The sequence below is a fragment of the Schistocerca gregaria genome, chromosome 5, assembly GCF_023897955.1.
Source record: "Schistocerca gregaria isolate iqSchGreg1 chromosome 5, iqSchGreg1.2, whole genome shotgun sequence".
NCBI lineage: Eukaryota > Metazoa > Arthropoda > Insecta > Orthoptera > Acrididae > Schistocerca > Schistocerca gregaria.
Window position 1 is genome coordinate 318,949,392 of NC_064924.1, and position 144,179 is coordinate 319,093,570.

At 41.7% G+C, this 144,179-nt stretch overlaps 1 protein-coding gene across 2 annotated transcripts; it reads right to left on the bottom strand.

Moving 5' to 3' along the window:
* Nucleotides 1–26,569: 26,569 nt before the first annotated feature.
* Nucleotides 26,570–111,923, bottom strand: LOC126271962 (basigin). 2 transcript variants are annotated; one of them, XM_049974417.1, is made up of 7 exons: nucleotides 111,707–111,923; nucleotides 64,664–64,772; nucleotides 63,052–63,200; nucleotides 59,418–59,528; nucleotides 59,106–59,297; nucleotides 31,518–31,653; nucleotides 26,570–28,521 (listed from the first exon to the last, which is right to left on the bottom strand). In XM_049974417.1, exons 1-7 carry the CDS (start codon nucleotides 111,804–111,806, stop codon nucleotides 28,473–28,475), a joined length of 846 nt encoding a protein of 281 aa, XP_049830374.1. In that variant the 5' UTR covers nucleotides 111,807–111,923; the 3' UTR covers nucleotides 26,570–28,472. The 2 variants fall into 2 exon arrangements, with proteins under 2 accessions (XP_049830374.1, XP_049830376.1); XM_049974419.1 differs by lacking the exon at nucleotides 111,707–111,923 and adding an exon at nucleotides 109,254–109,277.
* Nucleotides 111,924–144,179: the final 32,256 nt, after the last annotated feature.

The window sequence follows — 144,179 nt, forward strand, 5'->3', positions numbered from 1 at the left end:
TCTACGGTCCCGCACACCGTTAGGCCGTCTTCCGCTCACGCCCCAACATTGTGCAGCCCGCCTCCAGTGGTGTCGCGACAGGCGTGAATGGAGGGACGAATGGAGACGTGTCGTCTTCAGCGATGAGAGTCGCTTGGGCCTTGGTGGCAATGATGGTTGTATGCATGTTTGGTTCCGTGCAGGTGAGCGCCACAATCATGACTGCTTACGACCGAGGCACACAGGGCCAACACCCGGCATCATGGTGTGGGGAGCGATCTCATACACTGGCCGTACACCTCTGGTGATCGTCGAGGGGACACTGAATAGTGCACGGTACATCCAAACCGTCATCGAACCCATCGTTCTACCATTCCTAGACTGGCTAGGGAACTTGCTGTTCCAACAGGACAATGCACGTCCGCATGTATCCCGTGCCACCCAACGTGCTCTAGAAGGTGTAAGTCAACTACCCTGGCCAGCAAGATCTCCGGATCTGTCCCCCATTGAGCATGTTTGGGACTGGATGAAGCGTCGTCTCACGCGGTCTGCACGTCCAGCACGAATGCTGGTCCAACTGAGGCGCCAGGTGGAAATGGCATGGCAAGCCGTTCCACAGGACTACATCCAGCATCTCTACGATCGTCTCCATGGGAGAATAGCAGCCTGCATTGCTGCGAAAGGTGGATATACACTGTACTAGTGCCGACATTGTGCATGCTCTGTTGCCTGTGTCTATGTGCCTGTGGTTCTGTCAGTGTGATCATGTGATGTATCTGACCCCAGGAATGTGTCAATAAAGTTTCCCCTTCCTGGGACAATGAATTCACGGTGTTCTTATTTCAATTTCCAGGAGTGTATATTAAAGAGTGTCTCATTTTGATACATATACAGGGTGATTATAATTAAAGTTATACTTTCAATCCACTGTAGAAATAACACCACTGGTCAGAATGATGTCAAATTGTGACAGAATATTATAGGAGAAGGGGAAAAACATATGGCTGAAGAAAAATAAATAGTTACAAAATGTAGCAATAGATGGTGCTGTAAGCACCATAATTTGATAGTGGTCAACTGCAAATTGGCAAATACATCATACAACAATGTCCAAGGTGTAAATTTGACATTAAACAAACTGTACTATTCAGTGTGCATGGGTGTACAGGTGTGATGCTGTTAGTTACATAAGCCCATCCACCATGGCATGGTCATGTCGTATCACATCGTGTGGGAAAAATTGGTTTTTAATTGTCCCAAGGCCAAAACCACATAAAAAGCATCAGTCAAAATCAAATTGAATTATTAATTTCCATGTGACTGGCGCAAAACATATTCGATATGCAGTCCACCATTTTCCACTACAAGTTGAAATCAAAAAACCGCATGTTCTACAACTGATTGAAGTGCTTGTGGGGTCACATTCAGATTGTGTTGCGCATTGCGTGCCTTCAACACAACTAGGTTTGCTATCAGAACACTGAACACGACATCTTTCAGATAGCCCCACAGCCAGAAGTCACATGGATTAAGGTCAGGTGATTGGGACGGCCAAGTTGTAGGGAAATGGCAGCTGATAATTGTAGCATTTCTGAAATGGCACTTCATCAGCTGCTTAAATAGATTTGCAATGTGCGGAGGTGCACTATCTTGCACAGAAATGATCCCATCTCCACATCCATGCTGTTTGAGAGCTGGAATGATGTGGTTGCGCAAAAGACACTCATAGCGCATACCAGTGACGGTACAGGTAACAGGACCTGATGTGAGTGTCTCTTCGAAAAATGTGCCCCTATGATAAACGATGCCGTAAACCCACACCACACAGTGACCTTCTCAGGATGAAGTGGTACTGGTTGATTTGTGTGCAGATTTTCTGTTGCCCACATTTGACAATTCTGTGTATTGACATATCCTGTTAGATGGAAGTGGGCTTCGTCTCTCCACAAAATCTTCCATGGCCAATCATTGTCCACTTCCATGTGAGCAAGAAATTCTAAAGCAAAGGTCTCTCTTGCTGGCAGGTCAACAGGAAGCAACTCATGCATACGAGTCATTTTGAATGGATAGCAAAGAAGAATGTTTCGTAAGATATTACACAACATGCTCACGGGTATGTCCAATGTTCGGGCAATTCTCCGTGCACTACACGTTTGAACACCAACACTCGTCTCTTCCTGCATTACTGTGGCCACTGCTTCCACGGACATCAAATCAATTCATTTCCTCCCACTACAAGGTTGCACACCAAAATAACCTGTATTTTTGAATTTCTGAATCATTTTCTCCAGACCCACAGCAGTCACTGAACCAACACCTTTTTTCAAACCTTTCAGGGTCTGTAACTTCTGCAGAGTGTCGTATACACAGTAATCATTCTTGTAATAAAGTTTTACAAGCAGAGCACGATCCTGCATTGAGACAGTCATGGTAAACATTGCAGACGTGAAAGGGGGAAAAGCCATGTACACAGCGTGTTTATACCAACTTCAGTGGGTCGTGTGCATGACAGGTATTTTCATTTACATATTCTGACACATACAGCACCATCTATTGATCAATTTTCAACTATTTTTCTTCTGCCATACTTGATAATAACCCGTTGCAATTTAACATCATTCTGACCAGTGGTGTTATTTATACAACACTTTGAAAGTTTAACTTTAATTATAATCACCCTGTATATAATCCATAAGCTGTTGTAAGCATTTACAAAAACAACTATTACATGAAAAATTAAGCCAGTACAGAAGTTCTGAAATTAGATTTCACTTTAGGGGCGAATTATCTTCCAGAAATAGTGTATATTCTGCATAAATGAAGAAATCAAAATTAATAATACCTGTCAGTAAAATACATTACCTACATATAAATGTACATATAGACTCTGCAAACCGTTGTGAAATGCATGGCATATGGTATTTAGTATGGTAACATGTACTGTAAATCTTCTACTTGTTCCAATTGTGTGGGAAGAATGTGTATTTAAATGCCTCTGTATAAGCTGTATTTAATCTAATTTTATATTCACAGTCCTTGTGGGCAGCAATACATAGCAGACAAAAGAATATCTCTAAATTCTTCACTTAATACTGGTTCCTGAAATTTTTTAAAGTGGGTTTTCATGGGATAATTTCTGTCTGTCTTCAAGGCTCTGACAATTCAGTATTTGCAACATTTATGTGACATCCTCCTGCAAGTCAAGCAAACCTATGACCATTCATATCACTCTTCTTTGAATGCATTTGGCATGTCCTGTATCTTACTCTAAATAAATGCCAATCAAAAGACAGCTTGCTTCAAGATACTGCATCTAAGCTTCACGAAGATCTTGAGACAATAAGTATACTTAGGTCTTAGGTCCTTTACTGTTCTTGATATACATTAATGACTTACCATTCCATATTGATGAAGATGCAAAGTTAGTTCTTTTTGCTGATGATACAAGTATAGTAATAACATCCAAAAACCAAGAACTAAGTGATGTAATTGTAAATGATGTTTTTCACAAAATTATTAAGTGGTTCTCAGCAAACGGACTCTCTTTAAATTTTGATAAAACATGGTATATACAGTTCCGTACAGTAAATGGCACAACTCCAGTAATAAATATAGACTTTGAAAAGAAGTCTGTAGCTAAGGTAGAATTTTCAAAATTTTTAGGTGTGTCCATTGATGAGAGGTTAAACTGGAAGCAACACATTGATGGTCTGCTGAAATGTCTGAGTTCGGCTATGTATGCTATTAGGGTTATTGCAAATTTTGGTATAAGAATCTCAGTAAATTAGCTTACTATGCCTACTTTCATTCACTGCTTTCGTATGGTATCATATTCTGGGCTAATTCATCGTTGAGCAGAAAAGTATTCATTGCTCAAAAACGTGTAATCAGAATAATTGCTGGAGCCCACCCACGGTCATCTTGCAGACATCTATTTAAAGATCTAGGGCTCCTCACAGTATATATATTCACTTATGAAATTTGTTGTTAATAATCCAGCCCAGTTCAAAAGTAATAGCAGTGTGCATAGCTATAACACCAGGAGAAAGGATGATGTTCACTATGCAGGGTTAAATCTGACTTTGCCACAAAAGTCTTTGGTCACTTACCGAACAGCATCAAAAGCCTGACAGATAGTCAACCAACATTTAAAAATAAATTAAAATAATTTCTAGATGACAACTCCTTCTACTCATTGGCTGAATTTTTAGATATAAATTAAGGGAGGGAAAAAAACTAACTTAAGCATTAGTGTCATGCAATATTTTGTGTAATGTAATATCTTGTACAGACATCTTTCATTAACCTGACACTTTCCACATCATTACGAAGTGTCGTATTCATGATCTATGGAACAAGTATTAATCTAATCTACGTATTGGAGAGGCCCGTCTCTCTAATGGCAGCTATAAAATCTGCCTAGACAATGCTGATCAGAGGTGTATTACTTCTGTTTATTCAATATAGTGTCTCTGTTTCCAAGCAATGTAGACAAAGGGAGAATACTTCACTATAAGGCCCACATGAGTTTGTGTGTAAAGTCATTTTCATAAAAGAGCTTGAGCGGGTGAGCCTCTAAAATGTACCTGTCAATAGTATCACCATACATTTGTATCAAAATGTCTTTCTGGTAGGAAGAAGAGAGGACATCTGATAAATTGTTTCCATATTATATTCCACCATTATTTTTACAAGCAGCAACACAAGACTTAAAATATCCAAAAAGATTTTGTATTGGCATCTTCCTAGGAGAACCTTCAATGTTTCAGTATACAAGATTTGTAAAAAGACTTGACATTCAGTCTGTAAGCATAACTTAACTGCAGAAGGAACGATATGAAGACAATGTTACAGAGATGAGCAATATTAAAAGTGTGATTGTATTATTGGATAAAAAAGATGCATTTGTAACAAAATTTCATACAGCACCTGTGTTTGAGCCATTAAGGCAACCTCTCCCTAGTACTGGTCCCACTCAGTAAAGGAAACCACTCTTGCTCACATATAAAACATTCTCGGACTTCTTGCCGCTTCAGTTCAGGGTGAAACCTTGAGCTTTTGACAGTTACCTCCATCGTCTTCATAAGGAGCAATTGGTTGTCAAAGCTTCTGCTGTAGTGGTCCTATACAGCACATAGATGGCTTCTGATGGTTGGTAATTACGAGGTGCTGTCGCAGAGGGTGTCAATGTCTGCACTGGTGGTGCCACTGCTTACGATGTTGCATAAATATTGCAACAAATATTTCATTCCCATGCTCCACTCACACAGAACCCCTCGAGTGTGAGGTCACAAAAGACCAATGATGTTTATAGCATTTGACACCCCATATATTGTCTGCCATGCAACCACAGTATTGGCTGCTAATGGCAATAGGGGGTAGGACTGGAGCTATCCAGTAATGAGCACGGCATGGGGGCTATGGAGCTTGGTTGAACTGCTTAGTTGACAAGAAACTTCAACAGTGCTGGTAGTGTTGATATAAAACAGGGCAATGGCAATGGCAACGATAAACAAAGTAAATGTTGTATTACATCTATAACTACAGTTGCCGAAATTGATATTTTGTCAGAAAGGAACCAAAGGAATTTTTCAGTGTGAGAAAGAAGTGGCAGATGAAATATTAGTGTTTCTGCAAGATGAGTCAGTGGAATACGTGATGTCATATATGCTCAACTGTGTGGACAATGTACATGAAGAGTACAATGATGACAATACGTGCTTAGCAAGTGAAAGGGATACTGTAACAGGGGTCGAGCCATGTAGTTCATCTTCCTTGTCAGGCAAATCCCATCTCCAATGAAACGTAGTGAAGGACAATCGCTGTCCAAGGAGCGGGTACTAAACACGATTATGTACATGGAAGATCATTCAAAGCATAGAAAAGAAAATTATGAACAGATTTTGAATAAGTCAGCAGCAATATGTGTGTGTAGTGCATAAGAAAAACTATGGATGGTCAGGAAAGGACGAGGCACACTTGTTACAAAAACTGATGTTTATGCATTTCAAAGATGCTCGATACAATTTACAGGATGTGCATGAGAGTGACCTGCTATGTTATGCACATCAAATTGTGCACGACAGATTAAAGTGATTCAAAGGAAAGCAGTGGATGGTTGCATAACTTCAAACTGTGCTGCAGAATTGGAAGACATAAAATAACCAAATTTCAAACAAGGTGTCAACTTGACAATGCACAGCAAACTGCGGAATCAGCCCAAAAATTTGTTGATGAGATAAACACACTTATTTCATTGTTCAGTAAGGAATTTGTTTTCAATTCCAATCAATTGGGATTTGAAGAGAAAATGCATACGAAAGGAACCCTGGAATGAGTACAATGAGAATTGTAGGAAGATCAACTAACATCATTGCCTTAATGCATTCATATACAATTACGCTGACTGTTAATTTGGATGGTAAATTGGCTGGAAAGTTATTTACTGTGCTTCAAGAAGTTGGAAATGCTCTGCTCCCTATGATTATTCCTTGTGTGTGAGATCTTGCAAAGGCAGTAAGGAATATTTATGTCACAGCAAGCAATAGTGGGAAAATGGGCATAAGAGAACTACAACTATGGTATGGGTACCGCGTCTGGTCAATAGACTCTTGCTTTTGTTTAATTCCTCGTCTGCTTGTAAAAATCATACTCACAAATTATCCCTCTTGAAAAGTGTGTGACATTGCAATTCACACCACCTAGAACCACTGGACAAATTCAGCCTCTGGATTTTTTTTCTTTTTCGTGCCTATAAAACATTATTGCAGTATCTGTAGCTATGTCTTAAAGCATAGCCAGTTTCACAATAGGCTTCATGACATACTGTTTGGCATTTCGTTGCAAGCCATCATATTCCATTAGTTCTCATCTCCCCATTGCACCAATATGATTCTATGTACATTCCGACTTTGATCTTGATGGTGTGAACCTTTTTGATCACTGGTGTGCCATTTTTCATTCAGTGTGCATGGTGCAAGTTAATGGCTTATTTTTAACATTTCTTGAATGTCGATGATGTCCATTTTGTGAAGTGTAATACATATATCCCAAAGAAGTTTGACCTCTGCATCTCACAGACATTCATTTTCTGTCGCCCTCCTAATGCACATGGGAAGTCTTTAGCAACTAATACTTTTTCCTGTCATAATTGTATAATTGTTGACACAACACTTTCAGATGAGTCTTCTTCAAAATTGAATTTGCAACCTTGCACTCAAGGTGTCCCTTGTAAGATTATATCTGCTGTCATGGTTGGTGTTCTTCTTGCACATTATTTCCACAGCCTTTTTAATTACACACTCCCAGTATGTAGGAGCCTGGGATAAAACTTTTGTTTCATCAAACAATGCTTTATGTTTGTTTATGAGGATCTGCTCAGCAACTGCAGATTTCGCCAATTCTCGATTTTTAATGTACCATTGATATTCTGCACAGCTGTTGGAAACAGTACAGATGGACTGACATATGTAATTTTTTTTCAGCGCTCACAAGGGATGTTACAAATCCCAGGGATCCTGAAGCCGAGACTGTCTGTAACAGGGCATAGCATCTCCTTTATCTTCTTGGGAGGTCGGAAAATAGATCTTATACTTCATCTTCCCAGGACTCTACATATTTTGCTGGATGTAGTGGTGCAGAAAGGAAGGCATGCAATTGGTGGCTCATCACATGAATGTTCAATATTTTGACATTCCCTTTTGTTGGCGAATGCAGTCTTCATATCATATGACCCTCAGCCATTCTTTCAGGATTTTTCCCCTGGAATTTATGACATCCTTTGTGAGTGTAGAAACAATTACATATGTCAGTCCATCCACACCATTTCTGACTGCTATGCAGAAAGTCAATGGCATATTAAAAATCGAGAACTGGAGAAATCTGCAGTTGCTGATCACAGCCTCACAAACAAACAGAAAATATTATTTGACAAAACAAAAGTTTTGTCTCAGGCTCCAACATACTGGGATTCTGTAATTAAAGAGGCTGTAGAAATAAGAATGTGAGAAAAGAACCATGACTGCAGACATAATCTCAGTGGTACATGAAAGCAACCTCTCGATGCCAGAGATATTCGTCAAAATGTTAATGCTATGATGGGAGTGGTGGCACTATCAGCACAGAATGCTGACACCATCTGCAATGGCGCTGCATAATTACCAACCTATAAGAAGCTGTCTAAGGGCTATATAAGACCACCAAAGCAACAGTTTTGACAGTTAGGTGCTCTTGATGAAGATGGAAGTAATCATCAAAAGCTTGAGATTTTACCCTGAACTGATGTGGCAAGATGTCTATGAATGTTTTATGCAACAGAGCCATCGCAAAAGCTTCATTCTCACAGCACTAGCATCATTCATAAAACACCCTGTCCATTTATTATTATATGTGTGGCAATTGCATTTTGAATTCTGCAGCTGCTTTTTATTCTGTATCATTTAGCTCCTCGTTTTAGATTATGTACACACTGCATACACTATATATACACACCAGTGTACCAGTACAGTGCAGTACATGCCCATTGCTGACTTTTAACTGTGTAAATGCTGACAAAAAATCCTTGGAGCAGTGATTGAAATCAGTTTGATCATGGAAGGTCTCCATTTTCTTCTTGTATATCACATACACCTCCCACCTCAATGGTTCTTAAATGACAGTGTAAGGCAATCCTACAGGTGGGCGGGAATGGTCTGACATACACCAGAAATTTAAAATGGCTTATAATGCTGAACCAACAGTCTTCAGGATTGCTAAGCTGATTGATCATATAAAGTTGATCGTCGGTAAAGTAGATGCCAGACTGAGATTCATTGGAAGAATCCTAAGGAAATGCAATCCGACAACAAAGGAAGTAGGTTACAGTACGCTTGTTCGCCCACTGCTTGAATACTGCTCAGCAGTGTGGGATCCGCACCAGATAGGGTTGATAGAAGAGATAGGGTTGATAGAAGAGATAGAGAAGATCCAAAGGAGAGCAGCGCGCTTTGTTACAGGGTCATTTAGTAATCGCGAAAGCGTTACGGAGATGATAGATAAACTCCAGTGGAAGACTCTGCAGGAGAGATGCTCAGTAGCTCGGTACGGGCTTTTGTTAAAGCTCCGAGAACATACCTTCACCGAAGAGTCAAGCAGTATATTGCTCCCTCCTACGTATATCTCGCGAAGAGACCATGAGGATAAAATCAGAGAGATTAGAGCCCACACAGAAGCATACCGACAATCCTTCTTTCCACGTACAATACGAGACTGGAATAGAAGGGAGAACCGATAGAGGTACTCAGGGTACCCTCCGCCACACACCGTCAGGTGGCTTGTGGAGTATGGATGTACATGTAGATGTATAGATGATTTTTTATCCCTGAGGTTCAAGTAGACAGCAATGAAAAGTTGACGACATATAAAATTAATCAAAAATAACTGTCTTAACTAGAAAGACAGAGCATGAATTTTACCAGATAACATTTATTGACAATCATAACAGACGGTTAGATTGCTACTCACCCTACAGCAGAGACGTTGAGTTGCCGACAGGAACAAACAAACAAACAAGCAAAATGTGCGTATGCGCAAGCACACACATTACCACCCTCTGGCTTCAGTCTTACACCTAACCACTCAGCCATGAAAATATCTCATTTTCTAAATCTCCCCCCCCCCCCCTTTGCATCATCTGTTCTAATTCAACGACATTCCACTGCCCTTGTTTTACATCTCATTCTGTTCATCTTACAATCTTTTTTTCAAGACACTACCCATTCCTATCAACTGCTTTTACAAATCTTTTGCTGTCTCAGACAGAATTATCTCATCAGCAAACTCCAAAGTTTCTATATTTTCTGCATTAACTTAAATCCCCTTTCCAAATTTCTCCTTGGTTCCTTTAGCAGCTAGCTCAAAGTATATTTTGAATAAAATCAACCTGACTCACTTCCTTTCAGCTACTTCTTCCCTTTTGTGGCCTTTAACTCTTATAACTGCAGTCTGGTTTCTTCACAGATTGGAAATAAGCTTTTGCTTCCTAGAATTTGTCCCTGCTACTTTACACATTTCAAGCCGTGTACTTCATTCAGCATTGTTTTAAAAGTGTTTCCAAAATGCTATAAAATAAGTTTGCATGTTTTTAAACCTATCATCTAAGGTAAGTTGTGTTGTTTACCTATTGCCTTACATGTTCTTAAGTTTCTGTGGAATCCAAATTTATCTCCCCAGAAGTCAGATTCTACTAGGTTTTCCATTCTTCTCTAAATAATTTGTGTCAGTATTTTGCAACAATTACATATTAAACTAATGGCTCAGTATCATTCATGCCTGTCTACACGTGCGCTTTGGAATTGGAAATATTATGGCCCTCTTAATGCTTGAAGGTATTTCATCCCCATCATATATTAGGTGGGTGTGTATGTTCATAGCGTTTTTGTTTTTCATGTTGGTATTGCAGTTGCTATAGGTTTATTTATCAATTGTCATTTTTTTAATTTTTAGTTCACTGTTGCTATTTGAGTTCACATATTATGAAAAGGAAAGTTGCTACTCACCATATAGCGGAGGTGCTGAGTCACAGATAGGCACAACAAAAAGACTGTCACAAATAAAGCTTAGGGCCATTAAGGCCTTCATCAACAACACACACACACACACACACACACACACACACACACACACACACACACACACACACACACACACACACACTCTCTCTTCCCATTGTTTTCATTCACATGATGTTATTTTGCCATCTGGAGATAGTGAGTGGAGCTGCAGACACTGGAAAATGGAATTACAAGTACAGAAATTGGAACATTTCTGACATATTCTTCTGTTTGAGTTCAGTAAAATGGTGACAGCAGTGGAAGCAGCCAGAAACATTTGCGCTGTGTATAGGGATTATGCTGTTGGACAGAGCAAGGCAAGGAGATGGTTCTCTTTTTTTAAGGAGGATCGATTTGATGTTAGTAACTGTCCACGTTTAGGAAGACCTTCAGGGTTTGATGAAGATTGTTTAAACACATTAATCCCTAAAGATCCACACCAGTGTACTTGACAAGTGGCAAATGTGATTAACTGTGATGATGCAACATTTACATGTAACAAAGAAGGTTCAAAAATTGGTTGGGTAACGCATGCTCTAAGCCAAAATCACTAAAATCAGAGGATGACCATACATGCATCTCTACTCGATTGTCATCAACTGACTCATGAACAACACCAGTCATTCTTATCCAGTACCATTACTGGTGATGAGAAATGGTGCCTTTATGCTAACACCAGAAAAAGACAGGGATAGATGGGCCCAAACAAAGCAGCAATTCCCTGTACAAAGACATGCATGCAAATTCACAAAACAATGTTATGCATCTAGTGGAACAGCAATGGTGGGGGTGAACTAAGAATTGCTTTCCTGAGGTATAACAGTCACTGTTGTCAACAACTGAGACGTCTTGCAGACTCAGTTGAAGAATTAATGACCAGGAAGCCTGCATGAAGTGATGGTGTTCCACAATAATGCTTGCCCGCATTCTGCTAAACTGACAAAAACACTATACAAGAGTTGCGTTGGAAAGTCATTTCTCATCCATGTAATTCACTTTATTTTGTGTCCTCAGATTTTCAACTTTTCTATTCTCTATTGGGAAACCTTCGAGGAACTTCCTTACCAAGTGAAAATGTGCTCCGCACATTGCTTGACAAGTTCTTCACATCAAAACCATGTGGTTTCCACAGTCGTAAAATTGAAAAGTTATTGCGCTGTTGGCAGACTTGTAATAGTAAATGAGAATATATTATTCATGACAAAAGTCTCTGTTATGTGTATCGGTTTTGTTTATCTAACTTGTGGAAAAATGATACAAACTTATGCACCAATCCAATATCTTGCACACCAGGCGGAATAGTTTTGCCCTAATTGGTTTTGTTTTATGGTTTTAGGGTGTAAAATAATTAACGTCATACACATCCATATCATAACCTTAGATCATCAGAAAGGAAAAGAACTCAAAAGTGACTACACGTGAGACCCAATCGGTGGAAGGAAAGCAAGCTAAGAACAAGGACTTACTAACGTAGAAAGGTCTACAAAATATGCTGTAGAGACAGTGGAGATCCTGAACCAAAAGATTAAATGTCCTTCACCATGTTGCTGCAAAGGATAAAAAGTAGGATGACACTGACAGCATATGTGTTGTTCACTAAAACAACCATTAACTCAGGCAGAAAACATATATGAGAAATAAGTGGTTAAAAAAAGGGAGTTTGGTCATGAAATGGTGAACTGTCCAAGATAGATGACAGTGAGCACAAAGTAAGGGGGCATGAAGAGAAGACCAGTGGTGATGCCAAAGTGACAAACTACCAACAGATGGCAACACAGCGATCTGAAGGGGTGGAAGAGCTAGTGGACTGAGGTAGGGCTGCAGCCCTGGCAGCAGCCTCATTTCCTGTCAGACTGACATGGCCTCAAATCCACATGAACATAACAGTGGCTCCCTCAACAGCGAGCAAATGGAAGCTTCCTTGGACTCGTTGCACTAAGGGATGGACTGTGTACAGTACAAAGATGCTCTGAAGGGCACAGAGAGAACCAGAGCATACCTGTATGACACAGTTAAAATGCCTGTATCACTCGATGTATTGGCTGGGCTGATAGAGGGCAAAGAGCTCGGCTGTAAATGTTAAACAGTGTTCTGTAAGCGAATACCAAAAATGTCAGTGCCAATGATGAAGGCACACCCAACACCATGTTCAGTCTTAGAACCGTAAGTGTGCATGTAAGTGCTATCTCTAAATTGTTTGCAGAAGTCGAGAAACTTACTGCGATAGATCAAATATGGAATAGTTTCCTTAGCAAGTGAATGAACGTCAAGACAAACACAGACCACTGCAAAAAGCCAAGTGACGGAGGGATCACACCCGTCAGGAACGTGGCAGGTAGCATGAAGTTAAGCTGCTGGAGTAGGAGCCAGAAGTGAACTCTAGGAGCTAACAGAGAAAAGGGACACGGCCCATACTGCCGGTCAAGTGAGTCAGCGAAAAAGGAGGCCTAGGATGGGTGGCTAGGCATAGCAGACAAATGGCATGCGTATCTGCTGAGGAGAACATCATGCTGGTACGACGGAAATAGTGCACCAACTTATGCGTAGACACACTCAACAGGGCTAGTGTAAAAGGTGCCAGTGGCCAGTGGATTCCACTATGGTGGATTCTATTAAGATGGTGTAAAATGGATGGATGTGCAAATTGATAAACAGAACATCCATAGTCTAGTTTTGAACAGACAGGGGATAGGCACAAAAGGAGGAGGGTGGTCTGATCTACTCCCCAGGAAGTACCACTTAGAACACAAAGAACATTGAGAGACCGTGTACAGCATGCAGCCAAGTAAGACACATGCTAGGACCAAGAAAATCTATCAACCATGAGTCCCAGTAATTTCATAGTTTCAGCAAATGGAAGATCAACAGGCCCAAGATGTAAATATGGTGGAAGAAACTGATTGCACCGCCAGAAATTCATATAAATGCTTTTGTCAGTGGAAGAGCAAAACCCAATATCGACACGAGCACAGATGATCGAGACATTGCTGAAGAAGCTGCTCAAGGAGCCAAGTGTGTGGAGAACTGCAGTAGATTGAAAAGTTATTGACATTGAGATGCTGGCAGTAGACAGGAGATAATAGAGTTAATGGTTATAGCAAAGAGCATGACACTCAGGACAGAGCCCTGAGGCACCCTGTTCTCCTGGATGAAGATATCCGATAAGGCCAAACCCACACATACCTTGAAAATTTGGTCTTTTAAAAACTCCTGAAGGAAACGGGACATGTTACCCTGGTAGCCCCACATGTAGAGCGTATGGAGGATACCCGTCCTCCAGCAGCTGTCCAAATCGGAAAACATGGCCACACTTTGGAATTTCTGCAGGAAACCTTTCATGACACGGGTTGACAAGATGATGAGTTCATGAACTGCAGAATGGTGCACTCAAAATCCACATTGCGAGATTTATGCCATCATACCAACCAGCCATGAATCATGCGTTCCATCACCTTGCAAACACAGCTGGTGAGAGATCTGGGGTGGTAGCTTTAAGGAAGGTGTTTGTCCTTACCAGGCTTAGGTATGGGTATGACAGTGGCTTCATGCCAGCATCTGGAAAACTTGCCAACTGCCCAAATGTGATTGTTATATGAAGGAGAAAGTGCTTGGCCATGTGAGAAAGGTGCTGCGACATCTGAATGTGACCATTGCCAGGCCGTGGGGCAGAAGGTCGGAATGAAGTGACGGCATGATCTAGTTCCCTCACTGTAAAGGTGGCATTGGAGCATTCATGATTCTGAGAGAAGAAGGGTACCACCTGATCCTCCTTTGCGATTGTTTTGCCTGAGCCTCCTCCACTCTCTTCTGAGAGAGGAAGGTGGGGTGATAATAGGCAGAGCTCAAAATCTCCACAACATGGGGGCCCAGGGTGCTGGAGATAGCTACAGGGTATGCAAGGATATCATCTGCTACAGTCAGGGCAGAAATCAGGGAATGGACCTTGGTCCAGAGAGCTGACTGAGGTTGCCCCACATGATGGAAGAGAGAGTGGAACTGTTCATAGAAGCAATAACGAAATCCATATAGCTAGTTTACTATCACAAAGAATGTGATAACACTGCACATGCAACTGTTTATAATGAATACAGTTTGCTATCGTATGATGATGGTTAAAAAGAAAGAGAGGAAATCACTGTATGTAAATTGTGTTGCAACGTGCCTCAGTCTACTAGGGGACCAGGACACGATGTGGAACTTTTTGCAGCAGTAAATATAACATTCATGAGGTACTCTACCTGGTCATCACAACTGGGGAAAAGTTGTTTGTCAAAGGTTGCCAGACGAATTTGACCTCCAGCTGGTCTTGGGAAAACTGCTAATTGGTTTTACATGTAGATGTGGTAGGAGTCAACAAACAGATACCACAACAGATATGGTCACTTGATTACATATGAGAGAGAACAGACCACTCGATAGGACAGGCAAGCGGACAGTGCAGAATGAGAGGTCCAAATGGGAATAGTTGTGCAAGGAGTCTGAAAGGAACATACGTGCTCCAGTGTTAAGACAAACAAGGTTGAGTTGATTGAGAAGGTCAGCCAAGAGGGCACTTCTCTGACAGGTTCTGGAAGAGCCCCGAAGGGGATGATGTGCATTGAAGTCATCGAGCAGTGGAAAGTAGTGAGAGAGTTGTCCAATAAGCTAGAGGAAGTCTGCCCTGGCAACACTGAATGATGGACGGTTGTAGACATTGCAAAGATGAAAGGTGAAGCAAGGAAGGATAATGCAGGCTGCAACAGCTCGCAACCAAGTGTTCACTGAGATGTCTTCGCTTAAAACTTCCAGGTTGATAGGTCATGGTCAAAGCATAAAACTCTCCTAACATTTCGTCTCCGACTGCGGGAGACATCCTCCGAAGTAAAGCGACACACTGCAAAGAGAACTCGGGCAAGCGGTGATTATATAGGCAGTACAGAGGGCGCCACTGTCAGTCATTTGGCATCGGCTACAAGACTGTCTCTGGTAATGTCAACATTCTCGACTGAAAGTAATAGATTGTCACACTTCTGGTGCAATGCTGACATCCAAATTTTATAGTTTATCTTCCTCTTTTGTGTTAAAATTATTATGGTGTTTATCAATCTCGATAGCCTACCTACACTTGCATGCATAATAATGCGAGGTTTTAGATATGACACTAATCTTGTTGAATTTTATTTCATGATTACTTTCCTGGTAAATATGTTCTGCTAAGGCCAATTTATCAAAGGGTGACCCAGGTGGCAATTACTCTTACGTTCATCAAGATGGGTGTTAACACTTCTCTTTGTGGTATCGTTGTGAACCTGTGCACAACTACAAGAAATTTTATATACACCCGATGTAGCCAAAGGATGTCATGCATCTTTTGCCGATCTTAAATATTCTTTTATTTCCTGGTGGGTCTGAAAATAGTTACCACCACATACTTGCTTAACACATTCCCAATGCGATCTGTGACCTTACTAATCAGTGGAAGAAAAATCTTGCTGTTGAGGCAGCTGTTCATCGTTGCTCCTGATTCTCTGCCTAGATCAAAGAGCTCAATCGGTCTCCTTGCTAGAATAGCCATTCTTCACGAAAGTCGACCATAGATGTTCAGTCTCATCTTTTAAATGAACAGGTTCACAAATTTCATATGCCCAGTCTACCACTGTTTTTATTACACCACTTTTGTCTACGGTGGTGGTTAGAACCTTTACGCAGATAATGATCAGAATGTGTGGATTTCTATACACCTTATAGCCCAACATTCTATCCTGTCATTTAATCACGAACACATCCAGAAAATTCAGTTGCCCATTTCTCTCTGTCTCCATAGTAAATTGGATTTTTGGATCAATGCTGTTTAGATGTATCAGGAAGGCATCCAACCACTCTGCTCCATGTGTCCATATTACGAAAGTGTCATCAACATAGCAATACCATCTGGCTGGCCTCTTACTATCAGTCTGCAAATGCCCGTTGTTCAAAAGTCTCCATAAACAAGTTAGCCCCTGCAGGACTAAGAGGACTGTCCACAGCCACTCCGTCCATCTGTTCATTAAAATCACTATTGTACTGAAAGTAGGTTGTGGTGAGGTAGTGTCAGAATAAAGCCACAATATCAGTAGGAAAAATATACTTTATGTACGAGATAGCCTTGTTTACTGGAATCATGGTATATAGCATCAAAACTAATGAGGATACCATCTGGGCCCACGCTCTTTCCTACCAACATAAGGTTGCAGCAATGAGGCAATGTGTCTAACTCGTAGGTGGGACCACCTACAGTGCTGACAATTGACCTCAAAAGAACGTCAGGTTTATGCACTTTGGGTAATCCATAGAGTCTAGGTGGGTACGCTTCTGTTTTACAAAGCAGCTTCTTATCGCCAGAGGAGAATGAAGGAACTCTCACCAGTAGATTGGTCATTTTTAAAATCTTCATAGTCTGATCCTTCTGAAGTACATAAAATTCCTTGTAGTCATGGACAGGTTTATATCGGCAACATAAAGAGAAGTGTTCAACACCCATCTTGTTGGGTCACACAGATAAATTGGCCATAGCAGAACATGTTTACCAGAAAGATAATCATGAAATAAAATTCAGTGAGATGAGCATCATATCTAAAACATCGCATTATTATGCACGCACGTATAGAGAGGCTACGGAGATTGATAAACAGCATAATAATTTTAAGGTGTAAGATAAAATTTGGATGTCTCCGTTGCACTGGAAGCATGGAAATAGATTACTTTTAACTGAGAATGATGGCACTACCAGAGAAAGTCTAGCCAACGTCACGCGATGGACAGTGGCTGCTGCCTATATAATCATCGCTTCCTCGAGTTCTCTTTACAGTTCGCTGCTTTACATAGGAGGATGTCTACTACAGTCAGAGATGACACGTCATGGGAGAGTTTTATACATTAACCAAGGCCTATCAGCCTGGAAGTTTTAAATGAAGGCAATACCAGCCATGAAAGTCTACATCGAGATGGTTTGCTTATGAATGTCATCTCAGATAAGTAGTACGAGACCCCCACAAGATGCAATGTCGTCCTTTGTGGAGGAAAGATCAAAGCGGACCGGAAGGAAATGCGAGAGGTCGAAGTGGTTGCCAGAAGCCAATTTTGTTTTTTGGAGGCAGAAAACAAGTCAACACTGTGATTCCATGAGCAGCCATAATTCCTCCATGTTAGATCTAAATGCTATGAAGGAACATTCCAATGGAGGAGAGATGTAACTGGGAAAAGGGACAAATGAAGGGTTGTCATCTTGGTGGCTGCCGAGTGCTAGCCTTCAAAGACTCAGTTCTATAGGACATGGAGGCTGGAAGATCCTGTTCCATGAGATCTAGTCATTAGCATTCTCACTGGGTTGGCCTGCGGGTTTCACAGCAGAAAAACAGTAGGTGGTACTCACTGATGAAATGGAGGTGCGCCAGGTAAGGCTATAACACTGTGACTGTTGAAGAGGATCTCTGAGTCGCGGAAGGCAAAAACCATTTGCCTTTCATTTCTTAAAGCCTTGGAAGTTGGCAGATGAAGATTCAGAAGTTTATTGGCTGGATGAATGTAAAGTCTTGACAGGAGTATTCTTTTTGGCCTCTCTGGCCTGTCAGTTGTGTAGCAGGTGATTTTGCCAACAGGGGCGAAGATTTGATGGCTTGTTGCACAGCTGAAGGGGAAGGAGACAGGGATACCACTGTTATACTCAGCGATTTTACAGCTGCAGTGCTAAATGTGAGGTCAATAGTCTGCATGGTCATGACCTCCATGGAGCAAGGTGTATAAAGAATGGTACTTTAAGTGCTAGACGGGGAAATGCAGGGCTTTTGACTAGCCAACAACTTGTGACTGACAGGGTAAAGTACTTTTTTCCTGCAGCCAGATCTCCTGGACAGCTCGCTCACTGAAATACACAGGACATTCTCGGGATGAGGGTGCCTTTTGCCATTGCAACTGATACGGGAAGGAGGTGGGCAATCGCCCTCTTGAGTATTCCTACCACAAGTAAATCATTTGGCCTTGTTTTGACAGGACATGTAAGTATGGTGGTAATGCTGACACTGGTAGCAAAGCAACGGGTATGGTTGGACTGTGACACTGGTAGCAGAGCAACGGGTATGGTTGGACTGTGATGACTTCATAGCCTGCTTCCATCTCCGATGGAAGGACTACTCTTCCAATGAGAGAAAAGAGTACATGTAGGTACTAAGGTTCTATCAACCCTTTTAATTATGTGATGAACTGCACTGATGCCCTGATCAGAGAGCGAAGTTTGGATTTCTCACTCTATTAGACCATCGAGCAACCTAGTGTAAATAATACCACATGAAGAATTCAGCGGTAGATGGGCCTCGACGTGAAGAAGATAGCGCGCTTGAAAATCACAACTGGTCTCCAAAAGCGAAGTTCCATTAAGTAAATAAGGGCAATATTTCACAGGACCTGCATCAGCATCTTTCTGAATAATAAATGGATTAACCATAGCGAAGCACTAACCGCCTAAAGTAATTGATACCATGAGGAACTGAGGTGCAGTTGGGAGATTCTTTGAATCTTTAGCCTCGTTTTGTTTACATTTAGTAGACAGACTGAGGTGGTGATTGGCTCAATGTGAGAAAAATCCTCCATGATTGCCAGCATCTCTGATGGCACATCCTTCCAACTGTGGGGCTCCCTCAAGCAGGAGGCCGCGGGGAGGGGCACTCAAGTGCTTTATTGTTCACACCTCCTGAACTTCTGACAGAGGGAACAATTGGCAATTTGTGAAGGTAACACCTCTGGCAATCACCCCTCCCTGTGTCTGGCCTGTACCAGAGGTTATGTGCGAACCCCATGTGTCAACCTGGGGCTGGGAATTACACATAACCGTCACCTGTTGTGCATCAAATGCATGGGCCATCCTTCATGAGGACACAGGGGGGAGGGGGAGGAAGGAGGAGGAGGAAGAAGGAAGAAGGATGAACTTCAAACATCAACAGAGGTTTCTTTAATTTTCTTGTAGGTAGTATCTACGTTCACAAAGTCATGCATGGTTCAACAGCTTTCCACTTTTCCTTTAGCTGTTCCTGCCAACCGTTTGGCACTTTGTTAGTCTCATTTTTCCTGCTTCACATGATGTACTGGGTGTTTCAAAAAGGACTTTACAACTTTGAAAATTCATATAAATTAATTCATAGTACCTATAGAGTTAATTGTAGTCTCAATCTGTAAAGGAGTACATCAAGTTTTGTATTGCATAGTTCGCCAGTGCCAAATCGCACCATAAGGAGCACTAGTGGCAGCTGCATAAAAGATGGCTGCCTTCACTGAACCCAAGTGTGCTAGCTGTGCATTTTAGTTTGAAGAACCTAAGTCAGCGACAGTAGTTCAGCATAATTTCTGTACCAAGTATGCTGAAGCTTCTCCTAGTAGGCGTACAGTTTACGAGTGGCATAAATGTTTTGTAGAAACAAGATGCTTGGTAAGACATGGGAAATCATCAGGTCATCCAAGCACATCTGATGACATTGTTGAGCAAGTAAGACAATGCTTTGTCGACAGCCCTACTAAATCGACCCGGTGTGCATCTCTAAAACTGCAAATGCCACGTACGACTGTTTGGCATGTGTTGATAAATTGTTTGCATTTGAAATCACACACATTGATTATCGTACAAGCAATAAAAGACACTGATAAAACTTCTCGCAAGAACTTCTGTGTAGATGTGTTAAATCAGTTACATGAGGATGAACATTTCTTGGACAAAATCATCTTTTTTTGACAAGTCCATTTTTCATTTAAGTGGCAAGGTTAACACACCAACTGCAGGATTCAGGGCAGTGAAAAATCCACATCAAACATTGGAACATGTTCGTGATAGCCATAAACTGAAATTTTTTGTGCATTGAGCGAGAGCAAAGTGTACTCTCTCTTTTTCTTCCATGAGAGAACCATCAACGGGATAGTGAACCTGGATATGTTACAACAAATTTTGACACTATAGATCAATGAGGATGACCAAGAAGGAAATGTTTACTTCATGCTAGATGGTGCACCAATTCACTACCTGGCTGATGTCCGAGATTTTCTCAGTGACCCCTTTCCAGGTCAATTGATTGGCTGTGATGTGCCAATTGCATGACAACCACATTCCCCAGACCCGACACCACTTTTTTAACGGGCAAATCAAAGATACTGTTCTTGTACCTCCTGTGCTGGCTTCTCTACCTGGATTTAGAGCAAGAATTTATCAAAGCAACCCATTCCTCTTATTGCATTTCTGTCCCCAAGTTCAGTTTGTTTCTTTTAATGCATCCAGGTTCCATCTCAATTTCTGAACTTTCTACAATTTATTCAGTTTAAATTTAGTCCATGAACAATATATTACATTGAAAGACCGTATCTACTCCTGGAAATGCCTTACAGTTTAGACCACTTTTGAAACTGTATTACCATCATGTAAGATATTTGAAACCTTCTGGTGCATGCAGTTCTCTTCCACCTCTACAATGTTCCTACACAACCCCTAAGCCAATTCTTAGCAATGGTTTAATTACGATGTGTGCGAGTTCTGCCACACACTTCTTTCATTCCTTTCTGCCATTCCACATTCACTATTTTCTTCTCTTGCTTCTCCTACTGCTGAATTGCGGTCCATCACGGATTTTCACCTCTCGACTATCCAAATAATTGCTTTTATCTCAATACATTCTTTCAATTTCTTCATTGGTGGAGCTAGTTGTCATATAATATTGCACTACTATGGTGAGTGTTGTCTGGGCTATAACAACATTCCTATTTTCTTAATCATTGAACCTGTTCTTGCATTACCCCTACCTGATTTTGTATTTGTTACTTACCCACCTAACCAGAAATCCAGTTCTTCCTGCCACTGTACTTATCTAATTCCATTACACCTAATTTCAAACTATCAATCTTCTTTTTCAAATTCTCTAGCCTAAGTACACAATTAAGGGCTCTAACATTTGACACTGATATGTAGTACTATTTTTACGAATGACTTCCTGCATAGCTCTTCCACCCAGATATTAAAATGGGGACTATTTTTCCTATATGCCCTCCCAAAATATAAACACTTGTAGTTTCCCATTGCATAAGAAGGCAATGTTGGTAAATGCAGTCAATTATCCAGTCTGTTGCCCCAGCAGCTACAGAAAGTCTTGATGCCCATTGCCAGAAACCACAGGTCAGTCTGGCCTCTCCACAGATAGCCCCTGTGCTATGGCTACCTGTGTTATTAAGAAATGCAAGCTACCACCTCCACAAAGTCCATGGTTGTAACTTTTTGGTATTGGCATAATACTAATCTTATTGGGTATTTCATTACATATGGGTGAAAATCTCATGCTGAAAAGGTTTCTTTTTTTCACTTTGAGGATAAGAAGCATATTGGCTATGAGGATAAGAAGCATATTGGCTATGAGGATAAGAAGCATATTGGCTATGAGGATAAGAAGCATATTGGCTATGAGGATAAGAAGCATATTGGCTATGAGGATAAGAAGCATATTGGCTATGAGGATAAGAAGCATATTGGCTATGAGGATAAGAAGCATATTGGCTATGAGGATAAGAAGCATATTGGCTATGAGGATAAGAAGCATATTGGCTATGAGGATAAGAAGCATATTGGCTATGAGGATAAGAAGCATATTGGCTATGAGGATAAGAAGCATATTGGCTATCATATTTACATGGGCATTCATTGATACATGAAACACATTCACAGTTGCAAATATATATCTAACCATCAGTTGTATAACGGACTGACAATGAAAATTTTGCTGGACCGGGATTCGAACCAGGCTTTCCCACTATGCGAATCTTGAGTCATGCTTGGGTAGCTCAGATGGTAGAGCACTTGCCTGTGAAAGGCAAAGATCCCGAGTTCAAGTCTCTGTTCGGCACACAGTTTCAATCTGCCAGGACGTTTCACTGGCACAATGCTTTTCATATGATCCAAGTGTGACTCACTTTTATGTTTATTCAGCTTTCAGTACTAAATTACTAATATCAAGATTTTGCTCAGTACTATTTCAGCTTTTAGCACATGCACACTAAGTTTCGGGCTCAACTGCTAGGCTCATGGTGATACAATCAGTGAATGTGTTATGTATATATTTAATCTAGGTGTGTAATGAATACACGTGTGCTGGTAACAACGTGACAAAAGGGACAGGGTGAAACCAGATGCCAGCACAACCTTCTCCTCCAACAGCATCATTGGAGCTACCAAGATTACTGTCCCCATTTGATGGATGACTAACAAAAGTGCCACATTCTATGATTACATGCAACACTGGACAGGTTTGGAATTTATACAGGAGCACCACACCACCTCTCCTGCCCTTAAAGTCAGAAAAGCTAATATAGTTTCCTATATTTTTTGTATTTACTCTTAGCACTTAGAATTTTGTCCCCTGAAGGCAAACTGGAAGACACTCAATTTTTTTCCTCATCCCGTGGGTAAGTACTACACTATAAATGTGCCTCCTCACTATCCTAAGTTAATATTTGATTATAAATCATCTCTCTAAGGACAACAATCAAGACGATCTGAACACTTATCTTTTATCAGCGTATGTTTCACTGCCAGGCCTCTGCATCAGGCATGTGGTTCTGCTGTAGCTGGTATGGGCCTCTTGGCACAATTTCAGAATTTAAATTGGTAGAAAAATTGACAAATGGAATCAATCCGCCCGGAATGCTGATAGGTACTGTGAGACTGAAAAAACTCAAAAGGGCAATTCAGAACTGGAGAAGAGGAATGTTGAGCAAGGGCATAAGATTTCTCCATGGCAACACTTGCCCAAACATCGCTCGGCAAACCGTTTCTCTCCAGCAACAGTTTCAGTGGAACACTATCACCCACCCACCCTATAGTCTTGACTTGGCACCCAGTGACTATCACCTGTTCCCTAAGTTAAAAAAAAAACACATTTGGCCGGAAAGCGATTCAGCTCCCATGACGAGGTGAAAGAAGACGTTCATAACTTTCAGAACAGCATGGCAGCGAGCTGGTATGACATGAGCATACAAAAACTGGCACAGCATCTACAAAAATGCATCGACAGAAATGGTAATTATGTGGAAAAATATCTAAATGTTCAAGCTGTAAACTGATGTAAACCATTGTAGAAATAAAAAGGTGTATGTACTTAAAAAATAGAATACCTTACTTTTGGGAATACCCTCGTACAGTGTAATTCAGGTAATAGTTCCAGCAGGAAATTTTCACTCTGCTGTGGCACGTGCACTCATATGAAACTTGCTGGCAGACCAAAACAGTGTGCCAGACCAAGACTAATTTGGGACCTTTGCCTTTCAGAGGAAGTGGAACATAGGAGATGAGGTACTGGCAAAAGTAAAGCTGGGAGAACAGGTCGTGAATCCTCATTGGGTAGCTCTGCTGGTGCAGCACTTACGCACAAAAGGCAAAGGTCCCAAATTTGAGTCTTCATTCAGCACGCACTTTTCACTTTTAATCTGCCAGGTGTGTGTGTGTGTGTGTGTGTGTGTGTGTGTGTGTTCAAACATGTCTCGTCAACTTGGACTTTTTAATTATGTACCAGAGACAGTCTAAGATTTTATGACCAAGACGGAATTAGTGAAGGATGATTCAGATGCTAATCTAAGTCAACCAAAAATCAATCTGAGCTAAATACCTGCCAGCCAACAACTGTCTCTTGAATCTTAAATTTGGAGATGTTTATGGTATTTGTTCTTACTGGCCTGGAGAAAATATAACTGTAGACAAGTAAATATTACCATGTGAAACAAGATGATTCATTCAATTCATGCCCGACAAGTATTGTCTCAAATACTGGATTTCTGCCAATCTGGTGACAAAGTAAACATGTGACGCTTTCCCATACCTCAAAAAAGGATGGACACATGAACAAAGAGATGCAATCACCCAGTGCGTTGTCCTGCATCTCGTAGAGTATTTTTAAATCAAGGAAGAAATGTGAAGACCTACAACTATTTCACATCTCAACCTGCTAAGAAGCTTTAAGAACTTCACTCTCAATGTCCCAGGAAAGGTAGAACTGACACCTTGTACTATGCAGCGGGGTACATATGAGCCCAACAATATGCTGAATGGACAAGTCAGACTTGGCAGCAAGTTTTATTCAAGATGAAACCTGAATATGCCTTCAACCAAACAATCAGAGACATATGTGGAGGCAGTTTAGTCCACCTGAATGTCAGACGCACTGTCCAGCATGGTCGTGGTTCCTGATGTTTTGATGTGGTATGTGGGGTAAACATATGCCACTGGTGGTCAATGAAAACAATCAAATGACTATATGACAAGGATGACAACATCCTACAAACGTGCAACCATATGGACAGAATTTTCTAGAGGGATGTGTCTTAATGGATGACAATTCCAGTGCACATTTAGTGAATATGTTCCTTCATGATAACTAAATCCCTAGACTAAAATGGCCAGCATGTTCTCCACCCATGAGCCCTGTCAAACATGCCTGGGGCTACTCATGAGATATCTACAACACATTGCCACTGACTGGGACATCTGGACCAACATTGCTTTTATGATCTAAGGACAGTATTCCACGATGAATACAAGCATGCATCAATGCAAGATGACATTTTATTGGCTACTGGAGGTACAGGAGATTTATTATTGTACAACTTGTAATTTTTTGTTTTCATAAATAAAGGGAGCTGAAATGTTCTTGTTTATCTGTATTACATTTTTATGTAAAAGCGCACGCGCGCCCACACACACACACACACACACACACACACACACACACACACACACACACACACACACACACACACACACCTGCAAGGTGCAAGGTGCAAGGGTGACTTGTTCAAGAGCTTACACATTTACGATTCATTTTTCACTGTGCCTGTCTGACTCAAGACCACCTCTCTGTGGCAACCTACAATCTATATTCTTCATATTGTGATTACACCATTCAATGTATGGCTGATGCACATCTTCTATATGATCTTTTACATGGTGACAAATGTGTGTATAAATCTACAAAATAGTAATGAACAAGAAAGGGAAAAGTTCATACATCAACTGGTAAAAGAACTCATGGGAACGGGAGAGCAGGAAGAACAGATTAAAGAGGATACAGGACAAAACTCATCTAGAAAGCTGAAGTAGTGCCAAATCAGTTTTGCAAAGGCAAAAAAAGCAGTGAGGAAAATGCCTGATGAACTCCAGAAGTAGTTCTTACAAGTAAATAATATTTGATATGAATTATTGTATTCCCTCAATTACAATGGACATATACACCCAATGCCATTTGCAATTACATCCATGTTTTCCAGGGCTCAAACAGTTCCAGTTCCAGCTGTAACGAGAGATTATGGTTTAATATCACATCAATGGTGAGGTCACTGAACACAGTTGGTGCTGAGAATGAAACTGGCTATCTTTTCAGAAGGAATGACATTTGCCTTTAGCACTGCACGGAAAACTGAGAAACTGTCTGGCTAGCCAAAAGGGAATTTAAAAAACTGTCCTTCCAAGTAAGTCTGGTGACTTGAGAACATTTTCCCAACCATGTAACTAAAAACATGTTAGATGTTTGTTAGACTTATAAAAAAAGGGCAAGGACACTATAAACCTTTTTGCAACATCTGTAATAAAAAATCCAATAAATATTCTTAATGGCACCTTACATTATAGCACTTTTTTGTACCAATCACACCAGGCTTTGTTATTTTCATGAATTCCAGTTTATTTCTTCAGTTTAATAATTAGTATGCAGATGCTTTAAAGTTTAATAAACAATTTCAATTTTAAGGCTTATGTCATATGAAAGCTTAAGAGGATCTAAATTGCCTCTAAACTTCAAGTGCACTTAGTAGTTTCATTGCTGAGTATAATGTTTGCTGACTTTATAATTTTAGTCCCACAACCACAACAAAGCTGAGATCTGCCAGCATGATATTGACACCAGCCGTATATTTGCTGCGAAGTGAATCAACAAGAACTTGCACATATGTACCCAAGCATACACAAATTTACATGATTATGTTTTTAAGTAACCAGTTTATTTGTGTAACAATAGCATACAATATAAGTTAATAAATCTCCGATGTGGAATCTTCTGCATCTGAAAGGATTCACACAGCTTTAACAAAATGAGGTACAAGGGCACAAGCTGACCTTCCAACTGAGGAATCCAATAAGAAAGTGGATTACCAAATTCAGTAACCAACTTCTATCAACAACTATGAATCACACGAGCATAAAAGTTCTTTAAACACAAACAAAATCCCACAACAGTTTGAGGCTTGTTACCTGACCCCACACATATTGATAGCCCTTTATTTTGTAACAAAATAAAGTATCTTGACATTCACAAGAAATAAACACTTTTATAACACAATTTCACACTGCAGCTATATTAGTATCAATACTGTTCACCTATCCATGTATCATCACTTTAGATGTCATAGTTCATAATTTAGCTACCTGGAGATGCTTTAAAAAGCAAGCGAGTTTGTGAAATATGGTCCTCCTAAAATTTATATTATGTAATAAAGCTGGGAGTGTTCTAGTGTCAAGATCTACACTTATATGACCAATTTATTATATTCAAGTTTTAAGCAAAGGCAATGAGATGTCACTTTCCTTACTTCAGTTTCTCACTAACATTACAAAGATTTCTATAAGAAACCTAGCAATTCTACCAGAACTGCAATTTTTAAAATTTTCACACATCAGAATTTGGTTCAATAAAAACTTGCACACTTTAACAATGTTAGCAAATGCTCACTCTTCATGGGTACACCAGTCAGAATACAAATTACTTCACTGTATAACCTATTGCTTTTAAATTCAGATCCCATCACATCTACAAAAAGCATGTACTATAATAAGATGAGACTGCTACATGAGGCACTAGGACAATGACAAGTAACTTGCCAAAATATCCTTCCTCCAATATTACGTGAACCTGAAATTTTAAGCAGTACCACTCGTAGGTGGCCAGTATTATATGATCTCCAGGATTTATTACAGGAACTGCACCAAGTTCGCAGACTGACGTTCACAGCAATTATCACATTCCTGGTGAGATTAAAATATTTTATATCACATTATAACAAAAAATATTTACATATCATTAGGCTACATTAAATTGTGATTTGTATGACTATGGTTCCCAGTAATGAAACTGTTGAAGATGACTATATGTAAATATATATAAATAGCAGCAAACACTGCATTAATGACATCATAAAAAGTATTAACTAGTTAATTTAACTGTCTTTGTTCCACTCATCAATGAATATTTACAATATGTCCAGTCAAATATGGCAGTTAAACATGAGACCAACAAGGACAGTGCCACTTAAACAAGTGAAAGGCACAAATAAATTATGTACTGCATAGAAATATATATAATATATTTATATATATCAGCTTTCCTCATTCAGGAGGCCACAGCACATATGGGCACATATTTCAACAACTACATACAAACTGTTTCTTAAAATGCCATGTTATAAACTTTGTTGCTATCTACATTTGTTACTTAATGGAAGTATTCTTGTTGGCATCTTTTTGTAACCAATTTGAATGTGCATTGTATGGAGTCAACTGTAGCAGATTGCAGATATAAATGTCTGTATCAACATTTCTTACTTGAACAATCAGTAAACTACTTTACAGTTCCTGATTGTCCATAACAATAACCCATTACATAAAATATTAAAGAGTATAAAAGTGCAACACTGGAATTAAGTACAAACAATGTTGTGTTTTATGGTATATTATTTTGTGAATTTTTATGACTCAAATGAATGTTCTCTTTCTGAGTTCTATTCTTCAAACGGAGAACACACACTCAGGTCACCAAAACATTAATACATTGTTAAAAACTTTATTAAGAACAACAAAAAGGTAACAGTTACGCCTTCTGGCATTGTTCACTTTCTATGCCTGATTGAATCCTTCCCATGGTCAGGTGTGTTTTTCCTGCAACAAATGGAGATAAGTCAATATTGCATTTACCATGAATGAAACTATTTAGATACAAAAATAAGTACCTTTTGATGAGAAGCAAACAGAGGAATTGATCTTTAACATAACTACATGTTTAAAGAATTTTCTAGCTACAAAAGTTGAATAACTTTTAGTCGAGAATAGTGAGCTCCAAATATGGTGCTTCCTTTTGTAATCTCCAGTGTAAGACATTACTACAAAACTTTTACACGGATATTAACTATACCCGGGCCGCTGAAACATTGCACTTGACGTTTGCGTATGAAGTTGGCAGCGTAACAGAGTAACAAGTGAAGAACGATAGGCGCTAGGCGTACAGCGTGGGGCGCCAGCCAATCACAGCGCAGTGAGCACTGCTCTTACTCACGTGCTGTGACGTCAAAGTTCCCGCGTTGCCGGCTTTGTTTAGTGAATGTATATACAACGTGAGTTGTGTGTTGTTTACCGCGTGTTTTCGTTGTACTGTGTGCTATATCGTTGTGACTTTTGTTACGTTGTGAGTTTACATACTTGGAAAATGCCACCGAAAAGACTTCGTTCACCTAGTGACAATCCTTTGCTTCGAGGGGTGCCGCTAAACAGCCAGGCACTGGAGTTGCTACGCAGAACTCGTGAGTTTTACGAGCAGGAGAAAAACTACGTAAGCATTCCTGGACAGCCATCAATTCCTGCCGACAAAGTGGTGGAACGTACGTCGAAAACTCTTGGTATTAGTGCAAGAACGGTAGTAAGTAAGGGAGTATTACTACAAAACTTGGAAGATACTGAAGTGAGCCGTAATGATTCCGAGCTGTCTGGATCAAATAATACATTTTTATCAACCCTGGGAAAGAAGAAAAAGCGGCGTAGTCCTATCACAGATTTAGATTCTTTCCAGACTGATGCAGTTCGTAGGCATGTTTATGCTTACTACAGCAGAAAAGAGTATCCGACTGTAGCTAAGTTATTAATCTCTTTAAAAGAAAGTGAACTCTTCAGGGGTGGTAAAACATCACTAAAAATTGTGCTAAAAATATGGGTTTCCGTTACAAAACGCTAGACGGACGCAAAGTACTGTTAGAGAGGGCACATATTGTTACCGCTCGTAGCATTTTCTTGCACAAAATTGTGGGCAGAGACATTCATTCCATAATTTGGCTAGACGAAACGTGGGTTAATGCCGGGGAAGCTGTCAGTAAATGTTGGACGGATAACACACCCAGCAGTAGCGGCCATCAGCCGACGGGAAGAGGAGCTAGATTAATTGTGGTCCATGCAGGCTCCTCCAGTGGTTTTGTCCCTGACGCACTTTCAGTTTTTAGATCAAAAAAGACTGGTGATTACCATGAAGATATGGATCACGCACGATTTGTTGAGTGGTTCAGGAACCTTTTAAAACAATTTCCTGTCCCTACAACAATTGTAATGGACAATGCTCCATATCATTCGGTGATACAAAACAAAGCCCCAACTACAAATGATCGGAAAGAAATTATGGTGCAGTGGTTACAGGCTCGAAATATTGCAGCGGATATGGGTATGACAAAGGTTCTGTTATATTCTCTTGTTAAAGAAAGTAAGCCTACGACACCTACATACGTAGTAGACGAAATTGCCAAGGAGCAGGGTCATACTGTAATAAGGCTTCCACCATATCACTGCCATTTCAACCCTATTGAGTTAGTACGGAGTGACGTAAAAATGTATGTGAGGAACAACAACAAGTCCTTTACAATAACAGAGGTGGAAAAGCTGTTGCGTGAAGCTCTTGTGACTGTGGATGCCAGCCTCACGGAGAAAAAAGTAGAGCACGTCGAGAAGCTTATACGAGCAGCACAGACAATAGAAGGCATTATCAGTGGCCATGAACAATTAATGATTTTTCTTGCCGATGACGACGAAGACGGTTTTAGCGATGAATCGGACAACAGTGACGATGGCGAGCTGGATGGAATTGCGCCATTATCGCTGTAAATTGGTGAGTGAAAAAATTCTAATATTGGTTATTTATTGCAATCTCGGTTATTATTTATTTTGTAAACTACGTACATTATTGATTTTAAAGTACCAGTCGTCAGATGCTTGTTTTTTGTATTTCTTTGCTCCGTTATCGAAAGGGTGCGCATTGTTATGCTTTTACATGCATTATTATACAGTTGTTTACTTCCTGTCATTGTAGTACAACTAAAAACGAGTTTTTATATACATTGTAATTGCTCAATCGCTTGCATTTACGAGACGGGACGGAAAACTGTATCGTCTGCTGTGTGTATAGAGGCTGCTGTTGCAACATCGCTATTACAGTATAGCCAACCTAACTAGACAAAAAGCGAACTGTCAAGTGCAATGTTTCGCCGGCGGGGGTATAGATCATTCCAGAAACTTTCTGTAAAAATAACTGAACTTTCCACTCTACAGCAATAGCAATACTAGCAGTTTTGCAGATTTAAATAAAGGGTCAATTATTGTTTGTTTATCAACCACGTAACAGTATCATCTTTTAAGCAACACCGACAAGCTTTTTGGGATCCCAAAGGAAGTCCTTTGTACACTGTGGATAGTATCCTACCTGCTCAAAGGAACCAAAATACATGCCTTCACAGACCTACAGAGGCAAGTGCTTGGGCCAAAGGCAAGGAATTTGTCAGTGGCTGCACGTGGGCACAAAAGGCTGCCAGGTCCATGTCCTCTACTATCAGCCTACAGTGTTCTTGACAAATTTGTAATGAGACACCCAAAACCACAATGTAAGAACCACTGTCTTACATGGTAAGACTAATTTACAGTTGTTTCTACAGATTCAACACACAATCCAATAACCCCATCGGCACACCATCATCTGCCTGTTCAAAACCCATTTCGTTTGGTGACAATCTGGTCAATCAATCTATGCACAAACTACTGGACTCAAAAAGATTGAATTAGATGCCTTTACATTATTTTGGAAATATGCCACGGAATAAATGTTTTCAAACAGCATTTTTACTTACTGCTCTGGACTGTTATCTGTGTCACTTTCTTCAAGTTCCGCCTTGTTGCGCTTCTTCTCATAGATCAAGATAATGGCACACAGTACGAACACTTCAGCACATATGCCGAGGAATGGCCATAAAGCAGCAAGTTTGTCTAGAAACAGAAGCACTGTTTATTAACACTATCACAATAGGGACATAACTGTTGTTATAATAATAAATAATGGAAAATCCAGGATGGAATGTAACTATCTGGCTGTGTGTGTGTGTGTGTGTGTGTGTGTGTGTGTGTGTGAGAGAGAGAGAGAGAGAGAGAGAGAGAGAGAGAGAGAGAGAGAGAGAGAGAGAGAGAGTAAAACTAGTATTGCATTACATTATACAAAATCTACATGAAACTTCTGGTTTTAAATTTGAGCCGTATACAGATATTTACAGTTGGGCACTTCTATGCTGATGGCACAGCCTATTCAATATGGTTCACCTGGTGGTTCTGGAATTTGAACACCAGAAATTAAGTCTGGCAATACAATAATTATTCTTAAGACATAACTATGAATATATGCTGGTATCACTAACATTTTCCTTGTATCAACCAGAATTTTCTTCAATCACCCTTCAACCTCTGAAACAACTGTCAAATTCTAAGAAATTCTCGAATTACCCAAGGTTCCAATCTCTTAAAACATGTTGCTATACAATTTCTCATGCAACCACAAATTGTGAACTACTCCAGTCACAGCATCCAATTATAAATACATGTGCTTGTACCAGAAGTACACTAAGTGAGGCATTTGAGCATTAAGTAAAGATTGAAGGGAACTGAAAAGATGGCGGTACTGAGAAAAGGCGTGCCTGTATGTGGTTTTCAATTTAAGCAGATGGTCAATATGAGACCTTCCCTCCTGAAAGCCATCCTGGTAAGAAGATAAAAGGTCCCGAGATTTGGGGACTCAACAGAGCCAACTAGCCCCATCAATTTAGTACCTTGAAGTGGACACTGGCCAGACTGACTGGTCAGTAGCTATCAAGAGATGACAGCATCTTAAACTTTAGGTCAGGCATCACTATACTGCTAAACACCCGGAGGAGATTATTGTTGTGGAGGACAGAGGTGTTGAAGCAACTCATTATGGATGGAATCAGGACCTAGGGCTGAATCTTAAGAAGATTCAATCAGAATTAATTCTCATACAGTAAAAGTATTATTGTTGGATTCCACCTGACAAGGGGTAAAACATAGGAGGAAAGCTTCAGCCCACTGTGTCTGGAGGAAGAAAGCAACTGGTTAGAAGGCTCACTGCTGCTGTTGGCGAATGAGTCACGATGTGTTCTGTAAGACCTGATGGATTGGTACAGATGCCATGGGAAGAGCAAGGCCCGGCATGGATTGGTTTGTTTGTGGTATAAAGGGACCAAACTGGAAGGTCATCAGTTGCTTTTTCCTGACAAGTAAGGCTCAAGGTACAAAAACACCCAACACCACACCTAAAAAAACTAATGGAACAAACAAAAATGGGGAAAACATACACCACAAAGAAAAGTAGAAGAACGTATTAAAACCATAGAGCATGTGGTCTGGGCTGGCTGATAATAATAAAAGAGGATTAGCCACACACACTGCAACACACACTAAAATGTCCACCCCAAAAAGACACGGCGTGTTTAACACATGTAGGAAAAAGATGAACATCAAGACAAACAAATGCAAAGAAAGTGTGAGACTTAAAATGCAGGGAGGGTGGCAACCTCAGAGAGAAGGCAAAAAGCCCACCCTTAGATGGTACGATAAAAAGCACCCTCACAGATAAAATTTAAAACTAAATCTGGTATTGAGGCACTGTCGACCAACACCGAAAATAGGGTGCTGAGAAAGTTAAAAAGTCCACCACAGAGCGGCTGAAACTGGGCAGTCCAGCAAGAGGGGATGACAGTCTCACTGAGCAACAGCGACACAGAAGCGAGTCCTCACGACAGAGGTGGTAAATATGCGTTAGCCATGTATGGCCAATGCGGAGCCAGCAGAGGACAACGTACTCCCTGCGATAGGCTCACATGGAAGACTTCCACGCACTCGTAGTATCCTTCATGAGAGAGAGTTTGTTGTTTGTACTGTTATGCCATTCCATCTCCCAAACCAAAAAACCTTGCGGCATAAGACAGAATGTAGGTCAGGTTCAGAGAAGCCAATCTCCATAAGCAATTTCCGTGCAGCCTGGTTGGCCAGCCTGTCAGCAAGTTTGTTACCAGGGACTCCGACATGACCTGGAGTTCAGACAAACACCACTGAACAAATGGACCATTCCAGGGCTTAGATAGACTAACACATGGTCACTACCAAACAATAAGGGTAGCACTGGTCGATAGCTTGAAGGCTTCTCAAGGAGTCAATACACAGGAGAAATGATTCGCCTGGGCATGAAAACATGTGCTCAAGAGCATGAGATATAGCCACCAGCTCGGCAGTGAAAACACTGCTGCCGTTGGGCAAGGAATGCTGTTCAATATGTCCTCCATGGACAAATGCGAAGCTGACATTACCATCAGCCATTGAGCCGCCAGTGTAAACCACTTCATAGCCTCGGTACATGTCAAGAATTGACAAGTAGGGGCAGCTGTGAGCTGTGGGGTTAACTGAGTCCTTAGGGCCATGTGATAGGTCCAGGTGAAGCTACACATCATGGAGGTTTATGTGAATGGACCTTAAGTATAAGTGGTAAAGGCCACGGATTCCAGTTCGGATAGAAGGGATGGGACACTAACTGCAACTGTAAACCCTGACCTGGGCCACTGATGTGGGAGATAAACTGCTGTGGGTGGGAAAAGGAGATGGTAATTTGGATGTGCAAGGGAACTACAAATGTGTGCAATGTACCTGGTGAGCAGTTGTGCACTCCTAACCTTCAATGGAGGGACTCCAGCCTCCACCAGGACACAGGTCACTAGACTCATCCTAAACGCTCCCATCACTAGTCTAACTCCACACTGGTGCACTGTGTGAAGTAACCACAATGCTAAGGGTGCCAATGAACTATAAACTACACTCCCATAGTCAAGGCGGGATTGAAGGAGGACTCTAGAGCAGCAGCAGCAGCAGCAGCATAGAGCAATCTGCACCCCAGTTGGTGTTGGTCAGGCAGTGGAGAGTATTGAGGTGCTGCCGGCACTTCCACTTAAGCTGACAAAGGTGAGGAAGCCAAGTCATTCGGGCGTCAAAAGCCAGTCCTAAGAATTGGAAAGTCTCCACCAAAGTGAGTGGATCATCATTAAGGTAAAGTTTGGTTCTGGATGAATGGTACTAGGCCAACAGAAGTGCATAAGCCAAGACTTTACGGCTGAAAACTGTAATCCGTGGGCTGGAGCCCATGACTGTGCCTTGTGGATAGCTCCCTGTAGGCACCACTCAGCAACACCAGTACTGGTGGAGCAGTACGAAATTCTGAAGTCGTCTGCATACAGAGAATGTGAGACCGACGGCCCTATAGCTGCTGCTGGACCATTAATGGCCACTAAAAATAGAGAGACACACAATACAGAGCCCTGCAGAACCCCCTTCTTCTGGATATGGGGGGGACTAGAGAACTATAGAAGGCACCAACTTGGACACAAAGTACGGAGCAATAGGAAGTTTTGGATCAAAACTGAGTGCGGGCCTCTGACAACCCACTTGTATAATGTGGCAATGATATGATGTTGAATGGTGGTGTCATAAGCTTTTCGTAAATCAAGGTGTTGGCATCTCAAAAGGGCTGTTCGGATGGTAGACTACGGACACAAGAGTGACCCTAGCAGAAACCGCCCTGGCATGGAGCCAGTGGGCCCCGTGATTCCAGGACCCAACCTAACTGTCGACACACTATACATTCTAGCAGCTTGCAAAGAACATTGATGAGGCTGATAGGCCGATAGCTATCCACATCTAGCAGGTTTTTGCCAGGTCTGAGCACTGGTATGATGGTGCTCTCCCACCACTGTTATGGAAAGAAGCCATCGCACCAGATCTGGTTGAAGGTGACAAGGAAATGCCACTTGTAGTCAGAAGAGAGATGTTTAAGCATCTGACTGGATCCAATCTGGCCCAAGAGCTGTGTTGGAGCAATGTGCAAGGCCACTGACGAGCTCCAACTCTGTAAATGGGGGTCATAGGGGTCACTGTGTTGTGTAGTGAAAGAGGACACTCTTCCATCCGCCTTTTGAGAACGCGAAAGGCTGGCAGGGTAGTTCTCCGATGCAGAGACTCTAGCATAGTCTCTCAGCAAAGTGCTTGGAAATTGCATTTGCGTCGGTAGATAATAAGCCATCAATGGTAATTCTAGGGACACCTGTTGGGGTCCGGTACCCAAAAACAAATCTGATAATTCAGATATGGGAAGGTGACGTATGGCACGCAATGGTTGAGACATTCCTCTCGCACCACTAAAGTTTCCACCTTTTGATAAGCTGGCAAACACAGGCACAGAGCCGTTTAAAAGCTATTAGGTGCTCTGCCATCCATTACAAAAAGCTTATGACAGCACCTTGCAACATCATATCCTGCACTTATGTTGTAGAGCTTGCTGACTGCTCTTTAACTGCCGCAGTGACTTTCAGCAACCACCTACGTACAGACTTTCACCGAGGCACCCCAAAGAACGATGGTTGGCATTTTCTGCTGCAGAAATTATTGTTGTAGTGACCTGCTCAATCACAACTTCGATGGCACCATGTGGGGAGATTCAATGGAGACAGCAGAGGTGAGGGCTCTGCCTTGTTTAAAGCCCATATAGGTAGGCATCTGGGCATGACACCGTAGCAATGACAGGAAGATGGGGGAAGTGCTCACAACCACACAGGTAGTCACGTGCTCTCCAGTGGATAGTTGGGGAAGTCCTGGGCTGCAAATAGATAAATCAATGGCAGAGTAACTACCATGAGCCACATTCAAATGTGTGGTGGCCCCAGTATTTAAGAGGCAGAGGTAGAGTTGGGACAGCAAATTTGCGAAATCTCTGCCATGGCTAGTGAGCATGGTGCTACCCCACAAGGGGTTATGAGCGTTAAAATCTCCCCAAAGTAGTAAAAGTTTAGGGAGTTGATCAATCAGTGCAGCCAATATGTTCAGGGATACCCCACCATCTGGAGGGAGATGTTCCCTGCAGACAGTTATCTCCTGTGTCGTCTGTATCCTGACAGCCACAGCTTTAAGAGTAGTTTGAAGAGGCACAGGTTCACTACATACCGAGTTCAGGACAAACAAACACAAACACCACCTGACACTACTATAGTTGCTACAGTTCTTGTAATATCCCTTGTAGCCAAGAAGGGCAGGCGTCTGCGTTGCCAAGAACCAGGTTTCCTGGAGTGCAATGCAGAAAGCAGGTGTAAAGCTTAACAATTGCTGAAGCTCAGCCAGGTGGTGGAAAAAACCACCGCCATTCCCCTGGAGGATGATGTGATCATGAGACTGCAAAGGCATATAACACTGAATGAGGCAGTCTACGGCTCAAGGTCACCTGATGCCACCGGCATTGCCGAAACAGGCTATATCCATTGTGTGTGTGTCTGATGAGATCTAAATACTCAGTGGATGGAAGAATCTCCACCCAATCCTCAGATGTAGAGGTTGGAGGTTGTGTGTGTTTTAGGGCATGAAACATCTAAGGTCATAAGCACTCTGTAAAGAACCAGATAGTGCTGGGGCCACAAAGGCAAATAATCGTTACAAGGTCCAATACAAAAGGGAAGAAAAAATCTAAAACATCAAGACATCATGGAAGCATATCTGAAACAACCGGGCTAACATTGCTTCCTCATGGCGAGACAGCCAGGACGAAGTCTCAGGCTCCCCCATCTGGGAACAAATGGAGGCAGTCCTGGATCCGTCTGACGATGGGGTGTACTGGATCAGGATCATTTAGACTCTGAAGGTCACTGAGGGAGTCAGAGCAGATCACACAGCAAGTGACCTGGTGCCTATGGATGTAGTGAGCAACCTGATAAGAGGGCAAGAAGTTCTGCTGTAAAAATTGTGCATCAGTCGAGAATCCAGTATTGAAACTTATCAGCCCCAACGACAAAAGCACAGTCAATGCCTTGGGCAGACTTTGAAGCATCAGTGTAGAAGATTATGCTATTGGCAATTTGTGAGCGAAGTTCGAGAAATAGGTCAGCTCAGGAGTCCAATCCTTCAGGAACAACCTGAGGTCAAAATGAACGCAAACCTGTGTTTGAAGGCAAGGTGGTGAAGGGCTCTCCCTCATTCAGAAAGTGACAGGAAGTGTGAACTGCAGCTGCTGACTGAAGCAGACGCAAGGAGGCCACAGAGAAGGAATGTATATCTCGTACTGGTGGTCAAGAATGTCGTCAAAAAAAGGGTCAAAGGTTGGATGGTCTGTCATCGAAGGAAGCCAACACGCATACCTACTGAGCGTGATGTCGCGCTGGTATGACAGTGGTGGTACGGAAGGCACCAGTGGCGAAACGGAGCCCCAAATGGTGTATTGTATTTAGCTGTATTTAGACAGTAAGATAGAAGGCCATGCAGAGGAGTAGACAATGCATCCATAATCCAACTTTGAGCAGACAAGAAATCCATAGCAGCGAAGGACAGTCCAGTCAGCCCCCAACAGGTACCACTCAATACACGAAGGACACTGAGGGACTGGGTGCAGCCAGATAGGACACATGGGGAGATCAACTGAGTTTCCTATCAAACATAAGCCCTAAGAACTTCGTTGCATCCATGAACAGGAGAGCATTTTAGCCCGGGTGCAAGGACAGTGGAAGAAACGCCTTTTACTGCCAGAAGTTGACGCAAACGGATTTGGTAGCAGAAAAGTGGAAACCACTTGTGACACTCAAATAGAGACTGTCCAGACAACACTGAAGACAGTGCTGTAGGACACACGTGTCCGCTGGGAGCTGAAATAAATAGCAAAGTTGTCCACGAAAAGTGCCAGAAATGCCAGCAGAAAGGCAGTCCATAATGAGGTCCATGGCTATGGCAAAGAGGACAACACTCAATACAGAGCCCTGAGGCACCCCATTTTCCTGTGAAAATCGTGTGGTGTGGGTAAGGAGGAACTCCACACGTACCTGGAAAACTCTGTCTGTCAAAAATTCCCAGATGAAAGTTGGAAGACTACTGCGGAGCCCCTACGTGTGCATAATACGTAGAATGCCTGTGTGCCAACAGGTCTCATAGGCTTTCTCCAAATCAAAGAAAATGGCCCCTGTGTCGCTTCTGCAGAAAATTATTCATTATGAATGTCGGCAGGATGACGAGATGATCAACCGCGGAGTGGTGCTTTCGGAAACCACATTGACCATTAGTGAGAAGATGGTGCGACTCCAGCCACCACACTTATCTACCATTGGTCATGCGTTCCATCACCTTACAAATGCTGCTGGTAAGGGAATTTGGATGATAGCTGGAAGGAAGAGATTTATCTCTATCAGACTTAGGTAGGGGAACAATGGTAGCCTCACACCAAAGTGTGGGAAATACACCGTCAGTCCAAATATGATTTTAGGTATCGAGGAGAAAGCGTTTTCCCACAGGAGGAAGATTCTGCAGCATGAGGGTGTGGATTGTAACAGGCCCAGGAGCAGAAGACGTGGATTAGGAGAGAGCACACGAGCTCCCTCACAGTAAAAAAAAAAAAAAAAAAAATATTGTAGCAGTCTTGATTCAAGGAAAGAAAAGAGACTGCACGAGCATCTTCCACCTGTTTCCGAGGAAGGAAGGAAGGAAGGTAGTGGGTGGAGCTTGAAACCTCTGCCAAGTACCAACGCAAAGGGTTGGAAACATTGACAGTGTAGACTGACTTTTCCTGCCACAGTCAGACCAAAAATTGGGGAGTCTGTGGTAATTTCAGAAAGCCGGCACAGGCCACCCCAAACGAGATAGTACAAAATAAACCTGTTGAATGAGCTGATGCAGGAAACCCAGCATTGGTGTTGGTGTAGAGGGGGGGGGGGGGCGCAGGACAGAGAGGGAAAGACTGATACAGGGAAGGAACAGTAGAAGTAAACCAACGTAAATGAGCTTCAAGAGCCCATGGAGTCACGAGACGAGGAAAGAAGCAGAGCTGCAAGCGCTGAAATAGAAGCAGAGCTGCAAGCGCTGAAAAAGAAGCAGAGCTGCAAGCGCTGAAAAAGAAGCAGAGCTGCAAGCGCTGAAAAAGAAGCAGAGCTGCAAGCGCTGAAAAAGAAGCAGAGCTGCAAGCGCTGAAAAAGAAGCAGAGCTGCAAGCGCTGAAAAAGAAGCAGAGCTGCAAGCGCTGAAAAAGAAGCAGAGCTGCAAGCGCTGAAAAAGAAGCAGAGCTGCAAGCGCTGAAAAAGAAGCAGAGCTGCAAGCGCTGAAAAAGAAGCAGAGCTGCAAGCGCTGAAAAAGAAGCAGAGCTGCAAGCGCTGAAAAAGAAGCAGAGCTGCAAGCGCTGAAAAAGAAGCAGAGCTGCAAGCGCTGAAAAAGAAGCAGAGCTGCAAGCGCTGAAAAAGAAGCAGAGCTGCAAGCGCTGAAAAAGAAGCAGAGCTGCAAGCGCTGAAAAAGAAGCAGAGCTGCAAGCGCTGAAAAAGAAGCAGAGCTGCAAGCGCTGAAAAAGAAGCAGAGCTGCAAGCGCTGAAAAAGAAGCAGAGCTGCAAGCGCTGAAAAAGAAGCAGAGCTGCAAGCGCTGAAAAAGAAGCAGAGCTGCAAGCGCTGAAAAAGAAGCAGAGCTGCAAGCGCTGAAAAAGAAGCAGAGCTGCAAGCGCTGAAAAAGAAGCAGAGCTGCAAGCGCTGAAAAAGAAGCAGAGCTGCAAGCGCTGGGGCCCGATGGTCGCCAAGCACGTACTCACCCAAGAGCGGTGAGGCCCCTGGAGGGGTGGGCGGGAGGGGGGGGGGGGGGATGGCGGCGCAGAACTATTACGCAGTGGTGGTGTGAGTGCCACCGCAATTCCCTTGGTATTGGGGGTCTTCTTTCTGGATTTCTCTCACTGATCCTTGTGTTTCTCTGGCTGGGAGGGCTTCACTGGTTCAGTCTCTGGGACTGAGGATGATTGTGAAGCCCTACAATGAGCTGCTTTTCGGTACTTCGGCCAATGGCGGGTTTCATCTTTCAAACTAGCAGAAACCTGTGAAGGGAGCGACCCTAGGGACACCTTCCTAGCAAGAGGAGCCAAAGAAGACTTGTGGTTCTCCAACTGAAGTGGGAAATAGTGTCCCCCATGGTTGGGGAGGCCGGGTGGGGTGGGGGGGCACAGTGTTCCTGAGGTGAGGGGTGGGGGAGCAACAGGGAGGGAGGTGCCCCCACCATCAAGGGGGCACATGTAGTCTTCCAGCTAAGAGCCAACAAACTCGCGGAACTGATGGGGCTACAACTGTTCTCGTAGTGGGGGCATAAGAGGTGGTCATAGCTACAGGATGTAGGCACTCAAATTTCCTCTTTGCCTCAGTGAAGGGCAGTCTGTCCAGGGCCTTGTATGCCATGATTTTCCTTGCTCACCAGACAGCAGGATTTTACAGTGAGAAAAGTGAATGGTGCTTTCAGCAGCTGACACTGATGGGAGGCACGGCACATGGAGTATTGGGATGGGATGGATGTCCACAATCTCATGTTATATTGGAAGTACAGCAGGAAGATATATGCCCAAATTTCCAGAACTAAGCACCGCATTGTGGGACGGATATATGGCTTGATGTCACAGTGGTAGACCATCACCTTGACCATCTCAGGTTGTGTGTCACCCCCAAAGACCAAGTTGAGGGCACTGGTGGCAACCTGCTTATCCCTCAGACCCCAATGGACACGCCACACCAAATTAACATATTACCGCTCTAAGCTGACGTGCAGCTCGTCGTCAGGAGGCAAAAGAAGGTCACTTTGGAATATAATACCCTGGACCATATTTAAGCTCTTATGAGGCATGATGGTAACTAACATCCCCAGCTAGTCACAAGTGATTAATGCCCATGGCTGGGCAGAAGAAGCCATTTTTATGAAGACGGGCCCTGACCGCATTTTGGTCAAGCCCTCCACCTTTTAAAATTTGTTCTCTAAATGCTCTACAAAATCCTAAGGCTTCATTGAGACAATGGAGTCTCCATCAGTTCTCGTATATATGAGGTACTGGGATGAGTAAGGTCCGCTGCCATCCTTAGCCTGGTGCTCCTTCCATGCTGTGCCCAGGGAGGGGAGTGATTTAGGATCATATTTCATTGCATTGTACTTAGGCTTTGAATGCTTAGAAACTGCTGGTATTTGATCATTTGCAAGTGATGATGTGGTACACTTCATCGTGTGTCATCCTCCTTGATGTCACCCACTCTGATTAGGGGCCCTCCCCACAGGTGCCACCCAGCCTCATCAAGGGCCACCTGGCAGCCCCACCTCAATGGACTGGCTATTGTGCTGGATATGAGGTGCAAAGAATTCCATGGTCATTGATGGCGCACAAAATGACACTGCATAGCGGGTGGAGGAAAATGCACCCAGGAAGGTGTCCTCACTCAAGATATGGACAATGAGCAGAACTGCAATGCCAAGATGAGAAAATGGGCTACAGATCTCAATGCATGATGAACATTATGCACCATGTAGGGCACCCTTCCCCAATGGGCTCTTTCTTCGGGAAAATTTAGAAAAACGGAGGTCAAAACATACAGGGGACCATAAAGGCCAAAAAGTGCATGACTCCTTAGTCGCCTCTTACAACAGACAGGAATACTTCAGGCCTATTCTAACCCCCGGACCCGCAGGGGGAGCCAGGCATGGAAGACTCCTACTGACAAACTTAGAGGGTGCTGAGTGTAGCCCTCAGCTGTTACATACTCCTTTACACATCTGATCAATATGTTCATGACAATCTAAGGACAGATTTTACTATCATCATCATCATCATCATCATCATCATCATCATCATCATCATCATCATCATCATCATCATCATCATCATCTAAGACTGATCATGCCTTTTAGCGTTCAGTCTGGAGCATAGCCCCCCTGATAAAATTCCTCCATGATCCCCTATTCAGTACTAACATTGATGCATCTTCTCATGTTAAACCTATTACTTCAAAATCATTCTTAACCGAATCCAGGTACCTTCTCCTTGGTCTGCCCCGACTCCTATCCTCTACTACTGAACCCATGAGTCTCTTGGGTAACCTTGCTTCTCCCAGGCGTGGAACATGACCCCACCATCTAAGCCTGTTCGCCCTGACTGCTGCATCTATAGAGCTCATTCCCAGTTTTTCTTTGATTTCCTCATTGTGGACACCCTCCTGCCATTGTTCCCATCTACTAGTACCTGCAATCATCCTAGCTACCTTCTTATCCGTAACCTCAACCTTGTTGATAAGGTAACATGAATCCACCGAGCTTTCGATCCCATACAACAAAGTTGGTCGAAAGATTGAACGGTGCACAGGTAACTTAGTCTTGGTACCGACTTCCTTCTTGCAGAAGAGAGTAGATCGTAGCTGAGCGCTCACTGCATTAGCTTTGCTACACCTCGCTTCTAGTTCTTTCACTATGTTGCCACCTTGTGAGAATATGCATCCTAAGCACTTGAAACCGTCCACCTGTTCTAACTTTGTTCCTCCTATTTGGCACTCAATCCGTTTATATTTATTTCCCACTGACATTACTTTCGTTTTGGAGATGCTAATCTTCATACCATAGTCCCTACATTTCTGATCTAGCTCTGAAATATTATTTTGCACACTTTCAATCGAATCTGTCATCACAACTAAGTCATTCGCATATGCAGGACTGCTTATTGTGTGTTCACATATCTTAATCTCACCCAGCGAGTCTATTGTTTTCAACATATGATCTATAAATAATATGAACAACAGTAGAGACAGGTTGCAGCCTTGTCGTACCCCTGAAATTACTCTAAACACACACTGATTTTCATCCAATTGGTCCTCAACTAATACTCGCACTTTCCTTTCAACAATACCTGAAAAGATTTTACCCACAACGCTGATTAAAGAGACGCCTCTGTAGTTGTCACAATCTATTCTGTTTCCTTGTTTAAAGATTGGCATGATTACTGCTTTTGTCCAGTCTGATGGAACCTGTCCTGACTCCCATGCCATTTCAATTATCCTGTGTAGCCATTTAAGACCTGACATTCCACTGTATATGATGAGTTCTGACTTAATTCATCCACGCCAGCTGCTTTATTGCACTGCAATCTATTGACCATTTTCACCACTTCCTCAAATGTGATCCTATTCCCATCCTCATTCCTATACCATTGTACATCGAAATCTGAAACATTACTGATTGTATTTTCACCTACCTTGAGCAACTCGTCAAAATTTTCCTCGATCTGCCCAAGGAATCCACAGGATTCACCAGCAGTTTTCCTGACCTGTCCAAAATACTTGTCATTCTCTTCTTACCTCCCTTTCGAAGACTGCTAATTACACTCCAGAATGGTTTTCCAGCAGCTTGACCCAAAGTCTCCAACCTGTTTCCAAAGTCTTACCAAGATTTCTTCTCGGATACTGCAATTATCTGTTTGGCTTTGTTTCTTTCTTCAACATAACTTTCTCTGTCTACCTGAATTCTAGTATGTAGCCATTTTTGATACGCCTTCTTTTTCCTTTTACAAGCTGCCTTGACTGTGTCATTCCACCAAGCTGTTTGCTTCTTCCTGCTTTTACACACTACTGTTCCAAGACATTCTTAAGCTACTTCTAGTACTGTGTCCCCGTACCTTGTCCATTCCTTTTCCAATGACTGTAATTGACTACGTTCAGCCAACTGGTACCTTTTTGAGATCGCTGTCACATACTTGTGCCTAATTTCCTTATCCTGAAGTTTCTCCACTCTTATCCTCCTACATATGGACCTGACCTCCTGCACTTTCAGCCTCAATCCCAATTTCACTGCAGATTAAATAATGATCAGTGTCATCAAAGAATCCCCTGAATACACATGTGTCCCTCACAGCCTTCCTGAATTCCTGATCTGTTATTATATAGTCAATGACAGATCTGGTTCCCCTGCCTTCCCAAGTATACCGGTGAATGTTCTTGTGTTTAAAAAAGGAGTTTGTGATTACTAAGCCCATACTGGCACAGAAATCTATGAGTTGTATCCAGTTCCTGGTGGCTTCCATACCCTCTCCAAATTTACCCATAACTTTTCATACCCTTCTCTCCGATTTCCAATCCTGGCATTTTACTCTAAATGCATAAAATAAATTCACTGGTTGAACAGCTTGTGGCTTCTTATTTAGTGGCCAATACACCAATCATGTAGTACTATTGATTAGCAACATGGTCACATTCTTCCTGCACGACTAAGCACAATCACAAATTTAACAACAAAGAGTGGTACTCCTAAAGCTAGTATAGTCTACATCTACATGGATACTCTGAAAATCACATTCAAGTGCCTGGCAGAGGGTTCATCAAACCACCTTCACAATTCTCTATTATTCCAATCTCCTACAGCGTGCAGAAAGAATGATCACTTGTATCTTTCCGTATGAGCTCTGATTTCCCTATTTTATCATAGAGATTGTTCCTCCCTATGCAGGTCGGCGTCAACAAAATATTCTCTTATTTGGAGGAGAAAGTTGGTGATTGCAATTTCGTGAGAAGATTCCGTTGCAAGGAGAAACTTTTCTTTTAATGATTCCCAGCCCAAATTCTGTATCATTTCTGTGACACACTCACATGTTTTGCAAGAATACAAAATGGGCTGCCTTTCTTTGAACTGTCAGTCGTATCTAGTAAAGATCTCACACAGTGCAGCAGCATTGTAAAAGGATGGACAAGTGTAGTGTAGGCAGTCTCCTTAGTAGGTCTGTTACATTTTCTAAGTGTCCTGCCAATAAAATGCAGTCTTTGGTTCGCCTTCCCCACAACATTTTCTGCGTTCCTTCCAATTTAAGTTGTTCGTAATTGTAATACCTAGGAATTTAGTTGAATTTACAGCTTTTAGATTAGACTGATTTATCATGTAACCTAAGTTTAACGACTTCCTTTTAGCACTAACTTGGGTGACCAAACTTTTCATTATTTAGGGTCAACTGCCACTTTTGCACCATTCAGATACCTTTTTAAATCTTTTTCAGTTTGGTTTGATCTTCTGACGAGTTTATTACTTGATAAATACCAGAGTCATCTGCAAACAACCGGAGAAGGCTGCTCAGATTGTCTCCAAACTCGTTTAATAGATAAGGAACAGCAAACCACCTTGTTTCACTCTATGACTTTCCATCAATTACTATGAACTGTGACCCCTCTAACAGGAAATCACGAATCCAGTCACAACACTTGGTATAAATCTCCTCAATTTCTGCCAACACTATTTCTTTGAATTTAAGCCACATCTGGTCTACACTTATTAATTTGGAATGAGTGGAGATTGTCTTAGGAAGGCGTCAAGTGAATTTTTATCTGCTTTTTTGAATAGGTATATTTTTCACTTATTTTTGGATGATTTGGGGATTGTAATATTCAATCTCGTTACAACTCTGTTCACTAATCCCTGAATCAGTTTTGACGCTCGTTAACTCAGGATTATTTGTTGCTAAGAGGTCAAGCGTGTTTTCAAAATCTTTTACTGTATGTGTGGGCTCATAAACTAACTGCTAGACATAATTTCCAGAGAATGCGTTTAGCACAAATTCGGATTATATTTTATGCCTACCTCCGGTATTAAACATGAATTTTTACCAACATATCAAGGGTAAAAAAGTCAACTATTATAGTACAAGATGGTTACTGTTTGAAATCAAACTTAAGTTTTCTTTGAACCTTTCAGCAACTATCATCTGAATTGGGAGGTCTGTAAAAGGATCTAATTATTTTATTCCAGTTGCCATCAATGACCTCTGCCCATACTAACTCACAGGAAGTATCTACTTCAATTTCGTGACAAGATAAACTACTTCTGACAACAACAAACACGCCACCGCCAACCGTGTTTAGCCTATCCTTTCGGAACACCATTAGGTTCTTCCCAAAAATTTCGGATGAGGTTATATCCGGCTTTGGCCTGCTTTCAGTGCCTATAACGATTTGAACATTAGCACTTGGGCTCTGGTACTTTCCCAACACAGCTATGACAATTTACAGCTGTTATACCAATAGTTCCTGCATCAGTGTTCTTCAAGTGTTCAGCCCACACCATTTGTGACTCAAGCCCTTCTTGTGTTTTCCTGATACCCTCTAACCTAAAAAAACTACCAAGTCCACACCACACACACCCTGCTACCCGTGTAGCCACCTCATGCGTATAGTGGACACCTGACCTATTCAGCAGAACCCGAAACACAATCACCCTCTGGCACAAGTAGAGAAATCTGCAATCTACCAGTTCATTTTTAAATACTACGCATCAAATTCTTTCATACATGATTAGTATGTCACAAGCATTACTAATAACTGAATGACTGACCCAGTCAATTTCACATAGCCTCCTTATCCTATACTATCTAATAGGACTTTCATAGATTTTACAGCTTTCAACAAAAATCTGACTTAACATCTGCTCTTTTAGGAAGCTCTTCTCCCCTTTCTTGGTATCCTGTGTATTTTTAAAATGCCATTTCACAAAAATATTACATTTACCTCTAGCATTTATGTGACAAGCTTGGTTTGATTTTAGCCTAGTTTTGCGGTAGGGCACAAAAAAAAGGTCACACATACAGAAGTCTAAACTATAGAACATGAAGACAGAGGAGTTGAAAAAACAATTATATGTCGGAAGACAGCTAAAAACATGCATGTGGAAAAAGGGCTAAAAATAACACCATATACTGATACGAAGCTCCAAAACTGAAAAATTGCTTTCGTGGATAAAAAGTAAAACACGGTCAACTGCCCGCTCGTCATTTGCTAACTGTTTTGCTGACAGTCAATAACTCATATGGCAAACCTGAGCGGGACTTAAAAATGGACATTGCATAAAAAGTGGTGGACAGTAAAAACTTGGGTACAATGTATACAAAGTGGTGGGGTAGCATCACTTAGAAAATGATGAATAAACAGGCAGTGCCCAATGTGCAGCCTAGTTAAAATGACCACCTCTCGGCGGGAGGGTGAAGAGGTGGTCATCCAAGCCGTTGGTAGAGGCTTCATAATCCTTACCTCATTCCTGTGAAGGGAGGGCCATTGGTGATACAAAAGGGACACCACCACCTCCTGAGAGATGGCAACACAGAGATTGGAGGAAACATAGGAAATCGCGGGCTGAGGTAGAAAGACTGCAACCTTGTTGCCTGGCAGACCGACATAACCAGGAACCCACAGAAGCATTACTGGCTCCAGCAAGAGTGAGCAAGTGACAGTTTTCCAGAACCCGCTGCACAAAGGGGTGGGCAGTGTACAGCGCACGCAGACTTGGAATGGTGCTGAGTGCATCTGAATGAGGACACAATTGAAAAGGCCATGTCGCCTGATGTACTCCGTGGCACGATACAGGACGAAGGGCTCTGCTCTGAATACTGAGCAGTATGCCAGTAGCTGAAATCTAAAGACACGGGTGCCAATGACTAAGGCACATCCGACCCCACAATGAGTCAGAGCCATCAGTTTACACAAAGATACAATCACAAAGTTCCATGCGAAGGTCGTGAAACTGAAGGCAATAGATCGAGGCTGGAGTAGTGTCCTCAGGAAGAGAATGAAGGCCGAGGTTAACATTGGCCACTTCACGAAGCCAATGTGGTGAAGGGTTCACAGAGACCACAAAACCTGCAGGTAATGTGAAGTTAAGCTGCCATAGCATGTGCTGAAAGCTAACTACAGGAGCTAACAGAAGAGGGATACACCCCATACAAGTGATCAAAGGAATCATTGAAGAAAGAGGCATAGGATGGGTGGCCATGCATGGCAGACAAACAGCATGCATACCTGCTGAGGAGACAGTCATGGTGGTAGGACAATGGTAGCTCAGCAGCTTCAGCATACAGACAATCAACATACAAGGCATGCATGGCCCAACAGATGACACGATGCTGCATAGTGTTGAGACGAAGTAAGAGGGATGGATGTGAAGACACATGAACAAAGCACCCATAGTCAACTATTGAACAGACAGTGGTTCAATAAGCACCCCTAGGGAGTACCATTCAGGACATGGAGGACACTGGAACAGTACAGCAAGCAACCTGGTACGACACATGGGAGGTCCACGAGTATTTCCTATGAAACAAGCCCCAGGAATTCTGTAGTTTCAAGGAATGGTAGGGCAACAGGCCCAAAATGTAAAGATGGGAGAAGAGACCAATCGCACTGCCAGAAATTCATACGAACAGTTTTGGGAGTCCATAAAAAGAAAGCCATTGTCTATGTTCCATGAGTAAAGACAATCGAGACATCACTGAAGACGTCGCTCAATGAGACAGGTCCACGAGGAACTGCAATAGATGGCAAAATCTCCAATAAAAAGAGAGCCAGAGATGCCCGGCGGGAGAAAGGCCATTATAGGATTAATGGCGATAGCTAAGAGGACAACACTCAGAACGGAACCCTGAGGGCACACTGTCTTCTTTGATAAAGGTGTGACAAGGCAGAACCCACGGGCACCTTGAAAACTTAGTTTTAAAAATGCCTGAAGGAAACAGGGCAGGTGGCCACTGAAGCCCCCACGTGTAAAGAGTACAGATGATACCAGTTCTCCAACAGGTGTCTTAGGCCTTCTCCAAATCTAAATGCATGGCCACAGTCTGGGACTTCAGCGGAAAACCATTCATGAGATGGGTGGACAAAGTAATGAGATTGGCAACTGCAGAATGCCGCACTCTAAATCTGCAATGTGCATTTGTCAGTAAATTGCAATACTCTAGCGACCATACCAGCTGTGCAAGAATCATGTTTCATCACCTTGCAAACACAGCTGGTAAGAGAAATGGGGTGGTAGCTAGAAAGAAGGTTTTTGACCTTACTGGAATTGGTATGGGTATGGTGGTGGTTTCATGCCAGTGTCCTGAAAATGTGCCTCTGTCTGGATGCAGCTGTACGTGTTAAGCAGAAAGTGCTTGCCCGCAAGAGAAAGGTGCTGCAACATTTGAATGTGGATGGCATCTGGCCCTGGGGCGGAGTATCGAGATGAAATGAGAGCATGATCTAACTCCTCATAGTAAAAGCAGTATTGTAGCACTCATGATTCAGAGGAGGGTATCGCCCAAGCCAGCTCTGCTCATTTCCGATGGAGGAAGGCAGGGTGATTGTGGGAAGAGCTCTGAACTTACACAAAATGGCCACCTAAGGGTTTGGCGATAGCTGTAGGGTCCATGATAACCTTGTCTGCCTCTGCCATGCCAGAAATTGGGGAATGTATCTTGGTCCCAGAGAGCTGTCCGAGGTTGGCCCACATGACAAAAAAAGGAGTGGAACTGTTAAAAGAACTAGTGAGTAAAATTCAGCTAGCTCGTTTGCTATCTCTAAGAACGCAACGACACTTTGCACCCACCTATTTATAATGAATGCAATTTGCCATCATAGGATGGCAGTTAAAACTGGAGAGCACGTCTCCATGCGCGAATTGTGTTTGCAGCATGCCTCAGTCCACCAAGAGACTGGGACACGACATTATAAAGAGACAGTGGGGGGAATGGAACGTTCTGCAGCAGTAAGAATGTTTGCGAGATATTTCACCTGGTCATCACAACTGGGGAAATCATCTTCAAAAACTGCCATGGAGGAGTAAAGCCACCAGTCGGCATTAGTAAGCTAAGCTGCCATTTGGGTGTGCACGCAGGTGGAGTAGTAGTCAGGAAACTGATAGCACATGGGAAATTGTTGCTCTATGTAGGTGTCAGAAAGAATGGACCACTCAAGACGAGGGGCAAGCTAGGTAGTGCACAAGGATAAGTACAAATGGGAGTAGGTGTGTGAGGAGTCTGAAAGGAAAGTGGGTGCTCTGGTTTTAAGGCAGAAGAGGTTAAGTAGGATAATATTTTGACAAACCAGCCCCAGTTGCTCGAATTTTCAGAGATTATATATAGCCACTACTAGAAAAACAAAGCTTTCACATATAATATTGGTCTCTAAGAACAATACGTTGCAAGAGAAACTAAGATTTCTCATATAATGTTGGTCTTTTATGCACGTATTACATTTTAAGATGTATCACAAATGTGCCAGTAAATTTTTTAATAACGACAAATGTGTGATCTTTTGGGCTCTAAATTCTTAAAAATGGCATGTCATCAAAGAGCTGATTTTTTTAAATGAGTCCCAGATTCGCAGTGAAGTAGGTCTCTGCCTGATATTAAGCTTTTCAATATGGTTTTCAGGAAGTAAATTCTCTTGGGTACCAGTACTTTGTTATCTCCTGTTTCTTTCAAAAATATGTTCATTTTGTAGCGCACATCTTTCTGAAGATGTCTGATACATAAAAAAAACGTGTCCAAGGAATTGTATGACATGTTATTTGATCTTAAGTGTGCCAAAGTGCAGCACCACACCTCTTCACACAGCATTGTTCTATCGCACGTCACTGTATTTCGGTCTGTGGAATCTAAACGTGTATATTTTGTACTGGATGCCATCAAACCATATTCAGGACAGTGGAAATTAAAATGTCCTATGGTGCCTCTCCTTGCTCCATCCTGTCCATCTTTTTTCTAAACTCATCAGAAAATTTGCACTCTTTATACCCTTAGCTAAGACTTGCTTTGGCTAACAAAATTAAGTATAGATGATGTAAATAAAATAGAAAGAAACTTCCACATGGGAAAAATATATTAAAAACAAAGATTTCAAGAGTTACCAAGCGGGAAAGCACCGGCAGACAGACACAATGAACAAAACACACACAAACACACACACAGAATTACTAGCTTTCGCAACCGATGGTTGCTTCTTCAGGAAGGAAGAAGCAACCATTGGTTGCGAAAGCTAGTCATTCTGTGTGTGTGTGTGTGTGTGTGTGTGTGTGTGTGTGTGTGTGTGTGTGTGTGTGTGTGTGTGTTCATTGTGCCTGTCTGCCGGTACTTTCCCACTTGGTAAGTCTTGGAATCTTTGTTTTTAATAAAATTAAGTATAGGATTCATAAAACCAGTAGAGACAAGAGACAAGCAGTACACTTTTTTTTCAATCCTTTCTCTCTCTAATATTGCTAAGCTTTACATGGCGTGCTTTCCTTTCTGTGAAAACATCTGTCACCTCAAAGTTCACCAAACTTTTTTTTACATGAAAAATCTAAATATCGTTGTGCAATACTGCAAAAGCTGTTAATACAATAGACTGGTGTGGTTTCTCGACCTGATTACCTGTATTTTGTCACTGTCTGCCAGATAAAACAAAATAGGCTTTTCTAATACTGCAGCAATTTTAATATGCCAAATAAAGGAGACTGTTTTGGCAGAAATGGTCAATTTTATAACACGACAGAACATAATTCACGAAGTACCAATATCATATGCCTATTAGGCCTACTACAAGCAAAAATCTTTACGTTAGGAAATAGTTTTACACTTCATTGATATGCTCCAGTTTCTCAAGCCCAAGACCGAACAGTAGTACAAAATTTTTATACAAATTTGGAATCGTCATTCTTCCATAATTTAAATGATGTCACCGTTTCTTCACCTTCCTCGTTCTAACAAACAGTTATCACTAATTCTGTATCTATTCCTGTCGCTATCTAAGCTTATTCGCTGGTTAACTTCCCTAACTCTGCCAGAATCACCAGTTTTGTTATCTCACAATTATTCTCCAGTTAGGCACTGTTACGTGTTCGTACAATGTGTTTTCCGTGCTACTTCCAGAATAGACAAAGCGGCTGCTAGCCGGAGACTATACAACTGACCATTCTAGTATAGTGACCTGGCCAAAAATAGTCAAAATTTCATTTTCCTGGATACACTGAGAAGATAATACGTAATCTTTCTTACCTGTTATTCCTGTTAGTCGTTTATTCGCACTCTGGTAGTCTGAATCTATGGATTGCACTGGTAATCATAACAACGTTCATCATTCGCAAACCTAATCAACCACATAATCAGACAGTGGTTGGCTTTCTTTTGTTCAGCTATACTCCGCTCATCTCGTATAGCCCTTTTGTCTGCAGGAAAGTTTATTTGTAGCTGTGATGAGGATTCCACTGACAGACATCAAGTACACTATCCACACATTCACAAATCAACTTATGATTCAGAAATAAACTTAGAAAGTGTTTAACAATGTTCAAGAACTGACAGGGACACGTTTCAAAGTCATACAAATAATAGATAGATCAACGTTTGCTGGATGCTAGACGGTTTTTGAAACAAGGTTTTTTCCTCAAGAATATGAATTTGCCTCCACTCTTAGATCCACGGCTGCTGCACATGCGTGGATCTCTCAGCTTGGGTGTGCCAGTAAAATTTTTCCCAGCAGCACCTGGCTGTTTTTTTTTTATTTTTTCTTTTGCGACTGTTTGCACAGCCAACAGCCATGTTTCTGTAGCAAGAACCGGAAGATGATACTATTCAAATGCGCATGCGCACAATCCCACTCTTAACTGCTAAAACAAATCTAATGTTAACAGTTGTGACGTGATGTTCATCGGAGGCAATTTTCTGTTACGAAGCATTGCATAGTCTCCCTAAAGCCTTTGACGCATTTTGCTGCTGGCAGACGCTTGTATGAGCACTGTGTTTTGTAGCTGTATATGGCGCATTTTCTTTGCAATTTAAGTTTTATTTTAGTTTTTTCAATCATTTATGTTTTATTGCTGTAGTAATATTCTGCAGTAGCAGGATACAGTAATATCCTTTGTTACGAGTTTTGGTTCTTACCAGTCAAAATTACAAAAATTTCACCGAGAACAAAAACAATGAAAAATTCCTGGGTTTTTCCCGGGCCATAGACACCCTGTTACTACAACATGCCAAAGTAAGGCACAGTCATCATTAAAATTAAAACCTATAGTACCATGATACCATGTCGCTGACAACCGACCCCACGTGGTGAAGAGATGCCAGGGATGGACTTAAGCTAAGTAGTTTTATTCAACATGGTACCACAGTACTATAGGTTTTAATTTTAATGTTGACTGTGCCTTACTCTGGCATGTTATAGTAATTTAATGCTTCTGAAGAAGGCTAGATTAATTTAGCTGAAACATGGTAAAGACAAGAAAATTTGTGCAACTGAGGCTGATTCCTCAAAATATTAGTCTATCACAGTTGCTGAAGGGGCTGCAATAGCTTAAATATTATTGGTTCAGAAGGTTAGCCAGGAGGGCACCTCTGACATGTCCTGGGAGAACCCCAAAGGGGATGATGCGCAGTGGAGTCACCGAGCAGCAAAAATGGCGGCAGTAGCTACCCAGTAAGCTGAAGGAAGTCTGCCCTGGTGACTGCGAATGACAGAGGTATATGAGTGGCACAGAGGAAAAAGTCAGGTGGGGAAGGAAAAGGTGAACTGCAACAGCTTAAAGATGGGTAGTGAGGGAGTTGGATGACTACGAATGTCATCCCGAATGAGCAGCATGACACCCCCATTAGATGGAATTCCAACCTCAGGAGGAAGGTTGAAATGAATCGTTAAGATATGTTAAAGCGCAAAGTGGTTGTGAGGGTGCAATTTCGTTTCCTGAAGGCAGAGTACAAGGGGACACTGTGATGCTAAAAGGAGCTGTAAATCCTCTGTGGGACCGCCATGAGAGTCGTGATGAAGAGATGTAGGGGTGTCACCTTGGTGGCTGTCGAGTGACAGCCAGGGAAGAGTCACTACTACAGGGCACAGAAGCAGGATGATCCTCCTCCATGGGGTCCACTGAAACATCAGCTTGCTTGTGCAGTCGGTCTGTGGAGTCCAACGCTGAAAAATGGTTGCTGGTGCACTCTGGTGACACGGTACCAAGTGGCAACAACGTTGATGAGGATCTTTGAGTTGGCTAAGGAGAAGACCGTGTGCCTTTGGTTGACTTCTTCGAGCCTTTCCAGTTAGAGGACAACTTGGGAGTTTGGCTGGAAGGATGGAGGATGTCTTCACGGGAGTACTCTTTCTGTCCTTTCCGGCCTACTGGTTGTGTAGCTGGTGGCTTGCCTCCTTGAAGTGAGTTTGATGGCTTGTTGCACAGCTGGATGGGGGATGGTGATGCTAACTTGAAAATGGGCGATTTCACGACCTCAGAAATGTAATGGAGTTCGCATGTCTGTATGGCCATGTCCTTCCCCGAGCAAGGGGGTAACAAAAACAGAACTATAGGTACCAGACGGGAGTTTGGACCAGGGTTTGCGACTAGCTGGTAACTTGCGAGCAACTGGGTAAGGCAGTTTTCCTTTTACCTAGATCTCTTTCACATCAAGATATATGGGGACCATCTCGAGAGGTGACGGCATGGCCACCATTGCAGTTTATACAGAGGGGAGAAAGATGTGGACCATCGCCCTCTTGTGCATCCATACCACAGATGACATTTGGCAAGGTGTCAACAAGATGTTCTAGTGTGGTTGAAATGATGACACTGATAGCGGTGCATTGGGTTTGGAATATACGCCTGGAACGTGATTATTTTATAGCCTAGTTTGAGCTCTGACGGAAGCACCACTGTATCAAAGGTGAGAAAGAGAGTGGGCACTAAGGAGGAATCTACCTTTTTCATTACACGATGGATGGCAATGAGGCAGGATTCAGAGAGGCAGCTTGGTGTAAATTATACCACAGGAAGAATTCAAAGTTCAATGGGCCTCAGCACAAAACAGGGTAACCATGGAGAAGCAAAGCAGCAAGCAGTAGTTGTGCTTGATAATCAGAAGTGGTCTCCAAAAGCAAAGTGCCATTCTGTAAACGTGAGCAGGATTTCACAGTGCCGGCAACTGCAACAACACCTTTCTGAATAATAAAGGGATTTACTGTGGCATTGGAGTGACCATCTGCAGTATGTGAGACCATGAGAAACCGTGGTCCAGTGGGAAGGGTCTTTAAATCATTAGCCTCATTACGTTTACCTTTTGTAGATGTTGAGTGGGAAGATGGTTGACTCACTGAGGAAATCCCCATGATTGCCCCAGCGTCTCCAACAGCATACTCCTTCACAAGAGGGCAAACCCGCCTTAAGTGATTGTTCACACCTCAAACACCTGACAGAGGGACCAATCTGCGATATAAGAAGGTTGCAGCTCAGGCAATCACCCCTCCCTGCGCCTGGCATTACCCAGTCACCTGTTGTGTATCAAACGCATGGGTCAGCCTTCAGGAGCGACCAAGGAGGAAGAAGACAAAGAACTCAAACGCCGAAGTGGAGGCACAAGAGAAGGGAAACAAAGTTATAGGGAGCAAAAAACAAAGGTGACAGTTCTTACGTCAGCAACAGAATGCAGAACATCCTAATAACACCCCAGACATCCTCCCAAAGTAAGGGAAAAAGAATAGCTGTCTTGAGGGGGAGGGGGGCAGAAGGCTATGTGCTCACAGAATATATAACTTCATGGACCTTAGTCTCATACCAGACAGTACCTGCACTTGATAAGAGTACTCTCCTGTTGCACTATACAATAGAGATGATGTAATGAAGTCAATCCTAATGGAAATTAGGAAATAATCCACTCTTTACATTGCTAAGTGGTAGTAAGAGTATCTCAATTTACACTCATAGATCAGCACCATGTATATTTAATGTACCTTTCTCAATTTCTCTATTACACAATGGACAGCTTCATGGGTGCCTGTTGCTACCTAGGGGGCATCCTGGATCCATCCTTTCAAGCTGGATTCCTACCTCAACCACTGCTCACAATTTACAGAAGTCTGTTGTTGCCTTTTATTTTAATACTTCAACCACCCTATCTATTTTGCCCACAGTGCCAAAATTTTACTGTTTTAATTGTGCTTTTACCTTTTTTATTCTTCCGTCTATTTTCTTGTTCCATTTTAACCTCTATCCTATATCATTATTCAGTTTTTCCTTTCTTCTACCTATTAATCATCCTACTTATGAGATTTGATTTGTCTCCCTAACACCTGTCTTGTGAAATACTGTTGCAACTTTAAATTTGAATTGTGTTCCAGCTTCATATAAATTTCTGTATGTGCATCCCAGATATTACTTTAAGCTTATTAAAACTCAAGAGGTAGGCACAAGAAAATGCTATCCCAACTTACTGAGGCTAGTAGAAATGACATCCTTTGGATGTTGTATCACAACATACCATGCATCTTCCTTTGCCTAACAAAGATTATTATTTATAAAGTATTCTGACAGTGCATGCAGCACATGCTATTAAGAATGTTGTACTGGGAAACTGTCCAACCAAAACCAGGCGCACAACTGAAAATAATTTGTGCGGGTGCTTCACACGTTACAATAGGTCAGATCTATAATTTATTGAAGTTGTGGAACAAATCAACAAAAACTACTAGCTCCGATCAGTTTCATCACATACTGTTTCCGAATGCATTGCAAGCTTGTAGGAAGTAATTTCATTTTCACCACTTGGAAGTTCTGTTGGTTATTTAAGTTTTTCTGCTAAATTGTATTACTGTTCTTGTCTTTGGTTTATCCAGCATAAAATGCAATAACTCAAAATGATCCCTGGAATAACATTTTCTTATAGCAGCTCCAATTCACCACCGTTTGTACCTCTTCCCAGACTCTTGTTAATGCACAGGGTGTATCAAAAAGAATCATCCAATTTGGCACATCTATATTTCTGAAACTAACACCAGTCCATCTTACAATAATTCTTTGATTTAAAAAATGCCCACACTTAGATATGTTAGTGTGCCAGTGCCACAAAATCCTTCGAATCAGTCTTCAACTGTGAGAAAAGGAAGTTCTCAAGCATATTGAGATATGTGCTTCATGTAGTGTTCTCAGCAAAGAAAACTGGCCCATACACCTTTTCCAATGAAACTGCACAAAACCATTAAATTTTGGAGAGTTCCTCCCAAGTTTTACAAATTCACGTGGTTGTTCCATACCCCACATTTTCACATTACGACTTCACCTTTCCATTTAAATGGAATGTTGTCTCTTCACTAAACAAGAAGCGTGGAAGAAAACAGTCATCCATCACCATGAATGAAATTACAGAACTCCACACGTTTGTCACCTTCAAGAAGAGCTTACATTAGCTGAATTTCATATGGTTTCATGTGTAAACATCGACTCAGGACACGTCAGACAGACATCGGGCATGTTGATCTGTAAAGTGAACGGCTTTCTGCGGACTGTGACACTAAGGCAGCTGCTTTCAACATCTATTAGGGTCAGGCACGTGGGGACTGGCTGCCAATTTGCCTTTACACAAACAACCTGTTTCTTGGAATTTTTCATGCCATCATCTAATGCTTTGTGATGTAGTATGATCCACAGCCCACCTAGTACAAAAGTCACACTGAACAGTTATTACTGACCCACATTGTGCAAAATGTAGACCACAAAATCCTTTGTTTTCCTGACATTTTTACTAGAACTGAAGAGGGCACACAGCTGCTACCTAATGAGAACCATGTAAAACTGAGGTTTGCTCTTTCCAACAGTATGTTGTTCACACATGTATCTCAAATAACTTATCACTTTTTTTTTAATACTGATTCTTTTCGATACATCCCATATTTAAAAATCAAGACCTATCGAGATTACACGTAATGAAAAATTATTCTTTGAGCTTAAAACTTAATTACACAAGAAATTTTTGAAGGTTGTGAAATTTAATTCTGTACATATGAAGAACTTTAGTAAATACACAGCATAATTATTAATAGTATAGCAGGAGGAATACAACCTTGTGTGTTAGTGTGTTCCACTTTTCAAATATCCTACTAGAAATTAAATTGTTGGACAATAACTACAGTGCATTCATACTAACAGTAAGCTCACCAGGCTGTTTTAACAGTGAAGCAATAACAATGGAAGCGCCAGGTAGAAATATTAACACTGTAGGAATAAGGACTGCTACTTACCGTAAAGACACGTTAAGTTGCAGAAAGACACATTTCAACAACACTTAGAGATTTCTGCCACAGCCTTCATCACTAAAAATAGAAATGGCAGTCATGTGTGGATGCCTCTAACATCTCTGGCATTCCAGCCTAAGATGCTGGAGTTGGCCATCATGTATGCATTGTGTGTGTGTGTGTGTGTGTGTGTGTGTGTGTGTGTGTGTGTGTGTGTGTGTGTGTATTAACTGATGAAGGCTGTGGCCGAAAGCTGTGTGTCTGCAACTTAATGTGTCTTCTTTATGACAAGTAGCAATCTGTCTTTTCCTATATCGTCAATGAAGCAGTAACTTATTGATTACCTAAATTTAAAATAACTCAAAGAATTAAGTAAATATACTGTTTTTATGTGCAATGTCTTATCTTAGCCACCCAAGAACTCTTCACACTAACTCAAAGCTTCAATGACGTCCAAGGGGAAACTAAGAAGTTACTGCAAAACTTAAGCTTTGAGTCCAGTAGTGAGACAGGTTCAATTCAGTGGCTCAGACAGATGGCAGTAAAATTTGAAATGCAAAATCTTTGTGTAAGATATTGTCCTCTAGGTGTTGGGAAACCTACCTTGTAAAGAAGTATAATAGAAATTTAATTGTACCTTTGGTAAAAGGTATGAACTACAGGCTCCAACATTAATTTAGTGGCAATTACATTAGCTATTACGAAGGACAAAGCAGGCACTACTACTAGTAATCCCCATACACGATAAATTCTTTCTTTCCAAATGTGACTGTACACAGAACTAACCTTTTACGCGCACCATTGATTTTGCTGTCCCAGCCGTTGTCATATTATTATAATTTCCAATATTGGAAGCAATGCAATAGTAATTATTTCTATCATCCATTGTAACTTCTTTTATGTACAGAATTGCATCAGCAATATCACCTTTTGCTTTCAGCGTGATACGATCTGTACTTCCATTTAAAATTTCATTGCCTGAAATGAAGATATTTACACATATGATTTTAAGGAAATCAAGAAACTTGAGCAGCACACTACATGTTTATATTTAAAACTCGTGTTGTTCTTTTCAAAAAAATGTATTTTTACACTTGCCTATTTTCCATTTAATTGTTGGAGTGGGGACACCACCAGTCTGGCATTCTAATGTCAAACTCTCACCCTCTATAACTATTGTGTTGTCAGGTAGGCGCGCAAATGGACGAGCTGTAAGAAAAACATTATATAGCAGATACAGTAATTATGAGTTATGCTTAAATATCAACTGTTAAATGCAACACTTAATTTTAATAAGTAATAAACTATCTCAATACACTGCAGCCAAATTCAGAACAGTATCAAATCACACATAAGCAGTTCTGTACTACTGCAATCTTTTTAGTCACTTGTAATTGAGGTTCTTTACTGTTTAACAAGTAAAATAATATTGGAGAAAATTTACTATATTTTCAACAAAACAGTTTCCACTTTGAACAAACCAAGATTAGGATTAATATTCGAGTACACACAAAGGATGCATTCCAAATCAACCTTCCCCACTAATTTATCCCTTTTAGTCATTTTTCATATTTATTCGAAGCACTGATGATGATTTGACTTACCAAACGAAAGTGCTGGCAGGTTCGCGCACACGAACAATTGAAACTTTCACAACCAACAGTTGCTTCTTCCGGAAAGAGGGAAGGAGAGGGAAAGACGAAAGGATGAGGGTTTTAAGGGAGAGGGTAAGCAGTCATTCCAATCCCCGGAGTGGAAAGACTTACCTTAAGGAGAAAGGGCAGGTGTACACACACACACACACACACACACACACACACACACACACACACACACACACACACAGAGACATTTGTAAAGGCAAAGAGTGAGGGCAGAGATGTCAGTCGAGGCGGAAGTACAGAGGCAAAGATGATGTTGAAAGACAGGTGAAGTATGAGTGGCGGCAACTTGAAATTAGCGGAGATTGAGGCCTGGTGGATAATAAGAGAGGATATACTGAAGGGCAAGTTCCCATTTCCAGAGTTCTGACAGGTTGGTGTTAATGGAAAGTATCCAGATAACCCGGACAGTGTAACACTGTGCCAAGAAGTGCTGGCCGTGCACCAAGGCATGTTTAGCCACAGGGTGATCCTCATTACCAACAAATACCGTCTCCCTGTGTCCATTCATGTGAGTGGACAGTTTGTTGCTGGTAATTCCCACATAGAAAGCTTCACAGTGTAGGCAGGTCAGTTGGTAAATCACATGGGTGCTTTCACACATGGCTCTGCCTTTGATCGTGTACACCTTCTGGCTTACAGGACTGGAGTAGGTGGTGGTGGGAGGGTTTTTACACCGGGGGCAGTTACAAGGGTAGGAGCCAGAGGGTAGGGAAGGTGGTTTGGGGATTTCATAGGGATGAACTAAGAGGTTACAAAGGTTAGGTGGACGGTGGAAAGACACTCTTGGTGGAGTGGGGAGGATTTCATGAAGGATGGATCTCATTTCAGGACAGGATTTGAGAAAGTCGTATCCCTGCTGCAGAGCCACATTCGGAGTCTGCCCCACTTGTGACAGGATACTTTCCGGGACTGGATAACTCTTGTGGTTGTCCTGTGGGTGGTTCTGGGTTTGAGGGGATGAGGATGCGATGGAGCACTTCCTTTCACACCAATCACCTGCCATCCTACCTAAAACCTCTTTCCTCATTACCTTAGCCAGCTTCATCCTGACCCACAACTTCTTCACTTTTGAAGGCCAGACATACCAACAATTAAAGGGAACAGCCATGGGTACCAGGATGGCCCCCTTGTACGCCAACCTATTCATGGGTCACTTAGAAGAAGCCTTCTTGGTTACCCAGGCCTGCCAACCCAAAGTTTGGTACAGATTTATTGATGACATCTTCATGATCTGGACTCTCAGTGAAGAACTCCAGAATTTCCTCTCCAACCTCAACTCCTTTGGTTCCATCAGATTCACCTGGCCCTACTCCAAATGTCTTGCCACTTGACATTGACGTCCATCTGTCCAATGGCCAGCTTCACTCGTCCGTCCACATCAAACCCTTGAACAAGCAAACAGTACCTCCATTATGACAGCTGCCACCCATTCCACATCAAACGGTCCCTTCCCTACAGCCTAGGCCTTCGTGGCAAACTGATCTGCTCCAGTCCGGAATCCCTGAACCATTACACTAACAACCTGAAAACAGCTTTTGCAACATGCAACTACCCTCCCGACCTGGTACAGCCACTTCCTCATCCCCTCAAACCCAGAACCTCCCACAGAAGAACCACAAAAGTGCCCCTCTTGTGACAGGATATTTTCCGGGACTGGATCAGACCTTGAATGTGGCTCTCCAGCAAGGATACAATTTCCTCAAATCCTGCCCTGAAAGGAGATCCATCCTTCGTGAAATCCTCCCCACTCCACCAAGAGTGTCTTTCCACCGTCCACCTTAACTTCGTAACCTTTTAGTTCATCCCTATGAAATCCCCAAACCAACTTCCCTACCATCTGGCTCCTACTCTTGTAACTGCCCCCAGTGTAAAACCCTCCCACCACCACCTACTCTAGTCCTGTAAGCCAGAAGGTGTACATGATCAAAGGCAGAGCCATGTGTGAAAGCACCCACATGATTTACCAACTAACCTGCTTACACTGTGAAGCTTTCTATGTGGGAATTACCAGCAACAAACTGTCCACTCGCATGAATGGACACAGGGAGACAGTATTTGTTGGTAATGAGGATCACCCTGTGGCTAAAAATGCCTTGGTGCACGGCCAGCACATCTTGGCACAGTGTTACACCATCCGGGTTATCTGGATACATCCCACTAACACCAACCTGTCAGAACTCCGGAAATGGGAACTTGCCCTTCAGTATATTCTCTCTTCTCATTATCCGCCAGGCCTAAACCTCCGATAATTTCCAAGTTGCTGCCGCTCATACCTCACCTTTCTTTCAACAAACACTTTGCCTTTCCAAATGTCTGCTGGTGTATGTGAGGAGATATATATATCCCAAACCATCTCTCCACAGAAAGGCTGGAAATGTAGGTAGTAGCAGTAACAGATGGAACAATGGCATAAAATTGTGTTTATGGCATTGACAGAAGTTAACTTTTGACTGCTGATAAAGCAATGAACCACACTGACGATTTGGTCCAATATTTGTGGAGGTCATGTTTTACAGTAAAAAATATAAGTTTGAGAGTGAGTGGCCAGTACTTGCTTTTCTTTGGGGGGAGGTGGGGGTGTATAATTTTTAATACTAATTGTATACATACAGAAAAGGACAAGGAACAATACTAGCTTTTGGAACTACTAGTTCCTGTCTCAGAGGCAAGAGGGATAGGTTGGGGAGGATTGCCAAAGACAGAAGGGTAAGTAATTCAGAACCCAGGATGAAAGAGACCCATCTCTCAGATTATAGGAAGGTTTGATAATGTAATAATACAATTTGTGTCTATACATTAAAGCAGAATGACAACTTCTTAAACCACTGATCAACTAACATTCTACACCAGACCATGATCTTTGATTTACAGGTTCTTCAGGTGTAATAACAAAAATGCAAAGACATTACTGGCATGTTCAGACCTGATCTCTTTCCAACAAAAAGTACTGATTCAAAATTTTACAACAGGAAATTTCATGCAACAAAAATATTTTTAGTTTCCTAGATAGAAGTCAAAATATAAAAATTGACTTTCTGTAATTTTTTACCGTGCACAATGAAACTTACAGATAACAATGAATGGAACACTTGCATTTGAAGCAAGATCAGTACAAGTGTAATTTCCAGTCTCATCGTCTGTTGGTTTCTCTATCACCAGAGAAGTTGGTTCAAGTTTGTATTTTTCACTTTCTTTGATTACCGTGTCCCCTTTGCGCCTGAAAACAAATTCAGTTCAGCATAGAGAGTACACGTATTTACATAAATTTCAGAGGTATAAAACTCAATTACATAGTGAGAGTTAAGATAAACTGCAACAAACTATGACCAACAACTTCTACACACATTTGTTGTTATGGAACACGTCTTATCCTAATGAATCCCCATTACATATTTTTAAAACTATGACCAACTGAAATTTTCAGAAACACAAGAACTTCCGAAGTAGCATCAAGTCACTTACCTGCTACCTTACAACAAGTAAATAAAAAAGCTCCACTTCACAGGTTTAATAAAATGTTACTATACAGTCTCTACACTGAAGAGTGAATCACTTGTGGTAAGGAAGTGGCACTTACCAAATAAGTACCTTACCTCCTCCACAGGATGAGTAAGAATTGAGTTTCCCATCTAGCAGTGGTGTGGCAGCATGCAGTGACTTACATTTTGTTGACATACATTAACAACATTATCAAGAGGATGGATTGCTACTCACCACTGTGGATTCTGCAGTCAGGCCACAGTGGCAATTCTGCTCACATGAGCACCAAAAGGTGAAATGTTTAATAGCCTTTCCACTCTGTAACTCAGCACCTCTATGTGGTAACAAATATTGCTGTTCCATTACTTTCCAATGTTTGGTACATATATATTAGCTATAAGCTAACTAATTTGTTTATTCCATATATTGTTAATGCATTTAGTAGACAATACACACCTAAGTGAGGACTCATTGCAACTTATTTAAAAAGGCACACTATGGTTGGTACACAGCCTGTAGGTGCTCCTTGTGATGTAGTTGGGATAGTGAATGGAAACTTCTCTGCTTGCTATTCAGTTTACTGACAGACTATAAGAACAGAACACACCTACACTGGAAAGTTAAGACAAGTTTGCTTAATGTGACACACTGAACAGCCAATCCCACCCTCCCTGCCTTACCCCACTGTTTACATCATAGAGACTGACGATGTGTTGTTTTTCAAGAGATAGAGCTACAGTTCAGAATTTCACTCTTAAAAGTTTGGGAAATTAAAGTTCCCAGCATCCTAACTGGAATTCAGTGTTAATCACGAAGCTCACACACACACACACACACACACACTTCCATCAGTAATTAAGATGAACTACAACAGAAGGCTGCATTGCTTGCCCATGACGAACACTAAGGTCACCCATGATTCTTGCAAACATGCTCACAATTTTTTGAAAAATTGTATCTCGTGTGATTATCAATAAAATATCTTCCGGTTTGGTTATTATTGCCACACAGGAAATTTTTCACACATTGTGCAAAAAAACAAACATTGTTTAAATGCAACAAAAATTTAGGGCAAGGGTATTCATGTACATGCAACATCTCATATCTATCTTGAACAGAAGACTTCAAATTAATTTGTAGTGTATCATGCAAATTATCTTAATTTATCTTTAAAGTCACTCACCGATATAAATTACTTACCACTCCAGTTTTGCAGTCGTACTGTTAGTACATTTCAGAACCAGTTTAAGCTGTCTCCATTCCATTACCTTGTAATTCTCAAAATCATACACCGGTTGAAGTTGTGGACCTGAAAAAAATAATGCATATTTTCAAGAAATTTGTGAGTAACTTTATCAGTACTTAATTGTGGGCAACTGGAAATTATACAGTCCTTAGCAACTACATTAATAGTTGCTTTCAACACACAAATATCCAATAAGAGAAGGAAGAGAAGAATCTTATTATGAGCTACATATGAATACGTAATTCCACAATTTAAACTGTACCACATAAATAAGCATTTAAAAATTGTCCATTTCCGTAGACAAGGTCACTAGTATATAAGAATAATGTAAAATGCTAATGTGTCAGTATCGCAAGCAATCTTTTGTGTGAAAAAAAAGAGGGAAGTTGCATTACTATGATCACAAACTAGTAACAACAGTCCTTTTGTAAGTGCAAATACTCTCACAAATGATGTCTGTGATTTAGCATGGATGTTAATCCTTACACTCTCCCAGACCTAAAACTTTACAGCACTCAAGTGAACCCATCTCAACAATTCACAAATTACTTTAGTATACAATGAAATGAGAGTTCTCCGAGATTCTCAAATTTATGTTAGATTTTGCAATTGGGCACTACTTCACATTAATGTACAACTGAAACACTCCCTCAAACTCATGGTTACCACTTGACCATGCACATGCAAGAAACTTTGTACAAAATACTCTAAGGCACCTAATTATTTCTTCACACATTTTACAGTAAATAAAGAATTGTTATGTATTTTGGAATGGTTTTAACACTTCATTTATAGTCTAAATTGAGGACATATCTAGTGAAAGTAGTCATGTGTGTGTGTGTGTGTGTGTGTGTGTGTGTGTGTGTGTGTGTGTGTGTGTGTGTGTGTGTGAGAGAGAGAGAGAGAGAGAGAGAGAGAGAGAGAGAGAGAGAGAGAGAGAGAGAGAGAGAGAGAGAGAGAGAGAACACAGCAAGTTTTAGTCAGGCCAACCCAGCGTGAAGGGGAATATACTGTTGCATCTTTAATGAAGAAAGGAACAGCACATTTTGAAAATTACAACAGTATGTGCCCATTACTCTGACAATTTAAAAATACAAAAGATATGTGATTCTTGTGGCTGATGTTCAAGGTAACTATTGTTACCTTAATAATTCAGAAGCATATTTATTATCTCTGTTACCCATTTCCTGTTTATGTTCATATTTGTGACAGTTCTGTGGTTTTTGATTTGTGATAAATTATTAAATTCCTCAGGCAATGATCTGACTACCAAATTATTATTGTGAAGAATGAAAAGTTGATACTAAACATGACATACAACAAGGAACTGAATGAAATGTTTACTAGTCAATACCGTCAATTTCTTTCATGACCTTTCTGACAACGTTTTCCTTGAACTGACAGTATACTCTTGAAAATGAGTCTTCTGAGCCCACCAGTTACAAAGGGGCTCAACCAGATTTAATCTCACTGTCGAAGGTCAAAGCAGTTGCCTCCACTAAAAAGCTCCAAAATACATTAAATCACTTCACAGGAGTGGATTCTCTTGGTTGAAGAGAAAGAATTCTAAGACAATGAAAGAACATCTACAAGAAAGGAACAAGACTGGAGGAACTGTAGTACTGGGCCATCCAATTTCTCATATTTATTGGAAAATTTCTTTTTAAAAGAAAGTGCAAACTGACTGAAAAATTTGAAGAGAAATACCAAATATGACAAACAAATGCACTGGCAAAAACCAAAGAAGCAGAATTTGAGCCTGAAAGCAGCAGACGGTTTAATTGCAAACTGACACTTTATAATTACAAACAGCAATTGTGATTACATACATTTTCTAGCATAATGAATGTATATGCACTTCAAGGGTGTGAGGCTGGATTTAATCATTCAGACGACAACATTTTAACAACCCAACTGGCCACCATCTTCAGGTAAGATTGCAGGTGCGCAATCATGCCGGAAGCAAGCAATGGCCAACAATTTTCTGATATAAACACATTTTCCTTAAACTGACAGTAGTACTGAAGATCCCGTTGATGAAAAAGGTATATCACAAAATTTGTGGCTATCATTGACTAGTTTGGGATTGACTGCACCTGCAATCTCACCTGAAAATCACAGCCAGTTGGTCCAAAAACTGTGTCACAGGGCAAAGCCCAGCTGCATACCAATGAATACTTAAATTTATTACCGTAAGTGACAAATGGGATGTTTTATGATGCTAGGTAAGCTCACCAGATGTTCCAAGTCACATGTCCCAAGCAGGAAAAATTAATGGAGCTGGCTAAAGAAAATTGCAGAACGTTATGTGACAGCTTCATTACTGGTTGACTGAGTCATGTCTTTGATGAGATGTTTTGTAACAACTTTAGAACAGCTACATGCACAATCATCATACCCCAATGTTTAAATCTGTGTGATGTATATGCCCTTTGATGGGTCAAAAACTAATTGGCAGTCCACCTTGACCAATTGAGCAATTTTTGAAATGGAAGGATGCAATTAAAATTAACCAACAGTTCATAGGTTTTAAGCATACCTATGTTTCATGGCACAATATGATTCAAAATTAACATAAAGGGGATAACAAATTATAGCACCAACAATATGTCTCTTAGTCCTTTAGTGATGGCAAAAGGAGATGACAGGTTACCTTAGGGTGACCAGATTTTCAAAATCATAACATGGCACACACACACTACAAGTTGAAATGAATGGACATTTTATTTTGTTAATATGCCTACCTTATCTAGAAGATTTGTTGTTTTATGTTACAATTGCATTTTGTTAAACGACAACATACACAAAAATACTTTCCGTTAATAATCAAGTAAATATTTCATTGCTGCAACATGCAGAAACAGTATATGACTTTCGTGTAACTAAGTCTTTAATTAGGGTAGCAAATGATTATTATTTACGTAGGGTACCAATTATCCACTCGCAGGTGAGCGCGCGCGAGATTAACCGTGGTTAGATTCTGAAAAAATGTTTTCGATATATTTTGCGTAAGTTTGATATTTTGAAACGGAACGTTAGAAAAATTATGTTAAGTATTCAGAAAAATCAGTCTTGGTTATAAGCACTTCCTCAACGGTCTGCACACTAAACCACCTCTTTTCAGCAGTTCATAAATAATTTGTGATCGAGGATGCCCATTCTGCAGTACCATTACTGCAAGGTATAGTATCACAAATGAGGAAAGAGCTACAATTTTTTTTGCATCTGTTCTCTTGAGATGAAGGAAGCTGAAAATGGTAGACAGTTCCGGTTGGTTTAGTCAAATAGTGTTATATTTATTCTTTGGGTATGACCACTTTGTTCTCCATCTGGTTATGCAACACATTAAAGACAGGCTGTTGCAAAATACACGTGAAGGATAATGGAAAACGCGGACATTACACGGTCCTATTTATTTTGTCGGGGCAACGGGAAACAACAAGGGACGATCACGAAAAATACGGAACGTCGGGTCACCCTAGTTTAACTTCATTCTGGGAAGTACAATTTCTCAACGTTTGTTAACCACGCTTAAAAAGAAAATAAAACTGTCAATGCTGTGAGCTAACAATGTTCACTGCCTACGTGAAGCACTAATGGCTGTAGAATTGCAAGATCAGAATCAAATAGAAGGCATGTAGGAACCAGATACATACGTACAGATCGTCAACTTATTAGTCTGCTTTATCTATGTGACGCATAACCGAGCTTACGTGCGGCAAGAGATTACATCACTGTTAGTCTAGTAAACATGCCTTTGCGATAATTGCTGACGTTAACCTTATCAGTAAGCACACAGCAATTAATTACATTCTTAATTACCGCTACCTGAATGCCGTGGCATTGTCAGCAGATACCAGGTTCCATGAAAAAATCAATTCCTTCTATTACATGAACGAAGTGATGCTGTGGGAGAGTAGCCATTAATCTACTCACCCCAGACAAGACTCGGCGCGGTAATAATGCTTTGCAGAACACCAGGCCCATTGTAAAAAGGATGCATTATAATTCACAGTGACAAAATTTCTTACACAAATGATCGACATTCACCTTACATACATCCATGTTTAGTGGGGAAACATCGATATTTATATTTAACTTTTTGATCTAATAAAACTGTTTAGTACACTTTTGCACTAAACAGTCATTTTAGCATTAATTTGATTATTATATTATTTCTTGTTTCTTTTTGAAGTTATGTTGTGAGGAAATTGCTTGAATCGCCCAAGAGTATTTACTCTTTTGTTTTGCGTCACAGCAAGGGCTTGTTTTCGGTGTACACGGTTTTCGATGCAGGTGAATTTAATGCTAAACGCCTTTTGTATTGCACACGTATGAAATATTGTCTAAAACAGTTAATTTGTTTTATGCGGTGGTAAATAACTGTAGTGAATATTTTTTAATTTATTAGCTTTTAAAGATGCCATCGAAGGGGTCGGGACTACTGAAGAACGGGATACAACCCGTCTACTTTGACCAATGACGTCAGAATTTGTTAAATGATTTATTACACAAATTTAGCAACAAAAATGGGTGTTCGTAAACAAAGGAACGCAGGAGAGAGAAAGATGCTAGACATACTTCACGTGCATTAAGATTTCGAACATAACGTTAAGGATATCGCTTGTTCGAGTCCTAGTTCTTGTGCAATAAAGAAAAAAACAATGGAAGTAACGTTAGCATGGAATACCTCCGTCAACATAACACCTGTATCCTTAACTAACGTGGACCTGTATGGATGAGCTGCAGTACGGGATACAAATTTAACGTGCGTCGATTGCTTCGTTTTCATTAGCATCATTGTTCATTCCTATTAGTAACATTGAAATCCTGTACCTGAGTAACGTCGCGAAAAGACAAAATTTGTATCCCATATTTCAATTGAGCCCTATGGATAAAGTGAAGTATGGAATGCAATTTTTTGCCTTTGACACCAATACTTTTCTTCGGTTGACCTATATAGGTAAATGATACCAATGTTACGTACGTAGCTTTTTTCATCAAGCTAGCACGAGCATCCCGTACTTTAGTTGGCTTGTATACGTAGACTGAAGTTCGGGATACAGATTTTAGTATCTGTCTTTTTCGTCTTCAGTAGCGCTAGAATTAACTTGAAAAAACCGTAGTGATACTAGTACTAGGAAATGGAAAAAGTGCAACAACTGCAAAATTTGTATTCCCTACTGCAGCTAACAGTACTTAGGGCAGAACAATATAATACGACAAAGAAATAGCTCAAAATAGATTCAATGTAACAAAAATAAGAGACTAAATTTACTATACACAAAATCCTTCGCAAAAAAATCAAAGCTAGTGTTGAAAGACGTCAAGAAAAATAACACATACACAAGAAACATCACAAACATCACACATATAAATATATATACACACCCGTAACTTTACATCAACGAAATAAAGTAAAATAATTAAAAATATTCACAGAAATAAATGACGAATGATTGATTAATCCCAAAAAATCCAAATCAATATTTTAACAATCCCGACCAAACCCACCTTTTTCTTTATCAGTTACCCCCTCCCCAAACACTATCCCAACCTGAAATTAAATTTTGGAGGATACATTTGCTCTAGGAAACACTTAAACGGGGATATGTATCAGGTACTCTACGCCTTCATAAACATTCATCTAAATAGCTCTGTCACGTCTACGTATGTCGTTTCCCCCTCTGCACAACAGAATTTATGGCTGACCAACAACCGTCTATACTATTGGTACAACCCCCAGTTGATGAAGATTTGAATGCAATATTATGACTGTATGAAGAAAAACAGTCGGAAATAACTACCCTCTGTAAAATGACCAATCAATTTCACCAACACTTTCTTCGTTAATTAGGAACTACTTTAAAAACTGCATCACATTCTGGACCTGAAATTACAGCCCCCCAAACCCATAATCTCACCGCAGGTTCCCCCTGTTGTAATTGGTTTTGCCGAAATGAAGCACCGATTTCGACTGTAACACTCCTTCCAAAGGCCTCCTGCACTTCATATACCCCTACAAACTTCCCTACAAAACAAATACCAGTCTAAAACGGTACGCTCACTACATTTAGGCACACACAACCCCACACAAGATGCACACTGTTGGTGTTTGAGGTATTTTTATTATAGCCCTCACGGCCAGCTTTGATTTCTGAAACCATGTTCCTCGTCTAATTGTGCGCCATAGTCAATCCTTGCTACACATCCATATGAATAAATCTTGAGTACGACGAGCAGAGAGACTCATCAGGCGCATATATTCGCCGCACTCACGATATAGTACGTAATCAGCAAGAAGACCAGACATTTGCAAAAATCAAATGGTTGCCACACCATGTCCAAGCCCAAAGCCTGCTTTAAGTCTTACATGTTCATGGGAAAAGATAAATCCATACCTACAAAAGAAAAGACTAAAAATACTTCTAAATGAAGAACTATTATTCCAAATTATCTTCGAACTCTTAAAGAATGTAATTAAGTACAGAATGAATTGGAAAGAACCAGTTAAATCAATCAAAAAAATCTTACACAATGTCTAACGGAAGAACCGAATCGGCGAGTGATTTGTGATAGGGAAAGAAGGGATACACGCAGTGCCAGAAACTATTCTCTTAAACAACCTCACGTCCTAGTTGTCGAAACACGTCCCAATACTCTGATATGGATGGGATCACAAAGGATTCGGATGACAGTATTTTGCACATGATTTGTAAGGTCTTACAACAATTTCAAATGTTAGAAAACGAAGGTTTTCTGAATTTAATTATAGTCGCTTGCCCATTACCCAAGATACCTTTACGATATACTAATGAACGAATGTTACAAACCAAGTGTGATACTGCAGAACAATATAAAGAAAAACTTCAGAAAATTAGTTTGACTATCATCAGACACTGGACGTACACGCGTTTGAGGGTGACTTTTTCTAATAAGGAACAATTAAAGTCTATAACGTTAGAGTTTGATTTAACGATACCATATTGCCACTGCTACGCCCCAAGCTGAATATGGCGGCACAAAAATCAGTTTAAAAAACGCTTAATTTTCCTGAATGAATAGCAGTGGGTAAAAAAATAACATGTTTCAAAACAATGGGTTGCCTTTAGTGACCAGTTAAAGCAAAAATCCGGTGTTAAGTTGATTCACGGTATTTCCACTTGTTGAAATGCAAAATTTTAATATGACAAAGATTTTCTTAAAACCTGCGCCTTGCAATCAATTAACTGCCACATCAGTGCACCAGCAGAAATGTTCAATGCAATACAAATACCTGATTTAACTAAAGTGAGAGAAATTACATCAACTGAGATAATTACTCGCGAAGATTGTGGTGAAAAGTTTGTAACCTATAACCACAGAAATTAAAAACGAATGCTACATGCTGAAAAAGTTAATATCTTTGCTGTAGCCACTCTTGGATACTCCATTCAGGATCCTACATCTTTCAAGAGGCACTAACCTGTTTGAGAGCCATTTAGAAAGTCAAGGAGTTTATTTAGGAATTGAGGTGCACGAATGAAGTAAAAATTACCTATTATCTGCGAATTCCGCAACATAAGAAGCCACATTTGTCTTGAATGAGCAGTATAAACATGTTAAGAAGAATGCCTACGGACGCAAGTTATTTAATAAGTAGTCCTAGGATCCATCTGTCCGCAACTGAAGACAGACTTTCAAACGCTACTCAACATCTGTATCAACGACTTGCGGGAAAACTTTGGTCAATATCACTTTATTGCAGAGTGTACCGAAACTAGAGTTTTCCTCTTTCTCGCCCGTGTACGCAACGAACATATACGGTGAACAATGAAACGACTGACAATGAAGTCTACTGGCAATGCAATATTTTTCGGACAGCGTGTAGCACAGACCAACAGACCAGTTGTCCTTAAATTCTGTATGTCAAAAGCAGCGACTTCGCCAGATCTCAGAAGTGAAAGTTGTAAATAAGCTTAGTTCAGTGTAACACACACACACACACACACACACACACACAAAACCTTCCGGATTTCGCAGATGCTTTGCTGTTAACTTCCGCCCCCCTCAGACTGTCAGTGTTCAGCAAACACCACGCAGATCGATTTACTCTTATAGATCTGCGTAGCCGTTGTTTATCCTACTAGCATCCAGCGTTAACGGTACATGCGACAAGATTAGGTATTTCCTGATTGTTGAACAATGAGCTCAATCTTGTAATGCATACTTAAGGATTGTTAAACATTTGTTCTTTGGTTTTCTGTTCGTTGCTGCGAAAATCAGTCTTACCAGAGACAACTGGAAATTGAATTGATACATGTTCCTACGGCTTGAATATCAAGAGTCATGACACCATGAATATATAGGAGGTATAACAAAATTTTTTCGTAATTCAGGTTTAAGAACTGTAAAATAGCTCCTTAATACAACAATCATACGGCGTTTATTTAAATTTACGCAACACTTATACAACAGGCACACGATACAGTTTCAGCGCTACGTAAAAGTAATGCTAAGCACTAAAGACAGTACTTAATTTTTACGCCGGATTCTAGTATATCTATTGCTTTTTAATTTGCTGTCATTCTGGTGAACTGGAACTGTGAGAAAGTAGTTTCACCCAAAATTGTCCCTATCTGAACGTTGCAGAAGGTTGGAAGAGGTACTAATTTTGCCACACAAAAAGAAAATTATCTTTGTGTAAATGGTGAAATAATCTCAGTTTTTTCTGCATCATCAGAGCTGGTTAGAATCTAGTGTCTAATGTTGAATGATAGCCTCAGCAGTCAAGACGACATGCTTAACGTTCCTGGACGCTTCATGGAATGAAGCACCTAATTGTAAACTACAGGAACTCAAAAAGAAGACATGGTATAAACTGTAAGACATCAAACACCCACTCCGTAATATGGGACTAAGTGTTAATTCTTCGCTGCTTAAACTAAATTGTTTTGGATTTGTAATGTTCCTTTCGGTAAAATACGTCTAACCTTTTCGAATGAATGTATTTTTCCCCCCTCAACAGTGCTTGGCGTTACATATTTGGTACAGTCGATTACAATGAAATTAGAAAGATAAAAAACTGGTTTTTCCCTTTAAATGTTTTCCAACGTAATCAATGACAAACTAATAAATGTAAAGATCAACAAAAAGTAACTGGGCACTATCCCGAAAATGCACTCTTACTGCAAGATAACTACAAGTTATGAAATTAGGTAAGGGCTCTTCTCCGAAGAGCCCTTACCTGGTACTTATTTTCATATGCCACAGTACACAGGGACTGAAGACACGGTGACATTGCATAAGCGTCATGAAGGTAGGGGTAACTTATCGCTCCGTTCCCCTCCCCTCCCCACTCCTGGAACTGTACAGTGTTTCTGTTCATTGCAGAATCATCATGCACTGATCACTCCCGTGATCCTGCTAAACCTCTTTTAGCAAATAGCGGCATTATGTCGCTGGTTGCAAGGAGTCAATATTACAGTGTCTCGCAACTCATTTATAAAGAAAAAATTCTCTTATTCCCCTCCTGTAAAAATTTTTGGGGACACCATAGCCACGATCGTTACTCGATTCCATCATCCACACAAAGTTACAACAGTTCGGACGTAGTATATCAGATATTTGTATGGATTGTAGCCATGTATGGAAGTGAAACAGTTTGGACAAGAAGAGAATAAAAGCTTTCGAAATGTGGTGCTACAGAAGAATGCTGAAGATTAGATGGGTAGATCACATAACTAATGAGGAAATATTGAATAGGATTGGGGAAAAGAGAAGTTTGTGGCACAACTTGACTAGAAGAAGGGATCGGTTGATAGGACACGTTCTGAGGCATCAAGGGATCACCAATTTAGTATTGGAGGGTAAAAATCGTGGAGGGAGACCAAGAGATGAATACACTAAGCAGATTCAGAAGGACGTAGGTTGCAGTAGGTACTGGGAGATGAAGCAGCTTGCACAGGATAGAGTAGCATGGAGAGCTGCATCAAACCAGTCTCAGGACTAAAGACCACAGCAACAACATATCAGATAAGCAGTCATTATCACGGATATCATTTCATTTCTATGCGATGATTGGTTGGTTGGTTTGGGGTTTTATGGGGGGGGGGGGGGCTAAACATAGAGGTCATTAGTCTCCTGTTCCAAACAGACATACTTGTAAAAGGTCTATATAGTAAAAGCGAAACCTCTTCACCCAGAGGGAGGGAACACCAAGGGGTACAGAGCTAAAATGAACACCGCAATAACACAAAATAGAGGACACTTAAAAGGAGCAGAGCAAATAGTTGACTAGAAGAAAACAGACTACAGTGGTTGATGGGGTAGGTGAAAGGTCAACCAGTCAACTACAAAAGAAGAACTTCCAGCTGGAAAGCGTTGATAGAGGTACCAACACAACTTGTTACCATAAAAGACACTATTTTGGTATCCACGTCACAAAAGTCGTTGGAATGGGTATAGGCTGAGAAATCATGCGAGAGCGCCCACACTAGAGCGAGTGATAAAACCCAGCTGCATCGATAAAACGTAAAACAGACAGCAATAGATGCATCGCCACCTAGAATTAAAGGAAGTGCAGCTGGCAAATTAAAGGACTGCCGCAAGGGGGCTAAAAGAGGGCAGTCCATCAGAAGATGGACCACTGTCAGCCCTGCATCACAACGACACTTGGGCGGGTTCTCATTGCGAAGGAGATAGTTCTCTGCCGTCTCCGAATTGAACACACGCGGTTCACACACAGCTGAGTCCCTACGCGTGCTCCCCAAGGACGGGTCCCATACGGCCGTGGACGGCTTTACCATGCGGAGCCTATTTGGCGTGTTCAAGACAGACCATTCAGAGCTCCAGACATCGCGGACCTTGCGATGTAGGGCTGACTGGAGGTCTCTTCCCACGACACCATGCTCCAGGGGTGGCGCAGAGGTGGCCTACTTGGCCAACCGATCGACACGCTCGTTCCCTGGAATGCCGATGTGGCCCGGGGTCCATATAAACGTCGCTGAACGACCACATTCGGCGAGAGCAAAAACAGCATCTCTAATACCGCGCACCCAAGGGTCCCGAGAAAAACACTGGTCGAGTGCTTGCAATCCACTCGGAGTCACTGCAGATGACAAATGACTCCCCAAGGGAGGAGAGGTGAGCGAGTGCACGATAAAGAGCAACCAGCTCCGCAGAGGAAACACTGATCCCGCAATGCAAGGAATGCTGCTCAGCGTAGTCGCTGTGGATTAAAGCAAACCAAGTGCGTCCATCGAATACAGAACATCGGTGTATACTACATCTGCATCGCGAAACGAGACAAGAAGAGCTATGAATTGTTGAAGACTGGCAGGTGGAACGGAGGACTTTAGAGTCGCAGGAAAAATCCAAGCAAAGCAGCAAGCGAGGGAGGGGCCAAGGAGGGGTAGAAGAAGAGGGCCGGCAGGATGGAGGAAGGGAACGACCGCGGACCGCGGTCGGGAGACCCTAATACCTAGGCCGCCGTCGTGGGAAGGGGAGTGCAGATGTTTTAAGGAGCTTGCGGTTTGGGTGGTCGGGCGAGGCATGGAAGCGGGCGAAGTATGACGCAAGCAACCTTTTTCTTCTATGAGATGGGCATGGAGAAACTGGGCAACGTTTAAATTTTTCGTGCATTCAGCTCTGAAATGTGCGTTCCGGAAGCAACACGGCTACTGCGAAGAATTTAGTGTCTAGAAAACCAGCCATTTATGTCATTATTTAAAAAGTTAATGGCACGTTGCTGTATCTTCAAGATTAATACATACTACAGAAGACCAAGCTTAAAGATTCCAGATCTATGACTGATTACAAATTTTCAAATAACGCCATGTTATAATAATTATCCTTCCGAAAAAACCGAGGTAAATTACTAAGCAATTTCTTCCTCTTGAGCTTCCAAAATTTCTTGATCAGTCAACAAACGACAAGTATTTGTGGCGAAACTACGGCAAACTGCGAAACCTAATGGGTGAACACACGAAATTACGCCAACGCAATCACACATGGGCTGGGCCATTCGTGAAAGCTGCTGTTACGTGCTCTAATGATTTCTTCGAAATACTTCTGGAAATTTAAACAGAAGGCAGAACCTGTTAAACGACAGGTACCAAGACGTCCGTACATTCTCATGCGAAATAAGTTCAATTTTCGAGCGGTAAGGTGGCTCGCGCGACAACAAGGTCTTTAGCCCGGACTAGAGTAGATACGAGTTGCAGCAAAATACACAAAGTACAGCAAGTACAGCACAGCAACAGAAATTAAAAGTAACAAAATCGTGGCAAACCTTGTGTGCACCCACACAATCACCAAAAGACGGTATCATGTAAAGATTAAAAGAAATGAGAAAACAGGAGAAATTAAACCATCATAGCAGATCGTCCGGGGCCGATCGCAGGAAGAGCAAGGATGAGCCAGCCAATCTGCCAGACAAACTTCCAGCCTAAATGACGACTCAGTCTAGACATCGAAACACCTTAAAACAATGGGCACACCTACTCAGCTAAAACAGAGGGGAGATTTCCACCGAAATTCACTTCAAATATGGTGTACAGCGATTTGCAAGCCTTTTGCATCACAGAATAGGTAATCCTCGCACCAGAGTAAGAAGCTACGTATAAAGCTCTGTATAAAGGGGCAGTGCCCGATTCAGGGGCGTGTAGGGGAGCACGTGGGTGGGGTAGGATTCAGCAATCTGATAGCACACGGTAAATTATCGCTTGCGTACATGTCAGAACGGACGACTCGAGATGGGCAAGTTGGGCAGTGCAGGAGGAGAGGTTCAAATGGGAACAGGTGTGAGCAGAGTCTGAAAGGAACGTGGGTGCTCCTGTGTTAAGGGAGATGAGATTACAGTGATTGAGAAGGTCAGCCAAGAGGGCACCTCTGACAGGTTCTGGGAGAACCCCAAAGGGGATAATGTGCGTTGACGTCATGAAACAGCAGAAACAGGTGAGGGAGTTGCCCAATAAGGTGGAAGAACTCTTTACCATTTACATCCCTCCATTTGATGTCACAAGGACAAAGGGAAAATGCAGTGTGGAAGGAAAATGCTGACAGGAACAGCTTGAAACTGGGTAGTCATGGAGATGGCTTAACTCATGATCCCAGATGAGTAGTACGACTCCCTCATGAGATGGATTGGCGACATCAGGGGAAGATCAAAGCAGACCGTGAAGAAATGCAAGGGCTCAAAGCTGTTAGGACGCAATTTTGTTCCCTGGGGCAGAGAACAAGATGATGGGGCAATTCTAAGAGCAGCTGTAAGACCTCTGTTGGATCAAAGGCTAGGAAAGCTCCACTGGAGAAGAGTGGTGACGAGAAAAGGGGAGGAGGGTAAAATGAAGGGGTGTCCACTTGGCAGCTGCCAAATGCCAGACTTCGAAGACTAGACTCACTGTTACACAGTGCAGAGATTGGAGGATCCTGCTCCAAGAGGTCTACAGAAGCATGAGCATTCTGCTCCTATCAGTCTGCAGAGTCAAGGGCAGAAAAGCAGTTGGCGGTGCCCAACAGCAACATGGAGGTCAGCCAGGTGAGAGTACCACATGGCGACAAAGTGTAAGAGTATCTCTAAGTTGGCAAAGGAGAAGACCTTTGTCTTCTCTGAGCCTTTCCAGTTGGAGGAAGACATTTGTTGGCTGGAGAGATCTTGGCAGTCTTCCTGGAGTAGTACTGTCCATTCTGGCCTGCCAGTTGTGTAGAATGTGACTGCCCCAAGAGGGGAAAATTTGGTGGCTTGTTGCACAGCTGGAGGAGGAGACGGGAATGCTACCATGACCCTAGGTGATTTCACGACCATGGTACTGAATTTGAGGCCACATGTATGCGTGGCCATGTCCCTCATGAAGCAAGGTGCAGCACAAATAATACTGTAAGTATCAGATGGTAGAACTCAGAGTTTCCTAGTATCCAACAACTTGTGAGCCACTGGGTAAGGCACTTTCTCCTTCACCCATATCTCCTGCAAAGCCTGCTCATCGAGGTACACAGGACATAGAAGGTGGCAGCATGGTCACCATTTTAGTAGACATAGTAGGGAGACTTAGGTGGACAATCACCTTCGTGAACATCCTTACCATAGGTTACACATTTGGCCAGGTGTCAACAAGACATTCGAGTGTGGTAACAATGAAACTGGTAGCAGCACATCAGGTTCAGAATGTATGGTCGGACTTGGATAAGTTCATACATCACTTTGATCTTTGACAGAAGCACTATCAGAAGTGATAAGAGTGTGTGGGGACACTAAGGATGCAACTACCTTTTTCATCACCCAATTGACCGGAGTGGCAGTGATCAGCGAGGTATGTTTGGATGTCTGCCTCAGTCAGACCATCAACCAACCTAGTGTAAATATCACTGTGAAAAGATTAGTGTTTGATGAGCCTCAACACGAACAGGATAGCTCTGGAGGAGCAAAGCTCAAGCAGTAGTTGTGTTTGAGAAGTCTCAAAAAGCAAAGTGCCATTCTGTAAATGAGATCAGAACTTCACAGGGGCAGCAGTTGCTTCAACACCTTTCTCATTAATAAACGGATTTACCATAGCAAAGGTCTAACCACCTTCAGTACATGAAACCATGAGGAACTATGGTACAGCTGGGAGGGTCTTAATAGCCTCATTCCATTTACATTTCTTAGACACTGACTGAAGATAATTGGCTCACTGCGAGAAAATCCCTCATGAATGCCAGCATCCTCGATGGCATGTTCCTTCCAACTGTGGGCCACCCCTCAGAAGGAGCGCACACACCTTAGGTGGTTGTTCACCCCTCAGGTCAAACGTCCCGAACACATGACCGAGGGACCAATCCGCAATTTGGGAAGGTAGCAGTTCAGGCAATCACTCCTCACTGAGCCTGGCCTGTACCAGTGAGTGTGAGAGAATGCTACCTGTCACTTGTTATGTGTAAGACATGTGGGCTGGCCCGCAAGAAGAGCACACGGGGAGGAAGAAGAGAGAGACCTCGAACGCCAAAGTGGAGGCAGACAGAATGGAGAAAGAAGAAAGGGACAAAAAACTGGAAAGGCTGTTCTGATATTGGCTACTGAATATTCAGAACATTTCCAAAAACATCCCAGACCTGTTCCCGAGGGAGGGTAAAAAAAGAGGACAGATGTGCAGCACAGAAGGGAAAAGATCCTGCAATGGTGCCCTGTGGCAGCCATGCAGAAAACCGCCAACGAGCAGAGAACCGACCCCCTCCCCTGCAGGCAATCATCCTGATGTTCACCCATACATGGTCTTTGTAGAATGGGTAATGTTTGTCAGGAATTGTTACCACTCTTTTGCTGTCTCTAATAACTTGGCGACATTTAGCCCTTGACACACTAAACGCAGTGAGGTTCTCTGCATCGGCTGGCACTTTGTAACCTACACAGAGCCATCTGCCTGATACTGATTGCACAGCAGCAATAGACACTCCAAGGGACAGGCAGCTTTTCACTTGTCCAGGAAACTGCAGAATGATCCACCTGGACAGTTACATGATGTTCAAACTCAGAATTACTACTGTTAAGTGTCTTATCTGCTCTACTGAGCATGCATTGCAGTGGTTTTCTATTGGTAACCACAATAGATGAAAGGTGAACTCAGATGTGAAAATTATCACCACCATGCAAATCAACTACTACTTCCAACTGAAAGTGTGCGCAAGAGCTGGACAGCAAAGTGGGAGACTGATAGCAAAGAACAACCCTGTTGCAGTGCAGAAGTGCTTACCTGGCATATTTAAAATTTAACAAATATGCACATAATGACAAGTGCAGTCTCTCAATGATTCTACTGCTTGGACAGGTAGTTGCAGGTCCCCAAACCATTAAAATTAGGCATGGGGGAGCTGAGTAAGAAGGCGAAACAGCCATTTCGTAAAATGTGTTGTGGGTGCAGGTGGGGGGGAACAGTGTCAACTGATTACACATGTGCACAGTCACTGCTTTTGTGGGGACAGGGAAAGTGTGGTAGGCGATGTTGACGAAAATCTACTCCTTTAGCTCACTCTAACATCATCCTTTTTGTGGGTAACAGACACATAGCACAGAGGCATCTGAAGATTTGAAATGAGTCTCCTGAAGACATGAGGTACGTGAGAAAAGTAATGATACTGACAACACTTGTCAGAGTTTCAGCTCCATACAGCCACCACACGTATCTAACGGCAACATTAGTAAAGTTGTATTTTTGTTGTGCATTACAAAAATGGAACAGCATGATTTAAAACACTATGCCATAAAGTTTAGAGCTGAACTTGTGGAATCCAAAAGTGTCACCTTTGAAAGTTTTAAACACCTTTGGGGACACTCCTTATCAAGAGCAAAGTTTTTCATGGGAACAAATCATTTTTGGAAGGCTGAGAACATCTTTAAGATGATCACTCAGGGATGCTTTCTACTTCAAACACCAATGAAAATGGCGAAAGTATGTGTGTTGTTCTGAGAGACTGATGTTTAACAATAAAGATGATGGCACACTAGTTTAATATACTCACTGTATAACAAATACTGACCGAAGATGTTTATGTTGCCGTTAAGTGGATGCTGTATCCTAACACCCAATGTCACACAATCAATTTCATCAGGGAATTGACCTCAAAAGGCACTCCCATTGTTCCACAGGACCCCTATTCATCTGATAGAGATTTTCTATTGCCAAAGCTGAAAAATGTCTTCAAAAGACATGTCGGACTCTTGAGTGCAGTCAAAAGAATTTGACCAACATGTTAAAGGCCCTACCAGTTAAAGCCTTTCACTACCGTTACCAATACGAAACAACAACACTGGTGTATAGCTGCTTAAGGGAACTTCTTCAAATGTTACAATACTGTTGCTAAAACAATCTGGCAAATTAAAAATCTGTGTCATTACTTTTCTCAGACCTCATACACATTGGTTCACCCAGAGCCAGGAGATGTAGTTACTCTCAAGGCATCGAACCCGTATTAAGTTCCAATGAAGTACAGAAGCATTACGATGGTGACGTATGCTCAAGCCATTCCTCCATTATACCCCCAAGGTGAGGAAATTGCAGAAAAGGGGGGGGGGGGGCAGTGCTGGTTCACTGGTTGTCTGAGGCAAACACTAACATACATACTGTCAATGTTATTGTAGTCTGATCCACTGGACAGGAACAAGGTTGCATGGTCCAATTTTCTTCAGTGAAGATAGCACAGTCCCTGCTCCAAACTGGATGTGCCTGGGAGCAATTTAAACACATGGGCAATCAGGATGTTGAAAGCACATTTCGCAGGTCATGGTGCCATGTCTTCCACATGTGGCCCAACTGTTAGAACCCTTCATGGTGTGACTGGAGTGTAGACAACTACATTGGTCAAGAAAGCCTGCTGAAATATACTCTTACAACTTTGGCAGATATTGTCAGGGTAAGATGCTGATTTTTGAAGCTCACCATCGACCATTCCCATAACACTGTAGACTTCTGTCACCTATGTTCCTGTTGCACCTCATTTGTATTTGTACCCACAATGTGCCAACATGTTTAAATTTTATTTTAATCCAGCATGCAGCTCACTGTTTATGGGCTCCAAGTAGCTTGGTATTCACAGCTTGTTTGCTTGTGGAGACTTCAGCCTCAAGCAAGAGAAGACTTGTGTACCCTCTTTATAGATTAGAGATGCCCTACAAATGTCCCCCAGAACTTTACCAACAAAGAGGGGTGATAATTTTTAAAAAAGGGCATGCACACATTTCATCACAAAGACACATGGTAAGTCACTGTTAATACTTTCCGTAACATTCAGAGATGAGCCATGTGGACCAGCCATGTGAAACCTCTAGAACTGAGTATTAATACCACCCAATGGACACCTGACCACTGGGAGTAGAAATGTAAGGTCTGCTCTTCTTGCAGATCCTGTGATGAGTTAGGGTAGGAAGTCCACCCAGAGCCCCACTTGCCTGGATAAGCCTTATACAACTAAGGTGTTTAAGGTCTCCCAGAGGTTGCACACTGCCACCCGATCTTCCACAAAAGCCACACAGTGCAGCATGAGGAGCTTTTTATAGAGGTTTTTTCCATCCTTGCAACTCCAACAATTAAGCCAAGTTTACTGGTCTCTGTGAAACACCATTGCACCACTGTGCCACAGTGGTCACTAAGCATGCCAAGAGTTTATGGTGACAGGACTGGCAGCACTTACTAGTCCCAAGTTCAGGAATCCTGTTGTCACCAAGCACTTACTCAAAATTAATGCTGACCCTGATACAGGGTGCTCTGCTGCAAATACTGAGCAGTAAACCGGAAGCCGATACAATAAAACAAACTAAGACGAAGACACATCCATCACCATGGTCATCCTGAAGTTCCATGCAAAGGTAGTGAAAGTGAAGGCAACATAGCGAGGCTGGTGTAGCGACCTTAAAAAGCGAATGAAGGCAAAGGTGAACACTGGCCACCACAGAAAGCCAAAGTGGTGAAGGGTTCACACCCACTGGGAAAAGTTGAAGGGAGTGTGAAGCTAATCTGCCAGAGCAAGAGCGAAAAGCAAAATCTAGAAGATAACAGAAGAGGGATGTGCTTCATACTGATGATAGGAGTTGGAGGCATATGATTGAAGGCCATGCATGGCAAACAGCATGCGTATCTGCTGATGAGACAGTCCTGGCATTAGGACAGCAGTAGTTCAGCAGCTTCTGCCTACATATTCTCCACCAGGCTGGTGTGAAAGGCATCAGTGGCCAAATGGATGTCACAATGGGGGGTGGTAGAGAGATGATTTAAGAGGGACAGACATGCTGATGCATGAACATAGTATTCGTAGTCTACTTTTGAACAGGCAAGGGAATGGTACAAATGGAGGAGGGTGGTTTGATCTACACAGCAGGAAGTACTATTGAGGACACGTAGGACATTGAGGGACTATTTATTTGGTTTGGTTTTGGTTTTTTGTTTTTGCTTTAGGGCACAGACAACTGGGATCATGCGTGCCCAAGTCAAAATTATAGAACACAAAGTCAGAGAGAAATTGAAAACAACTACACGTCAGTCACGTGCAACATTCTGATGATCAAAGGAATCAAAGGAGGTGTAAGACAGGTGGCCACACATGGCAGACAAATTGCATGCATACCTACTGAGGAGAAAGTCATGGCACTAGGACAGCGAGTTCTGAAGCTTCAGCGCACAGACAATGGGACTAGTGTAAAAAGAACCCACGGTCAAACGGATGCCACAATGGTGGCTAGTACTGAGGCAGCATAAGAGAGATGGACATGCAGATGCATAAAGCACCCACAGTAGAGACTAGTAAAAACAGAGTGGTTCAATCAGCACCCCAGGAAGTACCATTCAGGACAAGGACATTGAGTGACTGTATACAGCAGGCTGCCAGGTAAGACACGTAGGAGGACCAAGATAGTTTCTTATCGAGCAGGAATCTTAGGTATTTCGTAGTTTCAGTGAACGGAAGAGCAACAGGTCCAAGATGGAAGGATGCCGGAAGAAATCAACTGCACCACCAGAAATTCATACAGTTTTGTCAGTGGAAAAAAGAAAGCCACTGTATGTTCCACGAGTAAAGACATTCAACACATCACTGAAAATGCTGCTCAATGAGACAGGTCTATGAGGAACTGCAACAGATGGCAAAATAGTCAACAAAAAGGGAGCTGGAGATGCCAGGCAGGAGATAGGCATTATAGGATTAATGGCGATAGCAAAGATGACGAAATTCAGGACGGAACCCTGAAGGCACACTGTTTTCTTGGGTAAAGGTGCCCAACAAGGCAGAACTCATACACACCTTGAAAACTGTCTTAAAATACCTGAAGGAAACAGTGCATGCAGCCACAGAAGCCCCACTTGTAAAGAGTACAGAGGATACCATTTCTCCAATAGGTGTCTTAGACCTTCTCCAAATCGAAACACAGCCAGTCTGGGATTTCTGTGGAAAACCATTCTTGACATGGGTTGACAAAGTAAGGAGATGGTCAACTGCAGAACACCACACTAAATCCACACTGTGCATTCGTCAGTAAATTGCGAGACTCTAGTGACCATACCAGCTGGGCATGAATCATATGTTTCATCACCTTGCAAATGCGGCTGGTAAGAGATGGGGTGGTAGCTAGAAAGAATATTTTTGACCTTACCGGACTTAGTATGGGTATGATGGTGGCTTCATGTCAATGTCTGGGAAATGTGCCCACTGTCCAGATGCAGTTGTACACATTAAGCAGAAAGTGCTTGCCCGCAAGAGAAAGTTGCTGCAACATCTTAATATTAGCAGCATCTGGCCCTAGGGTGGTAGATCAGGCTGAAGTGAGAGCATGATCTAACTTCTTCATAGTGAAGACAGCATTGTATCAATTCTGCAAAGAGAAGGGTATCGCCTGAACCACCTCCACTCGTCTCTGATGGAGGAAGGCAGGTTGACAATGGGAGCAGCTCAAAATTTCTGCAGACAATCGGGTCCACAATAACCGTCTGCTACTAGCAGGCCAGAAATTGGGGAATGAACTTGGTCCCAGAGAGCTGTCTGAAGTTGGTCCACAAGAATGAAGAGGGAGTGGAATTGTTAAAATAACTAGTGAATAATATCCAGCTAGCTTTTTTGCTATCCTGAAGAATGCGATTACACTGTGCACCCATTTGTTTATATGGAATGCAGTTTGCCATCATAGGATGACAGTTAAAAATGCTAAGAACATGTCCTTGGGTGTGAACTGCACTGTGGCATGCTTCAGTCCACCAAGGTACCGGGATACGATGTGGAAAGGATGAAGGTCAAGGAAGGGAACATTTTTGCAGCAGTAAGAATAATGTTTGTAAGATAGTCCATCTCATCATCACACCTGGGGAAATCCTGTTCTCCAAAGGTCACCAGTGAGGAGTACATCCTCCAGTTGGTCTTAGTAAGCTGCCATTTGGGTGTGCACAAAGGTGGGGTAGGAGTCAGGAAACTGATAGCACACGGGAAATGGTTACTCAAGTACGTGTTAGAACAGAGCACTAGAAACGATGGGCAAGTTGGGTAGTGCACAAGGATAGGTCCAAATGGGAATAGGTGTGCAGAGATCCTGGAAGGATCGTGGGTGCTCCTGTGTTAAGTCAGAAGAGGTTTAGGTGATTAAGAAGGTCAGGGCACCTCTGACAGGTTCTGGGAGAACCCCAAATGGTATAGTGCACATTAAAGTCACTAAGTAGCAGGAATAGGTGAGGTAGCTACCCAATAAGCTGGAGGAAGTTAATCCTGGTGACAATGAAGGGATGTGAATGGTAAAAAGTGAAAAGGCCAAATGAGGGAGGGAAAGGAACTTCAAAAACTTGAAGATGGGTGGTCAGGGAGATGGGTTTACTATTAATGTCATCCTGTATGAGCAGCATGACTCCCCAGGAGATGGAATGCTGACCTCAGTCAGGAGGTCAAAACAGACTAGGGAGAAATGCAAAAGCTCAAAGCGGCCGTAAAGATGCAGTTTTGTTTCCTGAAGGAAGAGTACAAGTGGACACTGATTCTAAAAGCAGCCATAAATCCTCTGTTCCATCTAAGGCTGTAAACATTCCATTGGAGGAGAGTAATGACAAAAAATGAAAGGGGGTGTTACCTCAGCAGCTGCAGAGTGCCAGCCTTCTAAGACTTGCTGCAGCAGAACAGACAGCAGGATCCTGCTGATGAGGTCCACAGAAGCATCTGCTTCCTCCTGATGTCAGCCTGACGAGCCAAACACTGAAAAATGGTTAGTGGTGCACACCAGTGCCACTGAGGCCAGCCAGGCGAAGGTAACTTGTGGCAACACCATCAAAGAGGATCTTCGAGTTTGTGAAGGAGAAGACCATTTGCCTTTGTTGGACTTCGAGCCTCTCTGGTTAGCAGGGGAAGACTCAGGTGTTGGTTGACTGGAGAGATTTAGGAAGTCTTCACGGGAGTATTCCTTCTGTTCTTTCCGGCCTGCCAGTTGTATAGCTGGTGACTTTGCCCTGTGAGGGCCAAGTGTGATGGTTTGCTGCACAGCTGGAGGGGGCACCAGGGACGCTACCTTGACACTGGGTGATTTCAGAACCTCAAATCTGAATTTGTGGGGGCATGTCTGCATGAAAATGTTCTTCACAGAGCAAGATGTAGCAAGAAAAGTGCTGCAACCACCAGACTAGAATGCAGGGTCTGCGGCTGGGCAGTAACTTGCGAACAGGTACAGAACTTTTCCTTTACCCACATCACCTGGACATCCCACTCAAGATACACAGGACACATTCGAGATGAGGGAGCATGGTCACAATTGATACAGTGGGGAGAAGGAAGCAGACAATCACCCTCGTGTGCATCCCTACCAGATTACACAGTTGGCTGGGTGTCAATAGGACATTCAAGAGTGGTAACAATGGCACTGGTAGCAGTGAATCGGGTTGGGAACGTACAATCTGACTGTCATAACTTCATAATCTGCTTTGATATATGACAGCATCACTACTACCAAACGTGAGAAAAATAGTGCGGGTGGGCACTAAGGAGGCATCTGTGTTGCTCATCACCTGATACACAACAATGAGACTGATCAGAGAGGTATGTTTGGATTTCAGTCTGTCAGACCATCGAGCAGCCTAGTCTAACACTATGGGAAGAATTTAGAGTTCTACAGGCCTTGAAACAAACAGGTTAGCCATGAGGAAGCAAAGCGGCAAGCAGTAGTTGTGCTTGAGAAACAGAAATAGTCTCCAAAAGCAAAGTGCCATTCCATGAATGCACACAGCATTTCACAGGGCCAGCAATTTCATCACCTTTCTGAATAATAAACTGATTTACCATTGTGAAGGACTGACCTTTTTCAGTATGGGAAACCACAATGAACCATGGTGCAGCTGGGAGGGTCTTTGAATTATTAGTCTCATTTCGTTTAAGTTTTGTTGAGACGGATTTTGAAGATGATTGGCTCATTGTGAGAAAATTCGTGTGATTACCAGTGTCTCCAATGGCATGTTCCTTCCAACTGGGGGTGGGGGGTGGACCACCTCCACAAGCAGATGCTCCCACCTTACGTGATTGTTCAAGGGTGCACTTTTGAACACCTGACAGATGAACCAATCGGCAATTTGGGAATGAAGCAACTCAGGCTATCAGCCCTCCCTGGACCTGGCCTGCTGTAGCAGGGGACAAGTGTGAGCCCTACCTGTTGACCAGGGCTGGGAATTACTTTACCTAGTCACCTATTACACATCAGACAGGAGGGCCAGCCTTCAAGAGTGCAGAAGGAGGAAGAAACAGAAGCGTCAAATGCCAAAGTGGAGGAAGGATAGGAGAAGATGAACAAAGAAGGGGAAAAGGAATGAAACAGTGGTGAGACATAAAAAGTCAGCTACAGACACTGTCGAACATTCCCAGAAACACAATGTATGTTCCCAAGGTGGGGAAAGAAAATAGCAAGAGCATGGAAGGGAAAAGATGCTGCAAAGGTTGGAGCCACATGGTAGCCAAGCACAAACCCACCAAAGATCAGCAAGTGCCCTGGAAGGGAGAGGGGAGGGGGGGCAGGACAGTGGATTCTCTGCACGAAGTGTGGTCGTGGTCACATTTATGGCCTTCTTTTGGGTGAGTCCAAGGTGAACAAATCTTATTTCCAGACCAGCAATTGATGGTTTAGAGCTGACTGAAGGTCCAATTTGTGGAGCTGCATTTCCAAAATCAGCATTCAGGTAGCCATCTTTGCCCACCAGTTAGCATATTCATTCCCTGAGGACCCAACATGTCCAGGGTTCCACATAAATGGCCAGTCATCCAGCTTGGAGGTCAGGAAGAAGATCCTGGATGGTCATGACTAATGGATGGTGAGAGTAGAATCTGTCTGTAGCTCTGAGGAACAGCTGGTGAAAGAACAAGCATGGCTAAGGGCTCATTAGATTACCACCAATTCAGCTGTAAAGACACTGCATCCATTTGCCACGTAGCTTAGATCACTGCACCTTACACATGTGTATGCAAAACCAGTTTGTCCACTGACTGTGGAGTTAGTGTGTACTACTTCCGAACCCAGAAGCATTGAGGACAGCCAGGAACAGGTGGCAAAAAGCTACGTGTTCAACTGAATCCCTTGGTCCAATAAACAGACATCTGAGGACAGGGTACATGCAGTATTGGTCCCTGACAAGAAGTGACATTGAGAACTGAGCTCAAAAATGACCCACTGTAGCTCAAGTGCAGTTGTGATCCAGTTCTGGATCTGTAGTGGTAGTAGGGCAGCTCGAAAGGCTCCTGTTGCATGTTGACCTCCAAAGTAGTATATCTTCTCCAGTAACCATGACGCTGGGAATGATGCTGAAACATATGCCAGCCTCCCATAATCAAGATGGGAAAGGATCAAGGCTTTGTAAAGCTGCAAAAAGGTAGTGCAGTCTATGTCCCAGCTGCTGTTACTGAGGCAGTGAAGTGTATTAAGGTGTTGCCAGCACCATTCCTCAATATGGGTAAGCCACATCAGCTGGGCATCGAAGACCGCTCCCCAAAATGTAAGTGCAGCACATGGAGTAATTGGTTGTTGAGATCAAGTTCTGGGTGTGGTCAAACAGCACAATGTCAACAGAAGTGCGTGACTTGAGTCTTAAGGGCTGAAAGACTCAAGTCATGCATGAGAGTCCACCTTTCAAAACAGCACCCTGCAGTTTGCGTTCAACACCAGCACTAGAGGCGCAATAGTAAAAGCAACAATCAGTGTACAAGGAGGGTGATACTGAAGATCCCACAGCTGCTGCTAGGCTGTTTATGGCCACTAGGAAGAGAGGGACACTTAATACAGAGCCCTGCGAAACCCCATTCTCTTTTATATTGGGACAGGGTACTACAAGAAGCACAAACTTTAACCCAGAAAATATGGTGCAACAAGACATTCTGGACAAATTGGGAGTGGACCCTGGAGACCCCACTTGCATAAAGTAGCAAGTATGTGGTGTCAGCCTTTTGTAGGCCGAAGAAGACAGCAATAAGGAGTTGACTTCAGTCAAAAGCTGTCCATATGGCAGACTCAAGGCAAATCAAATCAGCAGCAGTGGAATGGCCTTGGCAAATATTGCCCTGGGATGAAGCCAGAAAGACCTGAGACTCAAGGACCCAAAAGAGTTGCTGGCTCACCATGCATCTGAGCAACTTATAAACAGAGATACTAATTGATAACATTGGAGATACTAATTGGACAATAGCTGTCCATCTCTAGGGGACACTTACCTGTTTCAGTACTGGTATGATGTCTCACCATTCAGACAGGAACATATTCTCACTCCAGATGTGGTTGGAGACAGAAGATGACACTGACAATCCACTAATAAGTGTGAGCAGCTTGTTGTGGACATCGTCTGTCCCTAAGGCTGGGTCAGGGCAAAGGGCTACAGCCTCAAAAAATTCCTACTCACTGATTCTTGTTTTTCAGGGCTCCAGGTAGCATGTAGTGAGATTAGAGCACTCGTTCCATCCACAAAAGGCACACACAGTTCAGACATGTTTGAGCACAATGGAGAGAAAAATGTTCAGACAGCATATGGGTCAGTGGAAACAGCATCATTCAAGCTAATATCAGCTACACCTCCAGATGATTGGTACCTGTAGAGGCTGCTAACCTTTGCCCAAACCTGAAAGAAAGTGTACATCATCAAATGGTTGAAACACACTGTACTCAGCATCTTTGCTTCCTTCAATTTATTAAGACCCAGTCACGGAGCCATTTAAAAGCAATGGGTACTCTATCGATATCTAAGAGCCCCACCTGCAATCTCTAATGGCCTCAGCAATTTCTAAGGTCCACCAAGGTACTATTTTCTGAGAGGGAGGGGGGGGGGGGGGAGGGAGAGAAACCCTGAACAGCAGATCACTAAGTCGGCTGGAATGGCTGCTGTTGCACTCTGGATTGCCAAATCAAAGCCTGCATGTAGCAGGGAGCTGAAACCAACAGTGGAGGTGAAAGCATCTTGTACCAAGAGGCACAAATTCGCTATATACAGAGTCCAGAACATGTGAAAACTCCAAACACATAGTGCAATTCTTAAAATATCAATGGTAGCCACAAAGGGCGGTGTCTACATTGCTGGAAACCAAGTTTCCTGAATGGCAATGCTGAAAGCAAGGGATGAGCTCCAGATGTTGGTTGGTTGGTTGGTTGGTTGGTTCATTTAAAGGCAGGAAAATAGTCCAAACTACGAACTCACTGGTCCCTTGTTCCTAATAAAACAATGCCACAAGTGTGAGAATAATACGGACGAAACATAACACGAAACGGAAAGAGAGGAAAAGCCACAAGAAAGAAGGGCAGGCTATGAACACTAAAAGGAACAAAGCAGGACAAGAAAACTACAGTGACACTAGAAACAGAAGAGAGTAAAAGACGAAAGATTACAGTGGCTGGCCCCACGAGAATAAAATGAGAAAGCCAACCACTCTGCAACACATTAAACCCCGCCACCCCCACCCTAAAAGCACTACGGTGGAGGACACAGAGGGACAAACAACATGCACTAAAACCTACATAGAAGTACAAAACCCACTCTCACAGATAAAACAAACCTAATGCTGCTGTGGAGGCACTGTCACCCAACACCGAAGGCAGAGTGCTGGGAAAGTTAGAAGTCTGCTGCAGAGTGGCTAAAGGTGTGCAGTCCAGCAAGAAGTGGACAACTGTCATTTGGGAGTCACAGCAACACTGAGGTCTGTCCTCATGATTGAGTAGGTAGCAATGCCTTAGCCATGTATGGCCAATGAGGATCCGGCAGAGGACAACTGATTCCCTGCAAGAGGCCTGCATGGAAGACTTCCACACATTCATAGTCTATTAATGACACACAGTTTGTTGTGCTTGCTGTTCTGTCATTCCGAACCCCCAAAGCCGGAAAACTCTGCGATGTAAGACAGAATGCAGGTCAGCTTCGGAGATGCCTATCTCCAGAAGTTGTTACCGCATCACCTGTTTGGCCAGCCTGTCGGCAAGTTCATTGCCTGGGATTCCGATGTGTCCTGGGGTCCAGACAAAAACAATACTGCATGAATGGGACATTCCAGGGCATACAGGCACTCCTGGTTGGTCACTACCAAAGGATGACTAAGCAGCACAGGTAGATAGCATGTAGGAGAAATTACTTGCCTGGGCACCAGCGGATGTGCTCAAGAGCAGAAGATATGCCTGCCAGCTCTGCAGTGGAAACATTGCAGCCATCTGGCAAGGAGTGCTGTTCTATGTGCCCTCCATGAAAATAGGCAAAGCCAATGAGACCATCAGCCATAGAGACATCGGTGTAAACCACTTCATAGCCCCGGTACATGTCGAAAGGAAGAGAGAGCGGAAAGTCTCAGGGTTAACCGAGTCCTTAGGCCATGTGAAAGATCAAGACTAAGCCATGGCCTAGTTGTGCAGCATGGAGGTGTACATGAATGAACCTCAAGTGTAGGTGGTAAAGTCAAGGATTCCAGTTCAGAGAGAAGGGATCGCAGACGAACTGCAATTGTAAGTTCTGACCTGGCCCGCCACTTTGGGCGGGAAAAGAAGACGGTAATTCAGATGCGCAGGAGAACTACGAACGTGTGCAATATAACTGGAGAGCAATTGCAGATGCCTAATCTGCAATGGAGGGACTCCAGCCTCCACCAGGACACTGGTCACCACTCGCCCTAAAGGCTCCTGTCGCTAGGCAAACACCACAATGAGGCACTGGGTAAATTAAACCCAACACTGAGTGTGCCGTCAAACCATAAACCAGACTCCCATAGTCAAGGCGGGATGGAACAAGGGCTCTAGAGCTGAAGCAGTGTATAGCAATGTGCACCCCGGTTAATGTTGCTCAGGCAGTGGAGGGCATTGAGGCGCTGCCAGCACTTCTGCTTAAGCTGATGAAGGTGAGGGAGCCAAGTCAACTGGCAGTCAAAAACCAGTCCTAAGAATAAATATGTCTCAACATTGAGTGGATCATCATTAAGGTAAATTTCTGGTTCCACACGAACGGTATGACACCGACAGAAGTGCATGACATGACTGCACGGCTGAAAACGAAGCCGTGGGCTGGAGCCCATGACTGTGTGCCTTCTGGATGGCTCCCTGGAGGGGCCACTCAGTAGCAACAGCACTGGAGCAGTAGTACGAAATTCAGAAGTCATCTGCATACAGAGAAGGTGAGGCAGAGTGCTCAACAGCCAGATCATTAATGGCCACTAAAAACAGACAGACACAATACAGAGAACTGTGGGACTCCAATCTCCTGGATATGGATGGGACTATGGCAGTCACCAACTTGGACACGAAAAGTACGGAGCAACGGGAAGTATTGTTTAAAAATAGGGAGTGGTCCACGGAGACAACACTCGTACAATGTGACAAGGATGTGTCATCAAGTCGAGTCGAGTCGTACGCTTTATGCAAGTCAAAAAAGACGGCAATCAGATGCTGCCATCTGGAAAAGGCTGTTTGGATGGCAGACTCAATGGGCACAAGATCATCAGTGGTAGAGCAACTGTGGCAGAAGCTGCCCTGACATTGAGCCAGCAAGCCACGTGACTCCAGGACCCAACCCAACTGCTGACATACCATACGTTTCAGCAGCTTACAAGGAATGTTGGTGAGGCTGGTGGGCCGAAAGCTATCTACATCAAGCGGGTTTTTATTGGGTTTGAGCATCATAATGATGGTGCTATCCTGCCATTGCGATGGAAAGTTACCATCACATGAGCTCAGGTTGAAGACAACAATAAGATGCCACTTGTAGTCAGATGAGAGATGTTTAATCATCTGGCTGTGGATGTAATCAGGCCCAGAAGCTGTGTCTGAGCAACATGCAAGAGCACTGAGGAGCTCCCACTCTGTAAATGGGGTGTTATAAGATTCACTGCAGCATGTAGTGAATGAGAGGATGTTTCCTTCCAGGTGACATTTGAGTGTGCAAAAAGCTGGGTGGTAATTCTCCTACACAGGGGCTCGAGCAAAGTGCTCGGCAATCGCATATACATCGGTATATAAGTCACCATTTATGGTAACATCGGGGACAACTGTTGGGGCCTGGTACCCGAAAAGACGTTTGATCTTTGCCCAGACTTGGGAAGGTGACGAGTGGCACCCAACTGTGGAGAAGTATGTCTCCCATCACTCCTCCTCCCATTGTTTAATATGGTAGCAAACACAGGCACAGAGCTGTTTAAAGGCTATGAGCTGTTCCAGGGAAGGGTGCCACTTACAGGGTGTCTACATAGACAAGGAAAAATAATTCCTGGATTTTTCCCAGATTTCCTGGTTGAAAATACATTTTTTCCGTGTTAAGTGACAGTACACTTTTTCTCAGCATGTATCAATCCTTTTACGGTATATGGTTTTATACGCCAGCGTAGAATTTCCCAGCACTTTAGAAAATGAAACTCAGGGGAAAAAACACGTTTTGGAAATATCTGATGTGCAGCAACATATACATTGCATATTTCCATGTTACAAAGGTATAAATTCGAATTCCACCAAACACCGCATGTTACTTTCGGAAGCATTAAAATTGAGATTGCGACGCACTTTTGTAAGCCAGTCACAGCTCATGTCACCTGATCTCGCCAGCTCATGACAGCATTTGACACGTGATGTAGTCAGCCAATAGCAAGATCACTCTTAAGGCACGCAAACACACAATTAAGAAAAATTAATCGCTTAAATTAATGTACAATTGTTGCTACAAGAAAAGCAAAGCTATCACATGTAATATTGGTCTCTAAAATTAATAAGCTGCAAGAGAAGCTAAGCTTCCACATATATTTTATCTTTTTTGCGCATCATGCATCACATAAATGTGCCAGTAAAATTTTTTAATAACAACGTAAATGTCTGATTTTCTGGGCTCGAAATTCTTTGTATGGTCATCCCCAGAGAGATGATTTTTAAATGAGAGTCAAACGCTCTGATTTAAGAAATTCGTTGTACACTCTCAGTTATCTTACATGAAACGAAATTTACTTTGAAAGTAACACTTTTCAAAGCAATATTCGCAATATTTTCCGTGACCTATTACAAAGGTACGTTTCAGCAGTTGCCACAGAGTGCCAGATAACAGATGTCACTGCACTTAAGCAGCTACGATGACGCAGGAAGCCCGCATGTTCGTACATGTGAAACATTAGAAGATCTTGCATTAAAACAAATCTAATGTAAAAAACTGTCACGTGACGCTCATTGGAGGCAACTTGTTCAGAAGCATTGCACAGTCGTCCTAAAGCCTTAGACTGCTGTTGGTAGACACTTATATGAGCACTGTTTTGTTGTAGTATATGGCACATTTTCTTTGCGACTTATGTTTTATTTTCGTTTTTTCTCTTGTTCATGTTTTGTTGCTGCAGTATTATTCCGCAGATGCAGGATACAGTAAATTTTTTGTTGGTGTATTGGTTCTTACCAGTCAAAATCACAAAAATTTAACTGAAAACTAAAACAATGAAAAATTCCCGGAACTCAAAGATTCCCAGGTTTTCCCCACTTTTCTTTCAGATGAAAAAATTCCCGGGTTTTTCCTGGATCTCCCAGGTCGTAGACACCCTGCAGTTATGTCACTGTAGAGCTCGCCCACACTAATTGATTCAGCAACTTCTTGCGACCACCAAGTGACTGCCTTATGCACCCTAAAGAGCAAGGGAATGCGTTTTCTGCTGCAGAAAAAATTGTGCTAGTCACCTGCTCAACCATCACACTGATGTTACCATATGGGGGAGATTCAGCAGTGACAGCAGAGGTGTAAGTTACCAGTCTGCCTTGTTCAAAGCCCATCTGGGCAGGTGTCAATGTGCCTGATGCTGGGAAAGCAGTCACTACCACACAGGCAGTCATGTGCTCTCCAGTGAATAGCTGGGAGAAGTCCTTGGCTGCAAATTGATAAATTAATGGCTGAGTACAATGAGCCACACTCAAATGTGTGGCAGCCCCAGTGTAAGAGGTAGAGGTAGGGGTCGAGTTGGGGCAGTAAATATGCGAAATCTGCCTCTGCCAGTAAGCATGGTGCTAGCCCACAAGGGGTTATGGGCGTTAAAATCTCCCCATAGTGGGAAAGGCTTAGGGAGTTGATCAATCAGTGCAGCCAATATGTTCAGGGATACCACACCATCTGGAAGGAGATGTTCCCTGCAGACAGTTTTCTCCTGTGTTGTCTGTATCCTGACAGCCACAGCTTTAAGAGGAGTTTCAAGGGGCACAAGTTCACTACATACCGAGTTCAGGACAAACGCAAACTCCACCTGACACTACTATAGTTGCTACAGTTCTTGTAATATCCCTTGTTGCCGCGAAGGGCAGGAGTCTGCGTTGCCAGGAGCCAGGTTTCGTGGAATGCAATGCAGAAAGCAGATGTAAAGCTTAACACTTGCCATAGCCCAGACAGGCAGCAGAAAAAAATGCCACAGTTCCACTGGAGGATGACATGAGACTGGGAAGGCATGGAACATAAAAAGAGGCAGTTTACGCCTCAGTCACCTGCTGCCAAAAATTTATTGCCCGAGCAGTTTACATCCATTGTGTTTGAGGGTCTGGCGAGATACAGGTCCTCAGTGGACACCATATTCTCCACTCCATCCTCAGCCACAAAGCTTGTAGGTTGCGGTGGTATGGGTGTCACTGCAGTTTCCTTGGTCTTAGGGGGTTTTCTTTTTGGATTTCTCTAGCTGTTCCTTGGGTTTCCCTGGCTGGGAGGACTTCACTGGCTCAGTCTCAGACTGAGGATGAGTGTGAAGCCCTATGACCAGATGCTTTTGGGCTCTTCAGCCACTGGCACTTTTCTTTCCCACTAGAAGAAACCTGGTAAGGGAGTGACCCAAGGGACCCCTTCCTAGCAAGAGAAGCCGAAGAAGAAGACTTAGGCTTCTCCGGCTTAGAAGTAGGGACATATGTCCCCGATGGTTGGAGAGGTGTTGCTCCTGAAGTAGGTGGTGCAGGAGCAACAGGGAGGGAAATGCCTCCCACTATCAAGAGGTCAGGTGTAGGCTTCCGGCTGTGAGAGGTGACCTAGGTTGGCAGAGCTGACAGTGCCACAACTGTTGTGGTGGCGCAAGAATGTCATACGCACAGGATGCAGGCGTTCAAATTTTCTCTTAGCTTCAATGTAGGTCAGTCTGTCCAGGGTCTTGTGCTGCCCAATTTCCCTTTCTTTCTGGAGAATACCGCAGTCAAGAGAGCAAGGCAAATGGTGCTCTGCAGTTGACATAGATGGGAGGCAGAGCGCACAGAGTACTGGGATGTGATGGGCATCTGCAATCTCGGCATATGACACTGTAAGTACAGCGGGAAGACATATGGCTGAACTACCAGCATTTAAAGCACCGCATTTGGGGAGGGACATAGGGCTTTACATAACAGTGGTAGACCATCACCTTGACCTTCTTGGGCAATGCATCACCCTCAAAGGCCAAGATGAAGGCACTGGTGGCAACTATTATCCTTCAGACCTGGTGGACACACCAGAACAAAATTTACACCTCGCCGCTTTAAATTGGCGCACAGCTCATCTTCGGACTGTAAAAGGTCTGTGAAATATACCCTGGAACATGCTTAAGCTCTTAATGGGCGTGATGGTTACAGAAACATTCCCAGCTTGCCACAAGCAAGTAACTCCCGTGACTGAGCAGAGGGTGCTGTTTTGATCAAGACTGACCCAGATCTCATTTTGCACAAGCCCTCCATGTCCCAGAACTTGTCCTCTAAATGCTCAACAGAAAACTCAGGCTTCATCGTCAAGAAAGATTCCCCATCAGTTCTGTAATATACAAGGAACTGGGGCGAATAAAATCCACTGCCATCCTTAACCTGATGTTCCTCCCATGGTGTGGCCAAGAAGGGGAACGATTTGGGGTTGTACTTCTGTGCATTGAATTGCGCTCGTGATCACTTAGAGGCTGCTGGTGTTCACCACCAGGAAGAAATGAATGACTACACTTCATCACGTGTCATCCATCCTGATGCCACCCACTCTGACCAGGGGGCCTCCCCACAGGTACAACACAGCTGCAGCAAAGGCCACCTGGCAGGATGGCCATTGCTTGGAGACCTGATGCCCCAGGGGGATGGGCATCTACCCCTTGGCACACATGGGGAGTTCATGGCACAGGCTTCAGCAGAGTGATCCCTGTGTGGTCAGGGGGCTACAACGAACAGGGTACATGGCAGACCCACCACAATGGACTGGGTACCGTGCTGGATATCAGGTGCATCGTCGACACAGGAATCAACCCTGCATAGTGCATGGTGTAAAATGCACCCAGGAAGGTGTCCTCGCCCAAGAGATGGAGTATGGGCAGGACTGCAATGTGACGATGAGAAAGTGGGCTAAAGATCTCAATGCACAATTTAAATGATGCACCTTGTAAGGCACCCTTCCTGTACTTCACTGTCCTGGACTACATGTGCTTGTCACTTTACATGTAGGTCCTACATGAACATTTGAGTATTAGGGATGATTTTCATACAATGCATTAAATGTAAGAATTTAGTTATAAGAGAAACATTACAATAATGTTTCTATACAGTATTATCTCATCAATGACTAGTGACATAAGCCTATATCACAAACCTATTCAAACAACCTCATACTGCTCATATTTCTATTTGTTAGAAATCTAATTGCTGTTTACAGCAGGATGGTCTGCTTGTTTAATTCAGTGTTGTCTGCAATGAGAGGAAGATTTAACTTTTCTCCTCCCTGGGTATCATTTTACTTAAAGATGGACTACCATATTGCAAATATTTCACTTATTTGAGGATATTCACAAAACAGTGGACAGGAAAGTACTATAAAGGACTTGTTGGGCAGGTGGGACAAAAAGAATCTGAGTTCTGAAAGTTGCACATTTGTATGTCCAAAGCAAATGAAGAAAATGGTATGTCTAACATTACCATGCAAAACAAAACAATATTTTAGTTGGAAAACAGACAACCGATTGCTGTTGCCTCAAGTTCACTAGAGGAAAATGATCAAATTAGTAAAAACATTTCATTGCAAGAAAATACAAACTTTCACAAAAAATTTCAAGACTGAAGCTGGCTCAGTATACCACACTATATCATACTACCATCAGAGGGAACAAATCGTTCTGGTCAATAATGATGTGACCTTTGGAGGCTAGGATGCTACTATAAGACCCATTAGTGATTAATAAATGAGAATGATAAAATGACTAAACTTGATTTCGGAAGAGAGAGAGTTTTGACATACCACGCACTACTATAAACAGAACTCGTGTAAAATATGTGGGCCTAACAGCACTTTTCCTGAAGATCAATATTTTTGGATGGCACAAGTTATGATCCAACTTTTATCTTAGATACTGAATATATGACGACTTGTTACAAAGAAGTTTTGAAACCAGATCCAGAAAACTTAATTTACACTTTTTTAGGGTTAATGGTGTGCTGCATGACATAGCTAAAATATCTATATAGACAAAACGTGAACTGGAATGAGCAATGTCAATGGGCAAGAAGACAGGACTATGGTTTATTCTTAGCTTATTTAGGTTACCTTTACGGACCTTTTGACACTGGAGGCTGACCATGCAGCTGGGTGGAGCTGAAGTGATTTGCTTTGAATTGAACACTGTGTCCTCATGAAAGGGATACAGGGTGTCTACGTGGACAAGGAAAAAAAATCCCGAATTTTTCCCATATTTCCCAGTTAAAAATACACTTTCTCCCAGGCAAAAATACACTTTTTCCGTGTTAGGTGACTGTATACTATTCCTTGGCACTGTAAAACTTGTCAATCCTTTGGATGTTTACGGTTTTATATACCGGCGTAGAATTTCCCGCCACTTTAGGAAACGAAACTCAGGGGGAACAAAAACAAGTTTTTAAACACCTTTGATGTGCAGCAATATGTAGGCTGCACATTTTCATATTACGGAGGTATAAATTCGAATTCCACCAAATACCGCATGTTACTTTCTGAAGAATTGAAATTGAGATTGCGATGCGCTTTGGTAAGCTACTCATCACTCATGTCATGTGATTTCGCCAGCTGACAACATAGGGCACGTGATGTAGTCAGCCAATAGCAAGATCACTCTTAAGTAGCACGAAAGCACAAATAAGAAAAGTTAATGGTTTAAATTAATATACATAGCATTCACATATAATATTGATCTCCAAGATTAATAAGCTGGAAGAGAAGCTAAGCTTCCACATATAATGATCTTTTCTGCCCGTGATACACTAAGATACATTACAAATGTGCCAGTAAAATTTTTAATAAGGACGTAAATGTGTGATGATCTGAGCTCGAAATTCTTCTAAATGGCTGTCCTCAAAGAGTATTTTTAAACAAGTCAAAAACGCTTTGTTATTTACGAAATTCATCACACATAGTTTATCTTTCGTAAAAGAAAATTTGCTTTTAATGTCTGTAACACTTTAATAGATCTTACATTAGGTCATAAAACAAACAATACATCAAAGGATACTTCAAGAGCATCGGAATTTCATGGACCATACTAAAATGCATAATTCGACAAAGTGCACATTCGTATGTCCAGATTTGGATGTAAATTTTCTTGGAGTACTAGTATAGTATTATCTCATGTTTGGTTCTTTATTATGGCATAATGTCATATGTCCACTTGAAATCAGCGAACAGTTTAAACCAGCCAACAAAGTGAAATTTAACAGATTGTTTCAAATAAACTGACTGCCTCAGCAGAAAAGATGAATAAAAGCCAAATCTCTAGCAAACCGACGAAAATAACTTCATTGTTCTGCAAGGCGATTAATGCTTGACTGTCAGAAAGGTGGAAATAAAATTTGAAACTAATGACATATTTTAGCCATCCGTAATTATGCGAATGTATTCAATTCATTTGATATCTCCTGGTCACAAAAATCCGTTTTATCATTTAACGTGAGAGCAATAAACTAAGAGGAAACAACAAAATCACTGAACGTAAACAGGTCAGGTGGAGACAACCCACCTCCCCACCGCTACTCAGACTGCTCTGTGCATCAGGCCCAGATTTACTATATTTCCGAACCGGGGCAATATTAGGTAATGTCGTCAAGCCGCACTTCTATAACAAGAAGCGGGAGAAGGTACTACTAATACACGACAACTACGCATACCGAAGAGCCCACCCGCAACTGCTCAAACAAATCTAATTTGAACAGTTGTCACGTCTCGCTCAGAGGCAATTTGTTATGAAGCATTGCATAGTCTGACATTTTGCTGTTGGCGGACGCTTGTATGAGCACTGTGTTTTGTTGTTATATACGGCACATTTCCTTTGCAATGTAAGTTTATTTTACATCCTTTTTTCTTTCCATTCATGTTTCATTGCAGCTGTGTTATTCTGCAGCAGTGGGGTACAGTAATATCCTTCGAGTATTGGTCCTTACCACTCAAAATCACAAAAATTTAACTGAAAAGTAAAACAATGAAAAATTCCTTGGTTTTTCCCGGTTTTCTCCTGAATGAAGAAAATTCACGGCTTTATCCCAGATCTCCCGATTGTACCGGCTCGTATACACCCTAAGATAGAAGGGGAAAAAAGAAGACAGCACATGACCATGGCTGGCCGACCACAAGAATAAAAAGAAAAGGCCAGCATCTCAGCAACACATTAAAACATCCACCATAAAAGCATTAGCATGGAGAACACAAAGGGACACAGGACATGCGCTAAAACATATCTGATAAACCCACCATCACATACAAACATAAAACTAAATTAGCCGATGAGGTGTTGCCAGCTAAAATTAATGGCAACGAGTCCAGTAACTGATAAGTCCATCACAGGGCAGCCAAAGGAGGACAGCTCACCAAGATATGGGCCACTGTCAGCTAGGCACCGCACTGACAGTAAGGTGGGTCATCACGGTGCAGGAGGTAGCTGTGTGTCACCCAAGTGTAGCCAATGTGGAGCCAGCAGAGGACCACAGAGTCTCTGCCAGTGGCCTGCATGGAGGTCTGCCACACATTCGTAGTCTCCTTAATGGCACACAGTTTGTTGAGTGTGCTGAGGTTATACCATTTCATCTCCCAAAGCCACAAAACCTTGTGGCATAGTACTGAACGCAGGTCAGTTGCAGAGCAGCCAATCTACATAAGCAGTTTCCGCATAGCCTGTTTGGCCAGCCTGTCTGCAAGTTCATTGCCTGGGATTCCAATGTGACCTGGGGTCCAGACAAACACCACTGAACAACTGGACTGTTCCAGGGCATAAATGGACTCCTGGATGGTCACTACCAAAGGATGACGAGGGTAGCACTGGTCAATAGCTTTTAGGCTGCTCAAGTAGTCAGCACACAGAAGAAACTACACATCAAGGTATGAATGTATGTGCTGAAGAGCATGAGATACAGCCTCCAGCTCTGCAGTGAAAACACTGCAGCCATCAAGCAAGGAATGCTGTTCAATGGATATACACAAAGCCAATGTGACCTTCAGCCATCGAGCCGTCAATGTAAACCACTTCATTGTCTCAGTACAAGTCAACAATCTAGATGACGTGCAATGGAGAGCAGCGAGTTAACTGCCCTTAGAGCCATGGGAAAGGCCCGGGGTGAAGCTGCAGCCAAGGTGTACACCATGGAGGTTTACATGAATGGACCTCAGGTATAGGTGGTAAAGGCAAGACTCCAGTTTAGATAGAAGTGATCAGATGAGAACTGCAATTTTAAGCCCTGATCTGGTCTGCTGATGTGGGAGATCAACTACCGTGGGTTGGAAAAGGAGACTAATTTGGATGAGCAGGAGAACAAAAAATGTGTGCAACGTAACTGGTGAGCAGTTGTGCACTCCTAACCTTCAATGGAGGGACTCCAGCCTCCATTAAGACAATGGTCACCACACTCATCCTAAAAGGTCCTGTCAGTAGGCAAATGCCAGTGGTGCAATGGGTCAAGTAAATGGAACACCGATAGCACCAATGAACCACACCCCCCTAGTCAAGGCAAGATTGAACAAGGACTCTTTACAGCTGCTGCTGCTGCTGAGTGATATACAACCTGAGTTGGTGATGCCCAGGCAGCGGCGGGCACTGAAGTGCTGCCAGCACATCCACTGGAGCTGACAAAGTCAAGTCAATCAAGCATCTACAACCAGTCATAAAAATATGTCTTCACTACAGTGAATGGATCGTAACTGAGGTAAAGTTCTGGTTCCAGATGAATGGTACAACACCGACAGAAGTGCATAACACACGACTTTGCAGCCAAAAACTGGAAACCATGGGCTAGAGCCCATGACCACCTTTTGGATGGATCCCTGTAGGCACCACTCAGCAACACCAGTATTGGTGGAGCAATACGAAATGCTGAAGTCGTCTGCATACAGAGAGGGTGAGACAGATGGCCCTACAGCTTCTACTACATTAACGGCCACTGAAGATAGAATACAGAGCCCTGTGGGACCCCATTCTATTGGATACAGGGGGAAACTATAGGAAGCACCAACTTGGACACAGAAAGTAAGAAGCAACAGGAAATTTTGGATAAAATCTGGAGTGGGCCTCAGATCCAACTCGTATAATGTGGCATGGATATGAAGTAAGCAGGTGGTGTCACAAGCTTTTGGGGTTGGGTTGTTTGGGGAAGATCAGACAGTGAGGTCATCGGTCTCATCGGATTATGGAAGGACGGGGAAGGAAGTCAGCCGCACCCTTTCAAAGGGACCATCCCGGCATTTGCCTGGTGCGATTTAGGGAAATCACAGAAAACCAAAATCAGGATGGCCGAACGCAGGATTGAACCGTCGTCCTCCCGAATGCGAGTCCAGTGTGCTAGCCACTGCGCCACCTCGCTCGGTCACAAGCTTTTTGTAAATCAAGCTGTTCGGATGGCAGACTCGAGGGACACGAGATCAGTGGTAGAGCAACCCTGGTGGAAGCCGCCCTGACATGGAGCCAGTAGGCCACGTGACTCCAGGACCCAACTCAACCATTGACACATACATTCCAGCAGCTTACAAAGAATGTTGGCTGATAGTTATCCACATCAAGCAGGTTTTTACCGGGTTTGAGGACCGGAATGATGGTGTCTTCCCACCATTCTACTGGAGATGCCATCGCAAAAGATCTGGTTGAAGATGAAGAGGAGATGGCGCTTGTAGTCAGAGGAGAGATGTTTAATCATCTGACTTTGGATCCGATCTGGCCCAGGAGCAGTGTCGGGGCAATGTGCAAGGACACTGAGGAGCTCCCACTCTGTAAATGGGGTGTTATAGGATTCACTGTGGCATCCAGTGAACGAGATAACTTTCCCTTTCAGCTGCAGTTTGAGAGTGCGAAAGGCGGGGGGGGGGGGGGGGGGGGGTTATTCTCCAATGTAGAGGTTCAAGCGTAGTGATCAGCTAAGTGCTCAGCAATCGCATTTGCATCAGTAAATAAACACACCATTTATGTTAACACGAGAACACCTGTTGGGGTCTGGTATCTAAAGACATGTTTGATCTTTACCCAGAATTGGGAAGGTTACATATGGCACCCAATGGTCAAGACAGCTCTCCCAACACTTCTGCTTCTGTCATTTGGTAAGTTGGCAAATGTGGGCATAGCTGTTTGATGGCTAGGACGTGCTCCAGGAAAAGGTGCCACCTATACAGCTGTAAAGTTCGCCAACACTCTTTAATTGCTTCAGCAACTTCTATCAACAACCAAGGGACTGCCCTTGCTCCATGAAAACAGATTTCATGGACATGAAAGATTCCCCATCAACTCTCGAACATACGAAGTACAGTGGCAAATAAGTTTCTCTGCCATCCTTAGCCTGGTGTTACTCCCATGGTGTGGCCAGGGAGGGGAACAATTTGGGGTCATTTCTTAGCACTGAAGTTAGACTTTGCCCACTTACAGACCATCAGCAAGAGATGACATTACACTTCATGGTATGTCATCTGTCCTGATGCCACACGCTTTGACCAGGGGACCTCCCACAGGCACCACTCAGCCTCAGTATGCCACCTGGCAGGATGGCCATTGCCGGGAGTCTCGATGCCCCTGTGAGATGGACTTCTAGTCCATCACATACGTGAGGAGTTAATGGTGTAGGCATCAGCAGAGTTATCCCTGTGTTGTCAGGGGGCTACAAGCAACACAGTACACGGCAGCCCCACCACAATGTACTGGCTGCCTAGCCGGCTACGAGGTGCAAAGAATTCCATGGTCATCGTTGGCACACAAAACGACAGTGCATAGTGGGTGGAGGAAAACGCACCCATGAAGGTGTCCTTGTCACAGATGGAGAGCTAGAGGGACTGCAATGCGACAACAAGAAAGTGGGCTAAAGATCTCAATGCCTGATGTACCCGGTGCACCATGTAAGGTGCTCTTCTGCAATTTGTTCACTCTTCAGAGAAATTTTTAAAGATGGATGTCAAACCTGACAGGGGACCATCGCTAAGGCAGAAACGTGTTGGACTCCTTTTTGTCGCCTCTTACAACAGGCAGGAACTGCTCGGGCCTATTCTAATCCCCAGACCTGCAGGGGGACCATCTATTTTGTAGCTGTGCAAGCAGTAATCCCAGGACAGGAGAATGCAATAGTCCCGCTGGAGACTAAAAATCACTTTTGTGACCAGCTATAGAATACTGCTTAAACTTGTGGGACCCATACCAGACAGATCTAATGGGGGATACTGAACATGTATGGAGAAGGGCAGCATGAATTGTCACAAGTTTGTTTAATCCACAGGAGAGTGTCAAAGGGATCCTGAGGGAAGCGAACTGGAAGGCTTTTGAAGACAGATGTAAACTATGCCGAGAAAGTCTATTAATAAATTTTCAAGATACAGTTTGAAATGATTACTTTAGGAATACACTAGAAGCCCCTACATATCACTCACATACGGCTCAAAAATAAGATTGAAGTAACTACTGCACACATGGACGGATCTAACAATAATTGTTCACATGCTCCATATGTCAGTGGAATAGGAAAAAACCCCGATAACTGGTACAATGGGACATACCCTCTGCCATGCACTTAACAGTGGTTTGCAGAGTGTAGATGCAGAAGTGGGTGCTTTTGTGCACAAAGTTATGGTCACCTGAAGTTTTGATAGTCGTGGAATGTTTTATCGCCATGATGTAACAGCAACACATGAATAACTGGATAACACTACAGGGATGTTCCAAAAACTTTGCAAGCCCATGTCAGCTTGACCACATATCTGGAAGCCTGGATGCTGAATGATAATGCATAGCCACGTACTGCAAATGTTCCGTAAGAACAGTTTGTAAACAATGTGAAAATTATCCCTCACCCTCCCAATAGACTGGATGTTGGCCTGTGTGAATTTTCTATTCCCTAACCTAAATGAACATCCTTGTGGGAGGCATTTTCATTCATCACAAGCAGTAATCAAAGCAGCAGAGGAAATTCTGAAGAACCTTTCAGAAAGTAGTTTCCTGCACATCTTTGCCAACTCGCAGAAACATTGGAACAACTGCACTGGATCAAATGGAACCTTTTTGAAAAGGACCATCAAAATACGATTTTCTATTTTTGCTTGTGAAAAGTAGAAATGAAAGTGCACTGGTCTGGAGGAGTGCTCAACCATTTTCCTGAATGGTTAATATGCTTTTTGCAGATAATGGAGTTATCTATAATCAAATACTATAACAGAAGCTGTGTAAATATTCAGAAGCTGTGTAAATATTCAGTCAGATCTTGATAAGATTTCAAAGTGGTGCAGAGGTTGGTAACTTCCTTTGAATGTTGAGATGTGTAAACTTTTAGTCTTTACAAAATAAAAAGCTGTACCCCATGACTATAATATTAATGAGTAATTGAATTGGCCAACTCCAAATACTTTCGTAACACTCTGTAGGGATATGAAATGGAATGATCCCATAGGTTCAGTAGTTGGGAAAGCAGAATACAGACTTTGGTTTTGGTAAAATACTGCCAAAGTGCAATCAGTCTACAAAGTAGATTGCTTACAAATCACTTGTGTGACCAGTTCCAGAGTACTGCCCCAATGTTTAGAACCTGCACCAGATAGGGCTAAATGGATGTTTAACACACAAAGAAGAGCAGCACAAATCGTCACAGGTTTGTTAAATCTGTGCGAATGTCACAAAGATACATAAGGAATGAAACAGACTAAGATAGACATGCACTATCATGAGAAAGTCTTGAAAATTTCAAGAACAGGTTTTAAATCATGACTGTAGGAATATATTATAATCCTCTATGTATCCCTCACATACAGATTGTGAAGATAAGATTTGAACACACACACACACACACACACACACACACACACACACACACACACACACACACACACACACACACACACACACACACACACACAAACAATCATTCTTCCAACATTCCAGACATGAACTAAACAGGAAGGAACCACAGTAACTGGTACAATTGGACATACCCTCTGCCATACACCTCACAGTGGTTTACAGAGTATATACCGGGTGATAAAGTCACTATAAATTTGAAAACTTAAAACCACGGAATAATGTAGACAGAGGTAAAAACTGAAAAAATTAGGAAAAAAACAAAGTTCACAAAATGTCCAACAGATGGCGCTGGCCAGCAAAACAGTGACTGCGCATGACAATCTTGTATAAAAGGAGCTGTGTGAGAGAGAGAGATGCACCAGCAGTCTATGTTGACGTTACCACATAAGGCGCTTTTAGTGAAGCAGTATTGTCAGAATGGGGACTGCTAGTTCAGCGTTACTATCCTATCGCATAGGAAGGGGATTCGAACAGGTAAAGGTCCGTTGACAAATGCAGCTGTGGCAAGAATGATATCGAAGTTCGAAGCCACGGGTTGTTTAGACGACAGACTCCGTAGTGGCCGACCGACCCCAAGGCGCAATGCTGCTGAGACAGTTCAGGAAGAAATGTACACTGTAGCGGGTTTGTCTATGCACGGGGAAATCATCGCTCGTGCAGTCGCACATCGCACCGGCATTCCATACGCTACTGTTTGGTTGGCACTGAGGCGTATCCTCCGATGCCATCCGTACAAAATCCATTGGCATCATGAACTGTTACTTGGCGATTTAGTGAAGCGGAGGGGCATTTGCCGTGTGGGCGTTTCAAAAGATGGCAGAAGATGATTGGTTGAGTAACGTTGTGGACCGACAAAGCTCATTTCCCGCTCCGAGCGTGTGTCAACGCCCACAACTGCAGCATTGGGCTACCGAAAATCCTAGAACGGTCGAAACTCCATTGCACGACGGGAAAGGCACGGTATGGGCACGATTTTAGGAAATGCGTGATTCGTTAATTAAAAATTGTGCACCTGCAGAGTTTTGAATCCTGCAAGCGAAGCTGTTGTGCTGCCCAATACACCATGCAACAGGACTACTTAGTCTAACTTTTTTTGAATACGTGGCATGAAATTCCGATTTTTTTCGTTTCGTCCATTACTCGTAAATGAGGGCTCACAAGGATGAATGGCTGCAGTGTACGATATATAGGATCTTAACCTACCTCACCATACAGATAGTTTCAAAACGTGAGTCATATCGCTGACGACTTCTTTTAAGTCATACCGACGTGCAATATGAAACTAATTTGTCATTCTGGAATAAATGACGGTAATGTAATCAGTAGAAAATGGCTACATAGTCATGCTCCCAAACGTGGGTGGACGGCATCGTCTTAACCATAAGGGAATGGATACTGGTAATTTATAAGAAAACCTACAGCAAATACGTTGATCTAATGCTCGTGAGTTTAGCCTCTTAACCAACTTCTGTTTAAGGCCACTCAAAAGAATGTAACCCAAGTAGAAATGACATGAAAATCAATACGAAGTTAGCGAACACCCAAGAAAACATTTGTCGAACTTTAATACGAAAAAATACTATACAGTAGTTTGCTAATTCTTTCAAATAGCTAAGATTTCAGAAACAGGCATGCACTCGCTAACTTACTATTTGTTTCGATTCTCTCGTCACTCAATCGGTCACAAATTATCAACGAGCGCAAAATTTCTAAGTCTTACTATCTAGATTCCTCAAACTTTCTCCAAAAAAAAAGGAATGCTCTATAGGAATATTTCTCCGTGTTCGTACTTGACTAGGCAGCTGTACAGGAACTGCGGTCTACGACAGACCAATAAAACATTACTCCACTAACATTCAGCATTTTATTTTTGATTTTGGTAAAATCACACGTTACCCTGAACGATTTTTATTAGTCCACAGACCATTTCACAATGCACGGATTTATAATCATTTTTTACACTGAAGAACATCGTATTTTGTTTCTATGTTGGTAGAGCTTGTAGGAACGTATAACTGCTTTGACAGGCAATACATTTCACAAAGTGTTAAGGTTTGCGGGATATGCATACTTTCAGTCACTTGCGAGGAGAATTAGATGTTTGCTTCAACCTGCTGAGATGTCACCAGTCTGATTATCCACAGTAAATTATTTCAAAATCAGATGACGCAATCAAGCACTTTGCAAGTATTTCTACTATGGTAGTTGGATTGTTGTTTATCGGTGAAACTGTAGTAACAAATACACTGGCACGTGCTGGCGTTATGTTGAGTTAGACAAACTGGGTCACTTCGTTGTTAATACTTTTGTGATGAAAGTTCTTACCGTGATCAGATCCACGTAAGCAAGGAGATATAAAAGCTGTCACCAAACTTCGACACTACGTACCCATTTTCCGACAATTTTCACCATACATGATCTGAATGATCCTAATAAATGTCACAAATCAGCTTCACAGCAAAGATGACAGATCTTTTGACAATGTTAATACCATTTTACGTAGTAGAGTTCGGCGAAATCCACTAACCGTGGAGAGTCACTGTTCGAAATTCAGCTAAAGGCTATATTTTACGAGTACTGTCAGAGGTAGTTGACTTAACATGGGCATCCATTATAATGTTCGGAAATGACAGTTCAGTCGCTGCAGAGTTTGTGACGTACATGCAAATGCCTTTAAGTTTAGATTCCGTCAACTCAAGCCAAGTTCCTGTTAAAATTGGTAAAAACCGGTAGCATCCAGCTGACTCTTCGCGCCGGCGCAGTACGATCAATTTAATCTTTTCGTTACGTGCCACAAAAACAATACCCCAGTAACACACGAGAATACTGTATTCTTAAGCTGAACGCGCACTGCGTAGGTAACACGGAACAGAACCTTTCACTCCAGCTGCTTTATTAATCCACTAGCATAAGTTTCCTCCCACAAACCGCAGTTTTGACATTTGTTCTACTGCCGCAGCGCCTCTGCTACGCGACAACCCACTGTAAAAGTGGGTAAGCACTACTTAAGAACATTAGAAGGCATCTATACCACAATGTAGCTAGCGTAGTGTAAGTGGGTGGATGTAACATCTAATTTCAACTGTCACGATTTCACTTTTTGTTTGGAAATATCCGGGGAACCTAGAAGGTTACATTGATAAATGAAATTGTTTTGACTGCTAAAATGACACAAACATGCAGTTAACCGGCACTAGCAAAACAGTCAATTAGTTTCGTTTAAAGCTGAAGAGTTCAAAAGGTACAGGTTCAATACAAACGTTAAACTGTGGCAAGTCCGATTAATTTGTTAAGGCACTGCAAAGTGGAAATCTTGGATTCAAAAATCTTACCACTCAAAACAGTGAGGTTGTGAGAATTATTATGAAAAGTACTGCATCTGTAAGTTCCAGAGTGAAATGCACGTGCATGCGTTACATTAAGGTGAAAGAAAATCCTTCCATTTGCTTCTTTTTTGTACATAGTGTAATTCTTGTCCGAATCGATGATGACTTTCACACCATTGACCGTAGATACATGGTCAAATTTGATAGTGTAGCCATCTTTTTGCCATTTTATTGCATCAAATACTGAAGCTTCACACACTATCGTGAATGGGCAGCCTTCAAAGACGTGATGATTACCCTGATATTTAACTGGTGGGTAGCCTGAATAAAACATTAACAAACTGTAACTGCAAACAGTTACACGAATATCAAATGTTCATTATCAGGACTTTATATCGAAAGAACGATTCTTAGTAAATCGCAGGATTACAGTAATTTAGCAAACAATTTCATATTTGAAAATACCACAAACTACTGCATTCACAAAGCCTTACGATCTTGCAATCCAAACCCGATTACTTACACAAACAGTTGCATCTCTCTGATGAAAAGGGCTCCCCATCTTTTAGTCATAGGAAAAGTCATCGAAAAAACTCCAGCCTTGTTTGTATAATATACGCAATGGAATTTTCATGTAACTCAGGATTTTCATGCGAACATTAGACCAATAACTATCAAAAAATATTCAAAAATAGCACAGCTTTAATGTGAAAAGCAAATCGGAAACTTAGCACTACTCTGAACCATGAGTAAATTTCACAATTCCTTCACGGTCTTTAATTCGGGAACCGACACCAAGCATTCAACGACAGAAGACCATACTGTGTGTTCTGAAACTAGTCTCTTAGTATTCGGTGTCTATTAGAAACTGAATTGAACACTGAATTAACCATACAAAAGGGAATTGGGACAGACGCTTGTATCTCTGCATATCAGATTAAGGGATCCAAATGAAGGGGGCAACTAACACATGCCACAAACGAAAAAGTATATCCAAATTGAAAAACCTTTACCATTATAAGTGTTTGCCTAAGATCACAAACCCTACGTGCAACAGTTAATATTTTCATAATTCCCACTGTGTCTAAAGAACTTCAGGAGCTACAGTCTAACGACACCAGACAGTGAAATCTGCATGTGTCAAGAATAGGCTACTTTCTTGGCACCGACACCCAAATGGTAGCTAATCAATCCACTGCAGAGAAAGTTGTCATAGTGGTTGATCCTATCATTAAAATCCTAAGTTCTCGACCGAGTTTGCGCTTAACATTAGGGTGATAGAAGGAAGAGACGAGAAGGGAATTCTCTGCCATATTATGGTAATGAGAACTGACTCACGTAACACTTAAAAATAACCTTCAAATCGAGGACGACTACGCGTAGAGACTGCTCCTCACAACAGAGCTGTCACAGTCTACTTTTAACACTGTACTATCACCACATACAATTAAAACATTTAAAAACACAATTATTAATATTAACCCATTACACTTAAAAGAGTATCAAAAGACTTACCTGCTGCTGTTGTAGACACTATATTGGATACAAAAATTAACAGAAGGCTTAGGAAACTGTACCTAAGTATACAGTTCCTGTACTCTAACGTTAATATCATGATAATATTGCTATAACTAACTCCAACGTGACTACACTTCACAAACCCAGCCCACAACAATTTTACACTCTACCGCAAGATGGCGTTGAGAGACACTAACTATCTAATCGGGCACAGAGTACAAGGCAAAAATAGACCAAAACCAGAGATTTTATAACACAGCAATACTGTCAAAGATATCGCATACAGTATCAAAGACGCCACACGGCCACAGTAGTTTATTGTTTGGAAGGATAGTAGTTAAGTTTTTGAGTTGTTAGATGTTGTGAAAGATGAGTTTATCTGTTAATGGATACATAAATGGAACTGTGGACGTGTGAACGGATACAGATTTTTTTGCATTGTACAGTCGTTGTATTCGGTGAAACGAATATGTGGAGTGGTTCACTTCTTTTTCATTATGGAAACTGGTCAATTATAGTATTGTGATGTAGATAGCTCCATCGGATGTCTACATAAGGTCACTGTATTGTACTCCAGAGTTTGAGATTGTTGACCAACAGAAATTAAGTGAGCATTTTTCTTATAGTTTGCTATTGGACAAGGCTTACTTGAGATACTACACTATTAGGTTTCGGTTTTCGTGGTGAAGCAGCGAGTCTCGGGATATACTCAAGTTATGTATGTCGAACGTTATGACATATGTAGTTACATTAAAACTGAATCATGGAAATATACAGAAAGGGATATGAGTGTAAGTATTGGGGCAGCTATTTAACAGTAGCGTCGTTAACGATCTGCAGGCTTATTATTATCGCCCTATCGGCAGTGGTACACTTTTTTTAAACTTTTGCTATAAAATATGGCAGGTAGATGGTGTGGTAACATGTATAAAGTCTGTCTTAAAATGTATTTGTTGCAGTACATGCAAATAAATTAATAATTGTTAGTCTCATGCAGTCTATGTGAACACATTGAAATTGTTTTGCCACAAGTACCAAATAAATAAATGATTCACCCCTTAATATCTGATATTCAGAACTACGGCCGTTTTGATTTGCAAATTAAAAGTGCTAAAAATTATGCTTCCTGATAACAAGATCTACAGTGAATGAAGCCAAGGATAAGAATGATATACATGATGCTTATATTTCTGCAAATGATGGTAAAACATTGTTACAATAGATTTCTATTGCACAAAGCAAAGTGACTGACAACTTAGTGTGGAAAAGGGTAATATTGTCAGTTTGCAGCAGCAGAACAGTTCCATACTGATAACATTCACAGGTACCCCACTAACATGTAATATTGAGTTCTCTTTGTAGACTCATAATAGTTTTACCTTTTTCCTGTGGAGTTTTGCACATTCTCTAAAAGAAACATATCAATAGAGCAACAAAGCATATAGTTACAAGCCACAGTTCTCATTCAGGTAGAAGAGTGACATGATAACTGTGTACAGGGCAGAAAGAGTGACCAAAAACGTGTGTATATTAGTTGAAGTTTTTCTGACAGATTAAAACTGTGTGCCGGACCAAGACTCGGACTCGGGACCTTTGCCTTTCACGGGCAAGTGCTCTACCAACTGAGCTACCCAAGTTTGACTCACGACCCGTCCTGACAGCTTCATTTCTGTCAGAACCTCGTCTCCTACCTTCCAAACTTCACAGAAGTTCTTTTGCAATTGCAGAACTAGCACTCCTGGAAGAAAGGATATTGCAGAGACATGGCTCAGCCACAACCTAGGGGATGTTTTCAGAATGAGATTTTCACTCTGTGGCGGAGTGTGCACTGATATGAAACTTCGTGACAGATTAAAACTGTGTGCCGCAATATTCTTTCTTCCACGAGTGCTAGTTCTGCAAGGTTCGCAGAAGAGCTTCTGTGAAGTTAGGAAGGTAGGAGACAAGGTACTGGCAGAATTGAAGCTGTGAGGATGAGTCATGCTTGGGTAGGTCAGTTGGTAGAGCACTTGCCCACAAAAGGCAAAGGTCCCGAGTTCAAGTCTTGATCCGGTACACAGTTTTAATCTGTCAGGAAGTTTCATATCAGCGCACACTCCTCTGCAGAGTGAAAATCTCATTCCGCTTATATTAGTTGTTGCTAAGGCAGCTGCCCTGTAAGTAAACAGATGTTAATGGCTTCGTATTCTGACTCTTCTAATACTTCCTTTTTAAGTTTGTTTATAAATGCAATTTTAAAGGGAACCTGTAATATTATTTGAATAACTTTATTCACAGACATGACCTCAAAGCATGGGAGTGAAATGGACTGGGACTATGTTTAGTGCTATAAGAAATTCTTAATTCAAACTCATTTGCTTGGGTATGGAAGATTACTGTAAGTTACGATTATCCAATCATTTTACTACCTCATGCACCAGTTTGTTTGTATATATTTTTTTTATTTTATCTTTATCTTTTTTAAATCTCCATGGTTTGAGAATTTGTAATATGCTTTTGATCTCACATTCAGATACACTGATATTTAAATAGCACGTTGAAAAACAGTCTGAATATATATACCAGTAGTTTGACAAAAGCAGTGCACTGATCAAAATTTCACGCAACTACATTCACCCTCGGCAAACCGCTATGAAGTGCAAGCAGAAGGTACTTCCCATTGTACGAGTTATTAGGGCTTCATCCATTTACATTCAGATATGGAGCATGGGAAGAATAACTGTTTAAATGCCTCATCATTCTGTAATTAGTGTAATCTTGTCTGCGTGATCCCCTTTCTTAGGGCTGTTTGCGTCTATCTAAAAGTGTATAACAGTTCATTTTCTTCAGTGTCTCTGTTGGCACTTCCCAACAGATCAGACAAATTGTAGCGTCCCAATCGTGGGTATTGCGAGGAATTGAGCGACACGGTTCGTGGATGGGGTTTAGCCGGTTGACCGTAGTGAGAGGGAGACTTTTTGATCTGGCTAAGATGTAGAAATCCCTGGTGTGAAGTTACAAGGCTAGGAAGCGGGTAGAATTAAAGTCTTGATAACTTTAACAAATTGCAGTTTATTCTGAATGAATAGAGCTCACCTTAACTGCTTGGTGATTGCATTCACAGGAAGACCAAGTCTAATACAGGGACGGTGACTGACTGCACCGTTCCGACTGCCTACTAGAAGCTCTGCAATGTTTCCTAGCACCCTACTTTAGAGTCCCGCGGCTACGCCTTAACGCTCTCCAGCAACTATCTCCGGCTGCCTGCCTACAGCCCGTCCCTCAGCCCAAGTCAGCTGCTGCTATCACTCTCTAACTAGTCGACAAGAAGACCCTCAGAGCGGCGTGCTCTCGGGTTTTGTTAGCGTTTCCCCTTCGCCCCCGCCAGCGCTTGGCATGACGTAGCGTCGAGGACAACTTGTCCTTATTTCGTATCGTTAAAGCATTGTTGTTGCTATTGTTCTTCAGAGGCTGAGTGGAGGGATAGAGGCGCCTCTCCCTATATGGTCATGCACTGCGTCCTGAGCCCTTCATTGGCTCCTCATGACGTAGCGCTGTCCCCACCAAGGGCCCTCTTTCTTTCTCTCTCCACTCCCAGACCTCTCTCTCTAGCCAGGAATGCTTTCTGTTTATACTCCTTAATTGATTGCTTATCATGAGTCCCTACACAGACCTTCATTTGTATATGCTGGTTGTTTACTTTTTTATCAAGCCCCGCTGCCCAACAGTTTGAGTGCCGCCTCGGCTGATCCCTCAGCCACGCCTGGCGTCCAGCGCTAAACTTAAACTTCTTCCTCCGCACTATTCTCAAGGTACTGCAATTAGACTTGGCTTGTTCCTGTGGTTACAACAAAATTTGTGTATTCACTCAGTGTCCCCCATTAGTTGTGTTTGGTAATTGTTCCGTTTGAATTCTCGGGATAACGGAAGTGTCAGATTCCACCGGTTGGCTTTAACCTGTGACATAAGGCTTTTGTGTGACGTCACAACAGCGCGGAGTTTAGTTTGTGAGAGTGGCGTGTTTGTGGGTGTCGTTTGATGTTATTGGTTTGCTGTTTCTCCACGGTAAGTCATTTAATTCAATTTGTGACTTCTAAGTTTAATAGTGCGCATCTGCAGGCTGAAATGGGGGACGACATGTTGTCTGTCATTAAGTTTCTGCAACTAAGTAGTCATTTTTTTGGGTCTATTGTTCGTGTGTTATGATGTTCAGTGCGGTTTTTGGGTGTTATTCAGTTGGTGTTATTTACTGCATGTGGTTGATGTTTTAGTATTGGCACTTGTGGTTGATTTATGTATCTTAGAGGGAAGTACTTGATTTCAATTTTTGGTATCGTCAGTTGTATTTGAGCTGCATAGGTCATGGGAGGTAACCAATTGCCATTCTGTGTGTGTTTTGGTATCGTGAGCTGTTGTTGGCCTATATAGATCAAGGGAAGTGTTTGATACCAATGTGTTGTCGTAGCTGTGTGTGTTTTGGTATCTTGAGTTGCTGTTTACCTATTTATGTCAAGGGAAGTGTATGATACCAATGTGTCATACCTCTGTGTTCTGGTATCATGAGTTGCTGATGACCTATATAGTCAAGGGAACTGTCCGATACCCATGTGTAGGGTCGACCAAAGCGTCCGATCCCACCCATCGGCTTTGACCCGTGACGTAAGGCTGTTGTGGTGTGTGACCTCCCAATGGCGCGGAATTTAGTTTGTGAGAGTGGTGTGTTTGTAGGTGTCGTTTTGATGCGATCGGTGATGCTCTCTGGTGGTGTGTTAGGTGACGTTTTTGGTTTAGTTTGCGAGTGTGGCGTCGTGTGTGAATTTTGGTAAATTGCTTTTTTTTATGTCTTTGGTTGGTATGGATATGACTGACAGGGTTAACAGTTTTCGCGGTTGTCGGCTGTGATGGGGGACAGTGCGTTGTCCCTAATAAAATTTCTTCAACTATTCGGATTTTTGGATGAAGTCGTGGAGATGTTGTAAGGATAACAGGTCAAGGGAAGTGTTCGATCCCAATGTGTGGCTGTGAATGTTGGTTTTGGTATCGGGAGATGTTTTTGAGCTATGTAGGTCAAAGAAAGTGTTTGGTCCTAATTTATGGGATCAGGAGCTGCTGTTGAGCTATATAGGTCAAGGGAAGTGTCCAATTCCAATTTTTGTTGTTTTGGGTGTTGGTTTTGTGGTATCGATAGTTGAAATGTATAATTTTTGGGGTAGTTGGTTTTTATTTTGTGGTATAGACAATTGCGGTTGAGCTCTGTATGTGAAGGGAAGTGGCCGATTCCTGTATATATTGTAAGTGTAGCGGAACTTGGTAAATTTGTGGTGTGTTTATGTCGTCATTTTGTGTGGTTTGTGATCATAGTGTGTGTCTGTATGTGTTTATATTTAGTTTGTCCCCACCCAAAAACCCCCAATTTCCTGCACTGGTCCCAGTAGTTTGATTATATTTTTCGAGATGTGTGTGTGTGTGTGTGTGTGTGTGTGTGTGTGTGTGTGTGTGTGTGTGTGTGTGTGTGTGTGTGTGTGAGAGAGAGAGAGAGAGAGAGAGAGAGAGAGAGAGAGAGAGTGGTCATTTCCGCCATATTGGTGATGGCCATGCAGACGGGTGAAATCGTTAGCTTCTGTATTCCTGCATTCTCCGAAGTATGCTGTTGGCTTTACCTACAGTTGAGCATATTGGATCATTCTATTTCAGAACCCTACCTAGGTGTATGCAGAATTTGACAGATTCCAAATGTGACTCATTGTTACTGTAGTCAAGTGATACTGGTACTGTGTGTTTTTCATTTTGTGAAACACACAGTTTTACATATTTTAACATTTAATGCACGTTGCCAATGTTTACACCACTTTGAAAGCTTATCATGATCTAACTGAATGTTTGTGCAGCTTTGTTCAGACAGTACTTAATTACAGATAACTGCATTCCCTATGAAAAGTCTGAGATTACTATTAATATTGTTCCCAAGGTCATTAATATACAACATGGACAAGAATGATGTCAAAACACTTCCCTGGGGCACACTCTTTTATACCTGTTGACGATGCTTCATCCATAATAACATGCTGCTTCCTCCTCAACAAAAAAATCCATAGTCCAGTCTCAAATTGTGCTTCATACCCCATATGATTCTACTTTTAAGAAGCACAGATGTGCTACTAAGTGGAATGTTTTTTGTAAATTGAGAAATATTGCATCTTTTTGACTGCCTTAATTAAAAACAACTTAAGGATATGAGAAAAGTGAGAGATGAGTTTCATATGACCATTGTTTTCAGAAACCATGCAGGTTGGCATGCAGATGGTCATTGTGTTAGAGATACCTCATTAAGTTTGAGCTCAGAATATGTTCCAAGATTGTACAACGAAAAGGTAAAGGTATCAAACTTCAATTACTATTAATTAATACTGATACTTCTATAGCTTCACTAAAGCTTCCAGGCATATTGGTGCTTCTGATTTCTACAAGGAAAATATAGCTCAGAATTTGCATTGTGGCTATTGTAATTTGTGGTATGGTTTTGTGACTATATTATGACTGTATGCTGTTGAATGATCATTATTTATTAAAAAAAAATACTGATACTCATAATTTAGATGATCCTTCCAAAAATAGTCTATTTTTGATGCAATGCACTTGTTGTCCCAGAGTTTGTACCTGTTTGCAAAGACGTCCGGGAAACCATTTTTTTAAAAGTCATTCAGAATTTCCTTTGCAGCTTTGACTACTGCTTCTGATGAATGAAAATGCCTCCCACAGAGGTGTTTATTCAGATTAGGGAATAGAGAAAAGTCACACAGGCCACAATCCGGACTATTGGGAGGGTAAGGGTGATTTTCACATTGATTTTTGCAAGATCTTCAATAAGAACATTTGCAGTACGCGGCTGTGCACTATCATTGTTCAGCATCCAGACTGTTTCACAGATATGTTGTCTTTTGAATCTGACATGGGCTTGCGAAGGTTTTGGAACATTCCTGTAGTTTTGTCCAGTTACTCATGTGTTTGCCACTACAACATGGCAATAAAATATTTCATGACTATCAAAACTTGAGATGACCATATCTTTCTGGGTAAAAACACTCACTTCTACATGTACACTCTGCAAACCATTCTGAAGTGAAGTGCATGGCAGAAGGCACGTTCCATTGTACCAGTTATCAGGGTTTCTTCCTGTTCCACTGACATATGGAGCATGGGAACAATTATTGTTTGATTGCTCCATGCATGCAATAGTTATTCCAGTCTTATTTTTATGAGCCCCATGTGAGTGATATGTAGGGGCTTGTAGTATATTCTTAAAGTAATCATTTCAAGACGGTTCTTGAAACTTTATTAATAGGCTATCTCAGGATAGTTTACATCTGTCTTCAAGAGTCTTCCAGTTTGGTTCCTTCAGGAAGTCTGTGACTCTCTCCCATGGATTAACCAAACCTGTAACCGTTCATGTTGCCCTTCTCTGTAGTTATTCAGTATCCCCCGTTAGGTCTATGTGGTACAGATCCCACACACTTGAGCGATATTCTAGAGCTGGTCACAAAAGTGATTTGTACGCAGTCTCCTTTGTACAATGATTGCACTTCCACAGTATTCTACAAGTAAACCAAAGTGTACCACCTGCTTTACCCACGACTAAGCCTATATGATCATTCCATTTCATATCCATATAAAGTGTTACACCTAGGTATTCGTATCAGTTGGCCGATTCCAACAGTGACTCATTGATAGTATAGTCAAAGGATAGGATGGTTTCTTTGTTTTTTGAAGTGCAAAATTTTATATTTCTGAACGTTTAAAGCATGTTCTCAATCTCTGCACCACTTTAAAATGTTATTAAGAACTGACTGAATATTTATGCTGCTGCTTTCAGATAATACTGCATTCTAGATAACTGGATCATCTGCACTACTAATGTTGTGTGCTAGTCATTAATATAAATGGACAGCAAGGGTCCCAACACACTTCCCTGGGACACAACTGAATTTACTTTTACATCTGACAATGACTCTCCATCCAAGATAACATGTTGCATCTTCCGTGCTAAAGACTATTCAACCAAGTCACAAAAGTGAGAAATCGGTTTCACATGATCGATGTTTTCAAAATGTTTGCTGTTTGGCATTGAGGAGGTCATTCTGTTCAAGATACTCATTATGTGTGAGTTCAGAATAAGTTCTGAGATTTTACAACAAATCAGTGTCCAGAATACTTCCTGCTGATGGGTTAACCTGTGCCTTTTCCCAAGAACCGGGCCCCTCCCATTATGAACTGTTCTACTGGGTACATATCTATCCAGTGGATGGTCAACAATTCATTTAAGCTTGAACCAGACTTCCTCCTGCCCTGTGTTGAAGTTCCTTGTTGAGAAATGGCACTATTGATCTCTTATCTAGTTTACTGAACATATATCTTTCTGCTAGTTTTAGTAGTCCTTTGCACTTTGGTAATCATTGTTAACACAACTGTGTCATGGTCACTGGTGCCAGTTTCGATTTAGGTGTCCTCAAAGAGGTTAGGTCTATTTATTGCCATTAGATCCAGTATATTTCCATTGTGATTTGGGTTCCTAACTATATATTCTAGATAGTTTTCAGAGGAGGCGTTTAGTAAAGTTTCAGAGGATGTCTGATCACACCCACAACTAACAGAACTGTAATTTTCTCAATTAATTGTTGGATGATTAAAGTCTCCACCGATGGTTACAGTACGATTGGGAAACCTGCGTAGTAGTGAATTGAGGTTTACTATAAAGTTTGCGGTAGCATTAGGAGACAAGTCTGGTGAGCGATAGGATCCAATTATCGTTTTATGCCCATTCTTGATACTGAATTATGCCCAAACAATTTCTATCTCGCTTGATTTGAATTTTTAGTCTGCTGCAACAAATATGCCACCTCCATTACCCATTTTCCTTGCCTTTCAGCAAACACTTAAATTTTTCCCCAAAAATCTCACTGCTATCAATTTCGGGTTTCAACGGAATCATAAAAGAAGGTTGTACACATGGAAGAACCCTGGAGATACTAAAAGGTATCAGACAGATTATATAATGGTAAGACAGAGATTTAGGAACCAGGTTTTAAAATGTAAGACATTTCCAGGGGCAGATGTGGACTCTGACCACAATCTTTGGTTGACCACAATCTTTGGTTATGGCCTGTAGATTAAAACTGAAGAAACTGCAAAAAGGTGGGAATTTAAGGAGATGGGACCTGGATAAACTGAAAGAAGCAGAGGTTGTACAGAGTTTCAGGGAGAGCATAAGGGAACAATTGACAGGAATGGGGGAAAGAAATACAGTAGAAGAAGAATGGGTAGCTTTGAGGGCTGAAGTAGTGAAGGCAGCAGAGGATCAAGTAGGTAAAAAGACGAAGGCTAGTAGAAATCCTTGGGTAACAGAAGAAATATTGAATTTAATTGATGAAAGGAGATAATATAAAAATGCAATAAATGAAGCAGACAAAAAGGAATACAAACGTCTCAAAAATGAGATCGATAGGAAGTGCAAAATGCTAAGCAGGGATGGCTAGAGGACAAATGTAAGGATGCAGAGGCTTATCTCACTAGGGGTAAGATAGATATTGCCTACAGGCAAATTAAAGAGATCTTTGGAGATAAGAGAACCACGTGTATGAACATCAAGAGCTCAGATGGAAACCCAGTTCTAAGCAAAGAAGGGAAAGCAGAAAGGTGGAAGGAGTATATAGAGGATCTATACAAGGGCGATGTATTTGAGGACAATATTATGGAAATGGAAGAGGATGTAAATGAAGATGAAATGGGAGATACGATTCTGCATGAAGAGTTTGACAGAGCACTGAAAGACCTGAGTCGAAACAAGGCCCTCGGAGTAGACAACATTCCATTGGAACTACTGACGGCCTTGGGAGAGCCAGTCCTGACAAAACTCTACCATCTGGTGAGCAAGATGTATGAAACAGGCGAAATACCCTCAGACTTCAAGAAGAATATAATAATTCCATTCCCAAAGAAAGCACGTGTTGACAGATGTGAAAATTACCGAACTATCAGTTTAATAAGTTGCGGCTGCAAAATACTAACACGAATTCTTTACAGACGAATGGAAAAACTAGTAGATGCCGACCTCAGGGAAGATCAGTTTGGATTCCGTAGAAATACTGGAACACGTGAGGTAATACTGACCTCACGACTTATCTTAGAAGAAAGATTAAGGAAAGGCAAACCTACGTTTCTAGCATTTGTAGACTTAGAGAAAGCTTTTGACAATGTTGATTGGAATACTCTCTTTCAAATTCTAAAGGTGGGAGGGGTAAAATACAGGGAGCGAAAGGCTACTTACAATTTATACAGAAACCAGATGGCAATTATAAGAGTCGAGGGACATGAAAGGGAAGCAGTGGTTGAGAAGGGAGTGAGACAGGGTTGTAGTCTCTCACCGATGTTATTCAATCTGTATATTGAGCAAGCAATAAAGAAAACAAAAGAAAAATTCGGAGTAGGTATTAAAATTAATGGAGAAGAAATAAAAACTTTGAGGTTTGCCGATGACATTGTAATTCTGTCAGAGACAGAAATGGACTTGGAATAGCAGCTGAATGGAATGGACAGTGTCTTGAGAGGAGTATATGAGATGAACATCAACAAAAGCAAAATGAGGATAATGGGATGTAGTCGAATTAAGTCGAGTGATGCCGAGGGAATTAGATTAGGAAATGAGACACTTAAAGTAGTAAAGGAGTTTTGCTATTTGGGGAGCAAAATAACTGATGATGGTCGAAGTAGAGAGGATATAAAATGTAGACTGGCAATGGCAAGGAAAGCGTTTCTGAAGAAGAGAAATTTGTTAACATCGAGTATAGATTTAAGTGTCAGGAAGTCGTTTATGAAAGTATTAGTATGGAGTGTAGCCATGTATGGAAGTGAAGCATTGAGAATAAATAGTTTGGACAAGAAGAGAATAGAAGCTTTCGAAATGTGGTGCTACAGAAGAATGCTGAAGATTAGATGGGTAGATCGCATAACTAATGGGGAAGTATTGAATAGGATTGGGGAGAAGAGAAGTTTGTGGCACAACTTGACCAGAAGAAGGGATTGTTGGTAGGACATGTTCTGAGGCATCAAGGGATCACCAATTTAGTATTGGAGGGCAGCGTGGAGGGTAAAAGTCGTAGAGGGAGACCAAGAGGTGAATACACCAAGCCAAGAGGTGAATACACCAAGCAGATTCAGAAGGATGTAGGTTGCAGTAGGTACTGGGAGATGAAGAAGCTTGCACAGGATAGAGTAGCATGGAGAGCTGCATCAAACCAGTCTCAGGACTGAAGACCACAACAACAATGGACTTTCTGTACCTAGTATTATGTGAGCACTATTTAGGATTTAATACTGTGAGGCATTTGTTTCAATTTTACACTTATACTTCTTGGTTTCCTATAGCTATTGTTACTGGATTTGATGGAGAGTTGCGTAATCTAAAAAAACCTTTGTGAGCACCCCATGCACAGATGACCTGAGCAGCAGCCTCTGATGTGCACACCTGAGCCATTTAGGGGAACTCTAAACACTTAGGTTTCCTGGGGAGGGGGGGGGGGGATATTTCCATGTTTCGTCAGCCATGTGATTACCTTTGAAAGAATCTTCAAATTCTCCTCTGACATCAACTCCAGTTGCATGCAGACCTGCAGGCAAATGTTCTTTGGTCAGGAATGAGCAGCCTTGGAAGCCACCAAGCCCAGATTTATCTTATGTTTAAATTTTCAGTCACCCAACTTGTGGCTGGCACCAAAAGAAATTTTCAATATTTCAAAAAGTGTTCAAATGGTTATTTGTCGATCCTCTGTCACAGTAACAGCAGTGGTGTTGATATTTTCTTCCGTAAGAGCAGTAACTGGAGCACGTGGCCCACCTTCCTTAAAAATAGTCAGGCACCTCTCTTTAAACAACTTAAACCATCTCTGAACTGTGCTTTGTGGAAGAACAGACTCCCATAGGCCTCCTGTAATGTTCCATAGTCCACAGCTGAAGATTTATTGAGGTGAAAGCAGAATTACAGAACAGCATATTGTTCGTCATGTATTACCTTGATTGCTGCGGAAGTAACTTGCCCGACTCTCATAAATGGCAACTAGGTTTGTCAACTATGAAACCAACACGGCGTGTTACTTCATTCAGCTAACAGAATATCATGGGTTTAAATTCTAGCCCAAGAAATCGATAGTAATAAGATTATGGCCCTTTTTTTTTTTTTTTTTTTTTTTTTTTTTTTTTTTTTTTTTTTTTTTTTTACGGACTCTGTAAAAAGCAAATTTGTTGCGAATTATCATCCCTCTTTACTTGTAAGTTAGGCTATAAGCCCCAGGTCATATAGCTGAGGCATGAAATTGTCTAGGAGACAGGCGACCATCATTATATTATGAGGCCCATTCAGAAAATTCCAGAAGTTTGTCCACAATATTGTTACGCTTTCCTTTTACTTATTGTGCATGGTCTCTTTCGAAATACTCTCCTCCGCAATTGGTACACCGCTCCCAATGCCGTCCCACTTCGAAAAGCAATCTTGGTGCACTTCTTCCTGGATCGCACAAAGCACCACCTGCGAATTTTAGTTTGTCTTGTCTGTCATTGCAAATCTGTCCTTTCGAGGAGGTTTTCAACTTTGGAAATAAAAAAAAGAGTCCTCAGGGGCCAGGTCTGGAGAGTACGGAGGATGAGACAGCACAGTGACTTCATATTTTGTGGAGTAGTCATCCACCAACAGGGATGAATGAGTGGATGCATTATTGTGATGCAAGAGCCACGAATTGTCTCACCACATTTCAGATTGTTTGCTTTTCACATTCTCTCGAAGGTGTCGCAACACTTCCCAGTAGTACCATCAGTTAGCAGTTTGTTCTTGTAGCACAAATTCATGGTGAACTAATCCTTCAGAATCAAGTAAAAGTATTTGCATGGCTTTGACATTTGGCCTGATCTGACAAGGTTTTTTTTGGTCTTGTATAAACTTTTCCTGACCCATTGCTAAGATTGAACCTTGCTCTCCACATCATAACTGTAGCTCCACATCTCATCACCAATTATGGTTCTCTTAAGGAACATTTTGTTCTCATTTGCTCGATCCTAAAGTTCGTGACAGATTTCAAGGTAAAGCTCTTTCTGGTCTTGCTCGTGAGCCTGTGAGGCAACAGGCAAGATGTGGCGCCCTGGAAATATTCTAAGTTTGGCGGTAGTTTGGCCGCGTGGGGGCTTCTCAGAGGGCCGCGACCCGGCAGCAACAACGTGGTGTCGAATGTTAGCTGAGCATGCCCCAGCGCATGGTCCAGCTGCGTGGCTGGGAATTCCACGGTGATGATGTGTCGATGAAGGAGACACGCCGGGAGTGCCAAAGATGGTAGAATTTGTGAAATCTTAATGGCAGACATTTCACAGTTCATATAGAAATTAATAGTAGCCAGATGAATCACAATACCTCAAAAATAACATGTACATTACCATTATTTGCACGATGATTCTGATGGTGTAATCGAATTTTCAATATCTTTATTAGTTTAAAGTTATGTATATGACTGTAAATTATAGAAGTAACACTCGGAAACAAATTTCCAGAACCTAAATGGTTCATCCAATTGCATCAATCGATGTGTCTTTAGAAAGCTATTAGTGCAAACCTAAATTGGTATAAATTACATGCATGTAACTTGAATAATACAAGAGTTATTGGAGGTAAAAGTGGCAGATTACTATCGATTGAGTTAGGCCAGTTACTCGAAAAAATGGTAGCAGCATGCTTATAAGTATATTTATTCATCTGTGTCTTTGTTTATATCCGATATATACTATTCATGAAGAAATTGGACAAATATTTACTTTGTTTTAGAAAGCACAGAGACATTAGGCTACTGGCCTACTTTTGCCTGCTATTCCTTTGATATATGTTTATTTAATTTATTCATGTATTTAATAATGAATGTCAGAGCGTGCCTATGGTCCAGCTGTAGGAATATTTATTTAATTTCAAGTTATTTAAATGTAAATCCAGTATTTCGAATGTGTTTCATTATGTTTGTGAATGTGCGTTGGCTTGAAGACATGGTGGGAGCGCTCTAGCCAGTCACAGCACTCGTGAATGAGGAGACTAGATGGAAGGAGGAGGTCAGTATGGGAGAGGATACTACGGGTCTGGGAGAGTACGACGCAAGGGACGCTTGGTCACGAGAGAGACTGGGAGTGTGGAGTGGTTTGCATGTGGTTGCAAGAGAGAGAAATACTTTGGAGTGTGAACTTGTGAGATTTCCGAAGTTTCTACAGTGAAGACATAGTATGCGTTTAGAAGTGAATATCTCGCGAGCTATATTGTCGTTCATAACTAATTACATGGAGTAGGAATCTATTGTTTCCCTGTTATTCAACTTAGATTTTATTTAATTGCTGGACTGTCGACACCAGTAAGTGTTTTGCATCAGTATACCATATTCTCAAAAGTACTCTACTATCGTACTCATCATTTAAATTGTTAAGATAGTACCTGCAGATTTTATTTATTGCGATCTTTTATTTATAAATTTCTATGTTACATTCATGATTGCTGAGTGATAGGAACCTTCGACCATTCGATTCATGTGTCTATTCATATTGTGTACTGTAGACTCAGCATTATTTGGCTTATAATGCAGCAACTATGTATCCCAGCTCCTAGACAGCGAAACTAACCAAAACGTTTAATATTTAAACTTTGAGTCTGAGGGTACGTAGTTGAGGGCCACCATGTCAAATCCTTTCATCATTTTATTTGAAAGCCCGCAAGCCATGGGACGAACTTTGAGACAGCATGATGCATTCCAGGATTCTGGGTCAGGATTTCATGACATGATCCAACTAAAATGTTACACTCTTCTGCAATCTCTCAGACAGTCTGTCTTTGATTGGCACCCATTGTTTTACCGACATCTTGACATGAGTGTCGTCAATAGATGTTGAAGGGCGTTCTGAAGGAAGGTCATCTTTAACTTCCATCTGGCCATTTTTAAACTGAATGAATTGCTCGTAACACCAAGTATAGCTTAAGCAATCATCACCATAGGCTTCCTGCATCATTTGGTGTCTCTCTGTAAAGGTTTTCTAGAATTACAAGCAAAATTGAATGCAGATGCATTGCTCCTCTAACTCTGCCATTTCAAAATTCGCAAACCATGCGACTCAGCGAACTACTCGATACAGTACTGGTGAAGAATAACAAAGGCAGTGTAATCATTGAAATGAATCGGTCAGACTAAACATTTCCTGTGAGAGGTGAAGGTAATTTGGGGCATGACATGCAGGTAAAAAAGTACGGAGTCATGAGACTAAGAACGGGAGGGAGGGGCGATGGGAGGAGATTGGTTCAGTGAGCGTTGAGAAAAATATAGTATAAAGGATAGAAAGAGTAGCAGTAAAATGTATATATACTGTATGTATTACTGTGTCATATAAAATGAACAACCAGTACAGAGACCTTTTTTTCCATTCAAAATTAATCATACAATTTAGACAGCTAGTAATGAAGTTGAGTCAAATATATTCCTTTGGCAAGGCTCCAATATTATAAGTCAAGTTTATAGTAAAGCAAGTTTTCTGGACGTTCCAATTTCGATTCAGAAGTGTATAAAACAAACCTATATATAAATACAATAGTTTTCTTTTTAACCAGTACAAATTTTTCTTTATTTTTAAAATTTTAAATGAGTTCCCAGCAGCTTCCTGCCTGCAGGAGCTCGTGTTGGAACAGTCCTCTGACAACACGTAGCTCACATTCTCATGTAAGCCAATGGATCTCTGAGCAGTGACTGTCAACCGAAACATGCACTGCAGTCGTTGGATGTCAACTGTCGGAGGGGCTTTGGCTACAGTAAGTGGACTCTCGTAGACTCCTGTTACACCTCACCCTTCATTTCCATAACCACAACTTCTGATGAAAGACAGTAATCAAATAATTTGCTCAGTGTTTACTTTGCAGAAAGACTGACAGTGATTGCTCCACAGTAACAAAACCTATTTTCTTGTGGAGGGTATCAATGATAAATTTGGCAAAGTCTGTCATGTAAAAATTTGGCAAGATACTTATTGAAATTTGCTGGAAGATTAAAACTGTACGTTGGACTGGGGCTGTAGTCTTTCATGGGCAATGCTCCTCATGACTGAGTTGTCCAGGGAAGACTCGCAACCTATCCTGCCAGCTTTACTTCTGCTAACACCTACCTTCTAGACTTCACAGAAATCCTAGCTGCATGTCTCGTAGAACTCACTGTGCACCAGTTTATGCAGCGTTTGAAACTTTCTGGCAGGTTCAAACTGTGTGCAAGACTAGGACTCAAACTCAAAACATTGCCTTTCTCTGGCAACATTCTCACTTAACTGTGAGACAAAAATGTTAAATTCTAGCACACTTGACTTTTTTTAACGCTTATGTGTTAAATCTAGCTGAATATTTTTTAGACTCCCAGAAAAAAAGTGCAGACAACTGATTAACAACCACACACCTTTTTGGTACTTCACATTCATTTCAGTATACTGTTGGTGTGCGTATTCAAAGTATGGCAGGCAAGAGCCACTTGCCTGTGAGAAACAAGCAAGAAATGCCACAAATATCTTCCTTCACTTTTCTTCCATATTTGTTTACATTCTTCCTAATTCGGCACAGGGAAGTCCTTGCATCAGTCACATTTAGCCAGTACTTGCATTTTGCACAGTATGCACTTTCAAAATCAGCATGTGTGGAAAAACTGAAAACAGTATGGACATGGGGAGAAATTAGCTGACCACTGCATAACCCGTCACCCTTAGTCCTTACAAATAAGGTTTTACTTTCTTTCAACACCTGATAATTACATCTAGACTCAGTATTTGTAGGGTAAAAATGTAATGAATAAGTTGTGGTGTTTTAGGCAAAAAAAGATGCCAATGTCAATGTTCACTCAGCAAATGTTATTAAGTATAAAAGGAACAGTATACATCCACTTACATACATAAACTGACACGAGGTGGGTACTTTGTTTTTAAAGAAGAATCAGTATTCTTGTTGACTTTAATGCCTTTCAAATCAGGGTTTTTGGCTAAGCTTTGCTCAAAGTTTTGGTTTTTCAGTACCTTCAAGTAGATCATTTATGTCCGTCAAAACTGTTCACTGTGCTTCTTTTTCCTAAAACTGGTAGGTTAATACATAAGTTCATTGCATTTACGAATTTCTGCTGTTATGGGTTTATTTACAGATTGTCATTATTAATTGTAGATCCCTCTTGCTCTTTGAGTTTACATGTTGTGATTTGGAGATAGTGAGTGCAGCTGTGGACACTAGAAAATGGAGTGTCAAGTGGAGAAATCGGAATATTTCTCACATATTCTTCTGTTTGATTTCAATAGAATGGTGAGAGTAGCACAGGTAGTCAGAAACATTTGCGCCATGTATGCTGATAAAACTGTCGGTCAGAGCATGGTTTGAGGAAGACTTCGGGGTTCGATAAAGATAATTTAAATGCATTAATCTATAATGATCCATGTCAATGCACTGGAGAACTGGCAGACATGATCATTACACCATTGCACGACCTTTGCATGCAATGGAGGAGATTTAAAAATCAGAGGTTGAGCATTATGTGCATCTCTGCTTGCATGTCATTGGTTGGCTCATGAACCGTTCCCATCCAGTATCATTACTGCTGACGAGAAATTGTTTCCTTACGCTGATATGAGGAAAACAAAGGAATGATTGAGCCCAATCAAAGATCTACGCGCATCCACAAAAGATGTTATGCGTCTGGTGGAACAGAGATGATGTGGTGTACTACAGATTGCTTCCCTGAAGTGTAACCATGACTGCTGACATCTGGCACACGCAATCCAAAAATAACAAGAGGGAAAAGTGTTGAAGTGACCCTACTTCACAATAATGCCCACCTGCATCCTGTTAGACTGCAAAAAACACTATACAGGAGTTGGGTTCGGAAGTCACTCTGCGTCCGCCTTATTCACCTGACCCTAAACCCTCAGATTTTTACCTTTTCTGCCCACCATCGAACAACCTTCAAGAAACTTCCTTTACAGATGAAAATGTGCTCCAAACATGGCTCGATGAGTTATTTGCCTCAAAACATCATCATTTCTACAATCAGGGAATTGAGAAGTCGCCCCAGTATTGGCAGGCTATTTTAAATAGTGAAGGGGAATATATTATTGGTGACTAAAGCCTTTGTTAGGTGTATTTGTTGTGTTTATTAAACGTGCAGAAAAATGTTACTGAGTTATGCAGCAACCTAATACTTCATCAGTTTTCTCATGGCTGCTACCAGGGAAGAGAGTTGTACACAACAAAGTTCATGTTGCATGTCTAATTAACTTGATAATTCTATAGGCATTCTTACAGCCAAAGAACCATGGCAACACATTAGAAAATCTGCAGAAAGTTTGAAAATGATTACAGACTAATGAACCCATCAGTGCTTTGCAATTGCTAAGTATGTGTGGAAATTGGATACACCTTCTAATCTGTAGACCCGTAGGAATTGTGACAGGACACAAATTTAGCTCCTTGTAACCTTTTTGTCATCTTTGAAGATTATGGAATTCAAAAACAGCATAAAGAACATGAATCTTGAAGACTCCTTTGTTTTCTTTTTTATTGTTTATAAGGTTTCTTAATTTTTTTTTGCATGGCACAATTACAAAACTTCAGAATATACATTTTTTCCTGTTTTGGACACTATGTGGTAACAATATGATCTGGCTTTCTGAACAATCAGTCCAAAGTTCACATACCATTGACCATGCAAGAAAACTTGTCTAATATTGTAAATGATCTGATATTGTAGTTAAAATCCACTATGAGGAAGATATCAAAATGGCACATGTTCACAAGCACATTTATAGTATTATATATATTTTTGGATGTTCCGAACTACGCACAACTGACGTACAATAGAAATACAGCAATTTCGGATAAACACAATTTATTGATGATAGTTTACAGAACAGAGTGAAGAGTGTGTGTATACAAAGCAAGCCAAGAAATAACTGTCCAGAGACCCTCAGCCTCGGAGAGATCACTCGAGTTGATGAAATCTATAGTTGATCCACTTTTGATCACCGTCACAGAGGGTCCCGCCTCCCTGGTAGTGCAGAGCACATGGGAAAGGATGCACCACCAGGACTGGAGTGAGGTCTCTTAGGAGGAAGTGGCGATGGGACAGTGTCAATGAGGTGGTGAGCAAGTTTGCCTGGCCAGCCATGCCACGACTGGTCCCAAAGGGTGATGTGTCGATGTGCAGGCATGTGTGATCATTCATGTTGAAGCTGAGTCTGAGGCATGACTGGAGTTTTTGTTGGGGACTGGAGGTTGTCTGGGACATGTATATCTGCCCAGATGAAATCCTGTCTCCAAATGAGGTGGGTGTAAACATAGGTCCATGTGAGAGCATGTCTGTGCAGTTGCCCGTGATGCGACAGTAACATGAAGGTGGCCATTATAAGTTATGTGAGCTGCATTGTTATCTTTTTCCATGTTGGTAGGAAGCTGGTGAGAGTGCAGCGGGCAGTTGCAATGAGATAATACATCCTCCATTGCAGTAGGAGAGTCAGCAAAGCACCAGGTGTATGCCATCACTTAGCTGCAGCCAGATGTGCTCAGGACAGAAATCTGTTATGTCAACTGTGTAGGTCATAGCAGTGTAGGGGGAAGTGATTGTAAGGCACTCACGCAGTTGCAAATCCTCTTGTGGGTTAAGTGTATCACACATAGGGCCAATCTAAACTGGTGTACTGGAAGGTGTATCACTAGAAAAATATGGAGCCACATATAAGTTAATGTTGTCATTGGCCGTCCCCTCTGGAGCAGTGACTGTATCCTAAAGTGATCAGAGACAGTTTGATACTTCCCGTTTGGAAGAATGTTTAATATGTTTACCAAATGGATGCGAACCTTGTGGGGACCTGCTTTCGGAGGTTGAAGACCTGACTGGACAGTATCATTACATAGCATGTCACATTGACGATTTGATTCAAAATGAGCGGCAGATCACTCAATTAAACCACAGTAAAGGCGTTGAGACCTATTTGATATCCTCAAATACGACCTGAAAGTTGAATGGTCCCAAGAAGGCGTTGTACATACGCAGAATATTATGAAAAGGGTGGAAGATGACCTGATTAAATCTGACTTGTTCATCCTCGCTTTTAGTAACACAAAACTCCCAGAACAAAGGCAGGTTTTCTTTGCTTAACTGTGAGGCCCTATGTCCCCAATCCAATGTGCTGTTTTAAATGCCAGCTAGTTGGACACACCACACCTGGATGTATGGGAGAAGCCACAAGTGGCAAAAGTTGTAAGGATGCCCATGAAGAAGTCAGATGTTCATTTCCTCCAAAGTGTGTGAACTGCTCTGGGGCCTACCCTATCTGGAGTAAGGACTGCCGTGTCTTCATGAAGAAGGGAAGATACTCTGTTAAGAATGGGTGATACAGGAGACTAAAAGCACACGATCGATCCCCTATGGTAGGGCCCAGCAGAAAATTTATAATGTCATGCAGACCCCAACATTCGCTACCCCTTTTGTGTCAGTTATTAAGCACTCAGAACAGAAAATTGGTGCTGCCACACAGACAAAGGCAGCTAGTGTTAGCACTAGTATCTGAGATTGTCAATGTACTTATGCTGCTGCAGTTGATTTACAGCCTACACTTCTCCCAAAATGTGGAAAAAGTCTGTGGTCACTAATGTTGCAGAGCTCCCTGTTCCCCTATGGTTCAGTCTGGTACACCATCCAGTGCTCCAACTATCTCCAGTGTGGTTGTGGCTCCAAAGTCTGCCCAGAGCAAAAATCAAAGGCCAAGCATCCCTCCTGATGGAGTTGGGAAGTGAACAGTTTGATGATGTTGACATCATACTACCTGTGTTGTTCAGGCAGAGCTAATAGAGTTTGATGGCAGACTGGTGCAGTCATCACACTCCAAGACAGCCCCCTATCCACTATGGGCTCCCTTCTCTAGATGGAAAGACAGGGTGAAAGCACAACTCCCATGATAGATAGCTTCCAAATTACAGTGGAACATTAATGGGTTTAGGACACATGTGGAGGATCTGACACTACTAGTGCGAGAACACCCCCTGTGCCTGTGTTTACAAGGAACCCATTGTAAAGCAGCTGACAATCCTGTGCTAAGGGGCTATACCCTTCAGTGAAAGGATGATCTGATTGGGGACAGAGTCAAGGGAGAAGTTCCTGTGTTTGTCAGTAATGCATATCTCCTTTTCTCCCCATGGCTACTGACCTGCAAGCAGTTGCTATCAAAATTCATGGGTGTTGGAGGACGACTCTTTGCTTGCTGTGTCTACCTCTGCCAGATGCAATAGACTCTGAGGCTCTCGTACATCGTGTGGAACAACTACCATGACCATTTCTTTTACTGGGAGACTTCAATGCCCATCATGTGTAGTAGGGCTCAACCTCCACTTGCTCTCTGGGCCGGGTTTTGGAAAGCCTGTTGCCATCTCATGAGCTGTGCATACTCAACACAGGTATTCTCACTCATTCCCACTCTGTTACTGGGTTATTATCAGCCATCAATCTCTTTTTATCCACTTCCAGCACTCGCAGACACTGTTCAGTGGCAGGTAATTGACAACTTTCATTTTAGTGACCACTTCCCATTCCACATTCAACTGCTGGATTGAGCACTACCTGAAGAGAAGCCACCAACATAGATGGTCAGCAGGGCTAACTGGATGCTGTTAGCCAGCTGGCTGTATTTGAACACTGTTACTGTCCAGGGATGGATGGACCACATCACACCATGGTCCATGATGGATCATGGATGATCCATCATGTCATTGACTTATCCTTTCCAAAGTTATGAAGTCATCTTAAGTGGTGAATTGTGTGTTGGTAGACAGATGAGTGCCACTCAGAAATCCGGGTCAGGCGTGCTGAACGTTGACAGTTCAAGTACTGCCTGACAACAGAGAACGTCACAGCATTTTGTGTCAGAAGGGCCAAGGCTCGATATGTAATCCAGAAGGGCAATAAAAGGTCATGGCAAGTGCCCCTGGACTCCATCCCTTGTTCCATTTGTTCTACAAAAGTCTGGGAAGACATTAGGAGGATTTCCGGTAAATAAAGCCATTTACCAATAGCAGCTGTGCTGAAACAGGGATGTCACCAAACAGCGCCTGGAGAAATTGCTCAGACCCCGGCAGAAAATTGTGCACAAACTACTGTCAGTGCCAGCCAGGATTCAGCACTTTGTTGTCACTGTGCAACTGTAGAGGGGGGAAAATTGGACCTGAGATCCAAACAGGAGCTGGAATTAGCCATGTCTGATACTCATGACACTACACCTGGTCATGATCAAATCCGCTTTGATATTTGCCAGCATCGTCAAAAGATATCCTCCTTGAATATTTTAATCTTATATGGCAAACAGGTTACTTCCCCAACTTAGGGAGAGAGGCACTATTGATAATTCTCCTCAAACCAGGGAAGGACAACACATGTCCCAGTAGTTGTGGGAGTACTGCCGTAATGAGCTGTGTAAGACAGATCCTGGAGTGAATGGTTATCCATCTCTGTTCTGGTTATTAGAGACCAGGCACCCACTTAGCCACTCTCATCATGGATTACCGAGATTCTGGTGTATTGTCGGCAGCCTGACCCTGCTAGAGGTGGCTATTCAGCATGCTTTCCTATGTAAACATCACATTATTGGCCTGTTCTTCAATACCAGTGAGGCATGCAGTACTACTTTGAGTCACTACATTCTCGTTCAACTGCATCAATAGGGCTTTCGTGACCAGCTGCACATCATCATATGGTTTTTCCTATCTCAGCAGTTTTTTGGGGCGCAATTTGGTAACTTGCTGTCAGGTTATTTTGAGCAAGAGAATGGTGCCCCTAAGGTCAGTGTTTTAAGTGTGACCCACTATGCCATAGCCATAAACAATATCACATCTGTGGTAAGGAGTCCTGTATAATGCTCCTTATTTGTGGACGGTTTTGCTGTTTTCTGTTCCTCCTCCTGTGTTGTAACAGAGAGCTGTAAGTTGCAACTTAAATTGCATAGGTTAGAGAAGTGGGCCGCAGAGACAGTGTTTCAGTTTTCTGCCAATGTGTGTGAGTTTTCATTTTAATCATTATCATTGTATTTTTAATTTATCTGCTGTGCATATGAGGGACATAATCCTAAATTTTAGACATTTAGTGAGGTTTCTAGGCCTCATTTTTGTTTGCAGTTTGTCGTGGTTAGCTCACCTGAGAGACCCAAAAGCCAGAAGCCCAAAGGCAGTGAACATCATAAAGTGCCTTAGCCGAAGGTGTTGGGTTGCATACAGATCATATCTGCTCCATTTTTATAGGGCCTTCATGCATTCATGGCTGGAGTATGGGTGCTTGGTGTATGGATTGGTGATGCCTTCTTATTTGAATATCATTGACACTGTCCACCATGAGGAGATTTTGCTGACCAGAGCTGATTATAGGACCAGTCCCATACCCTGTCTGTGTGCTGAGACTGGGGAACCACCACTCACCATTCAGTGGCAGCTCGTCATGGTGTGTCAGGCTTGTAAGTTCCTCGTAGCTGTGACTTCGCCTGCATACCATACTGCTACTCATCTGGCTCTGGAACGCCCTTCCTCCAAGCAGGGGGACTCCATTGGTTGCTCTGTCGTTTCCCCAGATCGTGTCCTCAAGGTGCTACTCCCTCAAGAATTTACCGTTTTTGATGCAGAGTTACATGTGATCTTGTGGGCACTGCAACAGATGAGACATTCTTCCAGTGCTAAAGTTCTTGGTTGTTCAGATTCTCTAAACACTCTTCGCTCTCTCCAACATTTGTACCTAGCAGATAAACTCATCTGGAATGTCCAGGACGCCCTCCTCCAACTACGATGACTGGGGAAGGAGGTGTCTTTCTGCTTGGTACCAGCACGTGAGTATTGCAGGGAACAAAAGGACAGATCTAGCATCCAAGGAGGTGTTTTGTGATCCTCAGTTTTTTTTCAGTGTGCCATACCCTTGAATGTTATGACCTTGCTGTTGAGGTACAAAACTTAAGCGTCAGTGGGAAGACGAGTGCCTCGAAATGACTGACAATAACAGGTGTGTAGTAATGTACACAGTTCTTACTTGTCTCACATAGGCCACAGCCATGGCAAGAGGACCCTCCAACGTGTGGTGCATATGGAGTACAGATAACTGAGTGTCACATATTATTGGACTGTGTGTTATTGTCTGACCAGTGGGCCGTGGTGGATTTGCTGATGGATCTTCCCTCTATTTTAAGTGATGGTCAAATGAATGTGATTCAAGTTTTAAAGTTTTGTGAATTTCCCATTTTTAACAACAGTTTAGGGAGATGTTGCATTAACAGGGTGACTGGCTCATTCAAGTTTATTGTAAGTGACATTTTCCTGTTCCTTTCTTATAGCTGCTTTGTCATTTTACTTTTGCTTTAATCTTATGTGTAGCTTACGTGCAGCTTCTATTACACTTTCTCCATTGTTGTAGAATATGTAAGTTAGTTATTGCATGCTTGATTCGAGTGTATCAGTGCGGAAAATATTTTCAAGGGTTTTAGCCATACTCATTTGTTTTAATAAGTGTAAGGGTGCTGATGACCTCACCGTTGTTTGCCCACAAGCTCCAAAAACACATACACAACTCTTGCAGTAACTTCTAACAGGAAACCGGAACACTTTTTAAAAAGATGTATAGCTTACACCAGTCTGAATCTTTCTTACTTTAACATGTAAACAGAGATGGGCAGACTTCATTATTTCAGCTGATTAAATGTCAGTTTCTATTAGTGTCTAATCAGTTTTCTCTCTCATTCCTCTTTTAGTTTGTTATTCATGATAGTATGACAATAGTATTCCGCATTTCCAAATTGTGTTTCTCTCTTTGCTCTTTGTCTACTGTCAAAATATTTCTATAGAAATTATAATCTGCTTTTCTACCTCTGACAGATCAACTATTGATGTGTGAGCAGGTAGTTTTATATTGGAAAAAAGTCACTAAAAAGACAAGAATATTCCCAAATTTTTTTTTCATTTTCGGCTTAAAAGTGCCAAATAGAGCATACAATGATGCTGGAGATCCTTGCTAGAGTTTATAAGCATTTCAGATGAAGTAGTTAATTACACCTGTTTAGATATTCAGAGTACCAGGAGGCATTGTCTCGCGTGCTTGAAGAATGTAATGAAGAACAAAGATAGTGAACTGAAATGCAACTAGGGTGGGAGGGATAAGTGGATGGTTTACAATATTTTACCTAGAAGCTGTAAATAATGCATGGAAGTCAGTCATTGAAACCACACAGGTGTTTGTAGTTCATTAACAGTAATTAAAAATATCCACATTTGATCAGCTAATGTAAATTTTCAGAACATCTCTTCCACTTAGCAGGCCGGATTATGTACATTGGGGCATAATGTTTCAGACTTACTCTTTTTCATACATCGAAGTGCTGGGAAAATTTCTGAACACATGCCTTTTGAGCAACTCTTGAGATCAACACCTAAATGGCCTAATTCCAAACTTTGCAACTAATATAAAGCTTATGACAAAGGGTCTTTACCATTATGCAGAGTGATTCAGAGAAATGGGAAGTTCAAGATGCTGTCATAAGAAGCCCATATCGTTCAGTCCATCATGATGCATCTTCTTTACAGTTGAATAGTTCAAGTATTCAAAAAATATTAGTACAGGATTTGCATTACCGCCCATAAAAGTTGTAGATTGTCCAGGAACTGAAAACCCAATGATCACCTAATACAACAATTATGTGAACGAATGATGGAAAAGGCAGACAACAGTGAGTTTGTTAACAATCAGTGGATGTCGGACGAACCACATTTCCTTCTTTATTGGTTTGTTAGTAAACATAACTTTATTTATTTGGCACAAGGAAACCCACTGCACAGTGACACAAAGTCACAGTATGAAATTAGAATGATATTAATACCTTCAGCTGCATCGTTTTGTTTGAGGACGAAAATGACATTGTAATTATAATTGCATCGGATCGGTACATCGCCATGCTCAAAATATTTGTTACGCAAAAACTACAAACATTTTCAGAAATTGTTGACAGGCATTGCAACATGGCGCGGAGTGTAGATTTGCAGAATATTAGGTCCGAACAAACGAGGAAAAGTGTACAATGTGTAATAGTATCGCTGTATATCACGAGTATTTGTGTTTCTCGTGGTACATCATCAGAAAAGTACCGGAAAAGAACAATGAAGCCAGAAGAATATATGAAGAAAACTTCACACATGGAGCGTCCGCATCGTCATACGACGAATGAAGTTAAATAATGCATTCGGACCCCTGCATCTGCGAGAAACGTGTAGCAAAAGGTGTAATATGCGCGGTATGTAAAACTGTGCTCCATTAGAAGTGTGTCAATACAGATCCAAAACTTAAGATATGCTTCTGCTCAAAATGTCTCACACGCGATTTAGTTCAAAAACTTTAACTGAAAAACTGTTCGGTGGCCAAACCAAATTATCTCTGTGTTATTGGAGGAGAGAGAGGCTTTAAAACACGACTGACAGACACACAACAGAACGCGAGTAAATCGTATGATAAATTTCACTCAGATACAAGTACTTGCATCAACACTAAAACAAGCTACAGTGTGTGTAAAAACTACGAGAGGTGGCAAAAATGGCGTCATATGCATTGTATGCGAAAGAGCTCAATTTACGGTGCGAAAAATTCAGTCCGTCGCATAAAACAGCCGAAAACAAAATACCGGAATGGAAATGTTATACCGGAAACAGCAGTGTGTTACCAAATTCATCAGTTCCTTTAAAAAAAAAAAAAAAAAAAAAAAAAGATATGACGACTGACTGTGCATCATAAAATGCTACTGCAAACCTTTCAGATACACAAACCAGACGTTTCTGCACCCTGAAGACTCGCTAACTAAGACAACATGTACGTATGTCGCAACAAAAAATTCGTGATAGCTTGATGAAACTTTATATTCAAGCTGATAGCCATGGACGCGGAATGAGACAGCAGTTGTAAGGCCACGAGCTTTGTCAAGCCAGGAGCGCCCCTCACAGACATAATGAATGTTATCCATTATCAAGAAATTATCTTCAGGGGACTTTACAGCTCTGTTTGGCGGCTCAAACGATATATAAAGAAACGAAACATCCGTAGCTTGCTCAGAATTAATAAAACAACTGGTTCACATGTCGCACACAAATTTTCTCTTTGTGACCATTCCCCACCGCTACGATGTGCCACGTTGGTGTTGTGTAAACAAGATCAGAGCTGCCAACGACCTTCTTTCTGATACATGCAAGCAATTGCAAAACGATGTTGGTGATATTACCAACGGTGGGCGCAGGTTTCATAATCACATGGCCTTCACTTGAACAGTCTAGGGAATAAACTGTGATCCAGAAATTACTGGAAAAAATCAAGAAGCACCTGCAAATATCTGCAACACAAACAGCAGGATCAGTAAAATCCCCAAAGTCAGCTGTAGCAAGTACAACACACGTGACTGCAGCAACAACAGAAGAAACAGCAGTAATAACTAAACTTATATCAACATCAGTTACAGCAGCAGCCCCACCTCCAGCAGAAACAGCGTCAGTAAAACACAGTAATTGTACGAGAAACCATGCTACCTACAGCACCAACCGCTGAAATTCCAACAACAGTAGCAACTGGTCAACACTGTCTGAAGAGCCAAAGGGTAGGTACAGCTGCTTCACTTAGTGGTGATTTTTTATGGCACCAAACGAAGAAAAGGAAGAGATTGTGACAAATAAGCCTGAAAAATTGCAGTAAGTGTCAGAAATCAGAAACAAAGCAACACTTCACCAGGTATTGACAAAATAACGAATACTTTCAAAAGTTTCAAGATAATGAGTCAAAACGTTCAGTGTCTCAAAAACAAAGTGTTACAAGTCGCCATAAACAACTTTGTAGCTTTCTCTTGTATTTGTCTATCAGAACATACGTGCAGGGTCAGTGAATTAAATCTTACAAATATAAGCAATTTTGAATTAGCATCTCAATATTGCCGCATTGTTTGTAAAAATGGAGGAGTGTGCATATACACTTGAGCTGGGCTGCAGTATAAAGTTATATCTGAAACATGTCATCTAACTATCGAGATACATTTTTAATCATTTGCCAATAGAGCTAAAATATGAGGAGAAGCATAAAAATCTAATTGTCATATCAACATACCGGTCACCACTAGGCCACAAATATATATATATATATATATATATATATATAAAATATATATATATATATATATATATATATAAAATATATATATATATATATATATATTTTAATCTGGAAGCAATGCTGAACATTCTGTATAACAATGAAGTGAACTTATTACTATGTGGGGTTTTTAGCATCAACCTGTTAATTGAAAATGAAAAAGACAATACAAGTGGGAGAATAAAAGGCACTTCTACCCAGAAAAGGTTAATATTTTATGTAGTCATTAGCAAAAGAAATCTGGGAAGATGTATACTCAAAATAAACTGCATTTTATAATACTTTCATATCCATATTTGAGAAGTGTTTTCCAAAAAAATTGACAAGAATTATTGTCATGCCAAGAAACAGCAGCCAGTGCGTAACACCTGTATCCAGTCAAAAGCTAAATCTTCTCAATCACCTGAGACAAGACAACTAAGTTGAACACATTGCAGAATATGTAAAAACTTATAAGAAAGTAATTAAAACAACCAAGACAAAGCAATCAGTGAGACAGCAAACAAGTCGAAGGCAATATGGAATATAGTAAAAAAAGGAAACAAAAGTTTTGAAAAGCAAGATTAAACTGTAATAAAAGATGATTGTGGTATGCTACTGAGAAATGGTACTCTTGCAAATTACACAAATGACTTTCATAAACACTCCAGTCAATCTGAGTACAAATTTTGCTGGAAATAGTAGTACCACAGTTCAAAGAGAGCAAAGTGGTAATTCAGTATTGCTATGTCCCACAAATAAATTAGTTCTTAAGATAATAAAAACTATGAAGAACAAGATGTCCTCTGGAATTATCAAGGTACGAGGTTCAGTCATAATTAAATTTGCTATCATCATAGCAGAACCACCCTCGTAAACATATTGTTAACAGAAGGGGCGTTCCCACAAAGATTAAAAATTTAAAAGATAAAAACCATTGTAAACAAGGGTAACACATATGAAGTGGGGAAACTATAGACCAATAGCTTTATTACCTGTATTTTCAAAAATAATAGAGAAATACATAATTACAAACTACCTCGAAAAATTCAATCTCTTATCTGTAAACCAACGTGGTTTTCGCAAAGGCGTGGGTACAGAAGCAGCAATTCATCGAAAACTTTCTAATAGTGTGACAGAAATAACAGTAGGAATAAATTTGGGCTTATCAAAGGCATTCAATACTGTTGTTCATGATATATTGCTAGACAAACTAAAAGCTATAGGTATTGGAGGAGTTACATTAAAATGGTTTCACTCATATCTCCACAACAGAAAACAGGTAATAGAAATTACCTCAGTAAACAATAAAAACCAATCATTGTATACAGATCGAACATGGAGATTGTACCAGGCAGAGTACCTCAGGGCAGTGTTCTAGCACCTCGATATCAAGATCTCAATCAGTGGTATGCACATAAGTTTGTTTGCTGATTACACAAATATTGTTATAACAGACATAAATAGGGTATTGTCAACAACTGCAACCAGAGCTTTAGAATACATACAAAACAGATTTGAACAGGACAGGCTAACCTTAAATACTTAAAAAAAAGTAATGATGTACATTACATGATATTCAGAATAAACAAATTGAAAGGATAGCTGCCAAAAAATGCTTAGGTGTGCAAATTGATGAAAATTTAGACTAGAAAGCCCACATTCTCTACCCCACTATCAAGTTAAGCTCTGCTTGCTTTCCATTATGCATAATTATTACTATGTGTAGCAGAGAGTGTAGCTGACCTGTCTACTTTGCTTACATCCATTATGCTATCACCTAAAGGCCTACCCTTCTGGGGTCATAATAAGGCAAACAAGAAAACCATCTTCACCTTACAAAAACGAGCTATTAGAATAATTTCAAACAGTAAAAGGCTAACGCCTTGCAAACAGTTATTTCAACACCTAAATATTCTACTCTTACCATGCCTCTACTTAAGTGGTGTTAATATAAAAATGCTCACTGGTAATTATAAAACCAACTCAGATCTTCACTCGTACAATACAAGAATGTGCAATGATATCCACATACAAAGGGTAAACAAGGCTTTAACACAAAAACAAACCAACATTCAGGTTACTATTTTGTACAACAAACTTCCAGCTCAGCTAAAAGAAATAAAAAATATTTTCTACATTCGAGGAAGCAAATATTTAAATTCTTAATGTCCAACTGCTATTGTAGTATAAATGAATATGTGCAGTAACCTTGTAGCAAGTAATTACATTCATTTACTGTGTGTTAATAGTACCATAAACCAAATGGTTGTCGTAGCCTCAATGTTAATTTTTCTGAACAAAAGTGTTAAATCAATTATTTACTTGTAATGTATTTCATGTAAAAGGCCTGAACAAATGTGTTAAATCATTTGTTTACTTGTAATGTTTTTAATGTAAAAATCCTTCTCATAGTTTTATGTTATTACAGTAATCAAAGGTGTAGAGCAAAAAAGTATTGTGATGGGTACAAGGAACCATTGTGTTATGTAGGAAACTGTACACCCTTATTTTTGTTATACTAAGTTCTTTAACGAAATCTATACGAGGCACATTGTCTGGACGAATAAACTACTACTACTACTACTACTACTACTACTTGTTAATTGCTACACAATTTCAAGAAACGGTGACATTCCACTGATCTCCAAGATCCCCTGATTCGTAAGCATGCATTTTCTTTTTTAAATACAAAATGTATAGCAGTTTATACTCTTCAACAGTAGAATTGAAAGCTAAGATCAGAGTAGTAATTGCAAAAATTCCTGTTGGAATATTACCATGCAGAATTTATCTAAGACACTGCAGGAATATTTCAGGGAAGGTAACAATAGCAGTCACATTAGGCAATCAAATAATTCAATGGCGAAAGTACAAATTTTTTTTCCGGACCGAGACTCAAAAGTGGATTGCCCATGTTACGTGAGCAGTCGCTGTGTCAGGGTATATACGTCCAGGGAAAAACGTGGGAATTGTTTCAGCAAAGGGAAACCCGAGAACTTTTTAGAATTCCAGGAATCTTTCATTGTTTGAGTCTTCTGTTAAATTTTTGTAATTTTGACTGGTAAGAACTGATACTCTTAACAGAATTTTATTGTATCCTGCTGCTACAGAGTAACATTGTAGCAATAAAACGTAAGAGAGAGAGAGAGAGAGAGAGAGAGAGAGAGAGAGACCAGTATAAAACTTCAAAGAAAGTGCGCCATTTGCAACAAAAAACACAGTGCACACACAAGCGTCCGCCAAAAGCGAAATTTACGTAGCCTGTGCAAGATTTTGTAACGACAAACTGCTTTCGACGAGCGTGGAGTCACAATTGTGTAAATTAGGATTGTTACACAAAGAGCCTAGCATCCAGCACATGTAGGTCTATTGATTATTCATATGATTTTGAAACACATCCCTATTTGCTATTTAACACATTCTAAGTTGATTTCTGAACGAATCATAAGTTGATTCTTTGAATGCGTTAATAGTGTATGTGAAGTCTCTGCCAGGGAATCCCTGACACAGCAAGAAGTAAAAAATTTTCCCTGCCGACAAAAGGGGATGGGGCTTTTTGAGCTCAGCCGAATAAACCAGAACGGGTGAATACCAATCGCTGTTTGTTTCTGTGATTGGCTTGATGTGGGAATCATAAGTGTGGAACAGAGTGGAAATAAACGACTGACAGGAATAACAGCTAAGAAAGATTACATGTTATCTTCTCGGTGTATCCAAGAAAATTAAATTTTGACAGAAAATTATGCCAGATTGGTGCACTAAGGGCCAGTTGTAAAGTCCCTGGTTAGCTGCCGTTTCATTTCTATTCCAGGAATAGTGCGCAGTGGAAGTGAAACATGGACGATAAATAGTTTGGACAAGAAGACAATAGCAGCTTTTGAAATGTGGTGCTACACAATAATTCTGAAGATTAGATGGGTAGATCACATAACTAATGAGGAGATATGGGATAGGACTGGGGAGAAGAGAAGTTTGTGGCACAACTTGACTAGAAGAAGGGATCAGTTGGTAGGACATGTTCTGAGGCATCAAGGGATCACCAATTTAGTATTGGAGGGCAGCATGCAGGGTAAATATCGTAGAGGGAGACCAAGAGATGAATACACTAAGCAGATTCAGAAGGATGTAGGTTGCAGTAGGTACTGGGAGATGAAGCAGCTTGCACAGGATAGAGTAGCATGGAGAGCTGCATCAAACCAATCTCAGGACTGAAGACCACAACAACAACAACATGCATTATATGGAGA

What these genes read in the sequence shown, in the direction of transcription:
- LOC126271962 (XM_049974417.1), bottom strand. Translation starts at nt 111,806, where the DNA reads ATGATATTAACGTTAGAGTACAGGAACTGTATACTTAGGTACAGTTTC. An exon ending in ATCAATGGTGCGCGTAAAAG is followed by an intron (nt 31,654 to 59,105) that starts GTTAGTTCTGTG and finishes TTCTGTTTCTAG; the next exon opens with ACAAACTTGCTGCTTTATGG. An exon ending in ACAGATAACAGTCCAGAGCA is followed by an intron (nt 28,522 to 31,517) that starts GTAAGTAAAAAT and finishes CATTTGTTGCAG; the next exon opens with GAAAAACACACCTGACCATG.